General features: G+C 38.6%; 1 long non-coding RNA gene across 2 annotated transcripts; it reads left to right on the forward strand.

The window, feature by feature from the left end:
* The first annotated feature begins 324 nt into the window (after positions 1-324).
* On the forward strand, positions 325-61475 carry LOC310896829. Of its 2 annotated transcripts, XR_014581862.1 has the most exons (4): positions 325-424; positions 14052-14332; positions 47390-58846; positions 61117-61475. It is a non-coding gene; the product is annotated as an uncharacterized lncRNA (long non-coding RNA). The 2 variants fall into 2 exon arrangements; XR_014581863.1 differs by lacking the exon at positions 61117-61475 and having other exon boundaries at positions 47390-60462.
* Positions 61476-121055: the final 59580 nt, after the last annotated feature.

Consider the following 121055-nt stretch of genomic DNA (forward strand, 5'->3'; position numbering starts at 1 on the left):
ATCCATCACATTTTTGTAATTAAGTATTTGTTCCATTCAAAATAAAATGCATCAAGAGAAATATTGTTTCACTGAAAATAAATGTAGGTAAATTTGGTCTCAAAATCTTGCTTCAATCTGGAAAATGGATTCATTCCATTTTTGTCTTTTTCCAAAATTATTACTTTTTTGGCTGTTCTTGTGAGAGCAAAGAAAGCTCAGAAATTTCAGGAGACAGACTTTTGTGAAATCATAGTCTAATTTCACAAGGAGAGAAGGAGCGGAAACACATGATAACAGCAGGGAAGTTACTCTCTCCCAAACTTTACTGGCTTCGTGCGCTGGGTGAATATCTGTACTCATGTTCAGCAGTAACTTTTTTACAGGAAGTCCTGCCGAAACCACTGGGAACACTATTTTATATAAGAATGAGAACTGCTGAGGGGTAAGAAACGTGGGGAGCTAGTCCTAATTCTGGGCAAATACGAGACTGCTTTTTGCTTAACGGCAGCACTTAGATTTAGTTGGAGTTCTCTGGACCTTTTTAAAATTCTTCAAACTGTTATGTGTACTTTCCAATTCTGAAAAGCTTCCTAAGCTTCCAGGCTGCTGCCAGTATCTGGCTGTGGCCAAGCTACTGCACTTCCTAACTGCAGTACACAGTCCTTTCTGGTGAGCAGGACACACAAATGGATGCATGCTTTTTGTTACCACTGTTTATTTCATGGCTTCTGAGGAACAGCAACAACCTCCTATGTGTAGGGTCCCTTCCTTGCCCTTGCATGAGCTGGTCTTCCCACTGTTTCAGAAAATCTTCCCATGCCCCAGACAGAGAAGAATGTCACAGTCAGTAGATGACGGACCTGAAAATAGCAACCCAGTATGTTCAGAAGTCCATCTTGTTATTTCTACTTTGACTAGATTGCAAAGCGACTTGGATTATTAGCAGTAGAGATAAAAGAAAATATTGGCTTCCTCTAAGAAGACAGGTGCTTTTGTTGTATTTAACAAAGAAGGGACCTTTTTACATGGCTTGCTTTTTTTTTGTTTTGTTTTGTTTTTTTTGTTTTGATATGATATATCAAACCTAAGTATTTCCAAGATGTGTGTGTGATAGCAGAACAGCTTGCCACCCCATTTTCTTGCTCTGTATAGCAATGGATAATGTTAAGTTCCAGCTGGGGAATAGGCAACACAGTGTCTCAGAGCTTTTTGGTTGTTTTTGTTTTTTTTAGGTTGTAGACTTTTTCACATCAAATATTTCCATAGGTTAGATGCAAAGCCATGCTGGCACTGATTGTTCCATGGACTTGGCAAAGATTTAATGTGCTCTGTTTAGATATCAATATTCATGCCCTAGCAGTCAGCCATGATTACATGCATTGGGCAGTCATGTTTGCTGGCAGTCCTGTGGAGCGATGGAAGAGCAGAGAATGTATCATTACTTGCGTTGGAGGTGCTTGGTCAGAGCCACGGACATGCAGTGCTGGCTGGACAAGTGGGATGCTTGTCCAGCCACAATGCTGGCTAGACAAGAGTGATGCTTGTACAGCCACAACTTGCAATAAGCACTCTGGTTTTACTGTGCAGGATGATTATTCTGGCACCCTTCTTCAGCCAGAATTTCTAAAGGACTGCACTAGTGTTACAGACTGGATCAGAAAGCATTCCTAGCCATCATCTCTTACTGAACTTTGATTTGCACCAGTGCAAGGTTGTGGTACTCACGGACTGGATTCCTTTTGTATGAAACCAAATTGGAAGATGTGCATGTAAAGCCCTACAGCTGAACATGAATGTTCAGTACCTGGGCTCGGATCAGATTTAGCATGAAGAAACACCACATGCTGTGGTGCTTGTGTCTTGGAAATCAGATTCTCACCAACAGTTGGTTCACTTGTGAGAGCATCTATTGGTTTGCATTGCTTTATAAGAAAGCAGCATGTACAACTCCAGTTCAAATGGGACTAGAAAACTGAACTCTTGTCTGTGTTATCTTTTGCATACACATCCCTATGCAGTCTCTGATAGCAGTGAGGAGAGGAGTAGAACTGGAAGACAGTGCTTCAGGTGTGAACAAACAAGAAAAAAAAAACTCACAAAATGCACTAGCTTAACCTTATCCAGTGCAATGTGTTTGCACAGTTTCTGCTTCAGCTCCAGCAAAATCATATATTTGCAAAAGTTAATGTGGGTCAGAGGATGAGAAAGATAAGTGGACCTAGTGACACATGGTGGGGAAGAAGTTGGATGCAAAGTAGGAATGAAATGTTTGGAGAAGAAATGCTTCTGTACTGAGCCAAAGGAAAAGGCTCAAGATCAATCAGTCAGAAGACGAAAAGCTTTAAAGGCAGAAGAAATGCTAAAGTTAGCATGTGTGGCTTACTATAAATTGGGGTAATCTGAAACAGATATTCTCTGAAGAATACTTCCAATGTTTCCTGGCTCTGCTCCAGCTACTTCAAAGCTCTGTTATCAGTGAATTGTGGTCCCAGTGTTAGGAAAGCTGGGCGATGTTCTAAGGAAATGTCAGCTTCAGATCACAGTTTCCTCTCATTTCTGTGAAAAGAGGTCAAATTAGCAAAAGCACTGCCCACACGCCATTTCTGTCACAGCCCTCCATGGCCTGCTTTGTTAATGTTTGAGCTAATCCTTAGGCTAGGGAAAAAAATTGCTTTGAAACAGTAGGCTATTTGATTTAGGAAGCAAAGTTTAAAATAATACCTCAGCAATGTGTTGCCAAAAATCTGCTAGGCTGTAATGTTCATTAGAGACAAGCAGAACAATTAAGGGAAGTTTTTAATGCCCCTCCTCCACTTTAGGATCCTTCCTACCCTGTGGGGATCTCACAGGGCACTGGGTAAGTCTGTACATTGCTAAGTGGGTACTAATTAGTGTAAAGTTTTATGAGGTAATCAGGGTGAACTTCTGCTGTGTCCTGTATAGGTACCAAGATATGACTCTTATCTAAACAGTGCCCATGCTGCTCTTCACTGCTTGGTTCTCAGTGGTCTGGCAGACAGAGCTTGGAAAGGTTTTTCTGTTTTATGTAATGTGTCTGTCTCACAAACTGAGGTATTACTTGCATTAAAATACTGAAATTGCTCAGTTTATCAAAGATCAATTGTGCTAGTTCAGAAATAAGCAGGTCACATGTAAGAGATCTTTTATAAGTTTGATGTTCCAGTCCATGAGTGATCAATGTCAGAGAGATCATTAAACTGTCTCACTTTAGCTTAAAAATGTTGCAGGGTTGGATAGGTAAAGGCAATGACAACCCCTGGCTGAACCAAACTGAATGGGGCAGGAGTTGGATTGCCAACATTTTATATATTATGGAGGTAAAGAAGAGCAAAGCTAAGCCTTACTGAGTCTATGTATATCACACCCATTAAGTTCTTTTCAATGGTATATTCTATGGCAGAAGCAGAAAGAAAAATGTTACTAAAATCCATTTGATATCTTCGTCTAAAAACAGCTCCAAAGACACAGGCTTTTAAAACATATGATTAAAGGAAATCAAAAGATGACAGTGTTTTGGATGTGTCTATTTTGCTACCTCTGGGAATGCTAATAACTGACAGACTCTTTTGCTACACTGATCACAAATGTAGCTGTAGTAATAATACAGGTGGCCCTTACAAAACCATCAGTGAAATGACATCCCATCCCCTACAGTTTAGCTCTTTAACATTGTCTTCCCCCACACAGATGGGTGAATACAGGTCAACCATGATCAGGTATGCACACACAAGGGCAGTTTTATGTATCACAGGAAACATACATATTGTATATATCAAAAGTGTTTTGTCTTCATTAAACAGATCTAATCTGAAAAATTGCTCCCTATAAAAAGAAGAAAATTGTAACACTTATTCAGCAATAATTCTTAAGAATCACAGACTAGGTTAAGATGTGCTATGAAAAGTCACATTGGGAACAAAACATCAGACAAGACGTGTGAGATGAAGAGACAGTTATATATTACTCAGCTGGAATGATGAATCATGAATCATGCTCAAGAAAGTCTCAAATATTCGATTCACACATACACTTTGTCTGGGGAAAAGGATAGATGAAATAAAATATCATAGGTCAGAGATGCCAAGCACTTTGTTTACTGCAATAATAAAAAAAAACAAACACCAAATACTGTGTTGAGTATGCCATAAAGATCTGTGTGGAGCCAGGTAGAATAAGAAAGCTGAAGTAACTGGCAGGCAGAGAGCCCTGTGAATTCGGAAATGCCTAGTTAAAGCAGCAGTTTTACATTCTTGCATTCTTTACTGCTAGTGGCAAGTTGGTGCTTGTTCTGGCCTTGTTTCTTGCTTTTGGCACAGGGGTCCCACCTCTCATAGAATGGCACAGAGTAATTGCTGCTCCCAGCCAGCAATAGCCTTTCAAGCATGATCTAAAGGCTCATCTCTCTGAGATTAGGTTGCTTGTCTTTCAAAGCTTGCTATTTTTTATTTATTTTTTTATCACTCTTGTTATTTTAAGGGGTGAGAAAGATCTCGGCCAACTCTGAGTACTAAATGACTTTCCAAAGGTTAACCTTTGTTCTCTGTGTAAGTTATTTATGAATAGCCAGCTATTCAGTTTTAGTTATTGTGAATCACTTCATTTGGATTTGGAAGTTTGTCATGAACTATTTGCTCTTTGTTCAGGTAGTCTGACTAGTGAGGTATGACTAGTCTGCAATTTTGCTGACTGGAATGCTAATAAACGGGAGGAAAGAATTCAGCATTTTTGGGATGACTGCTTTAACTCTTGCATATGAAACCTTTCCTGAGCAAACAGACACAAAAATATTCACCAGACTTTCACTTCCAGAAAATAGTCTAATGCACTACATGTCACTTATGTAGAAAGTTGTTAAAGTGGCTTTTGAAGGCTGTAGAAGTGGTTTCTCTTTGAACAAACATTCAAATAGACAGTTTAGTTGGTGAGAGGGAGACATCATCCCATTTCACTGGGGGCAGAAGATGCTCCTTTTTTTCTTATGTAGAGTGGTTGCAGTCTCATGAGTATCTGATCCCTAGAGATCTTTTTGAGTTTCTTAGAAACAAAACTTCCTCCAAATCCATGTTCTCCTATTCCCAGAAACTCATCCAAAGAAGTAGAGCTCATATAGTTGAGTAAGTGACTATATCTATTGAACAGATTATCTCAGACTAGGTCTCCAATTTATCATAACAATTCCCCCATGAGGGGCAGAAACAGAATAGAAAATTCAGGGCTGCACTGCTGGGAACAATTTTTAAAGAGGAGACTCACTGTCACAATGAGTAAGGCAAACCAGTCATTAGATTTAAAATATATGGAGAGGGTAGCCTCGTGATTTTTCTTTCTTTCTGGTCCTTTTCCATTTAAGCTCAGCAAAAGTGTAGTGGACAATAATAGGCTGTTAACTTTTCTGGGTTTGATATGAAAATAGAAAAATGACTCTTTGATTGTGGAAAAATTCAGATTTCAGGAGTGTCAGAGACCTGCCTTGGGATATTGCTGTGGGCTTTCTCTTTCCTAAAAGCAATCTTCTTTGGCACCATTTAAAATTTCAAAGGCTCCCCGCTTTTATTTTTTAAACTCTATTATAAAGTTAAGGACTTGCCATCTTCTCTGTTAGAGAGAAGAACTGAGGGTCATACTGCTGTCTGATTCAGGCTGTGAAGTACTATTGCAAGTGCTGCAGCTAAAGTAAAGGCAATAATTTTGGGACTGTGTAACAGGACTGTTGCCTTAGGCCATCCAAGGAACTGCTCAACGTCGGCTGAGAGCACTCGCTCACTGGTTTCAGTGGGATCAGCCATGAAGTAACTGATTAGTGACAGCAGCACTCATTGTTGCATTCTTAACGGTAACAGAGTACATCTTTCCTCGCTGTTGTCACTGCAGACATGGTCCTGGGTACAACTGTGCTCCTACGGGAAGTTATTAAAATAAGAAAGTCTGAGAAGCAATAGATACTTTATCTTCTCAAGAAGCAGGGGCATCTCCCCTTGCATCCTGCGGTCTGACCTTTCTTCCTCAGACCTGTCTTTCATGTCCTTTACTGAGAGTTACAAAGTGCAGAGCTGCTGAGAAGGGTCTGGATAGTGAAGCCTGCCTCTCATCGAGGATGTGTCCTGAGAGCCTCCAAAGGTCCCTGACTTCCTCTCTAATCTTTTGAAAAAGATTACATGAAGATGAGATGGTGAAAGTGTGTGTGTGTTTGGGGAGGGGAGAGGAGGAATATTTCCAAGAAAAGAGTTCAGTAATTCTCTGTTAGTCTGGTACCTCCTCACACTAGCTCACTGGTTAGCTGGGAAGATCCCCGCACATCCTGAAGGACACAGTTTCTGATCTAACTCAGAATCTCTCTGGGATATTCAGGCAACTTTCTTTCTCCTTTTCTTTGTCTTGTTTTTGAGGTGAAATTTGCACAAAGTCAGTGTTCCCCAGGTGTGAGGAAAAAAAAAAAGGTTTAAAATAAGGAAATCATGAATACTGGAGTTATTCCAGCAACTATAAATGTAAAGGCTCTGATCTCCTATGTATTTCATGGTTTAAATTACTGCAGAAAATTAACTTTATGTTCAGATTAGAGCAAAGAAAAGTAAATAAAAAAAGTATCATCCCAGTTTTACCTTTAAAATGACAAGAGGTCTTTAGTGGGGGCATGTGGGGCCAAATTAGCACAAGATATGAGTTTTTAAGTAAGGGAAGAGTAATATGATGAATTCTCATGGCTATTTTTTTTTTTTTTAACTGAATCAGCAAGAATCATCTTACAAAAGGACATAATTTGCTTTGGATATCCCCTGCATGGTAGGAGAACACCATTTCCTAGTGGATTTCCTAGTGCATTGCTGGGTAGCCTGTGAGGTCTTACTTCTGTCTTCCTCTATTTGTGACCTTTTGCAAGCAGATCATTTCCATAGATTCCTCCATTTCTCCCTTTCTAAAATGGGGAAAATATCTTTCCAACTGATTTTTAAATCACTTTAAAAATTAGTATGGTAGTATGGAGTAAGAGTTTTGCCCATAACTTTTTTTTTTTTTTTAATTTAGAAAAATCATAAAGAGAGAAACTACTTTGTCTCTCAGTCCCTTCCATTTTTGCCCTCTTTTCTGAGAATGACAAGCGAGACCAGCTGTGATGATGCTTTTTGAAGGAAATAAGAAGCCTTATTCATACTGTGTCAACTGAGATTCCCAAACATACTTAACCTGGTTTGGACTTCTGAGTAGCCCAGTGAAGCCAAGCACAATGTTGCTGATGGTTATGGTGAGGCCGAGATTCTGTATGCACTTTTTCATTAAAGAGGACTGGAAAAACTGCATGAAGGATCTTTTTTTCCTCGTCTCCCTTTTCAGTTCCAGACTAAGCCAGAGTCAGACCTTCATGAAAGCCCAGATACTTTTTTTTTTTTTTAAATTATTTGATTCTTTGTATATTTGTGGGGGTTACAGTATGTACAACTAATGTGACTCAGGCTCAGGATCAGAAGTCTGGGTTGACTATGACTGAACTTCTAATTTCCTCCATACTAAGTCACCCAACCTTTCTCTGAGTCATTCTCCAGCAGACAGATTCAAATTTAAAATTAGAAAGTAGAAGCATATCCTGAGAGAAAAGACTTGTGAGAATCCTGCAAACACAACCTTCTTCAGCTTCATGAGCTGACGTATCAGCAGCTATCTCAGGCGGTCCCCCTTTTAATGTCTACTACAGATGCCTCTTAAGTTAAGTGATTCATATATAATTCATGCTGTAGAATATCTGCAAATATATGTCATGAATGCATCATGGTCTGGTAAACATACCCATTGTTGGTGTTAAACAATCCCTGTGTACATACTTGCTATAGGTGTTTTCTGTAGAAAGTCTTCCATAGTACACCCTCATCATGCAAGGCCCTGGAAAGATGAGTAAGGGCTACCAAAAACCAGCAGTGTCATTTGCACATAGGCCTTTTCAGAGAGTAATGTTTCCTTGCTAGAGGCCTTTGGCACTTGCCTGCGGACAAAGGTTGCAAATGAGACTCTCACCAGATGTATTTGAAAGGAGAACTGAACACCTGAAGTATACAGAAGTGATAGAATAAGTTACTCTCCTGACTTTCTCTAGCCTTTATAGTGGTACATACAAAATGCTTTCAAAGACTAGGGTGGGAAAATGCTTGTCAGAAACTAGAGCATTTATCAGGCTACTAAGCTTCATAACCCTCTTGGCTACTTGAAACCTATTCAGTTGAAATACGGGCATTCAAGAGGCAGGGCTGCATAAGGCTGAGATCACTGTGTACATGAATAAAAAAAGCACACAATCTATCACCAATGCATTTGGAAGGAGTTAAGACAGTCTTTTCTGATTGCATAGATTTCTCCCCAGTGTAAATCCCTTCACACTCCGGTCTTAAGCTCATTGTGTCCACGCCCTTCACTCTCTTAATGGCCACCAGACACAGAAATGTTTTGTAACACTATTTGTTACCACACTGCATGGGAGACTAAGTAATAGAAAGGGACAGTCTAAACAGATTGGATTGTAACATAGGAGTTTAAGAAGCATTTGGACTGTGCACTTAGTCACATGGTCTGAATTTTTGGGTTGACCTGTGTGGTGCCAGGAGTTGGACTCGATGATCCTTGTGGGTCCCTTCCAACTCGGGATATTCTATGATTCTATGATAGAAAGGAATAAGAAGACTGTTCAGGAAAGTTGATATGGAATTTCGTGCTGGAACCTCTACCTTTTCTGCTGACTTCAGTTTTGAGCATAATTTTTAACTAAAAAGTTCAAATATGAGTTCAAAAATGTTTAGCAGTGACATTCCCAGAATTCACTTTTGCCATCCAACAAATATAGGGAAATTTTTAACAGGAGAAGAGGTATTCCCCTGTCTGAAAGACAGGGAACATCTACTCACTGAAAATGAAAACAAAAAAACTTGAAGACTTCTTTAAGAATTTAAGCCCTTAGTGTTTAGAATTGAATGTGTAGCCTCTCTCTGTCTCAGTTTCCATCTCAGTAAAAGGGATGACATTACTGCCCATGCATAGTAAACATAATTATTAGTTGTGATTCCCAAAGATTTTCACATATCATGGTAATAGATGCAAGAGAAGAACCTCAAACACCCCATTGAAGTCAGCTGGTGTTCCGTGTTTAACTTCATGAAGACAAGATTTCTCCTGGAAGATGAAAGGCCAATAGAAAGTGTTCTCTGTATGCTGAATGTCACCAAAAACGTTCCAGAAACTCTGCTGAACTAACCAGCATTTCTCAGCAAGCAAAAAGGAGAATGGGAAATGCTTTATGAAAAGAAAAGGTAAAAAATAGTTGCAATTACCATTTAAAGATAGCTTTTCCTCAGTCACCAATCTATCTACTTAATGTGTTTGAAAATAGCTTGAGCTATCCTGAAGAAGATTGTATAAAAACTATGGAAGAACTTCCCCTGAATCATCATTACCTGCAGCTGTTACCTGTGAGTGTCAGCATCAGGCTTTGCTCCTTCTAAGGATTCCAAATTGAGGATGGCTTTCTGAAATCTTACATGGCCTGTTTAAAATCCCTACATCTGAAAAAATAGGTTAGATAACTTGTATTAGGACAGGAATGTCATGTTTTCCTCTAAATAGATAGATGAGGAGTTAAAACCTGAATTAAGCTGAACCAAGCTAAAACTGAGGAATTGATGCTTTTATGGAGGGATAAAGCTGTCCTTAATTGCAAATTAAAGGTACTTGTTCCACTCAGATTTCTTATTGAGTATCAGCATTTAAAGAACTAATTGGTATACAGTGTTTTCTAATGATGCTAACATCAGCTGACCTACATGATTCCTTTGAAAAAATGTGTGCAATTAATGTATATACCATATTTGCTTTGAAACATGTATATTGGAATTATGTAAGTTCTAGAAGCACTTGGAAGCACTGAATTGTTTGAGAAAAAAAACAGTGTGATAGAATGAAATATGGAGGAATGAGGTTTTTATAACTTTTGCATTTACCAGTAGGGGCTAGTTTACTCCCTACAACGAGGTGCTCCACCAGAGTATCAAATTTTCATGTTTCAGTGTCACATACAGTTTCTCTTAGGTCAAATAGCTCATATAGCATATCCAATCGCAAACCAAAAACAATTCTATGCCTTTTTATCTTTTTTTTTCTATATTTCTTTGATAAACAAAATGGAATACTGGAGTAAAGGAATAAATTTTCAAGCCTTAATATTTCTTTAAAAATAATCATGGTTTGGGAATATATTCAGTGTTATTCAACATATCTTTCTGTCTTTTGATGAGAAAGATCTGCTATTTATGTTTCATTGAGCAGAAAACCCTTTTTAGAGAAAAGGAAAGAAAAATAAGACAAAGAAATGAAAATATGCTTCTAAAACCCACAGCTTCTAAGGAATCTCAGTGACAATCTTGGTATAAAAAACTGACTGAGCAGGCTTTCAAGTATGGGTAATTTTTTACTTATGGAAGTGTTTTTATAAGGTGTTTAGACTCAAGGTTCTTGCAGCAATACTTGCTGACTTTGCTGAAATGTCACAGGTGAGCTTTCATGATCATGATTTTGATATACAGCATAGTAACAAATATAAATAAAGCTTTAAAGCAGTATGATGAAGCAGGGAATTATGCAATGGCAACCTCCCTAACTCCTCAGTTGAAGTCACTTATGTTAAAGAGGAAGAACGGTTTCCCACAGAACACAATTTGTGCAGAAAAATAACATTTCCAGCCAAAGCCTTATGAAAAGGCAGATTTCATATTATCAAGGCTAGAATTCACAGGATACCCTGAAATTTAACTCCTGTCATTTTACAGGAAGGTATGTGGTACTTTTAATGATAATAGGAACCTCTATTTTCTTTATATCTGTAAAGAGCCCATGCTAACCATACAATAATGCTTCCTAATACTGTGCTGGGCCACTTGTTTAATAAAGATTCACATGGAAGACTGCCATCTATATAATTAACCTCTCTCTTTTCTAAAGAAGATGTAAAGGAGTGTAACCCAGCAGGGCAGGCATAGCCTGCATCTCTGGAGTGACACTCAGGTAGACTTAGGGCCTTGCAAGATACCAACAAACTGTTTGATGCATGTCCTCCGTCTGCATCAGAGGGCAGGAGCAGCAGCCTTTTAAAAATGCTCAGGAGTGTCCACTGTCTGCTTAAGTGCATGGACAACAGAATCTGAAGTTAATGCTACTGATGCCTCTTGTGTATTGCTGCAAAAGATTTGTAACTCGTTCAAGACTTAATAATCAGCATCTAGCCTGTTATGAGTTTATATTTGCTCCTTAAGGTGTTCTTAAGGTCTTCTTAAGGTTATATCAAGCTGTTCAGTGTTTTAAGAAGTTCAAGCCTTAAGAGAACCTCACACTAGATAGCTCCATCTGGTGCTGCTTTTACCCATTCAAACAGGACAGCCTTTTAGCCTGCATGTTGCTGGAACAGCATCACAGAGTCTCTTCTAAGCCAAAAGGATTAGTGTGAGGCAAAATTTCCAGCATCTATTTTCACTCTCAAGTTAAACGTGTGAATAATGCACGACCTACAATACTGTCTAAATAAGCTAAGATAACATTTTCATGTTTCTTATATGATTTTGTTTAGTAACCATATGAACTGTGTTAGACTACAGTTCTAGCTTGTCCTACTTCATTTCTTTAGCTTTAATTTCACCAGGGGAAGAATTTGTAAGCTCATACAAAACAAAACTGTAGTGAAGATGCTTAGGATTTATAATTTCTTTTTTATTTTTATTTTTGTCTGATTAAAAATGAACAAAAAACTTCCTCACTGCACAATACCTGCTGATTTAGACTTTGTAATATTATGCAGTTTGCACTCCTTGAGCAGTCAGAAGAAGACATAAGAATCTCTGACTTGACCCATGGTCAAGCTTCTTCAAATCCTTTCAAGTAGAGTTGGTGTAGTCTGTGGAGTACAAAAATTATAGTTGATTTCTGCTAAGGATAACTTTTTTTTTTTTTTTAATCATCCATGTAGAATTAAGTTGGGGTTGGACATACTTGCTCCTGGCTAAAATATAGTATAAGAAATATGTTTAATGAAAACTAAGGTTATGATACCATTTAAAATGCAAAGAAATGAGACTGATAGCCTTTGGAAGTGAGTAAGTAATTTCAACTGATTATTCTGCAACTGGTACTGTCAATGTCACTTATTATCAGTGATATTTCACATGCATTGTATACTCAATCTATAAACACTCCAGGAACTTGAGGCTGTTTCACTGAGGATAGTAAAACCCAAAATAAAACTTCTAGGAAGTCTGCCTTGCAGTAGTTTAATATACGTACATTTTCTGTATGCATGTGGATCTGTATTTATATTGATAAACAGGTATACATACATTCCAAATTGAAGAAATATATTTTTGTTATATTCTTTTGCAGAGGGAAAGAAAAAAAGGAATGCTTTCTGCAAAGGATTTTAAGCTGCTGTTTCCAGCAGTGTATCTAGGACATTCTGAAGATAATTTTTATGTATGATCTTTTTTTTTAAAAAAAATGAATGAATAATCTGTCATATATCTGTGCAACAAAACAAGAAAAGACAACTTTGTGTAATTCAGCGCCAAAAAAATGATTGGAGGATGCGGTCAGCACAGTTTTACAGCTTGTAGGCCACAGTGCTTCTTTCAGTTCATTCTGTTCCAGCCACTCAACTTGCGCGCTGTCCATGCCCTGGATGGCTTTATTCAATTAAAGTGCTTTCCTAAGGTCTCGGGTCCCTATGGTGGAATCACGCAGTGCAGACATGTGCATCCACTGAACTCGAGCCATATCTGCTGCCAGCTCAGCAGCTTAAGGTCACTTGAGTACTTTTTGAAGCGGAAGAAACTACTCCAAAGAATTATCTGCTGGCCTGACCACTTCAGACAGGAGAACTGCTAACTTTTTTAACACCCACGCTTCTGCCAGTGCCTTTGTATGTATTGCTTTATCTTGTGTTTACAAGTTGCTTCCTGCTGGGCACAAGCTACAACTTATATCTGCATCCTGCCAGCAGATCTTAAGATGGCAAGGCTCCGGGTTGGAGTGCCTCACCTCACCTGTGTAAGCACCTGGTGAGTGATAAAACCACAAAGTGTTAGATTGCTCTCACAAAGAAAAAGCAGCATGTTAAAACACTGTTCTTTCCTTCCCTTTTAGAAACCAATTCAGTGAATATAGATAGTTCTGGCCTTCTATATTATACCAAAGGTTATGAGCTAAGATGAGTATTGGATGAGGTTAAATAAAAAAGCTGAAAGAGGATGTGTTGATAAAATTGATATAAATGCCCTCTCTCAAAGCAAAGATAATCCCACTTTGCTATACTTTCATTAAATCATGACTTAAAGCAACTTCATTCATAAATGAAAGCATCAGTCCATAACTTTAACATACTCATAACAGTTCACTCAGTTTATAAGTTTTTATTTCCTGGTTTTATTTATCCTAGACAATGATAGAAACATGCACTCTAGTACCAACTAGTTCCTAAATAACTAATTTCACCATACAAAAAGTCAGAGCAGAGCTAGCTAGGAACAGTGGTATGGTGTTAAACCTCAAAAGCTAACACAATGAAAACCAGAATGATCCACTGTCTGGTTGACAAACTATTTAATTGCATACTAACCAAGCTCTGTATCTTATAGGGTTGATAGCAGAAAAGCAGATTTTCACTGGATCATCAAAAAACATTTTTGACCTAAGGTCAAATTTTAACTCTCTTCCACTTCCTGCTGAGATGCTGAACTGTTCAAAAGAAACAAAACAAAAAAGATTGCCAATATATATATTAAAAAAAAAAACCAGCAAATTTTTACAAACACGCTTTTGTGCCAATGTGCTCAGAAATGGCTTAACTGTTTGTGGTCAAACAGCTTAAACAATTGTTTAGCATAAGGAAAAGCCAGGTGGAGAACATTGCAACCTAAAAACATGATAAAACTGAGTAACTGGAAAAAAAAAAGTATTGATTTGGAAATGTTTAGTGCAATTTCTGCTTTATTCCAGATAAGCTAAAACTATACTTCTAACTCCTGCTTCAGGTAACAGTGATGGTGTCCGCTCTGTCCAGGGATGGAGAGAGCTGGAATGATGAAGACTACTGGTGAGGCCACCAGCCTCAAGGCTGAGGAGACAAAGATTAGCAGTCAGAACCCAGTATCATCTGGCAATGGTTAACCCAAACACCAGCCCTGAGTGAGGGCTTGACTGTGGCTTCACAACCAAATTGCTGCAAAGAGAGGAGAGATGCCTGAATAGTGATCTGCTGAAAGACTCTGTTTTGCTTCTGTCCTGTGGCAGGATGACTCTATTTTTCCAGCCTGTGAGTGTTTTAGTCTTTCTATTTAAGGTGAAAAACCTCAGAAACTGTATGTTTTCTTTAACGTCTCTTAGAGTCTTCAGTCTGAGAGGATGCAGTTATTATTTATATATACCAGCCCTTTGTTCTTGTTTAGGCTGCTGTAGCTTGTCTGAAATTACTCATTGGGTTTGTGTCCTTGAAACTGGAATAAGCTTTGTGGTGTGGTATCTGCACTACAACACAACCCCAGCTGGAGTTCACTCCAGTGTAGTTACATTTCTGAAAACTTGAGGGAAAGAGGTTGTTATGGGAAAGATGTAGTCATCTTGATTATCCCTGCCATGACCCAGCCTACAAGACAGGTACCCCAAAGATCTGAAGCCTACTTCGCCCCCCAACTCCGCAGGAAAATGACTCAATGAAACTTGGGTCATTCTCATCTTACACAACACAAACTCACTTGAGTTTAAAAAAAAAAAAAAGTGTTACACAGCTTGTTGCAGCACATGATGAGTGGTTGAAGAATTAGCTCTTTGGACAGCAAGCAGGCATTTGTAGTAGGATGCTGTTATCAAAAATGACTCGATGGGGTTGTAAATGGTGGTGAGGCAGAGTAGGCAGCCTGGTTCATGCGGGCTGCTGGTTGCTCTGAGCCTGTTTGAAGACAATTCCTCCTGAGAACAGCTGGGTGCACTTGGGATTGCTGGCTATGCTTGCAGAGGAGAGGACCACATCTCAGATAGCAGGATTCCAACAAATGTGAGGGGTCACAGAGGCATGAAGAAACTTAATGTGAGCATTAGCATGGCTGAATGGAGGCAATGGAGAGGCAGGGCTGATCTTGTCTCTCTATGAAAGCTTGCTGGGCCAGTGTTAGGAAGGTTACATTCACTTTCATAAAGGTTGGGAAAACTGGGGAGAAGAAATGCAAGCTGTATGCGAACGCCTGGCAAAATGCTTTACAGTGAGAGATTAAAAATACTCTGTTTCTCTGGTATAACAAGAACCTGCTGTTGTAATTATTTAGGGGTCCTAACTACTTTGATGGGGTGGGAACTTTAAGATTTCTTTAACCAATGAAACAAAAGCTTTTCAGAAACCAATATCTTGACGTTAAACACCCCAGACAAATTCAACTTTTAGAAATAAAGTTCCATCTTTTAAAATTATCATGGTGATTAATCTCTTATGTTTGGTAGTAAATGGAGACATTTCTTGTCTCTCTCTTCAAATTTCCTGGGACAACTTTACTGAATGAATCTCTTTTTGCTATAGTTCTACAGGGATTGTAGGAGCTCTGTCAACTCCAAAATTTTTATTAATGATTTGTAAGGAAGTGGCAATATCTAGGTAAAAATCTACATGGATACAACAGTTGTTGGAGTTCTTGGGGAATTCAGACCAAAAAACTTAAAAGCAAGCTTTAACCAGGTAACATTCATTGAGCTCAGTATAGGAGTGACAAAAATTACGTGCCTTGTTTTATACAGGATGCAGGCTGAATGACCTAACAGGACTGATTGGCCTTAAAATAGAATTAGTCATATTCCTTCTGTGAGTAAAATAAGCAGCAGTAGACACACCCAAGGGTATCTGCATAATTTATTTTAAATCTTTTTAGGCAGCCAAAGAATATGGAATTCGGGAGCATTGAAGGTTAGGGGGATAGTTTTCCTTTAGATTGTCAACAGGAAGAAGCATGTGCCTCCAGAGGTACTGCAGAGCACATAGGAGAGCTGGCTGGAAATATGGTATTCTTTGTCATCTCCAGAGGTTACTTGAAACCAAGAATCATCATTATACTGAATATTGAATTTCAAATTACTGAAATAATAGTGTTTTAATGTTTTCTAGTGTTTTTTTGGCAGTATACAGATTTCTCTTTGTGTGTGTAATAAATGATAAGGACCTCTGTTTTGATTTTCTGTTGACATTTTAAGTGAACATTGTAAGAGTGGCAAGCCTCACACCTGAGATTTAATTTTGGCATGGTTTTAAGGGATGAAGTGTTGTTATAGTCAGTAATAATACAGCACAAAATATGAAGCTGCCAAGTTTTGGGATTTACAAAATATGAAATGTTCATGCCCCATGCAACTACAGATTTGAACCAACTGTAGAGCAAAAAGACATTATTATTATTATTATTTTTAATTCAAATATAGAATGTGTGCATCTGAAACAAATTCTGTACGTATGCTGGGCTGTCATCATTAACATAAAACCTCTCCCCAAAAGGATAAATCCACAACTAAAAAAGGACACCATAAACGTGCAAGAGCAAACTGAACTAGGAGAGATGCATAAATACCCAATAGTAACAATTTTTCTTAATCCCTTACTCACAGTCTTTCATTCTATTAAAAATGAATAATGTAAAGAATCATCTTGGCCTCTAGAACATAAGATTTTTTATACTTACCCTCACAGAACAGCAAATGTTAGTGGTAATGATTCACGAAGTTATTCAACCCTTCATAAAGACCAACTTTTGTTTGACTGCATGACCTTCCTGACAAGCAAATTCCACAAGATGTTTCCAGAATGTGTCTGTAAAGTAGTTGTTTCAGAATTTACTGCCTTGTAATTCAGAAATAATCTCGTTCTTCTAGTGTGTAGTGTGTAAAAAATAAAGATGAGGAAGATGGACTGGGATGGACCTGTATATGTTTTCTTCTATAGATCTTATTTAAATTCTGAGAACTTTTTTTTTTTTTTTGGTGTGTGTGTAGATCTAATCTCGTGAATAACAAGATGGTTATAATTCAGCATGGTTTGCTACCTTAAAGCATTTAATGTTCTGAATATGAATTTTGTTCCAAAAAGTGAATCAACATCCTTCCACACAATCTATTTTTGTCTTTCGATGTTTCTTTTATACCTTCATGAAAGGAGAGTTATTTTCCAGAGCCTTTCAGGGACAGAGTGGGAGCAGCAGTATATGCAGTGTTATAAGCAATGGGTTTGTAGCATATAAACTGCCTGGATTAGAGCTGGAGCATGAGTTAGCAGTGAGGGCACTCACTTGAAAGGCAGGAGACATGATTCTGTCTCCGGCTCTTCCACTGACTTGTTGTGTAACTGTTGCCAAGTCGTTCCATCTCTGTCTCTTTGTTTCTCCTCTCTCTGTTTTGTATTTTTGGTTAGATTTCAAATTATTTTCAGCTGGGGGATTATCTCTCGCTATGTTTGTGGAACGTCTAGCACAACAGAACTTCAATGCTCACTGCAGTCTCGAGACACTACCTTAACATAAATAAGAGGGAGGGAGTTTCAGTCTTTCCAAAGTACTCTGTTTTTGCTGTCCGCAGACCAAACACAAAATGCAAAATCTCATCCTTTGATTGCTAATGACCCACCTCTTCCTTGGGCTACTTTACCCATTTGCTACCATGATATCTTTTTTCTCTGAATAGATTTTTCTATTTTGTCAGTCTGTTTCTATAAGCTACTGAAAAGATTTGAGTAAGGTGGCACATATTTATGACAAAAATAAATGTGAGTAGATATACAGTATAAGGTATGTTGAGCTTGTGCCATGCAGTTATGTGTTGAGTTCTACATGGCAAAGTCCATGCCAAAGCCACATAGGGAGAGAGAAATAATGAGCTCTACTAATTCAGCACTAGCTTTGTGGTCTGTGCAGGTCTGCAGTCTTTACACACACCTCTTCTGTCCCTGGAAAACTGTGGCTACTCCAGGGATTCTAAAATTCTTGTACTTTTGTGACGGAGAGTTTATACCATTTATTTTGTTTTACCCAGACCTGATACTCCATAGTAATTTTTATGCCAGCTGGCTGCCTTTCAAGTTCTGCTGTGTCTGCCTAGTCTGCAAAACTCTTTGAGATTTTGTTGTCTGTTCTCAGCTAATCCAATTGAAGACCTCTGTTTTTTGTTAAATATCTGATGCACCGATACAGATGTAATTTTTGTTTTCTTCTCTCAACTGGAGACCCACTTGAGACTCTTGTTGTATAACAAGTGAGGTTTCATGAGAAAAAAAATGATACTGTATTCTTATTTACTGGTTAAAATGTAGTCATTAAATTATACTGGAAAACTTTCCTCCATACACAGGACTTAAGTTTTTCAGGTCTACTTAGAGTCAATATTTCTGCCCTATGGTCCCTTCTCCATTGCTGCCCTTCTGAGCCCTGTCTTATGCCTTCCTTGTACTGTGGAATTGGCTTTAATAAAAGGGATTGGTGTGCTTACCTTTTGTTGGTGAATTATATTTACCATAAATCTCTTCTGTTTCTCAGGACCAATGTCTTTCTGCAGAGTCCAACCAAATAAACAGACTTTGTCTAAAAGACAAAGCCCTATGGGGTCTTGGAGGAAACAGATCCTGTGATACAACCCAGTAACAAAACCAAGAGAACAATCATCCTTTGCCTTTATTTAGTTTATTTATCCTTTATTTAGTTACCAGAGTTTAACAAGGGAGTGATTTTGGCTGGAATATGAAAGCAGTTGAGCTCCGCTGTAGTTATTCTGCTGGCTTTGAGGTTGGTGGAAGATTTGGTCCACCCTGAATAGCAGTCTTCCCCAATTTGTGCTGCCCTGCTTACTCCACAGGAACACACTGGAGAGCCGTGCTCTGTTTATCCTGAGCTCTTTGAAATGTGAATCACTCCAGGACAGCCTCTCCCAGGCTAGACTAGGAAAGCTTATTATCACTGATTTACAAGCCTTTAGAGATCAAAATGGGCCAAACCAACATTTCCTCCCTTCTCCTTTAAAACCACAACAGAGCATCTGTCTGCTTTTGAAAGTAAAAATTCTTTCCATAGTGATTTTATTCTTTTGTACTTCTACTGACAAATAATTTATTAATTTCTCCCTATTGTTTCTAGACAGCTTGCAGTTAAGAGTGGTTTTTTTTTTTTTTTTTTTTTTGAGCGGGGGTTGGAGGTGGGGAGGGGGGACTCAGAAACATTCACATTGACTTCAGCCTGGCTCTGTCAGTTACAGACCAAATTCTGGGGCCATTCTCTAATATGTGTGTAAGCTGAAAACAAAGGAGACACATTTCACATCCACTGACAAGCACCAGAGCTTCATCACACAGGCCTTGGAGTGCTAAGTGTCACATTGCCTCTATTTTTAGAGCATGCTCACTTTCTTGTTACTAGGTTAGGTGTTCACCTACAGAAAGTAAACTGCAGTTTCATAGCTTAGGTTATTAATAGAAGGACTGGGAAAGTACACATAAGCAGGTTACTGGAGTGATAGGATTGCTGGGTTGTAGTACTTGTAAAACAGATGACCTCTTTCTACTGCTGTGGTAATGTATTTTGCCACAGTGCTGGAGTCTTATGCAAGGGTTTCTAATGACATGTAGTGTGAAAGGTGCCAGTGCAGACCAAAAGTAAAGTGAAAGTGGGGTCTCAGCACTGAGCCCTGCTGCTGGCTACTGGGTTCCTGCTGTGCAAGTCCTCCACCTGTGCACCCTGGATTCAGCAGCAGCTCTTGCTCTTTGTTAAGTGCCTTGGTCTGGAAATCCTACAGTTGTAAAACATAAGCATTACTGTTGACAGAATCCCGGTGTGAAGAATGGTTAGTCTGCTAAATAATGATGCTCTAAACTTGAAGGGTCATGATAGAACACTTTTATAAGTGCATAAAAATCAGTGTAAAAGAAGACAAAATAAGGGAGCTTTTTTGGGTTAGAGAAGGAATCCTCCATTTTGGTGGCAACCTACATATAAATTCTTGGTCTGCTGTTTCTTAAACTTACTAGAGTTGTTAATACAACTTCCAGATGAGGTACTACACTATCTGAGACAGCAATGGCACTGCTTCGCTATATGAGAGAGTAAGGATGAGATTAGTGTTACCATTTCTATGCCTCTGTTTGGGCAGAAAATCATTTCACACAGTTAGAGCTTCCCCTGTGAGCCAGTTCAAGGAACAGGTTCAATTATTAGCTAAAACTACACACCCACTCTCAGTAGTGTATGCAAGGGCTCCATATAGTACAACACAAAACAGAGGTCTTGACTGGATCTGTAAGTAAAACAAGAGCTTGGGGCTATTGAAAAACATACGAATATCTGCTCTAAATGAAAGGTACAATTCTTTGTCTCCTTGTGCAACATAAAGACATGCATGTTAAGTATGCATATATCTTAAAGGAAAGGTGGTAGAAGCATTTGACAAGTGTCAGTCCTGTTTCTTGGTGCTCTGTTACTGATGAGAAGAAGAACCTGCAGATAATATGTAATAGTATCTATATCAGAAGGTTAGGATTTGGACTTCAGGGTATGGAAAGTGGTTGAATGTAAGCATTTAGCTTAAAACATAACCTGGATCAGAATGTCACCTCTGTTGTTCAGTTATAAACTTGTATACACACCACACTGTGCTAAGCTGCATATCCACAATGTGTATGTGAACAAACTACCTTCTGGCCTGGTGTCCAGTTTTCTGCAGAATCAAAGAGTTCATTCTGGCAACCTCAGTCATTCTTTCCCCCTGCTAACCACATCAAGAACATTCCTAGCATTTTCCCTAGGAGGTTACAATCATTTCAATCATAACTTGAATAAAAAATGTTGGCATTTGTCAACACATTTATAAAATCCTCACCTGGAATCTCTCTTTTCTTGCTAATGAAAAACACCTGACTGCAGAAAAGCATTAATTGGCATAAAAGTACTGGCAGCGCAGCACGCAAACAGCAGATTTGGTCTTGAGAGCTGTGCCCATACCATGGCTTTACTACTTTGGCTTTTGTACATTAAAGAGCTAAGCAGAGTTGGCTTGCATGAGGTTGCCCCTTCTGCTGGAGAGCTGCAAGTAAGCAGGGCTGCCAACATCCTCCCTGCCTTCTGTGGGAGCAGAGGAGAGAGTGCACCAATTGAAAGTGGAAGACGGTGAGCTGGAAGGGAAGAGAGAAGACAGAGAACTGTGGAAGTTGCTCCAGCACTCTGGGAGATAGTGGCATTCCCTTGGAGAACACTGCTCCACACCTGCCAAGGACAGAAAGTGTCTGCAAAATTTATTCTATATTCCAGAGAATATGAACATATTGAATTGGGCACTGATAATGGTGATTGATGTCAACGTGTATCATTTTATTACCCTCTTTAATCATCTGAAGAGCTAGACGTTGCTACAGAGCTTGCTTTTGAAAATAGAACCACTTTTGGAGAGATGTTCATGCATTCCCAGTGTCTAATGCCAAAGACACATTGCTCCACTTCATGTTACTGTGTGGTGGATACCTCAGAGAAGTCTGAATTAAGCCCTTTTGCTAATTGTTAATTGTTAGTTGCTAATTCATCAACTAAACTTAATTTCTGAACAAGTCGAAAGGGAATCCTTGGGGCAGGGACTCATTACTGCAGCAACGTTCAGAGGAAATGTTAACAGAGAGGTGCAGAGTTGTTCAATTAACTCAGAATAACAGCTTCACCAGGAGAATTTCATTAATTTTCATCAAACATACAAACATTTCAGGTTTAAAGTCAGTGAAGCGATTTAGCCCTCTCACTGATGCCAACAGCTGGAAATTCTCAGATACGGTCAGTTTCTAACATATTGCTGAGAAATGATAAGGCAGGAGGGAACTCAGGAGGAATTAACTGTTGTTACTTAAACTAAAACCACAGGAAAAATCCAGGCAGCAATAAGCAATCTAGGACAATAGCTGCTTCCTCTGCCATGTGCTGTGTGGAACCCCTGCCCATGGCAACCTGTCCTGCTCTTCCTGAATGCCTAAGTGTCTGAGAAGGGCTGCAGAGCTGAAGATGTATTTCAAAGAATTTTTGGTAGCAAGCACATGTTTATGTGTCCACCTAATCCCTCCCAAAGTGAACTGCACTTCAGAGGTAAGCTCCAAGTAGTGGAAAAGTGTCAGATTGCCCAGTAATAAGGGTAGGGCAGGGAAATGAGAAAGGGGCTCTTGATACAGCACTGTTTCTGTAAGGGAAGTTTGCAATTCCAGTGGATGGTAAGCTTTGCAATGCACAACATGCCCAGCCCAGGCCTGTTCCCTCACCTTCTTTCCTGCATGTCCCCCTTCCCAAGAAAAAAAACAACCACATCAATCAGTCCACCTGTAGCTGGCAAAACATAACCCAAACACCTGCATGCCAGGCACAGCTGGATGTTTGCTCCTATTGACCCAGCATAGTCAAAGCTGCATACTGATTGTTTGATCTAGGTGGTTTGGGAGAAGGGAGGTTTGGAGAATAATTTGCAGCAAAATTAAGAAGCTGTGTTTTTCCTGGCTGCCTTCATTTCCCTCCTTTTATTAAAATTCTCCTTACTTTTTAACAGCGCTTGCTTTGGGCATGTGCTCATGGTGAACATGGGCAGTCTGTTTTGTTAAAAGAAGGCATGCATGCCTCCCAGGCAGATTTTCTCCAAGCTGTCCAGTTCTACCACATGTAAAATCAGATGCATAGTGCACTCTCTTCTAGATAAAGAATGGTCTTTCAAAGTGGTGCATGGCTAAGGGTAATAGGAATATATTCCTGCAGTGATACACAAGTCATACAAAGTGATATCTGGGGACTGGAGGGAAATAATAAAGCAGAAAACTTGTGTGAAGGAGGTGGGTCCTCCAGTTCAGACTAGGAGGTGAGAGTGTTGAAAAAGTAGCTGAACATGGGAAAAGGCAAAAAAAACTGCAGTGAAACAGTATGTGGATATTGTTGCAGCAAAGGTAAGGGTGCAAAGAGTGAGTGGCCATAGATCCTCTGTTGCAGCATTAGAGTGATCATATGATAATCTTAAAATTCCTATAGTTTGTTTTAAAGTAAATTTCTGGACTCCATGTGTGTGAAAGAAAATCAAAATGTACTGCAGGTATTCCTGAGATGGTCAGAAAACACAAGGCAAAGGAAAAGAATCATGTGTCTTTGTAGTCACATAATTTCAAAGTTAAACACATAAAAAGATACCCACTTTTTTTTTCCTTTTTTTTTTCTTTTTCCTCATTTGCTCTCTCTGCATCATTTTGCTGACGTATCTGTTTATTCACCTTTCCAGCAAACATCACTCACAAGCATGCTGGAGACTCCTGTTAGAGAAATGTGAGCTACTAAACATGTTATTGCTGTTAGTTATCACCTGAAAAGGAAAAACAGAAATTCTCCTTTGATCATTTGGATATTATGCAATGGGAGCTGAATGTGTCTTTGTACCAATTACCAAAGCACTAAAATACTACTTTCTGAGAGCTGAAGAATGAAATACTGGTCTTGGAAACATGCATCTGTCTAAATCTTGAAGCTTTTCTCATCATATCCAATTCTGGAGGAATATTTTTAGCTGCTGAGTTTTGCCTTTCAGAATGTCTTGTGGTTTCTTTCAGGATGGAGCTCAATAAATGTCTCTGCACAAACAACTGAAGTGTGGGTATCCAAGCCCATGCCCTACAGAGTTCAGAAGTTCAGAGCACGAAAGCCCATCTCAGTGTCCACCCTCCACACACAACCAGATGTGGTTTTTGCAGATGGGGTCTAGGCCATGAATACATGTCAGGAGTGGTGCCAGGACTGCTCTCTGCAGCAGTGTTGGAGCAGCAGAGCTGATGTTTGTGTCCCTAGTGTCTCCGACACCTGTTTTTGGACCCGGGCAGAAACTGCTCCCAAGAGAAGCATGCGTGCTCACACGCACACTAAGGGCATCCAAGCTTGTGGACGTTTTTCTCCACTGCCTTAATTAAAACAATATTGTTTATTACGTTGGTCTGTTTTCTTTCTTTCAACACCTCTGTTTTTAGGTTATAATTCCTTTATATCTTCATTGTTTTTTAGTAATTGGACAAAGTGTTTCCCAGCTTAACTTTTTAGCGAATGGCAGGAATCCCAGCAGCCATGTCACGGGGCCAGGATTTCAGTATTTCCAGAGCTACACATTTGTCCAGGATATTTATGTCATATTTAACTTGGTTACTAGAAGCAGAATTTTAAGAGAGGATTTTTTTTTTTTTTAAACTTAGATTTACTTCTATTAATGTGGGATTAGTACGTCAGCAACTGTGTGTTTGAATTTGCAGCTAGGGCAAGGCCAAGAGTTTGGGCCCAGCTCTGGCGGTTGAACCCCACCTAAAGCTGGTGGGTCTGGCCCTGGAGGGTTCTTCTACACGAAGGTAGTGGTTCAGCAACAAAACCCTCTCCCCAAAGGTCCTGCTTACAAATAACACCTGACAAATACGTGGCACAGGTGGGAGAAGTCCCAAGACCTTTCCTAATGCCCGCTGGCCTAGGCTAGGCCAAAGGTCCTTTCACTGCTATGGCTTAAGGAGACTCAGCTGGGTCTGGGTAGGAAAAAGGGGGTAACTTGTGTTTTGTGTTTCAAAAACCTTTTGTTTTTGAAACAGAGGGAAAAGGCAAATCAAACCCATGTAATAGATTTTCTAATCACTTTATTTAAGGATGTACAAACAGTTGACAGAGATAAGTGACTTTTGACTAGATTTGAGGCTGAGGCTTTAAGACCAGTTTGTAAGCAGACCTCCTATGTGTCTTTGCAGCTCCTGGTTATAGAGGCTAATGCATGAATTCTGTAAGCTCCAGACAAATATTGCTTCATACTAGTGCTAACAGGATGGGAAGTCTTCTTCAAACGATCAGGCCTGAATATTTTCCATTTTTTCCCATATTTTGCTTGCTCCTTTAATTTTTCAATAATGTTATATCTTGCTCTGTTTTGAAAGCCGATGTGTTGCCCATCATTTGGGAATTCTCTTATGGGGGCCAGAAATCAAAGAGATATTGCATTGCCTAGGTTTTAAATATTTACCTCTCTTATTGTATATGCCCTTTGATCTCTTCAGCCCAGTTTGGACAAAATCCACATTATTGGCATATTTTATATGTAAGGACATTAATTGCAGTAGTAGTATTTAAAACCTTCGATGACTTAGATGTTGTAAATTTGCAAAGCAGCACAGGTATGAGAAGCGAGCTGTGGCGATAAAGCAGAAAATAAGTAGCTGGAATGGGAAGCTTTAAACATAGTCCTATTTCCAGCTTTCCTCCTACCTTGCTTAATTTCCTTGAGCAAGTTTCTTTCTGGACTTTGCTTTACCCCTCTGCTAAAGATGAAGAGATGTTGTATAGGAATGTTGTGAAACTTACCGAGCACTCACTGGAAGCTCTTCGCCCCAGAAATGTTGAGAGAGGACACAAACTTTTTATGGAAGACAGACAAAAAATATCCTATTCCCTTTCTGTCTTTCTCACCTTCACACTTCTGCCCATCTTTTGCTCTGGTTTAGGCTGCACAGGTAGCCATGTCTACTTGTAAATACAGAGGAAAACTAAAGTAGTAAAAAAAGAAAATAGCATCTGCTGATTTTCTTAGTTGAAATGCCTTACTGGGCAGTTAAAGGAAGGCAGCAAAGGGGACAGGTGGGACTTCCACAGATGTCTTGTTATTTGGCCACTCTCAGAGAGACACACTATGTTATAATAATCAAGTGTCATACTGGAAATTATGAGCAGATGTATAGACTACCAGACATATGAAATCTTTTTTCCCTAATCAACACTGGTAAAATCTCAACACCACACTTCAGGACAGGCAAACCTGATAAGGTGAAAAGAAAGGCAAGGATATTAGAGGCCTAGAACTATGAATTAAGAGGAAAACTTGGAAGAGATGGGTTTGGAAAACTTTGCAATAATCTTCAAATAAGGAAAAGGCAGACAGAAAGGGAACAATCTGGCCTCATGTCTACAGTGGATAGGACAGAAAGAGATTGATTAAAATTACAGGAAAAGTATTTAGGTTAGTGATTAAGGAACTGGTTTTAATGGTGAGGACATTTGAGACTATGGATATATTTCTCAAGGACACTGTGTTCTCTTTTCTTAGATGTGTTAAAGAACAGGTTAGGCTAACACTTCTTGTTTGCATTGCATCCCAAGTAGAGTAGACACAAAGGCAGAAAATGTTGCATTGATGGTAAGAACTGATACCTCTTTTTGTTATATTTCATCTTCTTATGTTTTCTTCAGGTGTTCTAGTGCATCCAGAGATCAGTTAAGCATTCAGTTTGTTTGGCATCATTCTTTTTAGATCAGTTGATTAAAAAAAAACAAAAACAAAAACAAAAAAACTGCATGAGAGTAATTCACAGAATTGCAGAGTCATAGAACAAATCAGTCTGGAAAGGCCATCAGGAGGTCTTTCGTCCAACCACCCACTCAAAAGAGGCCAGTGTCAGCTATGAGGTCAGAGCAGAGCTTCATCTAGCTGAAAACCTTCAAGTCAAGACTGTACAACCTCTCTGGCAACCTGTTCTGCATCTTGAGTGTCTTCACAGACAGTTAATTAAAGTCTTTATTCTGGGTGCACCAACAGTGGACCCAATGTTCTAGATGGCGTCTAAGAAGGGCTGAGTAGAGGAGGATAATCCCTTTCCTCAGTAACTGATCCTGTTGATAAAGCCCAGGATGCTGTTGACTGTTTTTGCTGCCAGGGCACCCTGCTTGTGCTGTGCTGAGACTCACAGACCTGTTTTAGCACAGCTGCTTCCCAGCCGGTTGGTCCCCAGTCAGGACTGACTGCAAGGGGTCTTTCTTCCCAGGTGTGGGACTCTGTATTTGTCCTTGAATTTCATAAAATTCCTTTTGGATAGTTCCTCCAGTCTGTTTCACTCCTTCTGAATGTCAGCCATGCTTTCAAGCTTATTGGCTGTTCCCCCCAAACTTTGGCATCATCTGCAGGCTTGATGAGGGTGTGCTTCATCACCCAGTCCAGGTCATTGGCAAAGATGTTAAGTAGAACAACTTCCAAACAATATATTCCTTCTAGTCTCCTATAATCAGGACCACCTTGTAGCTAGTACATTATTTCCAGTAAGAATAGATGCCAATTAAGACGTGTCTACTGTACTCAAGGCAGGTGGCAGATGTGGAAAAATAAGAATTTTTTTACTGCTTAGACAGCTATATTAAAACTATGGAAAAATGGCTGACCAAAGTAATTGACCTTCGTGGTGGCCTGGTAAACAGAACACATATACTCTGAATTGCATCTACACTGTGTATTGTTCTTCTAGTCATATTATTTACTTACCCTTGCCAATTAGGAGGTAGTTTTCTTATGTTGCATCACTAAAGAATGCACTGCTTGATCAATTATCCCTGAGTGAACTGAAATACAATAGCTGATAGTCCACATTTTTATGTTGTGACATTTCTTTAATTTTGTGTGCATGTGTCTGTAAGCACATTATGGTAGAAAGCCTTTAATGAGAACAGTTTGTTGATCCTCTGAATTCTGCATGTACTTGCTTGTTCTTATTAAGCAGGCTTTCTGCTCTACAGAAACAATCAAAACCACCTACATTTCCTTTGAACCAGAGCCTTGCTTTCAACTGAGCATCCTAGTTCTGTAATACCTCATCATACGCACAGTAGGAAAAAGCACTTACACATTTCATTCCCTCTGTGTGTATCCAGTGAAAATTGGCCAGGCACGTAAACATGCATGTGTCATTACAAGAGAGCAAAACCGATTTAGTCAGTCCTTATTTATTTTTAAATGAAGTGCTCGAAATGTGAGGCAGGGCTTATGCAAGGGGCAAAGAGCAGTGCAGTCAACTGAGAAGCATGGAGCTCTGCGCTGCCTGGTAGGTAGGTCCCCACATGGGCCAGCCTGGTCAGAAACAAATGAGTATTTGGAAACAACATAGTCACCCTGAGCCGGTGCAGCACTCAGCACTGGTTAGCCCTGCTGTAAGGCTAAAACCAGCCAGAATCTGGTTGAGCTCCTCAGCACCACATACATTCTGCAGCAGAAATGTACCCTGAGAAATCTGAGTTGATAGTGGCCAGTGTGGAGCTTAAAGGTGTTTCCAGGATGTAGGGACACTTGCTGCTGAGTCAGGAATTTCTGACAGTCCTATAGGAGCTCTAAAGCTCTGAGGAAGGTAGACACAGTGCTTAGGCAGTGCCTGCATTCTGCCTGTTGACTGGCTCCGATGGGTTTGCTGCCTTGCTCTTCCCTGCCCTGAGGCTGCAGATGAGCATATGGTAAAGGAATGATAAAGGATGTCTAAGCCCCCTTGGCATCCTCTCAGCCCTTTATCAGAAATGACTGCAATCATAAAAATAATAGTTAAAAGGACATTTCCAATCTCATTTCAAAAGCACAAAGAAAGCAGTTCACTTCTCCTTGTAGGAGCAGCCCGAGGAATATGTGTAATGTGTTTGGCCTATTGAGGCAATAAATATTTGTATCCTTAGAAGTTATAAGCCATGTTTAGTGGCAAAGAGGACTTTTACAAGGCAAAGCAAGTAAGTAATGACTAAACTACAGATGGATCAATTTAGAGATTGCATCAAGAATTTGGGTCTGATTCCGGCCTCACTCCCAGTTTACTCTAGCATGTCATGACAGCCTGAAATAACTAACCAGTGTTTTAATAGTGTTATGGGGTGCCATTGCCCTTGTTACTCACAGAGTGACTTGTGGAAGGGCAAGGAGTTTAAATACCACGTTTGTTCTGCAGATTCACTGCTCAGCTTTTTCCCAGTTTGATTTCATTTTTAACTCTTGGGCACCAGCAGAGTACTGTGTAGTCTTGTTTCAAAGTACATGAGGGAATGACTTAGTTTCCTGGAAAGAGGTCTTAGCAGAGACAATCAGAGAAGATTTTAAAAAATAAATATGTTCTGAAATACAAAGAAAAATGCGTTCTGAACTATTCTGTGCTGGATTTTATCTCAAATGTTTAAAGCATCTCTTTACTTGCAAGTTATGAAAAAGATGGTAATGACAGCAGACTCTAAATCTGTCTGGTGCGTCTTACCTGCTTCTTGCTGACACTGTGTATGCATGTAAGAACAGTTCCACTGTTGCATTACACCTTGGATAATCATTTATGCTGGTGCACAAATGACTGGATGTGCTAGAAGTTATCACCTGTTCAAACTGTTGTAGATTTCTGATACAGCTATGCATTGCTGTCCCTTTCAGTGTGTGTGACTACAAGATCCAAAGACAACATACTCAGAAACAGTAATTTTGTTTTGATCCAGCTCACTGACATAGATGATAGTAAAAGGAATTAATAAGCTTCATGTACTTTTAATTTGGGCAATACGGAGATTTTTCTGCTTCTCATTACTCAGACTTACATCAGGGAGAATTTACTGATTTCTTTATTTATGACTAGAAGGATCTCTACTTAATCTTTGACCCATGATTCCTACGTGATTCCTAAAGTCTTTCAATTTTTTTTTTTTTTCTCAGTGTTTATCTCTGTTATCATGAGGTCTTTGAAACCCTGACCCTGAACTCATATGGGCTTCATTGGCAGCTATGGGTGATGATGGTGGTAATGGTGTCATTGATTAGCTGCAGGCTTCTCTATTCTGAACTCAGCAAATAAGAATTTCTCAATTTCAGCAGATGTCTCTGCTCCTTTGCCAAATGGAGAGTTTATGGGCTAGCGATGTGAAAGTCTAGAGACTTGCCACTTAGTCCACCACCCGTGGAGTTTCTCTGATGGTGTAAAAAGAATTCACCAAAGCGCATTTTTTTTGAAATGTTATTTTCAATGTTCTTTCTCTGTCCTATTAGTAAGAAAAGTGTTCTAGAGCCCATTTGAAAAATGGACAGTCCTACAAATACAGACATTACAAATGTCTTTTTGTGTATGTTGATATGCATCCCCACTAATACAGAAGCAGTTCTGTTACTGCATTGTTTCAAGATGATGGGCTGTTCAGCCCAGGTTCCTCATCTTGGGCAGTCTAGATAAGTGGCCCAATGGACCCTTTCACCTTCTCTGTGGACATCAGTTCTGTTTGCTACCCCTGAGCCAGACTTACTTGTAACATGGTTTAAGTTACTGGAGTTTCAGTGCTTCAGTTCTCAATAATGAAAAAATGGGGGTCGTGACAGAGGAATTGGGTGGAAAAAAACAACACATTAATGATACCCTCAGACAACGTGGTACAAGCAGCTAGTGAGATGACCAAGAGAAGAATACCTGGGAAAATACAGGCCAGAGAGGCAGAAAAGCCAAGCCACTTCCCTTCAATCCTCCAGCAGCCTTTGCTCATTCTTATTCAGAGAGGATGGGCTTTAAGCACAATCTGTGAATGAAATAAAGAGAAATACATCAAATCCATAGCAAATCATGATCTTGTATATGCCAATAATTCTATTGTCATCATGGTCAAATTCAGATCCTGCAGAATTAAGAGATACTACTATTGCCCTGAGTCAAATAAAGCTGCAGATAAGTGGTGACACTGTCACAAACACAGAGATCAGGCACAGAGAGGAAATCTGGATTTAGATATCAGCACACCCATTTCTGGGAAGTGCTGAGCAGTTCCTGTAGATGAGGCCGCTTAATCCTTCCCGCTATCAGGTATCCATCTGAATTGTTAGAGGCTTGTCTGCTCTCTTTTCTGAGAAAAACAAATACAGCCTGGAGTTTTCCTACATCCTATATCAAAATTTGTTCAAAAGATGAGACAAAAACAGTGTGTAATTCAGGAGGACAAATAACCAAACTGAGATATGCACAATGTAAATGTCTAAATTTAATGGGGGGTCACCTTGCCTTGGGATTCAAAATATGATGTTGGTGTCTGTGATGTTTTTACCTTTCTGGGCAGCTGAACTCCACCACAACCAGCCTTTCACTCTCTCTCCTTAGAAGACGAGGGAGAGAAGAAAGTATGTTGTAAAGAAAAAAAAACCCAAACTCATGGGTTGAGATAAAGATAATTTAATTATAGGGAAAAGGAAGAGGAAAAAAAAAACAAACCACACACAAAAAATACCCAAACAAGCAAAAGCCATATAGAGCACAGAGAGGAAAGAAATTACTCTTTACTTCCCACTGACAAGTGATGCTTGACCATGTCCCTAAGCAGGGCTTCAGTATACATAGCTGTTGTTTGGGAGGACAGACATTTTCATAACGAGAGCCCGCCCCTTCCCTCTCCTGCCCTTTTGCCACCTTTTATTGCTGAGTGTGACACCACATGGTATGGGATATCCCTTTGGTCGGTTTAGGTCAGCTGCCCTGGTGATGTTCCCTCTCCACCTCTTGCCCACCCCCAGCCTGCTGGATCGGGGTGGGTCAGAGGGAGTCCTGATGCTGTGCCAGCACTGCTCAGCAGTAGACAAAGCATTGGTGTGATACCAGTGCAGTTCTAGCACAGCTGTTCGAGCACATCACTGTATGGGCTGCTGCAGGGAAACTCCATGCCAGCCAGACCCAGTACAGTGTCAGAAATGTTTATAAGAAGATCAGGTATAGAGATTCATAAATGAACACAAGCAAATAGAAAGAAAACATGTGGTACATACATCAAGGGGTAGTATGGTGGGTATTTACTTCATTTTTAAATACTCTTCTAGGCAATAACAGGAAATGTGCTGAAAATATGGCCTGACAAAAGGATCCTTCCATTTTACAAGCCCACTTAAAGTTTCTGTCTTTATAGTATACTTAAAAGAAGCAGTAATCTTAATCCTTGCAATCTTGACCTCAAATTGCATTTTAGTGATTTCTCCACAGCAAAAGAGATGTGATGCAGATGGCATTACCTCATGTAAGTCCTGATGGCAAATTATGTTCCATTGCTATGTGAATGGCATGATTGGACACTAACTCTGGAAAATCCACAATACCTCTTTTAGTGGAAAACTCTCTTCTTGAAAAAATCAGACATCTGAGATAGGAAACCAGAAAGGCCAAGAACCGTTATATGTTATAGAAATCTCACAGTGAGTGTGTATTGGAGCAGATCTTTAGACAATGTAAGACTGGCAAAACTGAGATTTAGCCTCTTAAATCAGAAGATCTGGCCCATTATATTTTATTGTCTTTTGTGGTTAAAAGCACTGGATTGCTACTCAGGAAATGTGGGTTCAGCTGTGAATTCTGTTGTGAGGACGGTACAGCCATGGATAATTCAGAGTTCCCTTTGCTTCCATGTGCAAAATGTAGCCAGCATATGGCCCTGGCTTACCTGGGCACCCCTGGCTTTGCTGCTACAACAGTAAGATCAGCAAGGACATCCTGAAAGATCACAAACATCTGGTTAAGTGTTGTGCATGTTTATTTTCTGACATTTTTGAGATATTTACTATGTAGATTACGCTTTTCTCTAAGAGCGCCTTTTGACACAAAAGCCCAGGAACTCCCTGTTATGTGGATGGAAACAAACCTCTTGAAATTCAACCTTTTTATTTCTATTTACTTATTTATTTATTTTGAGGTGAAAATGTCTAATGACGGAAAACACCAAACTTTGGTCAAATAAGAAAAATAACCTCTTTGAGGCAAGCCTCTTTCCCATAAATTGAAACCTCTGAAAGAAGTGCCTGCCAAAGAATGCTCTCTTCCTGGAACACAGGGAGCAGAAAGCCAGCAACTTACTTTGAATGTGTTGAACCACATTTTACAGCTATATCTAACTTCTAGAGTGACCCTGAGCCTCACTTTTTTCTTTTCCTCACAAATACTACTATTGCTTCTTCCAATTCATTGATATATTCCTTAAGGATTGCATATAAACTTGTAGATTTCTGGAAGAAAATACCTTGAATATGAAGCTGATCATAAAGCTACCAAAACCCTAATAATACTCCTTGCCCATTCTTGTGGTATAAAAATATAACTAATGTTGGTCCAGTGAGCAGCAAGTAAGACTCTGGAGGGCTCTCTGGAAGTCTGTTTTGGCTATAGTATTACTTTTCCCTGTTTCACTTTGTAAACCTGTAATTGGCAATAAAAGAGACCACACTTTTGCTTTTTTAACTAATATTTATTTAAACCTTACCATAAGGTGTACATAGTGGTTTCTTTTGTTTCCAGCAGGATAAAATTCATAAGCAGAGACCAATTTATCATTTTAAAAATTATTTTGTATTTTTAACCTAGAATGTTGAGTTTAACAATATATTTTTAAGAGACCTACCCAGCTTTCTTTTTCACTGCCTTTCAGTGTTCCCTTGTACATGTGGACTACTGTGTGGGATTTAATGCTGTAAATAGAGAGCCCTTCGGATAAAGACAGAAGTCCTGTTCTCACCCCGTGTATCCACATTAGAGTTAGCCAGACAAAGGTTTCTGATCCTAACTATGCTGTCACAAATCTGGGGTTACTTAATATGACTATTTCAAATGTGCAGCTACTTTCCTACAAATACAGACCAAGTCAGACACAGAGTTTGGATCGATGTATCTGTATATCCTGAGAACTTATTTTTTTAAAGTGGCAAATTTCCCTTTGCACTTATTAAGGATTTTGCCTTTTATTTTTAGAGATATGGCATGAAGATAGCTCTTATTATGTGAAATGATCAGAAAAACAGACACTGAATTGCAAAGACAAAGGGTTAATACTTCTGTAGAGGTGTACACATTTGTAGTGAAAGAGAAATAGCTGCAGTGAAAGCGAAGGCTCTCCTTATTTCAAGTATATATATATATATTTACAATAATCTTGTCTGTCTGCTTCAGTTATAGTAAAAAAAGATTTAAAATGTTTGGGACAATGTTTATATACTTGGATTTTACATTTTTGTGTTTTATAAGTGTTCATGGAAAATAGTTTTTCCTTTATACCATCCATTCAAGATTCCTAATCTTATAATTATTCCAAATCTTACACAGTGTGCAAGGCTAATGGTGTACCAAAAAGACAACAGCACTAAGTAGTGAATGCACCAGAAACAAGGAGGCTAGCAAAGGTAAAGTACCATAATATACGTGTTCTCTAAATACTCTCTTCCATTTGCTTTTAAAGTCAGGAGACTGGGTTAGATGCATCTTTAGCTTGACCCTTTACAAGAGTTCTTATGCTTCATGTAACAAAAAGAAGAACATCTGGAAATAAAAGCTTTGTCTGAGGCTGGGCTGAGATTCTCGCTTTCCTTTTTTTTTTTTTTAATAAAAAAATCATGTTGATTGTTTTCATCACATAAATATGAACAACAGGAAAAATCTGTCAGGGTTTGTAGAGATGTTGTGTCATAGCAGATAAAGTTTTCTTCAGCTCTGATTTCAGCCTTTAATAGAGAAACCAGCTGTTTAGGCGCTCATTTGTTTTATTTATCACAGTGGATTATCTCTTTGGATAATATATCACAAGATCCAAAGAAAAAGCCGTGGTAGATTTGGCTGTCAAATTTATCTACTAAAACTAAGCACAGGATCATTTACTGTGATACAAGTGTCATTTAGAGGGCTTGGAACATCAGTTCAGCAGAAACCTAGGGCAACATAATAGCTGCCTTCTTAGCTGGCACTGACATTCAGGACGCAACTGAAGACTTCCAGAGGCAAAATATGAGGTTAGCATGTGATGAAGAGCCAAGGCACCCTAGATGAGCAGGCTCTCACTAGCTGTGGGAGAACACAGAAAAACTCACAATGTATGTGCCATTGCATTACATAATGGGAAGTGCTTTGGTTTACATGCAGATTATTACTGCACTCTGTAATCATCCCGTTCTTGTCTGAGTTCAGTGACAGCTTTGAACTTGCGGATTGCTTTGGCAAGACTAAATATGAGGGAAAGGAAGGGACTACATGTGACTCTGCCATTATGCTGGTAAGTAGTTTTCCCAGTTGTGGGAGGCTGACATTCCCCCAACATCTGGAGAACATCCCCCACATCTGGCAGTTGCTGACTCTCCTTTGCAGCAGCATATCATCAACTCCTTGGCCCAGCAGGTGCTCAGTGGGAGTCTGCTTCCCTTCTTGCTGCAGCATACCAGCTATCTATTTGCAGACCATAGCCCAGCACAGTGGGGACAGGGCAGAGAGAAAGGGTCTATTGACAAAAATCCTGGGTCTATGAGCATGCAAGGGTCAGTGCTAACCAGGCTGGAGCAGAAGGGCTGTTATTACTGCCCCAGAGGTCTGTCTTCCAAGATGCTGTATGTTCAACAGCAGCATTACGTTTGCCTTCAAGGGACAGCACAGGAGTGAGACCCTTGTCTCTGCTGAGCTAAGTCAGGAGGCAATTTTCTGTTGTTTTTGAAGTGAGTGCCTGCACAACATAAATAAAGATATTTAGGGTCTGGCTGATACCTTATGATACAAATGAAAGGTACAGGCAGGCTGGAGTTGGGTAGGAAACTCATCTCTCGGTGTAATACAGGTGTGGCCAACAAAATAAATCTTCATGTCACCTAGAGCAATGAGGGAAAGACCTCTGTGCCTGAAATGCTTAAAGGGTAAGAACACCAAGGACAGGAGATTGTCAGAAGAGAAGTGGGTATCAAAGTCACCCAGAAAGAGTCAAATTCTGTTAGCTTAGCCACTGTGGCTCTTGTTCCTGGCCACATTAATATAGACTAGGCTGGGGAGCTACATTGGGTTGACAACTGCTTATTGCCAGATGAGGCAGAGAGGTGGGAGAAGCCAAGAGGCACAGCCCTGCAGCTCCTGGGAGCCCATTTGGGTAGATGACATTCCACCCGGGGGGCTCTTTCTGTTGGGATATTGACTGGTTTCATGAAGGGCAGGGCCAGGTTTCTGAGAGGCAGCTCCTGCTAGCTGCAGCACTTTTTTTTTTTTTTTTTTGTGTGTCCCCCCAGTATTTCTGTCTCTGTGACAATTCTCTTAATCTTCTTGTTTAAGTGTACAAATGTAACTTTTCCTTCTCTTGGGCTTGCCCATTGTGGAGATTTTAATTAAAATCCCCCTCTTTAACTAACATTGTTCTTGTTTCAAGTCTTTAAATGTCATTTTAGGGAATTTCAGTGTTTTGGACAAAATCTTTTTCATACTGACTGTTTTTCTGCCTTTCCTATTTCTTCGCTTGTGTGCCATTCTCTTCAATTTATTTTAGCTATCCTCAGACACCATAATTTTGGTATAACTGATATTCAGTAGTTTTCTGATCCAAGGCTTCAAGTCATATATTACTCCATGGGATTAGCCCTGCATGAAACCGCACAGTTCTGGATTAGACATTAAGAATATGGATCATGTTTTAAAAATTCATTTATGCAACTGTTGGGTAAAATTAGACTCAGACAACTGATCCTGTCACAGAACCATGAAACTTCTCTAGGCCTTCCTGCCTCAACCAAAGCTATTTGCCTGTAACGCATAAAGTACACACAATACTACAATGGGAAAAATTGCATTTTGTGGTAGGTTAGTAACATATAGTTTTCCAAGTGGCTAATGAGATTGGTTATCACTACAATATATTATTAACAGCCCTGAGAAATATCTGAGTAGTTTAAAACTTGTTTTATTGGTGTCATACTTCTGCGTTCACAATAAATTTCTGGGCTCGAGTGTTTGTTATCTATTGTCCCATGAGGACCCCAGACAGTAAGTCAGAGACATCTGGACATCATCCTCATGGAAGAGGTAGACTCTACTGGCATGTAATGGAGCCTATGTTGGACATGAAAGTGGTTCCAGATTAAAAGGATGAGAAATGCATTTTCCTGAGAAATGATACCTCATGTCTCAAGTGTACAGAGACAGCAATTAGAAAGGGACCATAATTTTACAGTCTGCACTGTCAATTATAATTCACAGCATGTTCCACAACGTCACACACATAAACAGACTCGGAGGCTCCTGAAAGACTGCAGCTTCTTGCTTACAGCAACCCTTTGCTTATTCTTTTTCCTGGAATTGTTTGCTTTTGGAAAAGCTATAAACATGCTAATATTTGCAGATTTAAAAACTGAAGGGTTTTGTACCTGAATGATTAGAAGTTCTTGCTAAATTGTAATCTCCATCAGAATTTAGGTTCAGATTCACAGATACATTTGTCTCTAATGGTGTTAAGAAAGCTGAACTTTTCATTAAAATTTGTTTATTTTGAGGTAGTCCAGAAAGGAATTAGGGCAACTTAATCTGTGACTAAGCAATTACTGACATGTTTTCATGGTCTCTATTCTGGTGGAGGGCAACATTTAGGGCTTTTAAAACACTCCCTCTTTTGCAGTAGTGAAACACCAGGGGTGAAACCTGAGGCCAGACACCGTAGGCCTCCACGAGCAGTTTTTAGATCTCTTATGTCCACCAAAAAGACTGAAGAAAAAAAAGAACTTGAAGAAAACCAAATGAGTGCTTCAGACAGCTCTGTTTACTTTCCTTCCTCTATTTACTGTCCTAAGCAAGAGTATTGTTTGTCCTCAGCTTCTTATTGCAGTGCAGATTTATCCTTTGATGATAAATCTACAAATCACACTTGCCTAGTAACTTTCACACCTGAAGAATCTATGAGTCTTTGGACTTGGATTATTCCTGTCAGTGTGATGGTATAAACAGACATAGACCCTTCTGCAGCTACATTGCACAGATGTGGCCTTTCTTGGGTGAATGTTCCCGCAGATGGTAGAGAAGAGTTACAGCTGTGAGAGTAATTGTGCAGTCAAGTGGCCTAAGCTCAGAGAAGTGTCAAAAATCCCTCTCTTAATGGCACCTTCAGTTGCAGTTCAATGTGTTCTGGGATCCTTGGCCACATCATCTGCACAGCTTCCATGGTGTTTCCTCTTTGTGACAAGGGCTGTTCTAGAATGGGCCTATTCAGGAGTGTTTATTATTATTATTATTATTATTATTATTAAATGTGTATGTGAATGCAGTGGTTATAAAAGAATCATAGAATCATAGTCTTGGAGACTAAAATCCTTTGCCTTTCTTCAGAATGACTCCTGTTTTCCCACACTGCCCTACAGAGATGCGACAATCCAAACTTGGAAGGAGAAACACCAGAGCTGGACAGTGCAATGCTTATATCTGTTTAATCATCATTTGCATTCCTAGTGACACTGCCAGCAAAGCAGAACATTAAAATCATGCCTGGTATCTAGCTTATTTTATTTATGTAGTTACCCACTGCACAGGAAGCAAAACCACTAAATGTATACTTAGGTCATCAAGGAGACTCCAGTGATAACCATTATCAGTCCCATTTCAACGTCTTTCAAAGCTAATCTTGCAATATGACAAGAAACAGTTATGGAAAGAAGCACTGACTTTGCATTCATTCAAGAACAATCTGTTCACATGGTTGCTGCTTACACAGCGTCTCTTAAGGGTCTTGAACTTTAAAACCAGTACAGAGAATAAACTTCAAAAGGATTTTGTTTTCTTAAGGCATTATTTAGTGGAAATGAACAGAACACATAGGCCCATTTTCTCCATTTGAACTGTGCAAATCAGTCACAAAATCACCCCCACCTTTTCTTTTGATTTTTAGTATCTGTATCTATATAGAAATGATGTGAAAATAGATTTATGTTGCTGAAGGAAAGATCATGTCCAGCTGCAAAATGCTGCTCTTTCTCTTCTTATTCTAGTCTTCATCTTATGCTTTCTTATAGCTGTGAATCACAGTCTTTCACTTATAATGACAGGAATTTGTTGATGTGGAAAGTAAAAAGAATAATATAAATCTGACATGCCGTCTTAATTTTTAAGGAAATCTAAGCTGAGAAGAACCCAAAATATATATTAATAGGAAAATTAGAAAAGCCTGTAAGAATAAATGTGAGGAAAATCTGAACAATAAGTGGAATTCAGAGCTCTTGGCAATGTTTGTTTCATGAGGTTCCCTCATTAAGTGTTTCAGCTTCAACATTGAAAGGTAAACAGGTTTTCTGCCCCTAGAACACCTTTTGTGACACTGTTATCTCCTAAAATAAATTCTAATTTTAAATGATTATAATTAAAACAAAGGAGTTAAGATATTAATTAACATCTACTTAATATTTGACCATAAATTATACAAAATAAAAATTTTTAGAATTTGTGACTTTGTGAGGTTCCTTTTTCAATGAATAGAAAGGTCTTCCTCTCTTCTTGTTTGTACAACTGTACATAGATTGACTTCCTAATTTGTGTCTTTGTCAGAGAAAAGTGAAGCCAGTGGTGTTTAGCATGAGATGAATGCCAATTTCCCTAAGTCAGAGTAGCAGCACTGGAACCACAGTCTCTATTCAATGGAAAGTAAAATAACTTTGCCATGCAATATAACATGAAACAAGCCAATCTCTATGGAAATCAAAGGGAATCTGTCCATCAGCTTCAATGGAAACTGGACTGGCCTTGGAATGACAAGGGGATAGATGCATTTCAGCATGTTAAAAAAAATTCCTTAATGACACTTTGCTGGCAGAATAGAGTTGGATCAGCTGTCTGAAAGACGTATCCAGTATGAGACCTTTAGCTTGGGTAGAAGTATTTATTGTTTTTTATTGTACAAAATTACTTAGAAGTGCCTTTAAACTCCACATAGATAAACAATGCTAAAATCCATATATTTTGCTAAGAGTTCAATGGACTTGTTTGATTTGGTAGAAATGTGCATTAGAAGTTTGTTTTCCTTAATAGAGTTTAAAAACATCTTGTAGAATTAAACCTAGAAACAGTGTCTCATCCTGCTGCACATGTACAAAGGGGCAGGAAATGACTGTTCATGGCTATATGGATGAACTGCAAGAGGCGTTTGGGACTTCCTTCTGTTTTTTGTCCCACAGATCTGACTCCCAAAACTTGTTTTCAAGGGCCAGTGTCAGACTGCAAATTTCTCCAGATTTTTCTTTCCTGAAATATTTTGCTTTGAGATATATATTTTTTTCAACATTTCCAAGGTCATGCTACCCCAGCTGAGATAGGTGTTCTGTCCTCTGTCCAGGACACCCATTATCTCTTCTACCAAGCTCCATCCTTTATACCACCAAGGCTCCCTTATTTTTGTGGAAGAGCTACAGGTACCAAGGTGTTGGCCTCAGGGTGCTGACACACCTCCTCTGGATGTTTTGGTGCCAGCTGACTTGGTTGTTGCTCTTAGCTTATCCACATCTGCCTGTCAGTGCCCTTGTGCTGAGGGCAGCCTCATCCTCTCATCTGCTGGCTGAGCAGTCCCTGAACGGTGAAAGCTGAACAGTCCCAAGATAATTAAAATGTCTTCTCAGGAAACCTTTGTTAATCTAATTTACTCGAACTGACAAAAAAGCTAGGGAACACTCACCATAATGAAAACAAAACAAAGCAAAACAACAGCAACAACAAAGCAAAAAAACAAAAAACAAAAAACAAGAAAACAAAAAAACTACTACAACAAAAATTGTATTTTTCTTTTTCATGTAAAATTTCACTTTCATTTTTTTTTGTCAGTGATTTTTTCCACACACTTTTTTTTTTTTTTTTTGGTACAAATTAGCTTTAAAGGAACGCATCTTTGTTGACTCACTTGGAGAGGTTAATTTCTGAAGGGAATAAGGAGAGTTGAACTATAGCTATAGCTAAGTACAATCCCCATTGCTGCTATCATAAGACAGCTAAACCAAATAATAAACAACAAACCTCATAAAATTCCCTGAATTCAGCTTTTCTTTGGTTTCTTCCATCTTTTATCTTCTCTTGTCTATTGAGATTGTAGGTCTTTTGGGGGACTGATGGCTCAATTTCCTGTCTGCAAGAGTGTCTGCAGTGCCAAAAGAAAGGAATTGCAAGAGAAGAAAGTTATACATACAAGTCTTTGTAATATGTAAGCACTCTAATTTGCACTGCAGTGTTCAAAAATTATCCCACTGTATGGATGAATAATTTATCACATCTGAGTTTCAGTCATTTACAAGACTTACAAGAATATCCAGATTTATAACCATCACAGTGTTCTGGAGGAATTCCAGTTTAAATAATTATATTCTACCAATATTCTCCAGTTTCCTGATTTCAGCTGACGTACTCATTTTTACTTCCTTTTTCAGTATGCTGTTAAGCCTCTTTTAAGGACCGTCCAAGAAGTAGCTGACCTTCAGGGGTATATAGAAGGACTCCTTTGTTTATAATGTACAGCTAGCTAGTTCTTTAAGATCAAATGATATAAGCAGACCTCTAAAATATATTAATATTTTTATCCAAAGGTTCAGTCATGGTTGCAAAAGGTTATTGGCCTCTGACATTGGTAAGAGCAGGACTGGGTTTTAGGAATATTCCAGACTGAAAGAGCAGCTTGATGAGCTTTGGAGCTCCTCAGGAGGGGCCCCTGCTTTCTTCAGGAGTCACCCAGGCCAGGGCTTTGTATTGATGAATGCAGAAGACTTGTGTAGAGTACACTCTGCTGCAGAGCCACTGAGGCTTTAAAAGTGCTTTCTGGCTAAGTGACCTGGAGAATGAATTGGGAGCAATAAAGGACAATCCAACCCTTTGATGCTTTAGATCCTCAGTACAAGTCATAAAAAATATATGTGTTTAGTGTGTCTGTGAATATGCACTGATGAACAAGCAATTCAGAGCTGAGCCGTTTCTTGCCTTCTTTTTACACACACTGCAGTGAGGAGTCTCACTCCTTTCTCCGTTCTGGGATGTATTTGCCATTATGTACTTGAATGTATGTATGTAACTTTTTGGCATTGTAGTCTCTTTTCTTGTTATCCTTCCCAAACGGACAAATGGTTTTTATGCTGCTTTCATTAGAATAGGAATAGGAACAGTGTTTGCACTTCAGAACAAATATTACAAGTGAAATAAACAGTGCCATTCTCATGCCAAAGTGTATGTTTAAGATTAAGACTGTATTTAATTACATTGGTGAATTGCATTCTTTTGGAGTTATGAGGTGGTGCTACAGGAACCAGTTCTATACTCTTGATTTCATAATTCCCATTTTCCTACTCTGAGACTCTGTATACAGATGGGCATATAAAGTGCCTACAGAGGTGTTATATAGATATCTAAGGATCACAGGAATAGACCTTACTTTATACAACCTCAAAACTGCTATAGATAAATTGGCTAATTGATGGATAAATGCATGTGTCTACACGAGCTTGTACACCTAGACTAGAGCACGGATCCCAGGAACTCAATAGCAAAGCACCTGGAGTGTGCCACCTTGAACCTCATGTTGCACTCTGAAGGCCTCTGCCCCGGCACCGAGGGTGTTTTAGGAACTGTCTTGCCTTGGCTGCTCTACCCCTTGTTGTGTATTGATTTGTCAGGAGAGGTAGAGCTTTCTGAGGGACTTGGTTTCTCCAGAGTTTTGTTGTGTGATCTGTTAGATCAGAAAGGGGCCAGGCAAATCAGTTCCCATCACCATGCATTGACAGTGGAGATGAAATACCTCACTGCCTGTGTAAGTATGTTTGATACTGTATGCCCATATTATGTTGCAGTTTTCTGAAGCTTGATAACAGCATCTAGCAGTAGGGGGAGGTCTAAGTCAAGAAGCCCTGGTTAAGAGCCTGGCAAGGAAGCTAAGAAAAGCGGCCACACAATGTGAGAGAGACGTGGCCGGAAAAGTTTAAGAAAATTTCTTAAAGAAAAAAAAAAGTGAGTAGATGCAAAGAGAGAGGCTGGGTAGCCAAAAAACAAAAGCAGCCAGAAAACTAAATACATGCAGCTGAAGAACTTAAAAAATTCAAGAGGAAGACATGAGAGGTGGCCAGAACAGCATTAACAAAACAGACTCTCCCTTTCCCTTCCCTGATCATCTTTCATTCCACTACATCCTTCTCCTCAGCTCTTGGCTCCCCTTTCTTTCCTTCTCCCTCCTTCTAGCCATTGTGGAGAATGGCAGCTTCATAAACTATTAGCTTAGCCTTGCAGCGGAGCGGGACAGCCTGATACAATGACCAGAGTAGTGAGTAAATTTAGGAAAAAATTTAACACAATAAACTGTGAATCAAGATATTTCTGAAAAATAGAGAATTTTCACCATTCATTGTATAAATATTTTTCTCTTCTTAAGGAAGGGGCACTTACAAATACTTTTGACAAGATGTTGTGGTTGTGAAAGTGCTGTCATATGTCCTACTCTTTAATAGTCACATTATGTACCTAGGGCAACCTTCCTGAACGGTCAGTTGAGATGTGATGTCTTGTAATCAAACAGTGAGGAATATGTGATAGTTTTTCTGGTGGTAGGGTTGTTAAAAAAAAAAAAAAGCATACACATGTAACATTCAAAATTTTTTTTGTTTATTTGATCTTTTTGTTTATTTTCACACATCCAGTTCAAAAGAGCAAGAGTTTTGATGTAGCAAATAGGCAAATAGGCATTTCCACAGTCCATCCAGTTCGAAAGAAACACTTTCCAGATTCAGTGGAACAGATTCTGGCAGGTAAGAGGAATTACTGGCAGTGGATAAATGTTCCTGGAGGCATTGCTAGTGAGGTTGTTGATTTAAGTTGAAAATGTATCATCTTCATCCTTTCAGTTGTGTTCTTGTTTGTTACAGGAGTACAAACAGGCTCTGCTCTGCCCTGCACTGCACTAGCACGAAACATGCTCTTTCTGTCCCTGGAGATTACAGTCCAGGTGGTAAACTTATGTAAAAAGCAAGGAAAATAATAGGGGTAAAGAAGGAGAGAAATTTTTTTCCCCAGCTTAAAAAGGAATGTGGTATTGGGCTGCCCAACACACCGAGTATTAGTGTTAGAGCTGAGAAATGAATGCAGATCTCCCATACTGGGAGCCAGGCTCATTCTGCTAACCAAAAAGTTTTGTTCCCGTTGGGTTGTTTTCAGGTACTGGAAACAGCTGTGCTGGCCAAGTGCTTTCCAGGAATATAAGGGCTGTGTAAATTCTAATATTACTTTTTATTTTATTCCTAAGGTCATTAGAAAAATGAGAAACGTTGTGATGTTGCTAAGGTCAATGGATCACGCTTGTAAGCATGTGGAGCAACATCAGGCCTTTGAATGTTTTGGAATCTGTAAATGTCCAGTGACCATACTCTGGGCATGTGCAGTTCTGACTCAGGTCTTTTCATCTGGTGAGATTAAGTTTGTCATCAAGTTTATCATTAAGTTTATGTTTGTGTTTTAGAAACAATATAAGGGTCAGGCTAACCGTGATTTGGTGAAATCAGTCTGTGTTGACATGAGTTCATCAAAGGTGTTTTGGGTGTTTTGCTCCAGGCTCCAAAATCACTTTTCAGTTGTCACAAGCTCTACAAGCTCTTCCTCGTGTTAGCAGATTGGTTCATCCACTCTCATTATCTGGGAAGTCTTCCATGTTTTCTCCTTTTCCTCTGAAAGAATGCACAGCTTGCATGTATCAGTTTCAGAATGAGTAGCTTCTCTGATAATTATTATAATGCAGTCTCAAGGTATATGCCCCTACACCTAAACTATTTTGGATATGTTCCAGAATCTGCTGCTATGAGAAAATAAGTATGTTTTCTGTCTTAATTTCATGGATGTTCATTACTTGAAGACACAGAGCAGAGCACTGTTAAAGTTCCCTTCACTTCTTCAACACAGTTTTGCAAAGCTTTAGTTCTGGCAGGACTTTCCATTACCCCATTCTTTCACTCAAGCTATTTTATAAGCTTATTTATTTATTTATTTATTTTTATTTTTTATCTTGGATAAGGTAGATTCAGTCAATACCTATATTATTCTGACTCAGTTCTGTGTGATGAGAACTCCTGTGCTTTGTAAAAGCTGTTGTCAGCTCTTCTATCACATACCATTTCCTGTAACAGGCTCCTGTAATAGCTAACTGACAGCAGCTTTGTGTCTGTTTGGACTTTCTGAAGCCATCAGGGATGACAAGTGAAGCAAATGGTGAATTGACTGGAAGTAAGCAAACCAAAGCACAGCTGTGGAGCTACAAGAAGCAGTCAGAACAGGCAAGCATCTAGCTAAAGTTTTTGTGGCAGAGCACTACTGTGCAAGGTGAACATTATTATCTTCTGAATGAGATGTACAACCAGAAACAAGCCATTTATCGTTGTAAAGGTCAGACAGGACCTTATGCAAGAGTAAGGATTAAGGTCTCAGAATAACAGCCAAGTTCAACTCTGGTAGTTGAATATTGCCTATCTAAACTTTACAGCAGTTTAATTTGGAAGGCTTCATTTCCCCTTTCACAAACACAGTTGTATAGCACTGCTAGTGCAGAATGTCTCCTGCTGTCCACCCTAGAGGTTGTTTCTGCACTGCTTGTACTGACCCATGACCATACAGCCTGTGAAGTACTTAACGTGGACTCATATTTATTTGGTATAAATGCATTATGGACATTGTGTATGCACATGTGTATGCACTTGTATATGCACAGACATATTCTTCTAAATATTTATTTGTCAGCAGACTCATCTATACATATCATTCATGTATAGGCACATAGAAAATATCCTCATTGGGACAGAATATACTTTCAGCCAGAAAGCAGTTAATAATGTGTATATAAAGCATACAAGAATATTAACCAACAGAACTTTAACACAAAAATTAGCAAGAAATGCTCCAAATATATTTACAGTATACTCTTTAGTATCCTACAGTACATCCTAAAGTATAGTATCCTCTTTAACTAATAGTTGTTATTGCCAGGAATAGGAGGGCATTGATCAGTATTAAATCATGATAATAGGTAATATCACCGCAGGGCTTGAGCATTAAATACATGAGGTACTAAACAATCCCCAAGCTCTGCAGAGTGAGCTGAGGATTATAAATTGTAGGTAATTTGATTAGTCTTTAGTGGATCTGACTGTGGTCTGGACAGAATGTATTTAAAGTGGCTCACGTATGTGTTAATGATAATTGTGATTTACTTCAGTATAGCAGTTTTCATCACAAAGGCTCCCACAGTGCTTTTCTTTTCACAGTACAGTGTTGCTGAAATGCAGCCATCCCTGCAGTAAATGACGACAAACGAGCAGCATAAAACACAGCAGTGGATGAATGGGAAACTTTGGCCCACGACACTGGGACAGGCTCATGGTCTTATGGAAAGCAGCATGGGAGTTTTAATTTTCACATGAGCTCTGGGTTTTAAGGACACAGCTTAAAGACCCCTTCTCAATAAACTGTGTAGCAGTAAAACACAGCTACCACAGAAGGATGAAGAACTTGCTCTGTTCTGCCAATATTTGAACCTTATGGTTCCAGGATGTCTGTTCAGACCAGAGGTTTAGACCACTAAAGTTATCCCCTCTGGCAGTAACTACACTGAACTTTAACAGACAGCTTAAGGGCTGAATAATTAAACAGTGACATGGCGGCCTTACTTTGTTTCATGCTAGAAAATCTCAGTTCAAGAAAAACATACTCATTTCAGCAGGCATTTTTATTCCAGTGGCTCATGAGTCTACAGGCAGTAGGTGTAAGAGAGAGAAAACACTTCAAAAAAATCAGGCCTCAAAGAGCTTTTGGGAATGAATTAAGATTAATTTTGTTAGCGTACTCTAACTGTGAAATTGATTCATTCTTTTACTTAGGTAAAGTATTTCAAGATGGTCCATTATGACGTAATTGATTTTTTTTCAGACAATCATATCAAACAAAGGCATGTTTTTATGAAATCGTACATAAAATATACAGAATGTACAGAAAAATACAGAAAAAAATCTTTAAACTCCAGTCATTGTTTAGCACATGTTCACTTCTTGCATTCAGTACTCTTGGGTTTGTTTTTCTTTACCGTGCTTTCTTCTTCTTTTTATTTATTAATTTTATTTTGCCACAGTCATTCAGTATTCTGTCATTAACCTATATTTTCTGGGTCCACTTGTAACTCCCATGTACAAATTTGTGCCCGCTGATAGCTAGCTTTATTATATCTCCTTTTAGACCTCATTTTAAAGAACAGGTGTTCTAAACTTTGTTGATGGTAGCAACCTTCCCTCATTTAAGTGCCCTCAAAATGATGTTACTCATTTGAAAAAAAGATTATAAAATAATGTTCTATTAGTTATGTTGGAAAGTGTCTGAAGAAACTTTATCTGACTTTATGCACGGTACAGATTTCTAGATCTTCATTTGTGTTACCAAGAAAAAAACATTCATAGTGACAACTGGCAAAACCAACAGTAATACATAATAATATGATAGACATGAGAATCGACAGCTTCAGATAGGTAAAACAGAAATGAAACTAAACAGATCAGGTAACTTCTGAAAAGAGAGACATAATAGAAATGGGAAAATATGTGCAAGTAAATCATATCTTAAATGCTGTTTAACTGTAGGGCTTTTGTAGGCTGTTGTCTAAGATATAATGAAACTATTTCAGATATATATTCCATGATATAACAAAGCACAGAAGTCATATTTTTATACATATGATAGTATTTCATAATGTATGCTTTAAATAAGTAGTTCTTCCTTTAAATAATGTTTTCTTTCATTTAGGAATGAATTTCTGCACCTGCTACAGACTGGGACTTGGCTCTGGATTTCAACAACTGTTTAGTTATGAGCAAGGGACTGTAGAGGTGGAGTACTTTTCTACTTCAAATTTATTTGTAATTATGAAATAATACCTGACGTATACTACAGTAACTATTGGTTACTATTCTCAGGCCAATTGCTATATAGGTTACATTTTTAGCCCAATGCATTGCATTATGTTTAAATTGATAAAACTTGTAATTGTTGTACTCCTGAGGATAAACATAAAATAAATATGGTAATGTCACTCATTATGAATTAAGTTCCCTTCCCATGTTTTTTTTTTTTTTTCTGTAAACTTAGTTTCTATCTCCTGTATTGGATGACATTAATTTAAAGGGAAAACTTTCCCATGTTAGAAGTCATACATTTTGTTTTAAAGGCACCATGTCCTTTTAGTGTTGTCTAAAACAAGTGATTCTTTGATATACAATGAACAATGACTCTTATTACTTACAATTTAGAAAGGTATTTCAACAACTATGACAAAAGCACTTTCTAGTACGATAGGAATTCATAATTTTCTAGTGTGGTCCCTGAGTTTTTAACTGAACCATATAGGATTTTTAGTTAATTACCCACATTTTAGTTCTTATGTCTTAAAACCAGTTGGAGAAATTGATCTATGTGTAAATTGTTCACAATTGATTGACTTCTTTGTGTGGCTGACAATATTTGTCTTCTGCAATTGCTCCAAAGGTCACTATGTATTCATGAAAACACCTATAATTTTTGGAATTTTCATGAAATCTGCACAATAAAGTTTGTTACATGTCACTTGCTATGCTACTGCCGAAAAGGATCCAGGCATCCAGTCAATAAGCAGAAATAATACCTCATGGCCTGTGATATACCAAAAATTACAGACACTGTTTGGGAGTTTCCTGACAATGGGGTAGATTAATTATAAGCAATGAATCCACTTGCAAAAATCAGGGACAGATCACTCCCAACCCTTACCAAAATGGCCTAAACACATTATATTTTTAGTTTCACAATTACAATTTGAGTAGTCTTATTACCAGTTTATTTAAAGCTGATGTTTATTTTCAGCTCCCAAAAGGAAAATAATTATATAGTTGTTTAATTACCTGTGCTGGATGAAGCTGAATTCTGAACCTTATACTTTCTTGCAGTGCTTTATTCTCCAATAAATACTAAAGAGCCAGGTTCATATATGGTATGAGCAAAAGGAAAACCTAATGTGCTTAATTGCTCAGTAGTGACTGAGAAAACAGTCCATGATGGCAGTGGATCAGAAGACAAATCCTTATACCCTGAACCCTCCAGCGAAATGAGTAGAGACTTCCTTTGTTGTAAATGCTGGTGAGACCAGCAGATATGCACGGTTTTGAAGCAAAAGAATAGCACCCTTATTGATATCTTTCCAAAAACCTGGGTATTGCTCTTACATTCTTACATGGTCTTTAAGTATTAAAAATGGCATTGCCCTGACAATCGATGGCTCTTACTGACTATGAGCCACACTCCTGGGAGCAGCTAAGTAAATACATATTCCATGTAAAATTGCCCAGCCTCCCTACCTCATGCTCTGCTGTCTTTTATCCCTTTGAAGCTGGTCTGTTCTGATTTTATATTCCTTGCCCAGGACTTTGCCTATCATTGCCTCCAAGTCTACATTCTAAACATATCAATGACTTCATCTTTCCTCACATCCACTTTTCCTCTTTCACAGTCTCTTTTGCAATCTACATCTTTTAATAGCTGATCCCATTTATCCCATTGCAACTCCCTCTGGGACTGATTCTGTGCAGTGGCTTTTTATTGTTCTCTTTCCTCAGAACCATAGAAATATGAGATGGAAAAGGCTGATGAGGTCATCTTGTCCATTTCCCTTGCCAATGTTGAATTGTTTCCTACAGTCTAATTTTAAAATTACTCATTCAGCTGGGCTTCCACCTCTTCTCTTAGAAGATTATTCCACAGTATTAGGCTGTATATCACACCATTAGGAAGTTTTTCCTGATAGTTATCTTGAATTTTCCTTCCTGAGTTTTTGTTCCATCATTCATAGCTACACCCCATTTGATCACTCCAAACAATACACTTCACTCTTGTAGAATAGACATCCTTCAAAATCCACCTATTACTCCATTAAAAAAAATAAAAGAAAATCAGTTAGGTATCTTAGTTAGTTATCTTCCCCCTACACAATACTGTAGCATGATATATCTGATTATCTCTTTTCCCTTTTGCTGCACAAGGAAGGGACAGTCCCTCTCCATTCCAGCTCAGTGCCATGTACGGATGAGAACTCAAGACATTTCTTCCCTGTTTGGTTATAGTCACTGTTTCTTTTATACTCTGGAGACAGGGAAGTCTCTCATATTTATGTGGGTGCAAGGAAGTCTTGTGGCCCATAAGCCTCTTGCTGCATGTAGTCCTGCTTTTGGTAGATATATTTATCTGTGTAGCTCAAGCACAGCACAGGCTCCTGTAGTTGTTATAGTTGGAGTGGGATAAAGACTTTCTGTTCTAATCCTCTTTCATAAAAATTCATGCTGCCATCAAAATTCTGACAATGTCAATTAATTCTACTTATACCTTCCACTCATCCAGACAAAATGTTGATGTTCTCTACCAAAAATGTACTGTTCAGAAAAGGCTGAATACAGACTTACATGCTGCTTTGAATCAGAAACTCTTAGAATTGTTTTGGAGATCTCCTCTAAACATGTCTTTTTTCATGTACTTGAGCCTCTTTCACTCTTTTCATACCCATTTTCAAATCCTCTGAATGAGCACATTTTAGATGTGATTTTTCAGAAGGATTTCGTACCTCTTTGGATGTTTAAATGAGTGGCCACACTGTCAAGTGACCTCAGCCACTTGGGTTGAAGTTATATAAAAGTACAGTCCGTTATTTAGAGACCTAGAAAACGTTTTAAAGTTCTGGCTTCTGCAGTGGAAACGGAGCATTTGGAAATTTGGCCATGAGCACTTATGACAATTTGTTCCCCCATTGTGTAAGCCGAGTACTTCTGTCCATGAATGGACTTGTACATGACAACCTGAGTTCACCTGCATGTCTGCATGTCAGCTTTTGTCAGCCTGATACAGAGTGAACCTAGCATGGTCTTAGAGAGGTCAATGCTCACCGTGCCTACAGCTGTATATAAAGCTGTATAAAAAAGCTGTGTCATAAGAACTGAGGGCACATGTTGGCAAAAACAATCACCTGATGTTCACTAGAATTTGAGAACCTCTTGGGTTCTTCTAAGCAAATATTTTTGTGACAAGCTTTTCTTAACCAATTCCAAATCTGACAATTATCTTGGTAGGGTTGGCTCCACAGAGTCCTGTGGAACATCAGTGATCTGGTCAGAATAGAAATAGATGGGCCATGAATAGTTTCTGTAGGAGGGAAATGAGAGGGATGATTTAGATGAGCTCACCACTTAAGAAGCATATGGGCAGGCTGGAAAGTACATATGCAGCATGGGCATGGCTCACTGAGACACAATTACAGCAGGATATAAGATGTGGCATGTGGAAGAATACTTATACCAGAACTAGTAGTGGGGTAGTGGGGTTTCTCACCCTCCACAGAAAGCTCAGCAGTTTGAAGTCACCACTCACTGCTCTGTTTGAGATTCATACGTGTGGCCTTATGTGTAGTGCTCTGGCTCTGTTTTCTCAATCACTCGTTCTGCAGCTTGTGGAAGGTTGTTTTTGGCAGTTCCTCTCTTGCCCCTTTCCCTGCGCTCTCCCTCTGGCTGTATCTGTAATTGTTCTTGCTCTCTCAGAGCACGTGGGGAGAGTGTGGAGAAATCTGATCTCCGAGCTATGCACCCAGGTTGCTTGCTATTCCTCTCTTTTCAAGTGCAATTATCCAAGCTCTGTGGTTTTCCTCTGCTTTGCTCTTCGTTCAGTCAAGTAGCAGTGTGTTTATTCTGTGCAAAGCAAGAGCAAGGTGCCCCTCCAGGGCTCTGATCCCAGCCACACAGAAATGGCTGACATGATGGTACACTCACTCACTCCTTACAAACTTAGCTGCATAAGTTGATGATCTCTGTCTTCATGTTGTCTCTCTCTATTGCACAGTAAGCTGCTATACTGGGAGACCTTGTCTTTTAAATAGTTGTTGCACTATGTTATTCATTGTTATCTGTCCATTTTTAAAAATTATTATTATTAATTATTAGAGAACAATGAAACATTCTGTATGGGTGTAAGGGGACCATTTTTATCTAGAGTACTACTTCTGGAATAATGATTTATGTATTAAATCCAAGTGCCTTTTGCTAATCTATGAGATGCAGAAATTTTAATGCAAGGATCAGCTCTTAGAAACATCAAGAAAATCTTGTCTTTCCCTGAAGAAAAAGAAATAATATCCTAGCAACATTCACAACAAAGTTTCTCCTGAAAAAAAAATAAAAAATCAAACAACATTTTCCTCTTTTTTTTTTCTCTTTTTTTTTTTTTTTCTGGACACTTGTCTTGGATGGCTTAATGTAGAGTGATAAATATTGTAAGAGATTCCGCAAATATTTCCAGAATTCATTCATGCTGTTTCTTGATGGCACTAATTTTGCTTCGTGTTCTGTCTCAGCTTTCTGTTTTCAGCAAACCTGTCTTTTCTGATATTTTAATGTCTCTGTACATCAGCTAATTATATTTAGGCCAGTACCTCTTAAGTATTTATATTTTCTTTTTTCCTTTCTTCCTTTTCTTCCATGCCCACCTCCCAGAAGAAAGCTTTTCCCCATCTCTTTCTTTTTCCATCCAGTTTCAGAATTACTGACCAACACTGGAGGTATGTGTTCCCGAGATGACAAGAGAAATGCATTAAAAAATTTGCTCTTTCACATGTTTACTATGCACATTTTGTTCTTGTCGCTTGACTGGAGTAACTTTTGGCTCTGGAAGAGGTAAGTCAAAACGATAAAGTGGATTAAAGTAAATTAATGAAAAGAAGGTGAGCAATGAGGACCTAAAAATTTAATTTTTTGGTTTCCATCACATTACTTAAAACAGATAACTCTTTTTATTTTAATTTGTCTTATTTGAAATAGGTATTTCTTACCTACGTTAAAAGGGAAACAATTGTTAGGTGGTTAACCAGGAGTTAGCCACAAAGTGCTGCAGGTGCTGAGATGCACTGGCTAGAACAACAATGCTGGAAACTGGGTGCAGCACACTAGGACAACATTATTAAGGCTGTTCTCAGTCACGGAGAAGGAGATGAGTTTTAGTCCTGAGCAGGCATCTGCTGAATGACCTACTGGCTTATACATATGAATAAGGTCAGTTAAGGTTGGGAAGTACTCCATAGTTTAATTTTGGCAATACTGTATTTGCTCTTTGCTTAGTGGTGGATGGAGCTCAGTTACTCTTGGAGAAGTTTATTTCATATGAGATGGCGATGAGCGCTTTTACAGAAAGACATGAACTTGTGCTGGCTATGCTTCTGAGCACTAGGAAAGCCCATCAGTGCAAACTCAGCCTACCTCCATGTCTCCTGCCCATCTGCAGGACCTGCAGGTTCCATACCAATGAGATTTACAGGGTTTGGGTTGCCTTCAAACACAGGCAGAGGAAGAGCTCACATCTGCTAAGAGCATACTCGGAGGCTGACTGCAGAGACTTGCAGTGATGTTCAGGCTGATTCTGTGCAGCCACCCTCACTCCCATCCAGAATGTTTTTAAAGTGACTGTTTTTAAAATGCCTGCCAGTGTCTTTGCTTTTTGGATGACCGATGCAAAGCACTTGAAAAGGTCTGGGTTTTTGGAAAGGGTTGAGTATCTGCACTCAGGCTCACACCCTATCCTAGCTGTTTGAAGCTGGAAGGCATATAATGAGCCATCACTTCTGATGAAAAGCCATCCTGTTGGGGCGGGTCAAAGCTGCACAATTACATGTACTTCAGAAACAAAAACAAAGGAAGAAACAGTGTGTTGGGTTTGACCCAGGCATCCTAGTAACATCTCTTAAACGAACATGGCTTGCTCCACCCTCACCTCACACATGGACACATAAGCAGCTCCATGTCTCTTGTGCTCCAGGGAGCCTCCCTATACAAAACACCCATCATCCACAGAGCACAGGGTCTCTTCAACTCTGGATTATTGCTTCTGCAGATACAAACACTTTTCTTTCAAAATATATGCTGACTTAGTGCTCAGTGCCCACCTACTGAATTCCCAGGCTCTGGTTTCCAGGTTTCCTCACCCTGTCAGGGATTCCAGTAGTAATTTTTGTAACAGGACCAAGGCCTGGCTCAAAAGCTGGGCTGTCTGTGCCAATGCAGTTGCAAAATTTTTTCACAGTAAAATATTTAATGGGTCTGAGTATAGATGTGAACCCTTATGGGGTGCTATTCTGGAACATATTTTCCATATTTTCATTCACATTATTTTTTTTTCCTCATGTTTCTTTTGCATTTATAACATTATAGAATAAAGTTACATTAAATTATATTTATTTCCTGAATCCCTGGGTCTCTGCAGAATAGGCTTCTCTAAGATTGATGCAAGATACTGGAGTAAGGATTAAGTACCAATTTTAAAGATGTATGAACTATCTGGCTGGTTGCCAGTCACCAAGACAATGAAGTTGCTACAACCTCTGACAAAATCAGTGGTTTAGGAAGGAACTGGGGACACAGTAGCACACGTGTAGAGTAGATTTTTAAGAATATAGTGGAGAAATGGAGGGAGTGTTGAAATCATTTGAGTGGTTGTTTTGGGGAATTGAGGGTATGGTAGCAAGGGCAGCCATGGAGAATATGAGAATGGAGGCAAGGTTATCACAGCAGGGGATATAGGACAAAAACCCACAGGAAACAAGGTTTCATTAGCTCAGCTGCTTGCAGAACAAGTTGTTTTAATTAAGCTTCCCTTCCATTTCTAAAGGGAAAATGGAGAAAGAATAAAAAAAAGGAAAGGGAAAAACCTGAAAAAATAAAATAAAATTAAAAAAAACACACGAAACAACACTTTCAAATATATGTATATATATTATTATTATTCCTTTCTTAGCTACTATACCACTCCCTTTCACCCTAGGAACATCATTAATTACATAAATATTCTTTTTCTATTAAAAAAATAAATGTAAAAGTAATCTGTGTGACCTGATGACCTTATTGTGGCTCCTTTTTTTTTTTTAATATATATATGTAGCTAGGATGTTTTTATAGAGGTATCTGCAGTAGAAACTAATAGTCACTTCTGATAAACAAGAAGTACAGAGGTAAACCCTTCTGCTTTTTCAGCTCTATGATGATTTTCCTATTCACCTCAGTGGGGCCACGATTTCAGTCTATGTTTGTCAGAAAATGTATCTTTCGTGGTATACTTACAAATTTTAGCTCATAGCATTACATGGTGACAAAGCTCTTCCACTCTGCATTATTGTTTTCCCATTGGGTGTGGGAGAGTGTGCTACGGAGAGTTGGACAAGTGTTTAGTCACGCCTGGGTCACTGAAAAGGCTGAAGGGTCTGACCCACTGGGAAACATGGGAGGCATGTTTGAACACTTTGCTGTGCCCACTGAAGTCAGGGATGTCCTCTGAGGATGGTTGTGACAGTACCTGGCCAGGCCACACCGAATCTGGCCAGGCCCCTTGGAAGCCAGGCAGGTGACAATCACCAGCCTGGGGACAAGAAACCTTTAAGGAGCTGAACTTTTACTGTGCCTTTCAAAGTTTCATTGCCTTGTATTTAAATTGCCTTGCAAAGAAAAGGATTTTCTGGTCTTGCATGACCTCAGATGCTCTGCTTGTACTTGTGATGTCCCTGAGTCTGACTGACTGCACAGCCCCTTGGCTGGGCTGAGAGGGTTCAAGCTCTGGCCTCTTTGGGGAGGGCAGCTATTTCCTTGTTTTTAAAGTGGGTATACAAACAACTCACTCCCAGTGTTAGGCAGCTGGTTAGACATGATTAATACCTGTCCATGACTTGAAGTTACTTGGGTCATAGACACAGCTAAGAGAAAAGTGGTAAGCAGAAAACTACAAAATCTGTTTTTGTTTTTCAAGGAACATTCATCTTGTTCAAGAATAGCGGAGGAAAAAGCAAGCAAACAAGCATGTAATCAAGTGAAAGAAAGCAAGGAAGCAAGTAATCAAGAAAGAAAGAAGGAAAGGAGGAAGGAAAGCAAAAGAAGTAAAAATAAGAAAAAAAAAGACTTTGTGTTGTAAGGAGCAACAAAACCTATAAAATACATAATAAACCCACATGGAAAAAGAATATAGTTGATTTCCTGCATCTCTCTGAGTTATGTTTCAGTAAATGTAGAGCACACATACTGTGTTTAAAGCAGATTTGACAACATATAAAACATTAAAAATATTATGACATTGGCCAATATTTATGATGTATATTTCCACACATAAAATATATTGTGTCATGTCATTGATTTTAAAAAGCATGGAAATTGGCCATGTCATAATATTTTAGAGGTTTTTTATACATTGTCAGAGCTATTTTAAATATATGTGCTCAACATTTTATGAAACTTCCAACACATGGACATAAGGAAAATATATTCTGAGTCCACAGGAGACCAGCATTTCAAATGTAAAGTTTAGCTTATGTGCATTTGCTAACACAAGAAACCTTTTCTTTTTGGTATATTTCTTGAGCTGCAACATATTCTCCTTGTATTTTGCACAGATTTACATCAGTGGTGCCTAACCTTTAACAAATGAGAGTCACAGTTGACTCAGTTTTAAAGCAGGCAAAATTCTCACTGAAGTTTTGCAGAACGGGACCATCAGGCAACACAAACAGCTAGAGAGAACCTCACAAAAAGAAATGAAATTCAGTGGCAAAAACCACCCAGTATTACTAATTATTTGCACTTCCAGATGGAATCTTTGCATGCTAGACTTCAAAGAAGACTATTAACACAACTCAGAGACATTTGGAAAATCCCTGCTGGAAGAGGGTGAGGACAACATGGGCTAAAATGGGCTGGGTATTTTATCTATGTGAAAACTGAAAGACTAAAGGAGCTGAAAGGTTGAAGTATTTATCAGGATCAGAGAGAAACATTGACAGTTTCTGAAGTGAGAACTTGATTTCTAGGTCTGTGATTTAGCAACATGATCACCCTTGCTTTTCCAAATTTCTTAGGAAATGATGGCAACAGTTCTGCCAGCATATTATTTCTAAGCTCATTTAGTTTGCTTGCACTTATTGCCACCTGTCTACGTATGGGGCCATCACGCAAATGGTACTGGGGATTCCTTTGTTGTTGTTGTTGTTGTTTATTTGTTTAATTTCTTACTTTATACTTAGCAGAAAGTAACCGTAGACAGGTAATTGCTTCCAAGGATGCTACATAACCTGTCTCTCAAGGTCTTTAGAGGAAACTGAGAAGCAGCAGATGTGCTGCTTGGAAGGGTAATGTATATGGCACCAACAAGCACTACAATATAATTATAATTATAGGCATCACAGTGAATGAAGATGGGTGGAGGTAGGGGCAGAAGCCAGTTTTTGCTTTAGCAGCATTGGAGACCTACCTATGCTACTGTGGGGCTGTGACATGGCTCTAATTAGCCATTTAAACATTACTTCTCTTTTTGGCTCCTGAATGCTGGTGTGGCAATTCTTTCAGCTAAACGTGTGCCTAATTGAAAGAGCAGCAGTGCTTTAAAAATAAAGAGCAGCTTGGAGAGTGTTTTAAAAACAGTTACATTCTGTAAATGTGTCAGTCCCCTCCCGCAACCAATTAGATTTGGCTCTTTAAAAATAAAAAATAGTAATAATAAAAAAATTGCTGGCTGATAGGGAATGTTATTTCTGTGCTTCCAGGAACACTGGGCTTCTAGGTTCTGCCCAACTGGTTTAGCTTAGATTTCGATTGTTTGCTTGACTGATTTATCTGAAATATTTTAAAAGGTAACATAAAGACAGATTCTCCAGAGCAAGTTATTGCTTTCACATATGCTTCATGTCAAGCTTTGGGTTTTGTGGAGGGCTTACTTTTGAGGGGACAGAGGAGGTGAGGGAAAGTTTGGACAACATATGCATCATGCCGTTTTCTTCTTCCTTGTGTGTTTCTCTGTCATTCAGTACATGTCATTTCCAAGTGATTACCCTTGATATACAGGCTTATTATATGGGAAAAGACCAACTGTTGCAAAGTCCTAGGTATTCAAGATAAACAGAAACACAAAAGATCTTTAGTTTCTTAGGGGCCAGGAGGACCATATTGTCTCCTGCTGAGGAAAGGGGAAGCAAGGAAACGACCTAAACAGTGCCAAGTAAGGAAAACAATTTGGAAGAATGGTATGTATTTGCAATTAAAAACAAAGACTCCAATTCTTTCCCTCTGAGGACAAAAACTTGGTTAGAGACAGGAATTCAGAGCAAGCACTTTCCATATTTCTTAGGAAAACATGTCCAACACAGTGACAATGAAAAGTGGGAGTTTTACATGCCTCGATATCCAGAAAATGTCAGTCTCATGCACAATTTGTTACAGTAGTGGCATTAAAGGTAAAATAAAATCTTAAGCCACTCCAGTCAAAAGAGGTGCATACAAGAGAGCAATCCCTGGAAGAAAGTTAAAGCAACAGAGAAAAGATGGCTCATCAAGAAACACAAAGCAATTTGTGTGGAGAGAGAACATTCAGTGTAGTGTGTCAAGCTGTTTAGGTGAAGCAACAATACTGTCACCAAATGTTTTGAAACGTGCATAGCAGAAGTGCATCTGGGGCTAGTTCATGAATAGTCCCATTTAATGCTTCCGTATGAGACAACTGGATTTGCAGAATCCTTGCAGAGTGACTGCGGTATGCTTTCTCCACGTTAAGCAAAAGTCAAGAGAAAATGCTCATGGTAAGTGAGCAGACACCCACGGAGTTTAAACAAAAGGATGCTTTAGAAGCGTTATAACTCCATGTCAATGCCCAGTCCTGTAGCTTTGTGTAGTGGGTTTACGTGGCAAGGTTTTGGTAGCAGGGGGCCGTAGGGGTGGCTTCTGTGAGAAGAATCTAGAAGCTGCTCCATGTTAGGTAAGGGCCCCACTGCTGACCAGAGCCAAGCCAATAAGCGATGTTGCTTTGCGCCTCTTTGAGAGCATATTTAAGACAGGGGAAAAAAAACACGCTGCACCACACAGCAGCTGGGAGAGTGAGAGGAGTGAGGAACAGCCTTGCAAGCACCAATGTCAGTGAAGAAGGAGGGGGAGAGGTGCTCCAGGCGCCGCAGCAGAAGTCCCCTGTGGCCTGTGGTGAGGACCATGGTGAAGCAGGCTGTGCCCCCGCAGCCCATGGAGTACCACGGTGGAGCAGGGTTCCACGCTGCAGCCCGTGGAGGAGACCACGGTGGAGCAGGTGGACCTGCACCGACGGAGGCTGCGGCCTGTGGAGGACCCCCACTGGAGCAGATTCCGGGCCGGACCTGTAGCCTGTGGAGAGGAGCCCACGCAGGAGCAGGTGACCTGGCAGGAGCTGCTGCCCGTGGGGGGATCCAGGTTGGAGCAGTTTGCTCCTGAGGGATGGACCCTGTGGTACGGATCCATATCTGGAGCAGTTCTTGAAGAGCTGCTGCCTGTGGGCAGCCCACATCAGATAAATTCACCAAGGACTGCATCCCGTGGGAGGGACCCCAGACCACAGGGGATGAGAGTGTTCGAGAAGGAGCGGCAGAGAAGCAGCGCTATAGACTGACCATAACCCCCATCCCCCCATTCCCCTGTGCCACTCGGGGGGAAGAGGTGGAAGAGGGTGGATGGGGGAGAAGGTGCTTTTGGTTTCTTTCCTTTGTTTCTCGCTTCTTTAGCTTGTTAGTAATAGGCAATAAATCTTACTATCTCCCTACGCTGAGTCTGTTTTGCCCATCACGATAATTACTGCACGATCTCCTCGTCCTTATCTCAACTCTTGAGCCCTTTTCATTGTATTTTCTTCCCGTTCCTCTTTGAGGAAGGGGAGTGAGAGAGCGGTTGTGGTGGAGCTCAGCCGCCCACCCGAGTAAAACCACCACACTTTGTGAAGTATATTTTTCCATTAGATTTTCAAGGAGAGGAAAACTATGACCAGTTTAAGATGTCAATCACCCCAGACAAACCATGGTAGTGTTCCTCGCTGCCCATATGGACCCCATGTAAGAAATGAGGATGCTGAAGATGTACATGCTGTACATCAGGATTTGATCTTGCAGTCTTCCCCATCCAGACAGACAGCACTCATTGTCCAGATGGTGTCCCCTTGGGTGCAGGAACACTGAGGACCTGACAAGATTAAAACCAGAATGTTGCGTTTCAAGATCCGGCCACTTAATGTCCTTAGGGACCTAAAGCATTGACTGCATGCATCAGCAGTGAGCAGAGAGGGGAACAGATCCTGTGCTGTAGTGCTGCTGCTCAGCCCACATCACTAACACCTTCTTGAATGTTAGGTCTTACCTGGAAGAGTCAGCAGGTTTAGGTCAGGGAGGATCTGGCCATTAGCAGGAATGTTCAGCAACACCATGGAGCAAACATGAAACACCTGGCACAATCCCAGATACACACAGCCTGGAACATTAATGGCACTCAAGGGATAAAATGACCAAGCTGTAAACCCCTCTATTCCCACCCTCCTTCCTTTTTTATTTTTTATAAATTCACTTTTGAACATACAGTTCATAGATGCTTTCCACTTTCCTTTGTCCCCCTGTTTCTTACTTGTGACTCCTTGGGGCCTAATTGAGAAAAATCGTTCTGCACCATTTACTTAGGTTTTTGGCAGGACTTTTCTAGCAAAGAGTTAGGAATGCACTGTTTCTACATGAATTCACACACAGGTCAGTCCTTGTGCAGTGCACACACTTGAGGGATTGAAAATGACAGGATTCCCAGTTTGTTTGCTCTGAGAAGACTGCATACACATTTTCTGTCTCTGTCTCACACGTACTCGTACACACACATCCATGTACGTGCACTTAGACTCCTTAGTGGCAATGACTGGTGCTATGCCTGTCAGTGTCAATGCAGTATCAGTGATATCGTGCAAAGCTTAGATTAATAGTAAACAAGTTGTTGGTGTCAAAGGCAAATGGATGTTTTGCTCTTTCCCTAGGAATAAGAGAAAAGTGTAGCTGGTAAATTACCCCCCCCCCCCAAAAAAAAAAATCAGAATCTGAAGGTTACTGATAAAATAACAGCTTACATGCTACATGTAACTGACTTCTTGACTTCATGCCTGGCTGGGCATGGTGAACATTAGGAAATATATAAGTTATTAACTAAGTGATGAAGAAGAATACCAAAACATAAAGGGTGTTGGTGCTTATTGTAAATATGTCAGGACTGAGCTGTATTTTCATCAGATGGCACCAAGAAATTGTGTTTTATGGAGCACAATGTAGTTAATCTAGCAATTTATGTGTTAACCATACCTACAGATTTATTTATTTATTTATTTATTTATTTATTTATTTGGGGGAAAACGGGGTTCACTCTAAAATTCATTGTAAAATGAATACTTTACAATGGTAGCCCCAGTAACACTTCTGTATACTGTCCTTCACATTTTTGTTGGCTTGCTGACACCAGCCGTTTAATACTTACTATCCTGTGAACATTTCTGTGTTTTATAGTTCTGTACATACTAGAATAAGGAGGGAGGAGAGGGCCTGGTATATCTAATAAGGAAACACACATTATTCTTTACTGATATGTTTTTGTTCTCCACTAATCATTTTTTTTTCCTTTTCACTGAAGCCTGTGGAAGAACTGCTGTCGGAACAGAAAAGGGCAGATGGTAATGTGTATGTGAAGTGTGGTTGTAATTATTTTATTACCTAGGCAAGCATAAGGCTTGTTTATGTGAGAGGAGGAGATAAATTCCTTTAGGTCACTGGAGAAAAATCCCAGGCCTGTAACTGATTTCTCTGGTGAGCTACCGAATTCTTTGCTTCCAGCCCTGTACCAGGCAATACCTTTTCTACACCACCTATAAACAAGATAAATAAATAAATAAATATCCCAGAAATTCGGTTTCATTGGATGAGGCCTCTTTGTAAGGCAGGGCAAGGGAGGATCAAGCATGTGAGCAGATGTTCTGACACCAGGCTGCTCTCCAAGGCAGTCTGCCTGGCCCACCAGCACCAGGACCATGCTGCAGCTTGGCTGGTCCTTCCTGCTGAATGTAGCTAGGTGCTGGGGAGCACTCCCCCACTGCTCATGCTGTCTGTGCTACAAACAATCACTCCGGGAATGTGCTTTCAGCTGTTTTGGAGGTGGTGGAGCAGTAAGGAAGGGGTATGTGAGCTCTGTCAGTAAGACCTCTGGCTGCCATCAGCCCAGCTAAAAAAGCAATGAAGTAATCCTGAAGAGCAAATAGGAGTAGCTTGTTTATAACAAAACGTTGTCTTTAAAACTTTCAAGGTTGAAAGTGTGGAATATTGTATGGATGAGGTGGGAAAAGTATTGCTTAGATGCAACGATTTTTGAAAGATGCAAGAGTTCCTGTGTTTTAATTCCAGCTGTAATAGAGTAGGTTTTAAAGCTATATCACATTTCAGACTTATGTATTCAGAGCATTATCCTCGCTATGTTTCTTCAGATTGAGATGATTTGAAGAAGAGAGGAAAGACACCCTTCATAATTATTTTTGACCATACTGGTAACACACCATCGCAGGTCACTGTGATGCTGCAGAACTGGGACTGAAGGAATGCAGTCAGTCCTAAGGGAACTCAGCTCCTCCTGCCCGCTGGAGCACCCACCCTGCTCAGATGTTCTGAAGAAAGCTTACTCTCCTTGCTGGAGATCCTCCTACTGACTTCTGTGGCCTTTGGATTGCTTACCTAGGAGGTAGCCGCAAGGGAAAGGGCAGGAGGACATCTTCCAGCCATGTAGCCCTCTGAGACAGTCTGCTTCCTGACCTAAAGAGGCTGCAGCAGTGCTGAGCCTTCACCCTGACACTTGCAGAGAAAATTCATGCAAGAAATCTCCTTTAAGAACTGAAGAAAACAAAGCCCTTGCTACAGCTCTTGCTAGACACTGTTTATAAAGCAAACAGTTTGGAAAGGGCTTGTTACATATTTATGGCATTTTTAAAAATAGATCGTATGGCTTAAATATGATACTGTTCCCCACTTCAGGGAAAGTGAAATCTTTCCTCTAGAGTATAAAATATTCCAAAACAGAGGACTGTTAAATTTCAGAGAAAAAAAATGTTTATAAAAAACATGCTGACATTGTAAAAAATTAATAGTATGCTTGGAACCCTTTGAGTCTTCAAGATGGTCAGTTCAACAGAAAAAAATGGCACTTTCTTATTATAAAATTGGGTTGCCTGTCTTAGGTTTTCCCTAATGAAAGAATTTTTGGAGAGAATAAAGCTCACATTGAGTGTTCATAGCCCATCTTCCCCTCAGTGTGTAATTTAACCACCCAACCCTGTGGCCTGGAACACTTATGATTACAACTTTAATAGTTATTTTGGAAAAAATTGGTAGCCAAATATTCAACCTTTTGAATATTATGTATGAGAGTTTTTCTTCTCTTAAATGTCATAGGAAATTATTACGAGTCTGTGTGTGTGTGTGCGCGCACGCGTGCATACCTAAGAAAAATAAATTTACTATTTCATGCTACTGGTTTCATTACTCGAAATCTTGACAGCTATAGCCCTGGGTGGGGCAAGAAAGTTGAGCCAAATTCTCAGTCATTCTGAAATGGATCATATTAATACTGCTTTAAAGATCATATCTATAAATAGCTCAGAAAATCAAGTGTTAGGTAGGCCTGGCTTCCATTATTTCAAACAAAGAAGACGTATTTATGTAGTGGTTTGCCCTTAAGGATCTGTAGAAAAAAGAAAAGAGATGGGAAGGGAAGGGAAGGGAAGGGAAGGGAAGGGAAGGGAAGGGAAGGGAAGGGAAGGGAAGGGAAGGGAAGGGAAGGGAAGGGAAGGGAAGGGAAGGGGAGGGAAGGGAAGGGAAGGGAAGAGGAGAGGAGAGGAGAGGAGAGGAGAGGAGAGGAGAGGAGAGGAGAGGAGAGGAGAGGAGAGGAGAGGAGAGGAGAGGAGAGGAGAGGAGAGGAGAGGAGAGAAGAGAAGAGAAGAGAAGAGAAGAGAAGAGAAGAGAAGAGAAGAGAAGAGAAGAGAAGAGAAGAGAAGAGAAGAGAAGAGAAGAGAAGAGAAGAGAAGAGAAGAGAAGAGAAGAGAAGAGAAGAGAAGAGAAGAGAAGAGAAGAGAAGAGAAGAGAGAAAAGGAGAAGGAACAGCTAGTGCAATACATATATATATATAAAACAGAAGTCATTTAATTCTGTTATGCTCACAATTAGGCTGAGCAGAAATCAATTACAAAATAAGAACTCTATATTATCATTTATTTTCTCAAAATTTTTATTATTTTCTCAAGTTAGCAACAAATATTTCAGCAGCAAAACACATGACTTTCCATATTAATTAAGACCAAGATGAAGTCTTTGAATGAAGTAAACTGGAGTTCACCATCAACTTAAAAAGAGATAGGTTTGAAAAAATTGCCTTTTTGTTACATTTTCCCTCCAGTCTTTAAAGAAATGATCAGAGCTTTTAGTGGCAGCTTTGTATATCTCCAGCTTATATATATAGCCTTGCAGAACTTATCTGGCTTATGTATCAATCTTACCTGAAATCCTAGGTAAAATGAAATGCCTGTTTTAATATTTTAAGTGCATTTTGATGGTTGTAAAATGAATCAAATGCTAGTCACTAGAGACCTGAATGTCTTCTGCAAGCAACTGAATTGGACTTTATTTGGTAAGCATTTTGCTGGATTTGGCAATTGATAAATGGAAAAGAAAAGGCAATTTTGTGATTACGTAGGCATTTCATTTTGCTGTCTTACTTTCCACAGCTCTTGGTATTAGAGTATTGTACGAGAAAAAAAAACAACATTAATTAATGACAACTGCACTAGGCTGCAAAAAACATCATAGTTTAGGAATAAAATCCCTGAAGGACAGAGTTAAAAATATGGTTGTAAAAGTTAAAAAGGAGGAGGTGCTAAATATTATTAGGTACTCTTCGTACTTCACAGACCAGGGTCCAAACTGCCAAGAAAAATATATCTTAGAATAAGATCTTCTCTCTTTCTTTTAATTACCTCTGCAATTCAGAACATTCAAACACCATAGAGAAGTCTATTTGGGTGAATATTGAATATGAACATACAAAGGATAATAAAATAAGAGCATAAAATGGGGTAGAAAAATATAGGGAGGGATTAAAGTTCTTCTTAGAGCTCTTCTATCACCTTTCTTTGGGAGTTTGAACAGGTTCTACACCTTTTCATGTCCAATTTTCCCTATACGTAATGTAAAGTTCCTGGGTGTCATCCTGCCAAAAACACTTTGCTATGTAGAACTGCAGTGTATAAATACTGACTATAGTTATTATTACTTTCCTTTCATGTTTTGGAGTTGCCAAGTATATGTATTTATAATTATGGGTTACAATGCCATAGCAAAACATTTGCAACTATAAAATGGACTTGAAAGCTCCAGCTAGAATAAGTAAGCAGTTAACCAGTTTCTTTCATCCTCATTTGTGGAAAGAAGGCCTCAGTGTGTCAGAAGATGGTAAATTGCACGAGGACCCTGCAGAAAGAATAACATATATTTAATGGAAAAGCTTTCTGTAAAGCTTTTCAAAAAGAATAGGTTAAAACCATCTCAGTAGCCGAATGACAACATCTACAACTTGCTGAATCTCTTCCAAGTGATTTTACATAGCATCTTTTGCTAGCTGGGTAAATGTTATAATACCAGAATGATAGTAGAATATAATGTTTTCTACTTTTTATTAAAATTTCCACCAGAATAAGCTTCCTAGATTTTATTAGAATTGCATGTTATATGCAATGATCAATAAAGTGTTGTCCATAAGCTTATATTTTTGTCATTCTTATCTTTTCCCACTGATATTGTTCCTATAAAGAGATGATAATATGCTATTTTGTGGTAGGATCACTCTTTAGCAAAAGACTGATGTGGTTACTAGGATGTACACAGGAATGTACATACATCCTCTACTCCTCCCTGCTCAAGGGTCTCTCTGAAACAAAGTTTGCAGCACATTAATCTTATTTCATGGGAAAATAGTCACTAGCACTTAGAAGCAAAGATTTTTTTTAAAAGGATAATAATTCTTGGAAATCATAATTTTTTTTTCTGTCTGTGCCAGATCAGAGCATACCAGAAAGTTAATGAAACAGCATGTCCAATTAGGATGAAGACACCTCTCTTTCACAAACCTGATTTTACTGATCTTTACAATTTATAGACACGCATTATCATCAAATGAGAATACTAAGCTCAAATAATATGGACAAATACTATTAGTTAAAAAAAAAAGTCTACAGTATCTATGAACTTCTCTTTGTATTGCAGTAGATCTGAAAATTGGCATTTTGGAACTTTCTGCCAATGAGTATGAACATCACCCATTCAGATTTTTAGGTAGAAAATTAACAAGAATTAAAATCAAATAATACAGGCACATGAGAAAAAAGATATTTAACAGAATGTTAATAACTGTTAACAGTTGGCATTGACTAAAACACATACAAAGGAAATATTTATAAAAGATTTATATTTACAACACTTCACTTTTTTTTAATGTGTTATATTTTCTTATGCTTTTTGGAAAATTTAAATTTAAGCAAAGAGATATTTATTGACTGTTTTCCACTTATAAAGCCTCTATTGTTAATATCTCTTCTGAAAATAATATCTGACTTCTGAAAAATGAATAGTATTAACAACTGGTATGAACGGTTTACTTAGAATTTTTAGTTTATTCACAGAATTTAGAATTTAGTTTTATTTACTTAGAAATTTTTAGTGCTCTTTCAGGAAAACAAAACAAAAACAAAAATGAGAGAGATCTGAAAACACAAGTTATGACAATCCCCATTGAGATCATTGAACAGAATTGACCTTCTTATACTAGGAGTCCTGGGTCCATGATACCCACAGGGAACAAAATGAACTCATTCAAGAGACCTGGTAAAACCCAGGATTTGGGACCAGTTCGAGAGGGTTAGCAGATGGCAGAAATCTTGAAGCCAGAAATATTTCTGGGGACACCTGAAGTTGGTGGCAGATGTATTTTTTTTTCTAATGGACGTTTTTGCTAGTTTAAATCAACTTTGCTCAGAGGTAAAACCAGCAACTTTTAGTCTTCAATAGCCAATATGCTGTCGTGCTACATTTTGTGAACATATAACTAAAAGAAGAATTAAATGTGCAGACTGATATACAGAAAAGGATAAAAAAGATGCTTGTCATCTAACACAATTTATTATGAAAGATAAGAAAATAAAAGACTAATGTGTGCATGACTTCTTTTCTTCAGATGGGAGATAAACTCTCCCTAGCTTTATCCCTAGTTTAAAAGTACATTCAGCTCAACACAAACAAAGCTTATTGCCACAATGCTCTGGTTTAGTGACTTTCAGTGCAGCACAAAAATATTGCTGAGACAAAAATGCTGACAGCTAGACTTCAAAAATAGTTTTGGATGAACTCAGATTATGAGTAGTTCAACTCCACTTTCCAAAAATGGACATAACAAGTGGAGAGTTTTCTTCCTCTATCGAGAGGTTGCTGTGGTCTGTGGGTTTCTTTGTGTGGGAGCTTGCATCTTCGTACACAGAGTATAAGGAAACAGCCTCCAATAAGACACAGAAATAAACCAAAATATAATGTAGAAGTCTTCTAAGGTCTTGGGAATTCTGGGCAAAGTTAGACAATAACATTATGGAAAAGAAACTCATAAAGTGTTCCTGAGGAGTGTTTAGGTTCCAGAGATGCAATCAGTTTGAAGATGAAGCATGACAAACTCAGACTAGAAACAAGTCTTTAAATAGACCTTTACAGTGAGCTTAGCTAAAGCAAACAGCTCAATGAGGAGTGAGGCTGAATTTCAAGCAAGAGTTTTTAAAGAAATCACGTTATTTATGATGTACAGGGTGGCAGATTAGATGAGCACAATTATCACTTTCTTTTGTTGTAAATTATGACTCTATGAACCTATGTTTCTTTGTTGTCTTCTGTCTTCAGTGGTCAAAGGCGATGCTAATCTCATGTAAACTCTGAGGAGACACTCCAGTACTGTTGAAGTCAATGGGAGCATTCCCACTGCTTTCAGATGGTGACCAGAAGCAAAAAAAACATCACTTGGGACGCAATATGTGGACCAGCTGGGTCTGGCAGAGCACAAACTAACTCTGACTCTCTTCCTGCTTACTTCAGCTCGCATGTTAACACTGAACAGCAGAGGCTGTGTCCTGAAAACCTGTAGCAGATCCCACCAGGACTGTCAGTAATTGCATGCCTGTGCTCCTCTGGGGGCGGGCGGGCTGGGGGTGTCATTTTTTTTCCAGTTCTGCTACTGGGTATAACAGACTTGTACCCCACCTGTAACCTCATGCGTAGCAAAGTGGAAAACACCTCACCAGAGTATAGTTTGCATTTCAGTTGAGCAAGTGTGGCAACATTGCAGTCAGTTTTTCAGTGGCATACATGACCACCTGAGAAAATTGGAGGGGAAATTTAAGTTTGATGCTACACACTCTCTGTACGACAAAAGAAGACCAAGATAATATGCCTCTTCCAAGTCCTTCTTGAACTGATTAAGAAATGGGATCTGTGTGTGCCAACTTGCACTTTCAATCTCAGAACTGCAGCAGAAATTTATCATCTTGTCAACTCCGGTTCCCTTAAGTACTTGTCAGAGACAAATTCAAAAGGGCCAAACATATATATATATATATATTTCAATTGGCAGCTTTTACTTGCAACATTTTAACAGTTTCTGGGGGTAGCATTTCAGTCTGATGCAGTGCAACACCTCCCTGATATATCAGGGAGCTGTTGGGAAGTGGTGGAACAGCAGGGATCTCCCCTCTACTGGTATCACAGCACAAATGGATTTTTTTCTATCCCCCTGCCCAGCATTTTCTGCAGTAATGATTTTCTAGAGTAAAAATGAAAGCCACAGTGTCAGAGTGACATTTTTTAGTCCATTTTTACTGGGAGCAATACACAGTGAGGTACACACCAGCTGTGGCTGCTTTAGAGCTTTGTCTTTTATTCTTGCCCACCCTGAAAAGGGGGAAGCATGCCAAGCTTTCACTGTTGTATTGTGACTTACTACAGGAGAAGAAGTTTGCTGGAAATCCCAGAGGTGACCCAGAGACACAGTGCTCTGGTCAGGGCTGTGGATCTCTCTGAACAGTGAGAGCTGTTCTCTTCCAGAATTTCATCTTGAGTTGCTTAGGCCCTTGTCCAGCACACTGCATACTTACCTTCCACCACAGATACTTATGTAGGTTTCTGTGAGACAACTTGTGTGCTGACAGACAAGTGTCTTGGGAGTTCTCTGCAGTTTTAGCAGATAAATCAAAAAATAGTAAGTACAGCCAGAATCTATACTTCCTGGAGTGGAGTAGCAGGCAGGCATATATTGCTCTGACAGTATTAGCTACAAGGAGAAATTACCTGTCTACAAAGGATGTCTATGGGCTGCTTGCTCAAAAGACTGTACAGAGAGACTGAGTCCTGTGGACAAAGGTAGCAGCTTCCTTAGGTATCTTCATCAAAGTGACCAAAGATGAGGATCTCCATGCAAAATATGAAATTAAAATACTATTTAATATGAAGTATAACAATACAAAAGTATGCAAATACAAAATTTTCATCTCTTTAACAAATACAATGTTTTTCTTGCTCATAATTTCTCATCTTTCTCCATCTTTATATGTGTAAAATGTATCCACAGTGAGAAAGCTGCATGTTCTCATGAGTCATCTGATGAAGGGGCCTTTTTCCTTACCTAGATTTAAAGAGGTTTACACTTTTTAAACATCTAGAAAGAGTTCACTGGTGTTTACTTGCAGATGGATATTGGAGGGATCAACTGCTTTAGAAGATATTTTTTCTAGAGAGTCCTTTTATATCTTCAGCTTTCATGTTTTGCAGAATTACTTAAGATAGTTAGCACAAGCAGAAAGAATGTACAGAGTACATCAGCAGAACATAACCTATTTTTTCCCTTTTAATTGCTGCCATATTCCTTGACTCAGTCCTTTATTAAGTTTTCTTGTCTTTCTTTCTTTCTTTCTTTCTTTCTTTTTTTATTTTTTTTTTTCCTACTGGGAAAAGCAGAGAGACTTCCTTTTTTGGGGTTTCCCTTCTTTTTGCTACCCACTTAAAAGTATACTGGAAAGACTAGATTTCTCTTTTCCAATTTGCCTATTGCACATCTCAGCTTTCACTTGCTCCTCAAGTGTTCCAGAATTTTATCCCTTTGTGATCAACAGTAAATTGGTCAAAGAGTCTAAAATATCCAACAGGAAATTTTGTAAAGGGATGGGACGTACATCCTAATTAACTTCTAGCCTATTTGCCTACCTCTAGTTACAGGAAGCATCTTCCCTCACTTAGTATTTATAACCCTGATTCTGCTGGGGAATTAGGTGACCAAAATATTCTATTCTATAAATAGAACAGGATTTAAACTTTTTTTTTTTTTTTTTTTTTTTAAGAAGTTAAACCCAAATTTTCCCTCTTCTTTTTACACACAGAGCATCCAGTGGGTGTTGACAGAACTGGGTTCAACCCTTCAGTATGATCTGTACCAGCCCTCTCAAGACAGGTCACAGAATGTCAGGAATACCACTTTTGTTTCTGAAGCAATCTTCCTTTGCCCGTTATCATCACTAGGGATGCTGATGATATCCCACAGTAGCTCCAGCAGAGTGAGCATCTTATTTTTCAGGCTGTGCAATCACAACAGGTCTCATGTTTCATGCAGAACAATTCCCAGAGACTTCCCTCAAAAGCAAATGTCTTTTTAATCTCTCCAGAAGGGATCCAAGAGCATGAGATAATTTTGCTTGCTTCCATTAACTGATACAGGGTAAAATTTGCTCATGCTCCAGGACTGCACTGGTTGCTCTACATCCAGTACACAAACAAAAGGTGGAAAAAGAACAAAAAGAAAGTGATTTTTCTCTACTTTTCATCAGCACAACTTGAAAACATTATTACAAGCCTCAGACCTGTCCCTGCCAATTTCTCTCCTCCTTAGTCACAGTGATTATTTCAGAGGTACTAAGGTATTTCTTTTTCTATTGACTGTGTATTGGAGCATATAGTTATTCAGACTAACACTATTAGGCAACTGTAGTTGAATGCCTGAGTCACACATATGTCAAGAACACTGAAAGAACATTACAGCATTAGGAAAAGAGAAAAGTCTGGTTTTGATTACTGATAATTATAGATAAGCTGTAGCTGACAGTCATTTTTTGACCACAAATTCAAATCAATCAATTAAAGACTGCATGCAGCAGCACCCGTGTTTAATCATTTCCAGGCTCTATAAAATGATCTATTACCCTGATAGCATGTCAGAGCTGCTGTGTACCGTTTGTTGTTGCTGCTGAGGGTCAAATATGCAGCTAATTTCAGACTAGGTTCAAGAACACAGTTCTTGAGGAAAAAAAAAAGAAAAATCAGGAAAAAAAAAAGTCTGCATATGAAGATTAGCTATAACTATTAAACCACTCACTTACTTTAATTAAACAAACACCAGAGCTGATGATTTAAATATCTTTTGATCTCATGTTACATAGATAAATTCATTTTTGTAGAACATATCAGTGTTGCATCAGGGAGAATAAGAGTATACTTGTATTGTATAATACAAGTTCAACTTTGGTACTCCCTAGTTCTTATTTTCAAAACTTTTTCACATGGGACCTGAAATACAGGAGAATAGCTCATGAATGTAGAGTACATGAGAGTAGTTCATGGACCTGGACAAAAACTGCTGTCAGACTTTACAATTTTCCACTAGAACTACTTTGACAACCTGCACTGTTTTTGCTGAAATTTGTTTTCTTCCCACCTTTGAAAACAGAAAATTATATTCTGGCTGTTTTGAAATTCTGAGGTAACATTTTCAGAATGAAATATTTTCATTTTTAGTTTGAAACAATTTTTAGATTAGATGTTTTAAAATACATGGGTATTTCATGTCATATACACAAAAAAGAAATGAAACAAGCTAAAGTGATATCAAAATGATTTTTTTTCTTTTTTGGATCATAAGGGATTCCTTTTTACAGGATTTTCTTTCAAGGAGAAAATTTCCATTTTTTACTTATAATCCAGGTAAAACTTTCTGTAAAAATCTGATTTGAATAAATTTATATTAGTAATCAATATATTTCCATCAGTAAATTTTCAGTCAAATCCCAATTAAAGGTAGATAATAGCCTGTAACATCTATCCGATGTAAACCATCACAGTATTGTGGCATGAATAGATTTGTATAAAAGGCTTACTACAGCAAACAGAACAATAACCATAACTGTCATATAAAGATATGGTCCAGTTATGCACAGGAAATAAAAAAATATATATATCTCAAAGAAAAATGATTAGCTAATACAGTATAATATTGAGATGTTGGATTTTGGGTATCCATCACAAGTTTGTCATTCTAAAAAATATTGAATGTGTTGTCCAAACTATATACAGTCCACATACTTTTAATGTTTAGTGGAATCTGACTGGTTTTATTTCAGTTTAACAATTTAATTTCTCAGGTAAATTAAATGAAACTGACTAGAGATATTTCTTTAACTAAGAAAGGGTACTTCTACCATGTAAGGATATCTGTATCAGGATTCTGCACCTTTTAATAAATTAATTTAAAAATTAATATGGACTGATGCTCCTGATGGTCCTGTATCCTGATAGTTCGCTCCCCCCTGAAAAGGAGAGGAAAGGAAAGGAAAGGAAAGGAAAGGAAAGGAAAGGAAAGGAAAGGAAAGGAAAGGAAAGGAAAGGAAAGGAAAGGAAAGGAAAGGAAAGGAAAGGAAAGGAAAGGAAAGGAAAGGAAAGGAAAGGAAAGGAAAGGAAAGGAAAGGAAAGGAAAGGAAAGGAAAGGAAAGGAAAGGAAAGGAAAGGAAAGGAAAGGAAAGGAAAGGAAAGGAAAGGAAAGGAAAGGAAAGGAAAGGAAAGGAAAGGAAAGGAAAGGAAAGGAAAGGAAAGGAAAAGGATCTCTACTTCACTGAATGTTACTCAGTACAATGCATGAATAGCAAAAAAAAACTTGAAAGACTTATGTCTTCCAAGCACTGCAGACAGGTCTGATCTGAGTTACCTTTTGACATCAGCAACACCAACACCTATGCATAGACTGGTCACCCTATAAACCTGTTACAATCACCGGAGAAAAGTAGCCTTTTCTAGGACATAGTTCATCTCATCCAGAAGGATGAGACCTTGCAAAAGCAAACTTCTTATTGCAGTCAACAAGAGGAGCCTGGGTTGACCTGACTTCGGAGCCTTGGGAGCTTGCTCAAAGGTCATTGAAGAGGTCCTTGACACAAGCTCCTTGACCCAGTGCTTTGCTGAGGGTTACTACAGTGTGAAGGAGCAGAAGAAGCAAAAATGTGTTTTCGGCCAAATTGCTGTACTTCAATCTTGATGTATTTCTCAGTATGGTGAGAATTGGTGCCCAGTATCCGGGACATGAATGCCTACCTCTGCTTTTTCATAGGAATGCTCTGACATCCAGCCTGTTTTTGGCCTATGCTTCTTTCTGAAGTTGAATTTTTGGTATGAAAACAGATGGATGTTTTTATCCATTTCCAAGGGTCTTTAGGTAAGTTATTGTTAGGAATTCACAGCCATAATACCAAGCAAATCCTGCTGCATGCTAATTTGAAATATGTTTTTGTGGTGGCTAACATTCCCTCCGCCCCTGGGAACAGAAGCTGGCTTCTGCACACAAGCTGTTCCTTCTCTGATGCAGTTCATCCTGTCAGCATGTACAATCACCTGTGTAGGCACAGTTTATCAGAGCCCCTTTTACATAAAAAAATGGGCTTTTAATTCAGCAAAGACGCTTTTAACAGACTCCTTACTGTTGCTTATTTATGTGAACTTCCTGTTGATCTTCTTGAGAATTTTGCCTGTCTAAGGAGTTCTGAGAAGACCCAGTGCTGGGAAGCGTAGCAGAAAATCTCTGTCCCTTCACTGGAATATTATCAGTTGATCTGAATACCCTCTTGAGAAATTGTTTATTTATAATATTCATTTAGAGCATTTACACTCAACTGATGACTTGAAATTTAAGCAGTTATTTACAGTCATGCTAAATAAGACCATATTTCTATGCTGCTCAAAAGTTAAGTCAGTTATCAGATTACATTTCTGTCTCATTCCTTTTATCTCTGATACAATGTACTGCTCTCAACAATGGCATCAAATGAACTTAGATGTCTGACTATAAATCATGCACATGTCGAAACAATAATGCTGAAAGGATTATCATCACCCTCTGTAATTACAATAATGGAAAACAGATACTGAAAGGACATTTTTCTGATCCTCAGAAAATCCCTGAAGAGGTCAATTTACTTTTCTTTGGGGAATATTTAACACAAAGAAAGTTATTGGTTTATACATCTGCTGAAAGAACTAAACTTATAATAAGCACAATGTCACAATATAAATTTAAAGTATATTTTATTGTACTGTTTTGGTGGGGTCTCCAGATGGTCCTGATATACATAGTTGTATAAGTAAGTACTTTTCAGACTGAGAACACTGTTCACTGTCTGATAAAATTCTATGTCAAAGCTGAGATGCACTTTCATTTGTGGGAACTTGTTGCAAGTAGCAGGGGAGACTATCATTCACCAAGATCTAATTGGCATCTATTTTTGGAATTCAGTTGTTGTAGTGGAACTGGGTGCAGTACTTTGCTGGAGGTTTTGGAAGAACAGAATTTCTTGTATGGTCTTTGACCAACTCTACTCAAGAATGGATCTATATGGTGTAATAAAAGAGAGTAAATGTTAAGAAAAAGAACCCCCCACATACTTTTTTTTTTTTTTTTTGTAAGAAGCAGATATCTAACTCTTAAGTCATGAATTTGCAGCTCTCAAGTCCAAAATGAGTCACATATTTTAGGACTTCAATAAGTCTCATTAGGTGCATCTTCTGGAATTCTTTATGGAAGTTAATTCTGTCCAACAGAATTAGATTTCTCAGCCATATTTCTGAATGCTGAAACAGACTACTGTAACAGATAAACAACTGAGGGTACAATAACCTTCAGCTTGGTTACTATCGTGGCAGGATAGGATCTCATCCAATTTTTGCTCATCCAATACATTTGGATTTTATCAGGGTAGGGTGCACTTGTGGGCAATTTATTTAGCTGTCAGCTGAGAGAACAGCAATGTCCAACAGCCAGAATTAGTAACCTCTTCTACTGGCACAGGCAGAGGTGGAAGTCCTCAGCTTAAGCCACAAGATTTTGGCTGTGTGAGTAGCTCACTTGCTGGTTAAAGAAGAAGCGTGCAAGAGAACCACACAAAAATGTTCAAATGAGATGTACTACCCTCTTACATGCCTGTTTGTAACACAAACCTCTTCTCTGGGTGCTCAAGCCAGTGGTAATCTCTAGCTCAATTCTGGCAGGTTTGTCCACCAGCACCTACAGTGGATGGCACAGCTCGTCTCTGTATTTCTAAAAGTACATAGAGGGTTGAGAAAAGGGCAATAAAAATAATGCAAGGGATAGAACAGCTGCTATGTGAAGAGACACTAAAAAGACGGATTTTATATTTTGAGAGGGAAAGGCTGGGGTGGATATGAACAAGTTTTACAAAATCTTACAAATGAGTCTACCTCAGAAAGGTATGGTCTGTGCTTATGCTCTCAGAATAACAGCTCACAGAAACAAGTAAGATAGTGAATATTCTCAAAACAAACGCTGTACTGTATAGTTGTCCCTGCTCGGTCCAGCAGAGCTGCTTTGGAATGAATTCCACCTGAATTTGTCCCTCAGGAAGCCTGTTTCACCCTCCAGCATGTCACTGCTGTGTGCTAGGGGAAGCAGCACACACCACAGTTTGTGGTTAAGCAGCAGCTCCCTCTGTTTGAAGAGAGGGTTGGCCTTCTCTCTTTGCTATTTGGCTACTTGTTTGTCTCCTGGTAGAGCCTACAAAAACTGTTGAGAAATGTGTGGGTTACCAGAAGAAAACAGTGTTTTGTCTTGTTTACAGAACCCGAGCTCCCTTAAAACAAACCCATAATGAGTAAAGTGAGTACCTTGTGTCCTCCTTCAAAGGATGGATGGCACATAGATATTCTACTCAGGGCACAGGCTGAACAGTGTTTTTGAGAGACATAATTTAGTCTTTGCTTCTCACTTGCTTATGGGAAGAGTAAATTGTATGAGCCTTTTTCCTAGACTGGATCATTCCCTTTCAGCTGTGTAGGATGAGTTAATGATGTGTTACTGACTGTCCCTTGTCCATGTGCAGTCATCTGTATGAAAAGGAAACATGGGCCTAGTGAAGATACTTCTACAAATATAGTCCAAATATGCTAGTAAAGTGGCCTAACTAGTTATCCCCTAGTCAGGGATACTAACACTTGTAAATCCACCTCTCATTGTAGGTCTTGATTACTTTTTTCCTGTTTTCTAATGACCTGATATGTTCATTAGGACTATCAATTTCCAAAATTTGAATGAGTGGTCAGAGAATAGAATTTATCATGTCTAACTTTAAGGATACACAAATTAAGTCTATATATCTGACCTAGTGACTGAGATACCTTTTACAGTCAATATAGATCTCTTCAGTACAGTCAGTACTGCTTAGGGCTTAATTCAGTTTAGGCTTCTGTATTGAGTTCAGATGAATCATGACTCAGACTGCTGTTGATCTACTGACTGTGTCTCAGATGACTGTAAAGGAAGATAACATGACTAGCTCAGATGTAGACAACTACAGTGTAGCCCACTAAAATTAGGAAAGATGAATCCCACTAGAGGAGATGAATATACTTCTATGAAGCTGGTGAGGGACCTCGAACACAAGTCCTATGAGGAGTGGCTGAGGGAACTGGGGTTGTTTGGTCTGGAGAAGAGGAGGCTCAGGGGAGACCTTATTGCTCTCTACAACTACCTAAAAGGAAGGTGTGGGGAGCTGGGGGTTGGCCTCTTCTCGCAGGTAACTAGTGATAGGACTAGAGGGAATGCCCTCAAGTTGCGCCAGGGGAGGTTCAGGTTGGAAATTAGGAGACATTTCTTAGAAAGGGTAATCAAGCATTGGAACGTGTTGCCCAGGGAGGTGGTGGTGTCACCGTCCCTGGGGGCGTTTAAAGAAAGGTTGGACGTGGTGCTTAGGGACATGGTTTAGTGGGTGACATTGGTAGTAAGGGGATAGTTGGACCAGATGATCTTGGAGGTCTTTTCCAACCTTAACGATTCTATGATTCTATAATATGAATAGATTTTGAAAGACTGTACTTGTACTACAGATACTGAGCACCGGATGTCTTAATTTTCCTTTTACTGTGGTATTGCAAAGGGACCTTACTCTAGACAAGGTGTTCCTTGAGGCTGGAAGTCTCATCAGCAGCTCCTTCTTGTCAGCATCATGAAAAGTTTATTTTGCAGAGCCAGAGGCACTATTGTAAGAGCTGGGAAGTATGCACAGGTGGAACAGTTCATGGAGCAAAAGCCCAAGTAGAAATGCCCTTATCATTAGGATAGAATCACTGCATAATTAGTCCTAGATCCGGGAGAGTCATAAATGACCTTAACAATGACTTCTGTGAATGAGAAAAGAGATCATCTGAATATGTTTGTGCTAGGAGGACTGCAAACTTGCCCTTCAAGTTAATAATATTTTGCTTAAATCCTGTGAAGGCCTGTGTAGACACAACAACCTCAGGCACATTTTCGTGCTTGCATGTGCCCACAGGAATAAAAACAGGACCTTAGCAAAAAGCTTCTTACCAGCTCTTAGACCTCTCGGTCATCTACCAGACCTCCGCCTACTCATTTCCTTAATGGCACCTTTCAGCAGTTCTTACCACAGAGCTGAAAGAGCAGGTGCTAATTCTAATTCTAAATAAATATTTCCTGTATCCTTTATGGGCAAATCTAGACCAGAGTAAGCCTTCCTCAAATTTTCTTAGCCTGTCATCTCAACCCCCATCTCCCCATCTCCAGGGAATGTCGAGAGTTCCTGTTGTCATTTTACATTCTCTGTCCCAGATAAGATCACTGCTGCTACAATATACATCTATATCCGCAGTTCAAGTCAAGTCTTTTTTTTTTTTTTTTTTTTAACATTGCTGAATATATTGAACCTATACAAAGCTTTGCACGTTCTCGATATGGATAACTAGAAGGAACACCCAAATGCCAAATTACTGAAGAAATTGTGTTGAACAACTTAAACTACTAGTTTAATGATGTTTTTTTTATTTCAGAAATACTAAATGTGATGTCATGTCATTTCTTCTTTAACTGGCCTGTGGAAAATGGTGTGGCATTGCAGAATACCATGGAAAGCATGGGAAATGGTGTCTCACACATCCAGTTATGTCAATGTGCATACACACCAGATGCTTTTTAATAGCTACCAGGCTAGTGCAAGTTGCTCATTTGGGGCCTGGCCCTCTCAAAGTTTTCAAGTGAAATGAGACACTGTCTTACCTTTTTATAATGGTTTCAGTTGTGTTGTTCCTAAGATGGGAAGCCCTATGCTCATCCAGAAATTTGTTGTGTATATTTGGCTGTAGGAGGAGAGATTTTTTGTCATCTTCCCCATTTTCTTCCCTCCTTTCCTGGAACCAGTGCCCCATGATGAAGGTACTGAAATCGTCATAAAGGACCTCAGGAGATCATTCAACCTTTTGTGTCCTAAGGAAGGAACATCTTGTTTTATGCCTTTCCTGACAGATATATATCTCAATCTGTACTTACAGATGTGAAAACTGCACACCCTTTGCAGACCATTTATTCTGGGAATTCACTTTCTATCCTGGATGTTAAGGACATGCTCCCCTAGTGGCTAATTCGTCTTTTATTCCTATTCTTATCCATTGCAGAATGGAGAATAAATTGCTCCTTTCCTCACTGCAGCTTGGGTTTCTGAAGACAGTCTGGGTTTCTGAAGATTGCTGTGAGCAGGGCTGAACACTGACTTGAACACAGATAGGTTAGTAATGCTTTGAATTACAGAGATAATTGGAAAAGTCTAAGCATCAGCCTTCTCTGTGTGGAAGTTCCTATCATTTATTCTTGTTTGGTGACAAAAAAAACCAAATTACTCAACTGCTAGTTTATAGAAGTGACCATCTGATAAAGCCTTTTTTTCCACAAGATTCCAAAATTCAGGGACACATGAAGGTCGTCAAATGGCCATCCATATTTCCTGTATGTCAAATTGCACAATGGGTTGGCAGACCTCTGGCAAGTAGATCAGATCTTGTTTGTTTACATCTTCCTTGTTAGATTTTCATTTACTGAAAAATACCCATATAGCTCAGTGTGAAGTCTTCTAATTAAATTTGTTTCTTTACTATGGTCTTGCTCTTTTTCTCTTTCCTTCCCAGTGTTAAAATCATTTCTTACCCCTATTAGACTGAAGAATGATTAAGAATGGAAATGGTCTTTATTCTGTCTTCTGGATGCAGCATCATGAATTCCACCCTGAAACCCAGGCTCCAGGTTCTCATGCTATATAAAAAGATAATAATAGTCCAATATATATATAGTGCCCAAGAATTTTGCCTTTGGGATAGACACTAAGTCCGTTGTAGAGACAAGGCAATATTGGCTGCCCTTCATCTCAGAACACTGTTACATTAGGTAGACTAGTCTGCTCGCAGCCATTCAAATTCATGTAAATACATATAATCACTAAATATGTTTACTCCTAGTTGTACCAGTCAATGGAGAAATCCAACATACTGTTTTTGTTTTTCTTCCATCTTCAGATAGGATGCAATGTGAAGAACACTATATAATGCACATTGATATATAACCCTGGCTATAAACCTTAGAGTGCATCAGACAATGTTCCTCAGTCAAATTATACTCAGCTCAATACAAACATTTTAAATAGATGAACCTCAAAGAAGAAACGCTGCCCTAAGACATTTCAAAGGCATTTGTATAAAAATATGAATCAGAATTTTAGAGTTCTTGGTTTCGTTACTCTGTGCACAAGCATTGGCCAAGTATCAAAACTCCTGAAAGCAGCAAGACAACTAGGATATTTAAAAAAGGAAAAAGAGCCTTCAAAGTATCCCTTGAAAGAAAGTTGTTTTTCTCTGAAGTTTTAGTTTCTCCTGCAAGGTTTCATATTTAGTATATTTTTAAATCAATCTGCAGCAAATCTTTAATTATGCTGTTATCAATATAGCAACAAAATATCCTTAAAGTATTATAAATTCATACTGAAATTAATCTGCCTAGACCCCAGGGTTCAAACTACCATCTGTATTCTCAACATACAATGTTCCTTTGTTATGGTCTTCTAATTTAGCCTTTGCAAAGTCCTCTGTGACAGCCAAAAGAAGTGATTTCAGAGAGTGGCAATTCTTGCAGCTACTTTTCATCAATCATTTCTACTTTGTTCCCTTTAAAAAAAAAAAAAAAGGTGCATTCAATTTCCATTTTAATTAAGAAACTGAAAACATAAGATGAGACATAAATAACACAAAGACTGAAGAAAACACGTCACTGACAGAGTCATCCTGCAGTTTCTACTGTCTTCAGGAATGAAATGGACTTTGCCAGGTAATTGAAATGTTGTTTTTAATAGCATCAAATTTTAACTACTGCATATTACAGTGATACAAATTGAATTGTATAAAACTTTGTTCTCATCTTCAATAAAATAAATAAATAGAATAACAATCCTAGATCTTTCCGTAAAGCTGTGCCAGTCTGATACTTACAGCTGTAGGACGTCTTTTTGTAATTCTTTTTCTTCTCATATGAATATTTCAAAGGAACAGAAATAGTTTTTTAACAGTGGATAAATTTAGTGAGCTACTAAGGGATTTTTTTATCCTTCCATTTTGCAGGACTTCATTGTCTCAGTTATTTCTTCCCAGAGGTTTAGAAGACTAGAAACTTTCTTACTGAAATAAAAAGATATCAGTGAGCCAGCAGGGGTAGAAATATGCCATTTTTTGTATTTTTGAATTAAACTGAAATAATTTTTTTTTTTTTTTTAGCTCAGTGGGTATGGCCCACAGAATGTCTGATGTCTGGTGGGTAAGAGCCAGGAGTTTCTTATGAGTGCAGTTTTCAACAGTTGCCTTATTTCTCTTCTGCTGTATGTATGCCTTTCACAAACAGTTCTGCTGAACAACATCTCTCTAGTATATTTTTTTATAGATTAATGTATGGTCATTTATAGATTAATGTCCTGTGTCAGTAAGGCACTGGAGTTTATAATTCAGGAGGTCCGGTCCTGTGTCTTAGGTTTCGCAGATTTATAGTGCCAGCCAAGAAGTGGCACTTATCCCAGTTTTAGGTATCTCAGCCACAATTAGGGAAACAGTAGTATCAAAAACAGCAGTAACTTTCTGCTCCCTCTAGACAGCAAGTTCTTACAGAAAATGCAACACTGTTCCTTCTGCCCCCCCCCCACCTCCCACACCCCCCAATATTTTTGTGGAATCAACCATCTCACACAAGATTTCCTTCACTTTCATAATTTCTACCTAGATTATTGACCAGAGCTTAGGCAACATGACCTGGGCAATGATATACCTTTCTTGGATACCATAGAACAAGCCCACCACCTCCGATGTTTCAGGGATTAAGGCAGAGAAAGAGACTGAAAAAGCAAAGAAGCAGGGGAAAATTGCTTTTGCCTCTGTTCATGGAGGAAGGAGAAGGTGGCTAACCTGCTCTGCCAGGGAAGCATGAGTACACTGGTGGTGGGGTCAGGAGGTGAATATTATTTCACCAGGGAGTCTAGAAAGCCAATTACCTGAAGTCACTGGACAACGGAGAGTTAGAAGCAGATTAAAACAGCAGATGACTTGGCTCTGAATGGCAATTCTCCTCTCTCAGCACTGCTGTATAATTCCCTCACCTATAACTCAGAGGCAATAATAAGACGGGGATTTGTAGGCTTTTACCAAGCATTATATAAATGCTGTTCATACAGCACCGATTTGAACAGCGCTACTTAATATGAATGAGCGCATAAGAAGGAGGCCTGCAGCAAGTGACGTCTGAACCTTAACAGCTCAGACAGTAACTGCAAAGGGAAATGCAAGGATCCCTTCAGTGCATTTTTCTCCTTCCTCACGCACAGTCTTTATACCAGGGGGTCAGGCGCAGATGTGAGATCCACGCATCCCCTGCCCCACCCCAGGCTTCCTCCCCAGCCGTGCACAAGAGCCAGGTGGGGCTCCTGGCCACAGCGCCTGGGCCCTGTTGATTTCCTGCTCAGACTCATTGGGATGTGAAAGATGCAAATGGCAGAAAAATCACATATATAAATGAAAAATATTTTGTTTTTAATAACCAGAGTTGGGCAGATAGGTGTACATGTATGTATGTCTGTTTGTGTAGGGGCCTTGCCTTTGTGAAACAAACAGAAGTTACCTAGTTGCTCAGACTATAAGTGCGCCAGTATATACTGGCAGCTGTAAGTGACTGTCCTTAGAGGTGTGACCCCTTGATCATGCTGTTAGAAACTTTTGGAAAAGTTATGTTTCAGTAAATCAAGTTTCCTTTTAACTAATACTGTGTTTCATAGAAATAAAGTTATGACAGAATCCTTCTGATATTTGTTAGCAGTCCCATCACACTTCTTACCTTTATCACACAAAGTAATGATGAGGATCCTATTATTAAGACAAGGATGGAAAGTGACCATGAATCATAGCAGATAAGAATACAAAATCTTTGTTTGCAGGCCTCCAAAGTGAAGTCCAAGCACTGCAATTTTCCAGAACTCTTTTTTTTTTTTTTGTAGTTCTCATGGTTATTTCAAAGATGGAGTGAAACAAGTCAAAATGAATCTGTCCTGGATCAAAATTCACATTTATTTGGGATCTCATGCAGAAGGATATGGCCAAATCTTGTCAACCACATGACCATCATATTTTACTGTGCTTGTTAAACCTGAGAAACCTTTACAAAGTGAAATTAATTTTATAGCTGTCCTGATTACACTGTGCTCCTAAGGCTGAACTGTGCGTTTCTCTCACCATGGTCGATACTATAAACAGCTGCCTCCTGAGGGAAGGAAAGAGGAAGTGGAAGAATGTTTCATCATGCAATTAGTACTATTAAAACATATATATATATATATATATATTTAAATATTACAAAAGCTTGGAAGGATACAGGGGGATCTGTGTCTGATACATAAACATGAAACTATGGCCTCATTCTTTATTGCAAAGTATTTATACTGTAAAAATTGGTTAAACATGTTCTGCATCTATGCAGACTGAAGATATTTCACAGCAACACTCAAAAAGCCAAGAGATTCTACAGTATACCAGAGCTCTTCTTGCAAAAGCTTAGTTTTTAATGCTATAATTATTCTGTAAGTTGGCTTGAAATATAGAAATATTTTACAAAAGTCAAATTTTATTTACACAGGCATACAATACAAACTGGGAAACCTACTATTAAGTTGTTCTACCATGACACATTTCAGAATAAGGAAGATGATTTCTGAGAAACAAGGGATTGCAAAGACTCCTGTTTCATTATACAGCGTAAAGCTGTGGACATTCAGCACTTTAATTTTAATTTCCACTCTGGTAAGTATTTCTCATCTTGAAAAGTTTAATTTTCATGGCAATTTTGGAGGGTGAACACATATGTGTCCGGATACAGTTTGCTTATTTTTCTGAAAAACTACTATTGCATTTCCCAACACACTCATTTTTTTTTCCCTGTTTACAGTCACAGAGATCAGCTTTTTATAAGACCGTTACTCATGGGGAGGGAAAGAGCCAAGCAACATTTAGAGTCCTCCTGCAGAACTAAAACCCCTCCTGAAGGTTTTGCCAATTATCAGAAAAATTAAAACCAAGACGTTCCCTGCTTAAACCTCTACTCTTTAGTTTGTATTTAAACAGCAATATGGGTTATCTTATTTTCAAAAAACAACTCTAATTACATTTACCATCTTAAAGGGTTCACTTCAAAAAGGCATTTTGAATGCCTGGTAAACTTAGACTAACAAACTGAGTGAATAAAAAATGTTGTGTCCTTGTGGCAGATTCATAAGGTAGGAAGGTTTTATGCAGAAATATGAAAAAAAGGTCACAGTAAGTGATTGTCCTTCACTTGGATCTCCCAATAAATTTAGAAATAGTTTTGAATTGTTTAAGTGCATAGGTAAAATAAATAAATAAATGTGTCTTAAAGCATGCTTTAAAGAACCCATGGCATGGCTATGAGGTCTCCTGAATCACTCCACATGTCAGCGTACAGTGATGTTATTTAGCATGCATGTCTGTGTGGATGCATAATCGTGTATTCCCTGCCTTGTTTAGCCTTAAGTCACTCCAGGTATGTAGTTTTGACCACTTTCAGTCAATTTGCACTTTCCAGATTAAACAATTCAGGATGATGTTCTCCTGACACGCACAAACCAACGAGCAGACTTTAAGCAGAAGGACCTGTGTACATTAGGAACCCAAGGCACAGAGCTGTCTGGGTGTAGGACCTGATTATAATTTGGCACTAGCTGCAACTTTTTTGACTGTGCATCCTGACAATCCTTAATGAGGTGGCCAGGTTTTCTTTATGAGGAGAGGCTGAAGCATATACACAAAAACAGCCTTGAAGATGTCCTGAGAGCCAATAGCAGAGAAAAGAATGAGACCGCATCCCTTGATCTCTGCGCTCCTGCTCTACCAGTCTTCCATATGCTTACTTAATCCAATTACGGCTGGACAGCTGATGGCTTGCAGTGCAGCACAGAGCACCATGCATTTTTTTTTAAATATATATATATATATATATATATATATATATATTTCTTTTTTCCATGAAGAACCTGAGGAGTTCCTCTGCCAGAGCTTGGAAACATCTCCTTGTTTCTTAAAAGTTTCTTAAATGCCAAATCCAGAGACAGCCTTCCTCATCTAGCAGACAACCACAGGTTAACTGGCACTCATACAAATGGCCACAGATGTTTGCAAGATGTTGCTGAGTCCCCTCTGAGACTATCATTACCTGCCTAGCGTCAGTGCAGTACTGATACGTAATTTATTCCTTTGGAAGGACTCCATCACAATATAACAAAATAACATAAATCTCTTCACAAATGTCATTGCCTTGGGATAAGCCCAGCACTGAAACGCTGTAGGGATTGCTTTACATCAACTGAGTTTTCTGCTTGATCTTGCAGTAAGACAATGACTCTCAAAAGTATTTTTTTTCTGGCACCCTTCTCAGGACATGACAGACTGGAAACCAAACCAGTAAACGCTAAGAACTTCACATATGCAAGTAGTACTTAGCAGTCGAAATACGCGACAAAAGTGACCCCTTTTCCCCTCTAGTAGGCTATTCACACCCATTAGTAGGTAATTTAGCGATGTCCCTGGTCTCGGTTGCGGAGCATTTCCCGGGACCCCGTCATTTCAGCATCTAGCCAAGAGGTGGCAGTACTCATCCACAATTCCTGGCCCTGGAGGTGCCTCATCCCATCGCCGTGTTCATCCTAGTAGCACCAGTGTCATCATCTCTTCCGATTTATTTGTATTTTTATAATAGATAGAAAATAATGGTTCCCTTTTATTTATTTATTTAATTTATTTATTTATTTATTTATTTATTTATTTATTTATTTATTTATTTATTTATTTTTCTCCTATGCTGGAAACACTTTTCTTCAGCAGCCTGGGAGCTACCTTTATTTTTGGCATTATGTAGCGGCACGGTACGCCTCGGCTGCCTCCACTGCACAGTACAGCCCACAGGGCTGCAGCAGGTCCCCAACTGTGGAGAAGGTTTTAATTTTGCTGAGGACCATGGTTCTCAAAATGTCATAAACTGTGAACACCCAGCTGGAGCAGTTTATGGACTGCAGAGAAACTCAGAGTATTTTAGCCCAACTATTAATTCAAAGAGCATGCTTTGTTATTTCCTGTTCCATTGTTGTTTGTAAAATAGTTTAATGGGTAGTGAGCAGTAAACTGTTTAAAATCTGCTGTGCACATTGATGCGGTTTTATATTGCTGGAGAGGGAAGGATTTCACTGCTTTGGGTGTGAGTGAGAGAGGAAGATTATCCTGATAATGAAAACCACAACCAATGCATTTACTTTGGAACTATTGTTTCAATTACATTACCATGTAGATATTTTAATCAGAAATAAAAGTGATAATCCCCAAATGTAGGCCTGACAACAACTGAAACAGCTGCATACTTGAAAAAAAAAAAAAAAAAAAGGGAAGCTAATCTATTAGCAATGAGGTTTACATGCACCCAAAGAGAGAGTTTTCTGTAAACCAGAAGTGACCCTATTAAAAAATAGAAGGCAAAGTTAATTAAGAACTGGTAATGACCTAATTATAGAATTGGTATGGATCACTACATTTCAGCATCCAGGCTGTTATACCTTCAAAATTGTCCTGTGGATATTAAAAACCTCTACCACATTGCACAGGCAGGGTGAATGAGAGCAAAGGGACTGGCTTGCATCCATATGGCTAAACTCTCTTTACCTTTCCTCAACATAATGGACTCATCTATCCTGACTTTTGGGAACAGTCCCTGCCTTGTTCTCTCCCTTGAACAGTGCCCAGGAATGTGAGCTGGCACAGTATAACCTAACAATATAGATACAGAAGGGAGTATATTTACTGTATGGCTTCCTGCAGAGTGTAGCATGCTAGCAATGAATCAGCAGAGCTGACTGTGCAACAGTGCTCATGTCTATGCGTTGTCCCTGTTTGGTTTACTGTTTGGTATGGGAGTAGCCAAAGAGACTATATGTGAGCCGGAAGCCTCTGCCCTCTAACCAGAGGACATCAGTATAGGAGTCCCTTTGTGTCTGGCAACACCGCTGTCCTGGGCTAGGCTATTGCAACATACCCTCTTGTGTACTCTGTTCTGTATACTGTCCCCCAAGCATTCTCTTGAAACACGAAGGATTTTATTTTTTTTTAAATCCACTCAGGATTTTTTTGGACCTCACAGCAAGATGTGTGATTTCTCAATATACCATGGGTGGTGCAAATAAAGTTTTGAGCACATTTCTGGTAATTCTCAACAAAAATACTACCTTTCTTCCGTGTTGTTCTCCTGATTCACATTGGTGTCAAACAGATCAAAACCAGGACTTAAGTGTGATTTCATAATATACTCAGGGCAACTATATCTCCAGCTCCTGTGGAAGGTCCAATGCTGAAAGGGAAAAATCACAAGAAGATATCATCATACAGCCTGAGGAATCCTCTGGTCTTGGTGGAGGAAACCTAAACTCTTTGGAGAACAGTTACAGGGAGTCCTTGTCAAAGTGCCTGTGTATCTTACAAGAGAACAAGGTGTCTTGGCAAAAATAAATAAATAAATAAATAAATAAATAAAAATCCTTTCAAGTGAAATATAAAAAGAAAAATTGTGATTCTGACATTTTGGAGAGACAGAGCAAAAAGATTTTTCTTCAGCTTATTCAGCCTTCAAATGCGGTGGCAAACCTTATTTTACTAGCTTTTAGAATGAAAAATGATGGAAAAAGGCTATGATAACAAGGCCAACTTCAAATATCAATGGGGCTATGTAATGAACTACAGTTATCCCTGTTCAGTTTCTGTACATTTACATTTACTGGAAAACATGAGACAGTACAAAAAAGGAAAAAGGGTCTCCTCACAGCAGCAAGGAGCAGCAAGGGAACTCCACTGGGTCAGTAACTGTCAGGTCTCTTCACTGAGTACATGGTGGGCTGTATTCTGATTCATCATCAGCACTGGCCTATCAAAGAGCCATGAGTGAACCATTTTCTTACTATGTGGTGGTCTTGGCTGTCCACAGTGCAAACAGTCAGAACAGAACCTGTCATTCTTCCTGCTGCTTATTGTGGTGGGGTCCTGGCTTCAGCTGGGACATGCAAGTGCTAAAGTAATGCAAATCATAGTACTGGCAGTCACAGAAGCCTCTTCAGCTTTCCCATTCCTTCTCCAGTATATCAGGAAAGATCCACTGAGACCATAAGCCTATCACTTACATGTTCAGATGCTTGAGAATTTCAGGGTTGAGACTGAGGGGATGCTGAGTTCTTCACTCTGCTATGTGAAGTCTTTCTGTGATTACTTAAAGCCTAAAAAACTGCACTGACATTCTTTTGAAATCAAAGGTGACTTAATGTGTACAACAACTCTGAAAAATCAGACTCTTAACCTCCTGCTGTCTCTGATTTTCATCTCCACAATGGGAGTCAGACTGTCATCACTGAGCTACCACAGTGAGGGGAGCACAGAGTTACACAGAAAGAAAAGAATAAAAAGTCTCTTTCATCTGTACTTCTGCCAATGTTTTAAAAATGAATCCCATGAGGATACAACTGCTACCCAGAAAGAGTATGTGCAGGATTTTCAAAGGTGTTAAGTGATATTCTAATTACGCTCACTTTGAAGGCCTTAGCAAGTTTACCTCTAACTTCACTGGGAGCAGAATTAAATCATTGCAAAAATACTATTAAAAATGCTACCTTACTTTTCCTTTTTGTAAGTGACTTCTCACCCTTTGTTAACATGGTTTTAGGTTAGGGCTGAGGTATAATGGTAACTATATACACTGATATCTGACTTGAATGTAGGGCTGGTTCTAGATAAGTACATCAGGTTTGTAAATTAAAATGTATATATTTTTTCATCTTGAAGAAGTCATGTTTCCCATCACTGGTTTTTTGATTAATCTTCTTTGTCCTTATTCTCTCTTCCCATTTTCACAGGAAATTAAAATCTGCCTTTCCACTGATAATTAGATGAGAATCACTAAGGCCCATGGTTACACATCAGAAAGTATCAAAAACTTATGGCAGGACTTTGAGTAAATTGCAAGATCTCAGACTGGAAAGCCCTAAATCTGCTGATACTTACTTGAATTTAGTAGGCAACAATTAGGTACTTCCACCTACTGCAATGTCTGAGCTTCACAGGATGATTGACTTTAGCCCAGGCATTCACAGTATGGGCAGTGATTTGATGGACAAGAGATGACAGCCTGATAGATTAATTCAGGCAGATATTCCATGACACTTTGTGTGAAAGGGGTGAGAGAGACTTGCAGTGGAACAAGATGTGTGTACTATTGGCTGAAGATAGTATGCTAAAAGAAAAAGAGTGGATGAATTCTTGAGGGTCCTTGTATTTTTAGGATTTATGTATTTTTTTGGCATATATGCATCCCACCAATATACCACTGCCTCTTTGTGACTGGAGTTTGGAATGGCCAAACAGGTTACACAGCAGGAATGTCCTACCAGCTACCAAATAAACATAATTGGCAAAACATTTATCCTGGTTACAAAACCGTAAACCCAAGTAAAGTACATGAATTCAGGTAAGTTTTGCAAGATTTTTAATCGTTTTAACTATGGTAGAAAAAAATTCATCCACAGACCTAACAAGGCTGGTAGCAAACTTTTCTAGGTTTACTCACAAGCTTTCTAGTACTTACTGCTTCTCTCTGGGCCAAAAATTCTCTGAGAACCAACTGTCCCTATGGCTTTTGCACCTTTTTCTCTCATTCAAGTCAAAAATACAGACGTTCATAGCATCTAATTTAGTAATATAAACTCAAGCTGTAATTAGAGTTGAGGTCAAAGCCACACCCTTGAACTTTATGGGTGTGCAGAGGCTGCTATAAGACACTTAGTAAAATTTTGTTTTGTAAAATAGTTTGGGAAGGAAAGGCCAGAGTTGTGTTTATGGAGGGACACTGCTAAGGAGATGCTAAAAAAATGCCTGCAAAAGAAACTTCCTTTGCTCCCAATGGACCTGTACTGCTCCACTCACTTCCACAGTTTTGATGAGGCAGGAATAAACAAGACAAGAAATGCTAGAGAGCCATTCTTTTGTGGAGGATGGCACCACAGTTTTCCTCATGGGACCAATGTCTCACATTCAGGATTACAGGGTCTATAAGTGTAAAAATATCTGAGAGGATTCAAATGCTCTTTAATCTCCACACAATATTTAGCTTAGGCTCAAAGGATTCAAAGAGCCTGCTAGAATGTTGTTAGCTTACATGCAATGATGTTAAAAATGAGCAGCTGGAGCAGCACAGTAATTCAAAGCAACAGAGATGGATATCCAGGTGTCCTAAACAGAGAGACCACGGCATCACTGAGATGTGATTCAGAGGCTCCACATATGGAAAGGACCAAATAGTAAATATTTTTGAGAAGAAAGGAGCACAGCAGAGGGTGTCTTCCTTCTCTGGAGCTCACATTGCTGTCTGTGGGCTGAGTTTCTCCAGATGTTGAGAACCTGGCTAGGGCTAAATGCCTACTGAAGGAGAGCTCATTCTTTCAAAAGCACAGCTGCTGGAAGGAATAGTGGTGGTGACAGCAGAATATCTTCAACAGGAAGTAGTTTCTGCTGGATTTGTCAGCCAAAGTCTCATAACTCTCCTAGAAATGACTACTTTTCCCGAAAGAGTCCACAGAAAGTCAAAACTTGCTCTGTGGTTCTCTAGTGGAGTCCAAAGAGCCCTTGAGATTCAAGCTAAACATTTTAAAACCGCATATGTACATATTTACTTATCAAGGTACAATTCTTCTGTTTTATTGCCAAACCTTCAGTAAGGTTGTAATGAAACATACATGTGAAGAGAGACTGTCCCTAGTATAGGTCACTTTTATTTAGTGTCAGTATTGTTTATACAGTGACATGGACTCATGAAATGGGCTTTCCTAATATAGTCAAGAAGAGTAACTCACTATGGTGATAGTTGCATCCATTTTTTATGGCTGTGGTTTGCAAAAAAACAGCATAAATAATGAAGTTAATGCTTTTTATCTTAAATCTCTGAAGGCATAAGATACCACAGACTTTAACAGAAAAGCTACAAAACATTGACTTGCCATCATGAAGCTCGGTAGAAATGACTAAGTTAGCTGGTGTGGTGGGGATGCCGATCAGCATCCTCTCCCTGGGCCTCTTTCCCTCATTCTCCCTGTGACAAGGTGAAATTCTCTGTTCAAACTTGGGATGACATGGACTGACACCTCTCTCCTACAGAGGAGGAGATTGATTTCTCCTCAACTTGTTTAGAATGAGACCAGGGCCACCTGTGCATGAGCTGTCAGGAAACGTGGTGCTTTCATTTAAACAGCAGGCAGCTATCAAAACAGCAATAAGAGAGGCTATCAGGCTTAATAATGGCCTGCATTAAAAGTAAAATAACTCTCTGAGGTCCACTAATGTTGCTTTTACCATTTGTCAGGTGTATAATCACTCTGGAGAATAAGAATAGTGAGGCCTTTGTAAAATCATGAATCAACATTCCCAACAATCCAACTGCTGTGAGTAGGTCAGGTCAATACCCTCACGTCTCAAAAAACTACTTAAGCACTCCTGTCTCCTGAGACCATTACATCAATGGATACCTCCAGTACTACTAAAAATGACAGCTTGCAATGTAATACCAGGAGATCCCCTTTAATAGCTCCTCTATATTAACAGGTGTTGGGCTCTACTCTGGGCATTTGTCTGTGTTTCCGAAACCATGCCATATATAATCCTCTGGTCTTATGTGAGAAAAGCTTATATCATTTTCAGTAGGATCTTTTTCTTTTTAAAAGCGAACAATAAAGCAGGTCATTCTTAAGAAAGTGCACTCATAGTAGGAATCCTAAAATGGCTAAATAGGATATTGCTAAGAATTAAGGAGAGTTTGGCTGCGTACGAATCTATGCGTATTTCTCATTGAGTTTTTTTTCCACTTTGTCATCTTTATATCTTTCTATCAAACAAAATTGTCATATAAAGATGCAAAGATATATAAATCAAATAAAGTTCACATCAAAATCTATTTGATTTCAACAGACCAAGAATATAAGCACAAAGTTTATATATTAAATTGTGTTCCCACACCTCATAGTGTCACATTTTTTCACTGTACTTGAAATTTACCACCTCAAGAAAGGTGACTTCTCTCTTCTCTGTGTTAATCTTTCGTTTGTGTCATTTACATATATTGTTAAAATGCAACAACGAATGTTGACAATGACTGTAATATTGCTGCTTCCATTTAATTCCCCAAAAGAGAGCAGTAAAAGACAAATAGAATAAAAATATTAAGTCTGTTACTATAGAAGAGTGAATAGAACAGTGCTTTTTCTTTTACTGAGGTGTTATTCCATCCTCACTAACTGAAAAAGGATAATTTTCTTGTTCAGAAAAAAACTGTTTACTAACGCAAGTGGAAAGCCCTTTCTGAGTTTCAAACGCATGTCCAGTGACTTCAAGATTTAAGTTAATGTAGTTTCATCCCATGCCAGCACAATCATTTGGTGGGCATGAATGCCCTTGGACTTTACAAATAAGAGAGGAGGAGAGCAAGAAAGAGACACACAACTGGAGAGAAAATTCACCTGGCATTTGCACTGATCTTTCTATTGACTTTAGAGGGACCCAAAGTAGGACAAGCAACTAAGTTAGTCAATGCAGTTAAGTACCTAAAATTAAACAGAATTTACTTGGGCTAACTTACAATATATTTTTAAATTCCAGATTTAAATTTTAAATTATTTTTAAATTAAAAACTTCATGAAGTACCCATTCTTTCCTATTGTAGTTGTCCTGTTGTTTGTTCCACTTCTCAGACTACACCTATATCATTTTCTTTTCTAGTGTTTTCTCATTTTTCGCTTATATCTGAACAAGTGTTGGTTACTCACACTAGTGTTCATATAGAACAATTTTTAAGATACTTAAGGTCCCAGATTTGGGAAAGGGCTTTAATAAGAATTAGAATATGAGATAGAATATAGACAGGATCAGTGCAACGAACTAAGTGCACTGCAACAAGAATAATGAAACAAATATACACATGCAAATACTTTTTATGAGTAAGAAAAGATAAAGTGATATTTCATCTTTATGTTTAGTCACAATTCTGTTGTTAACTCCAGTGATGAAAATAACAGTGAATTAGCTTCCTCTTCTTCAGTCATCTTCACCAATTCCCCAACTCAGGAGGTTACAGATTTTGAAGGAAAAAATGTAAGAAACTAAACAGATATTATTCTTCATATTTAAAAATTCCAGGAACCTACCGAATTAATGAAAAGCCTACAGGAAAGAGTGTCTTCTCTTCTTCCCTGTTCTCCTCTGCCCTTATCCCAACCATAGGCCCTTTGCACTTACCCCCTTTTGTAAGGCCTCTTCTTTCTCACCTTCTTATCAGCAAAGATTTGTGTTCCACAAGCAGGAGAGCTATGTTGTTGTCTTCCTACAAGGTACAGTATATTTTCTTTAAATAGTCGTTGCAACAACTCAGGCACTGCTCTGAACACCTTTGGTACTTTTTTGACCACAACACAACTACACTAGAGTGAGTCCTGACTTACATTTGCAGTAAGTAGTCCCTGGGCTTCTCCTGGGCAAAAAGTCCAGCAGATGGTTTCTGCTTGATCATCTGTCCACAAGTGAGAGGTGCCAACTTGGCTCCCTCTTCTACTAACTGGTAGTGTTCATGAAAACTCTAGGATAGGAAATACCTCTAGGTATTTCATGAAAATTGTAGGTATTTATTTGTCTTTGAACCTTCCACTGCTTTTTAAATTTTGTTTGGAATGGACTGTAGTTTGGGAGAGGTTCAAAGTGGTAAAACTGCCAAATTAAAATCATTCTGGTCTCATGCAAAAATGGAACCATTTAAGAGCACTTGAAGAAGCCTTACTGAAGTGTGGTGGTGTCGGTCATTGCAAGGATTGCTGTGATCTGATGCATTTAACATCGTTTTTGTAACACAAATCTCATGTGTGAGAGGCCAAGCTACTTTTCAGTTGTCCTTCTTGCGACTCTTTACTGTCAGACACTCTATCTTATGATTTAAACCATAAGAAGCAAGTATGAGGTTAGATATAGGTATTTCTAGTGTTTTATATCTTAGCTAATAAACTTAATGAGTACTAAGTTTCTAGACTATATCTGGGTGCTGAATAAATAAAAATGGGGTGAAAACATCTTCGTCCATGAGGGAGAAGACTTCTTCCATTTCTGATTTCTTTGACCTTTCCAATATCGAAACTTTCAAAGTTAGAATATATTTTTAGTGCTAACAGGCATGGAAACACAATTTTAGTTGAAGTTCGACGTATGAAAAGTCACTCTATCTAGTTCAGAAAGGCACACTTAGAAAGGATATGTATGAGAATGGAGTTTGACTGATATCTCTTTAATGTATTTATGCTCATAACAACTTTGTTCTCTTCCTGACCTCTTGTTTCAGTTATTTACTTCTGATGTTAAAAGTTCATGCTGCAAATGCTCCATATGAGCTGTGATCAGTTTTCTCAATGGCTAAAAAGAACAATAAGATTTTGTAGCAACTGAGATGCATCTTAGCCCTTGCTGGTGAAAAATGTAAGCTATAGAAAGTCCTTTTCATCTTTTAGCAAGGGTCCATTATTTCTATATATCTCTTTTCTGTGCCTTATGAAAAGGTTTGTACAGTAAAGAATGACTGACTATGTAGTAGTTCTTTCTTCTTTTGCCAAACTCTTTTTAGCTTTGGCAGCAATTCTATTTTCCCTGTCATCATCTAATGTCTATTTATTTTACATTGCTACAAAGCCAGTGCAATTCCCTCATAAATCCCAGGTTGTGAAGATGAAGAAACAATTCAGTTCCTTTTATTAAAATCCTCCAGTGTCCTCTTTCTGATTTCTACCATCTAATTAGGTTCAAAAAGGTCATCAGTTTGAAAAGCTCTTGGAAAAGAATCAATTGAATTAAGAGATCAGAGGTTGCCAAATGCCTTGTGTTTCTGTGCTCTGAAATACCTGATCAATCTTGGTTGTCACAGGTGCCACAAGAGTGCTTGTCATTAATTGTTGATCTAATTAATCTTATAACTTCACTCCCTTTCTCTCACCTCCACCCTTCTGTCCTTTTTCCTCCCTGCTCTCATGTGCACGACACACGCACACAGAGTCATTAACATTGTAAGGAAAGTGAAGATATCACTTTTGTTTTGCATGTTGTTTGAACAATTCAACAACATCCACAGCTGCCTAAAACTGTATAATGACAATGATAATGACATTATGACATTGTCATAATAATGACTTGTCATGATAATTAAGACTTGTCATGATAATGACAAATTCCACTGACTTAATGCAGTAGACTCCTGAAGGAAAAGTATTTAACATTAAATGACATCATGTTAGATGACCTAGAAATACATTATAGTAATCAGAAGAATGCCCGATTTTTACATTTTGTTGCAAATACCATTTTTTAAAAAATGATTTCCCTCCCATTGTGTGGAGAGAAAGAGTAATCTCCTGGATCTTTTTCCTCCTCGTAGTACAACAACACATCCCTCATGTCTCTTAAGTGTAAGTCCTGACTTTAGTCTTAGGCAAAATTTTTAGAAGCAGACAGCCTCAGACAATGCTATGATGTTTTTTGAGCTTGCACAGTGTAGACAAAGCTTCACAGAAACTCAGTCAGTAATGAGCTCACTGTTCATGTGCTGTTACGCTGAACTTGGAACTGCCAGTTGACAGGTAGATCTCAAAGACATGGTGCAACAGAAGTGACAGGACAGAAGAATCACATTGCCATGACAACAGAAGAAAAGCGTCCTCCTGGTGCTTTCAAAAGTTTATGTCCTGTGTGCAAAAGTCAAGATCTTCCCCAGAAGTAATCCCTTCACCATGCTTCTCCTGCACCTACAGGATGCAAGGATGGGCAATGCATCCATTCTCTCATCTCATGCAGATCAGAGGGTTGCACAAGAATCAGCAAATCTGGTTTGCTGAAAATCTTGAATAATACACTTCCTGTGAACACAGCTTTTCAACTCTCAGTGTGAAAAGACTGCAGTGGGGATGAATTCAACTTCTGCTGACATTTTTCAATATTTCACTTTTTTAATGTATAAAAACTGAAATGGTGCTTTGCTTTTCCCTATCCTTATTCACTCCATCTCAGGTTTGAGTTTTTTATATAAACACAAATGGTTCATATACACAGAAATGAGGATGATGAACTGCATGTCTTTTCTAATAAGTTTTAGGTTCTACTGGTGATAAAAGCTGTACAGTTAAGCACTTTTTTTTTCTTATAGTTACTATTTTAGTGCCTAGAAGACATGGAGTTCTCCAGCTAACAGCTATTGTAATGCAGTTATTGTATTGTAATGTTGTAATTGTAATTGTAATATTGTAATAATGCATTGTAATGTTCTTGACCCCTGGATTTTGATTCTATTGAAACATGTGGCTTATACACTTAAGATTGCACTTCAGGGTCAAATACAGTACAAAAAGTGCTGAAAATCTGAAGTATCTGAGCTTTCCATTTTTTGCTGCATCTTCTTAATCAGAATGAAATGCTGAACTCTTCTTGCCCTCCATGTACTAATGCATCATTTAGGAGGACATTAAAAAAACATGAGGTCACTGAAGAGGAGGTTAGGAAGATGTCTTTAAATAGAACTGAAATGTATGAATAATTAATTAAAACAAGACAGAGCAATTCAAAATTATATACTTCATATCTATATATTTTAAATAAATATGTCACTTATAAGAAGGCAGCTAAGTGATTCACCACAGAGTGAGATTAAAGTTTAAACAATTAGAAGTAGAGAGATGTATTTTGCCTTTCCACATACTGACAGTGTAACTCTGGAGAAGTCAACAGAGATCATACTAAGGGTATGTGTATGGGCACACCTCACCCCTTTCCCCCAGTACCCATTATGGGAAGTTGATGAGGAGCTGCATGTGAGAACATGAGTGCTGGCTTTTACCCCTTGCCTGGTTAGGAACTCTTTGATGTCTGGCACAAGTTTAATGTATGCCTTTTCTCTGGAAAAAAAATCGGTAATTGATCTTATCTTTTTCATTGTGCTAATATTTAACAAATAGCATCAAACAGATTGGACATTGTACCCTTCATATAATGGGAGGAAGATTTATCACATGCTCGGATTATCTCTTGTCAGAGAAGTGTTAAATAGGTCCTTTCCAATACAAACGCAATAGTCACTAGTAGACATTCAGTGCCTATGAAGACGGGCCTGTGATCTTGCACCTAGATGGCACAACAATCAGAAACTCCTGGGAATACAAATGAAACCGTATTTCCGAACTTTCCGCCTTTCTAGCAATTACAGAACTAAGGAAAAAGCAATCAAATTTACAAGGCCTGAAAAAAATATTAAAGATTATCTACCTCATAAAATGAACTTTTAAACCTAAAGTCATATTTCTTCAAGCCTAATACTTTAGTTTATCTTTGATCATTATAAATTATTCTCTGCAAAGAGCAGTGGTTAAGAAAGTAGTTGGCAGCATGTACCATTGGAGTTCATTCTGTTTTATTTATTGAAAAATGCTAAAAAGTAAAACACTAAAGTACTTCACATTAAAATAGTATGAACCCACAAAGATAACTGCTTATAACTGTCTGTGTAAAATTATGGTCAGAGTAACCACCTCTGGCTCCAGAATAAACTTTCCATGTATATTAGAGCCAAACACATTTGCTTACTCAGATTTTCACTCGAATGTTAATCTTTTCTTTTTTTCCCCCCTCCTTTATTTATTTATTTATTTATTTATTTATTTATTTATTTATTATTTATTTATTTATTTATTTATTTATTTAGTGGGTGATTCATAGATATGAAAACTTTTAAAGGAAAAGGATGGAGAAAGGCATCAAATACCTGTCACCTTAGGAGATGAGCTATCATAACGAAGAGCCCAGACAAGTCCCACTGAACGTTCTTCTTCTGCACTGACACCAGTAACATTTGAATGCACACATAATTAGACAGTACAAATTAATTCCCAGGAGAGATTTCTTTCCTCCAAGAAAATTGTTTTCCAGTGCCAACAGCTCAGTCCCCTGATAATGGGGTCATAATAACTGAATATTGGTATACATTCCCTCTGCAATGAGTTTTGCACCACTAGGTTTTGCAGGCCAAATGGTGTCCTGGCCTACTGGCAGCCAGGACAGAGCTGTTCTCTAGAGGCTAAATTCTCATTTTGTAGTAGTAATATTTGACTGCCTTTCAGTATATTATATCACAGAATCATAGAATAGTTTGGGTTGGAATGGACCTTGATGGTCATCTATTTCCAACCCCCCTGCCATGGGCATGGATACCTTCTACTAGGCCAGGTTGCTCAAAGCCCCATCCAAGCTGGCCTTGAACACCTCCAGGGATGGGGTATCCACAACTTCTATGGGCAACCTGTTCTGTTGAATCAGCACCCTCTAATTAAAGAATTTCTTCCTCATATCCAATATAAATCTACCCTCTTTTAGTATAACATCATTACCTCTTATCCTACCACTACAGTCCCTGACAGACTCCTCTCCAGCTTTCCTGTAGGCCCCCTGTAGGTACTGGAAGGCTGCAGTGAGGTCTCCTCAGTCTTCTATTCTCCAGGCTGAACAACCCCAACTCCTTCAGCCTGGCATCACAGGAGAGGTGCTCCAGCACTTTGATCAACTACAGGACCCTCCTCTGGACTTGCTCTAACAGATCCATGTCCTTCTTTTCCTTCCAGGACATTGAACTTCATGAGGCTTGCACAGGCACACCTCTAAACTCCATCAAGATCTCTCTGGATGGCATTCCTTCCCTCCAGCATGTCAACCACAGCACTCACTTTGGTGTCAACAGTAAACTTGCTGAGGGTGCACTTGATCCCACTGTCCATATCCCCAGCAAAGACACTAAACAGAGCCGGTCCCAATACTGACCCCTGAGAAACACCACCCATCACTGGTCTCCACCTGGACATCAAGCCATTGATCACAACTCTTTGAGTGTGACCATTCAGCCAATTATATCATTGTTCATAATATTATACAATCAATCTCTGATAAGTAGCTCTTCATTGTGTAGTCAAAGAAAAGCTCTTGTATGTTGACTATAATGCTAGTTTTCATCCCTTGCTAAAAAATGTTTTTAGGAAGATTACATATTTTTGAACTTCTGGCCACTTTTCTCTAGGCCATTTTATTGTGTGAACATTGCCAAGCCTTTGTGTTTTAGTGAATTTTCCAGAGGGCTTGAAGCTGTTGGCTATTGAAGACTGACTCAATCAAGGGCTAGCTCATTCACAGAATCACCGAATGGCCGAGGTTGGAAGGGACCTCTGAAGATCACCCAGTCCAACCCCCCTGCCAAGCAGGATCACCTAGAGTACATTGCACAGGATGGCATCCAGGTGGATTTTGAGCATCTCCAGAGAAGGAGACTCCACAGCCCCTCTGGGCAACCTGTTCCTGTGCTCTGTCACCCTCACAGTAAAGAAACGTGCTCTCATATTCATGCAAGTGCAGGATGTAATGGCTCCAAAGGGCCTTATACAGTGCTGTAACTGCTGTTTGTGAAGTTTTAGGAACCCAAAAGCTCTGGGGAATTGGGTATGGCTGTTCTGCCAGGCACCTAAGGCTTCTTGTGAAAAGGCTGGCCTTCCTGGTTTACGTCAGTTCAGTAGCTGCTGGGAGCTTCTGTCATTGTGGAAGTGACTTGTCAGTGGGGGCTGATCTTGCTTGTCTACATCTTGCCTTGCTCTTCTGCTCCTGTGAGGCAGCAGCTTTTGTCAGCTTCAGAAGCACAGCTGCTCCTTCTGTCTCACTTCATGCTCTGCCCAGGGCTTCAAAGTCATGTAGCTGTGCCAGCAGTGGGTAGCATTGGAGGGTGCCTGAAATCCCTGTTTGAGACAGGATACAGTTCTGAGAAGACACACCTACTCCTGTCCCACATTTGCCTTGGTAACTACTGAGGGAATGAACCCGGGTGGCCTCACATTAGTACTTAGCCTCATTTTATTGGTTTTCTTGTCCATTCCTAAAGCTTTGCAGCTGGTCTTTAAATTTTTGGAAATGATATTATAAATATTAGAAATAACTGAGTCCACAGGCTATTGCTGTATTTTCACAGTAATATGATTTATTTTTAAATGCCTCATCTCCTTTCTTATTTTTTTGGCCACCCTTCACTGAAGGGAGCTCCCAGGATCTGAGATAAGCTGTGCTTTGACATCTGAAAGACCCTTCCAGAATCACTAAGGTTCACCAACTACAGCTACTTTTAAATGCTTGATGTCAGAGCCTATGAGCCAATCTTCATTTTGAGCTGGATTAGGTGTTTTTGGAAAAGATGTGTCCAAGTGTGGTGAGGAGAACAAGCAGTTCTGACAGCCATTTCACTGGACTGTTGGGAAGTTCTTTTCTTGCAAACCTTTGCAAATCTCCAAGCTGACACAGAAGAGTTCATGGCTTAGAGCCTTCGAGGGTTTAAGCACAGAATTCTCTGTTTGCAAAGAGCCAGGGCAGACATGTTTGGATTTCATTAGAAACTCATCAGACATGCTGGATCTGAAATCACTGCTGCCCTTGGCCAGCTGGAAAATACCCGCTTGTTTCAAGGAAACTCTAACCCACTAATTACCCTAAAAAATTCATGTAGGAACCCTCTTGACCCATTTTTTTTTCTGTACCTTTTTTCCCCTTGAAGACATGGATCAATTACTTTCTTAGAAAAATTCAGCTGATTTCAAGTGTCATCTTTTTGGAGTTTAATCATCACAAAATGTACACTGCTAAGTCATATAGCATGAAGAAGATAATACTGTTCTGAGAGCTTTTATGTCAGGGAGAAGCATGAGTTTGGAAAAAAGTAAGGGGTAACCCAATTATTCTTCATTTTAAAATCTGAATTTGAATCAAACATTTGGAATATGAAATATTCAGAAATATTTCATTATTCCTCATTTTCACATGCATCTGCACTTTTGGTTTCCAGCTACGACAGAAACCAAAGGAAGCCAAAATACCTAGACAGGAACAGATAAAAGCCAAAATACCGAGACAGGAACAGAGAAAGGCCAAAATATTAACCAGAAACAGGAAGTACTGGACATCTCACAAGACAGCCTCCATATTCTTGTGAGATTTCCAGCCAGGGGTACTGACTGAAGACATTGAAATTGTTTGGATAAGTTTTGAATAATTATCTAAAACTTTAGGTATTTAGAGGAAGCAAACTTAAAGTCTGAGTCTCTCACAATTTGCCTGTCATTTGAATAGATGGTCATTTATCAGATATTAAGGGAAAAAAAGTGGGAAGAAATACAGCTAAAATATGAGAGAATGGCTTCATAGTAGATGTTCTCTGTCTGCTTTCTAGGATATTAGAGGAAACTCGTCTGTCCAAATAGAGATTAATTCAATGATCATAGTTGTGTGATCGTAGTTGTGCATTTATTGTTTGCATGTTTTGGGGGTTTTGCTTTTCTTTTTTTTAGAACTGACTTTAGAGCAGCAAGCAGAAGCAAGAAAAGTGCAAAGAAAACTGACTCGCCAGACAAGAATGGTTAAAGGGGTGACAAGCTACTTACTCTTGCTCTTGCTGTTGCTAAACTCCATATATCTGACCACTGGGTAGGTCAACGAAACATGCTGTGATAAAGCACATGCTCACTGGATGTTCTTCATTTTCTATCTACACAGAACTTGGTATTGCTTATAACAAACTGACTGGATCCCCTTCTAGTATCTCATTACTTGGCTGCTGATCATGATGATGATGTTTGTTCAATACCTGTCTTCTAAAGAGAAGACTCACTCCACTGCCTGCTCTAGTCCTGTGATCCATATGATACCTATCCATGGACATGGAATGGGCTTAGTGTTAATACTACTGCTAATGCTGTGTAACTGGTTTTAAGTGAAGAAACGACAGTGGCAAAATGAAGTTTTATTTATTTTTTTTCAAATTATATTGCAGGTATAATTAAATATTTTCAATACATAATAAGAGAAACATATATTGAAATTCACTTTTCCAATGGCTTGTTCACCAGGAAAGGAACAACAGAAAATACTGCTTCGTGTTTGGATTATTCTGATAAATACAGGAATGTTCCAACCTTTACTTAGCTTAGCATCCATCAAAACTTTTTTTTCCACTCTTTGAAAGTTTTATTGTAATGAAATGTAGTAAATGTCATTATAATGGGCCAATGCTGATAAGATGATCATTTATTGGAAATGGGTTTTAAAAGAACTCAGCTTCTCCAGTAAATTAAAATCTTTAGATAACATACCACTTACAATGACAAAAATAAACATACCACAATGTCTGTAGTAACAACATGATCAACTTGAGAACGTATTTGGAACTGAGATGGGGGATAAGAGGGCAAAGGAAACAGCTGGCGAAGTGGTTTTCCTTAAAAACATTTATGCTATTTCTACAAGAAAATTAAATTATTTCCTTGGTGTGGCTTTGATTCACAAGCCAGAGAAGGTAAATGAATTCTTTGTGTTGATTTCAGTCAGTTTTGGACCAAACCTTATTTACAAGTTGGTCATTTGTCATACTAATGTTTCTTGAAATAATGAAATAAGCACACTGAGGTTTTGAGTAAGAAAAATATCAAAGTAACTCTTGCTTCATAAAGAGGCAAGCACTGTACAATAATCAATAGATATTGACTACTGAGAAGCACCTTTTGAATATATTCTGCCTCGCATAGCCTAGAACAGTTTGAACAGAGTGTTTGTTTTGAAAGGGAAGGTTGATGGGAAGGACAGCATAATCATAATAACTATATTCAGGTACAGGATAGCCTACCATAAAGAAGGGGAGAATTGAAATTTTCCTACTAAAAATGGGTAGAAGGAAAAATAATGTACTTGATGTGTAGCAAGAGAGATGTATACTAAATGTTAGAAAAAAGCTCTTCAGTAGGAGGAGATAGACTACTTATTAAGACTGGTAGTTACTGGAGATCTTCAAGAATATGCTAGACCAACATTTCTCAGGAATGATGAACATGGCTGACACTGCCTTTTTTGCAGGGATGTGAAATCTTTCCCAGTCTTACTGTTTTAGGTTTAGGACAAAGTGTGATGACACACATGTTCTTCTTTTTAGAATACTCTGTGTTCACTGTAACAAGAGATATAGATCAAGATCAGTGTATCTGTATTCTAAATGTTTCTTTATAAACCCTTAATTCTCAGTACACTTTTATAAAACTTGAAGCAAACCAATTCTTGCAGTTTGACATGAGTGTTTGACAGTGGCCAATACCACAGACTAATCAGGAGCATGCAGTTAAGCATGGAAAGGCAGATCTAGCTTGATCTACTCAGGAGGAATGTTTCTTCCATCACTTCAAAACTGGCTTGTCTTTGGAAACCAGTTTCTCTTCCAACAGTTTCTTAATCTCTACTTGTAACTCAGAATGATTGTGTTACCCAAGTAAATAGCCTTTCATAATCCTCGGAATGTCTGGCGTCCATGCTGATTTGCAGGGTTGAGTTTCTTAGGAAGAAAGAGTCACAATGTAAAGAAAATATTTCCTTATTTAGTTTTAAATTTGCTCCTTTTCAAGCAAGATCATCAATAGATCAAGTCATCAGTGGCTCCCTTTTACTGTAAAAAGGTTGAGTTAAAAAAAATCATAGGCCAGTCTCTCACTTCATGATTCTCTGTTTTCTGCTTTATTTATTTATTTGTTTATTTATTTATTTTACATTTCAGGTGGATTATTTTATTACAGTTTAGAACAAGACCCAGACATTTCCACATTTCTGTAGAATGAATGGAAATCTAGGTTTAAGGCAATCTACTTGATAAACTACTTTAACGTCAGGAATTTTTGTGTATATTGGGGCTACAGCTGCTGGATATTCCTAATTCCTGAACTTGGAAGCAAGATATAGTATCTGTCAGGGGACTGAGCCTGCAAGCTGTAGCTGTCTTTCTTCTAGGTGGTATGGCCAAAAGCAATGAATTGATACAGCTGATATGGAACCCAAAAAAACATTTATCTGAAACTGTGAAGTTGTATTCTCTCACACTGGTTTTACAATTGATACAGAAGCATAATAGAAATCCACCTGGAGAATAGAAATGATCCTGTATGCTTTACTGTTAGGAAGGTTTTTAATCTATACTACAGTGTAGCTATGCGTTAAATAATTGATCTGAAGTTTAGGATTAAGCCTTCATCAGGTTCACCTCTACAGCAGTGCCTTACAGGACATGTGAGACTGGTAAGTTGAAGTGTAAGAGTCTAAATACACGTAAAAGTAAGTTGAATTTTAAAGAACCACTATTGATTTCAGGTCCTCAGGCAAGAATATGGAAGTAACTAGAGTCTTTGTTTTTTCAAGTTACCAGGACTATCATCTTCTGGCAAATACAAATCTTTCCCATGTTGTCAGTATAAATGCCAAATATATGATTTTGAGATGTAATGGATTCACACCAGCTACTAGTTAATAAAAACATCCTTCACCTTACTGCACATATACAGTCAAACACATTAATGGGATATCAGTACTGACCTAAATAAGGAATCATAAAATACACACATTCGTGGAAACTACTCTCCAAATCTAAATTCTGAATTCAGTCAGACCCTTTCACCTCTGCTTTTAGTGAACTAATGCAAACCAGAAAAAATATTGATTATTTTTTGTTTGAAAAATGTAACATTACTTAAAATTTAGAGCAACAGTATTACTTTAGTAATAACAGTTTAGATGCAGCAAAAATCAAATGGTAAATTGTATTTCTGTTTCCAGTCAGAAAATATGGTTCTATTTTATTTGTTTTTTACAGTGGCCTCTCATGCTAAGTCTCCATGTGATCACGACATTTCCTTCCCAACAAGAGAGAGACCAGAAATCCAAGTGATCACACAGAGATTTTGTATGTCTTGGCAGCTGTGGTCTGTACGTTAATACACGTTCTGCTCATGCCAAAGTCCAATTTGCTAAGATGTATGTAGTTTGTACTGCAGGACTAAGCCACGATGGGACCCTTCGAAGAACTCCTAAGTGAATCCTTAATCATGGTGTGTCCATTAGAACAAAATGGACTGTGCACCTAGAAAATTCAGTTTCCAGTGCCAGATAGCTAACTTCCCACAGCTCTTTCAGCTCTCCAAAAATCAGCAGTGTCTTTGAACAGCTGACAACATTTTAAATGGTACATCTGGAGGAGCAAAAACACTAGAAAACATCTGTTTTTGTTGTTGAACAAAAATAAACACTACAGAGCTGAAAGCCGAGCAGAGAGAAGTTTTTCTGATACAGTTAATGTTTTGTTTATTGCACAACTCTGTTCATATGAGCTGATCTAGTGCTGGTGGGTGGATCAGAGCATTGCTGCTATGTGCTGTAAAAGCATAGCTATCACTGAGGTGGTTGTGCGAGCTCTTAGTGCTGGATTCATGAAGAAGTAGAAGCTGGATTTGCAGAAGCACAGCAGGACTCTTTGTCAAGGATAGTAGTGGTAGGATAAGAGATAATGGTGTTATACAAAAAGAGGGTAGATTTATATTGGATATGAGGAAGAAATTCTTTAGTTAGAGGGTGTTGAGGCACCAGAACAGGTTGCCCATAGAAGTTGTGGATACCCCATCCCTGGAGGTGTTCAAGGCCAGCTTGGATGGGGCTTTGAGCAGCCTGGCCTAGTAGAAGGTATCCATGCCCATGGCAGGGGGTTGGAATTAAGTCTTAGACCTTTAAGGTCCTTTCCAATCCTAACCATTCCATGATATTATGATTCTATGGTTCAGAACAAAAATACACTCTATGAGGCACTCTCTGAGTTTTAACAGATTCCTCAGCAAATCTGTCTGTTTTTCAGTGGGACGCTCTAAAAACTCAGTCAAGATATTTTCTGGAAAACACTTTTTAAATCAGAATATCATTTGTCTTAAGTCACTGAAAGCAATCATGTAGTTTTCTTCACTAATCTAACTGTTGCAACTGACTAGAAACTTACCTAGGTAAAAGATTTTTTTTTTTAATTTTTATCAGCAACCCATCAAGAATTTGTGTAAATATTTGAAATTTTGAAAATTCTTCTGATTTTTTTTTAATTGTCCTCTTCACTTTCCCAGCGTTTGGTCCCCGTTTGAAGTAAACAGTTTCAAAGTAAAATAAAACTTTTGATTTTGAAAATGATAGGATTTGAAATTTTTTTTCACCTCTATTTTTCTTCAGACTGAGATATTCATCAAACCCGACTCCTCCCCTTGTTCAAACTCCAGTTTTGTCATCCCGGAATTTTTTAGTTAAAAAAAGCATTTAAACCCAATATCATTTTTTTTTTTTTTTTAAAGAAAACAACACTACTGAAAAAAGATACTGGAAGAATTGATTGTTTCTTGCAACGTCCAGGAAAATAGATTGAGGAAATTGTGAGCTCTGCTCCCCAGGAAAAATGAAGTCAATTAGGAAGAGGCTACAAACATATTGGACATTAGTCCAATAGACCAACAGACATCCTTCAAGATCTTCAGCTAGTGCTATGGGGAACACAGGTTTAACTCAAAAGGAATGTATCAGTTATGAAAATAAATTATTTAGAATCTAAAAATAATGTTGCTGTTTATGATTATTGTCTTGGTCTTTGGTTTTCAGATAAAGTTAACATAATGTATTTGCATCTCTGCGCAATATTGTAGGTCACATCTTTTAGGGTTGTACCTAGCCCTATGTTTGCTTTCAACATGAGCTGGAAGAGCAGACCTTCCTACCAATTCCTTCCTTCCTTCCTTCCTTCCTTTCTTTTTCTTTCTTTCTTTCTTTCTTTCTTTCTTTCTTTCTTTCTTTCTTTCTTTCTTTCTTTCTTTCTTTCTTTCTTTCTTTCTTTCTTTCTTTCTTTCTTTCTTTCTTTCTTTCTTTCTTTCTTTCTTTCTTTCTTTCTTTCTTTCTTTCTTTCTTTCTTTCTTTCTTTCTTTCTTTCTTTCTTTCTTTCTTTCTCTTTCTTTCTTTCTTTCTTTCTTTCTTTCTTTCTTTCTTTCTTTCTTTCTTTCTTTTTCTTTCTTTCTCTCTTTCTCTTTCTCTCTCTCTTTCTTTCTTTCTTTCTTTTTCTCTCTCTCTCTTTCTCTCTCTCTCTTTCTTTCCCTTCCTTCCTTCCTTCCTTCCTTCCTTCCTTCCTTCCTTCCTTCCTTCCTTCCTTCCTTCCTTCCTTCCTTCCTCCCTCCCTCCCTCCCTCCCTCCCTCCCTCCCTCCCTTCTTCCCTTCTTTCCTCCTTTCTTTCCATCTTTCCTTCTTTCTTTCCTTCTTTCCTTCTTCTTCTTTTTCTTTTTCTTTTTTTTTTTTTCCTTTCAGGAACTATGTAACCACAGAGTTCCTGTTTACTGTATTTCTTAAGGATAAAGTTTTCTGTGGTAAGAGACACCTAAGACCATTAGGCACGCACACTACAGATCTAAAGAAAGTCTATTTACCAGAGCTTCCAGGAAAAATATTGACAGGGCAGTAAAAATACTTTCCTTGATTACTCAGGCTCATATTTTAAACCTAAAATTACAGGAACCTTTCTCCTTTACCAATTTATTTTTAGCATCTTTATTTTTTTCTTTTATTTTTCTACTTCTTTTTGCTTACCTTTTAAAGCATGGCAAGTTTCCATTGATTTTGCAAACTCAGGTCAAATTTGGTAAATGCTTCTAATGCCTTATCCTTTTTTTCACTGTTTTTTCTAAGTCCATAAGAGATGATCAATAGAAGGTAAGTTTTTCTTTCTCCATGAACTGACAGAAGAAGCTACAGTGTATTTCAGAGAATATGGCCTCTACTTCAATCTGTTTTTTATAACACATGGGTACTGATATATGTGTAATGAAACTAAGCTGTCTACATATTTATTTAGTGCATATTACTGCTAAAGTAGCACCAAGCACTGATGAATTGTCCTGGAAACTCCTTGGGAAGAAAAATAATTCTTTTTTAACATATCAAGGTGCATAGATAAGTTAAAATTAGTTCCAAGCTCTTTGCATTTTGTGTGCAAAAGATCCTTCAGTCTTAGACAGGAGGAGAAGTGCAAACTTCTGGAAGTGCTTTTCACTGCAGAAGTAGGCAAACACATTGAACTGTCATCTGACAGACATGTACAGATGATGAAGATCATTATCTCAAATGTGTTTCAGCTCAGCCCAAACACCACACAGGCTGATAATCCTGTCCCAATGGAAATGGACTGATTCTTCTTCAGGCAGGTAGATGGTCTCTGAGCCTTCAGATTTGCCTCTCAGGCAAATCATTTCCTGGCTCTCTTACTGATATAATGGAAAGCCTAAGCTATACCATCATCCAAAAAAAATTGACTTTACATCTCCTAGCTCATGGCAAGTATCACAAAAGGTATATACATCACAAGGTCAAATGGACAATTTTTTTAAGTCCATCAGTAGAAACTGCTTCTTTCAAAATAAACATGGTTTGTATCAGTCTCGGCTCTAACTTCTCAGCGCTATCTGCAGGTCCTACAAGTGTAGCTGTCTGGATCTGGACCTCCAATTTTTATCAGTCTCTCTGTTTCCATGAAAAGGGCATAAATACTGCTTTGATCAGATTAAGTTTTGGCATCTTGTCCTGAATGGGAGCTTTCAAATTTTTTGAGTATGAAAAGTCCTTAGTTCAGCCTCTGTATGGAAAGATAACATGGGAAAGAAACTGCCATTAATCTATTTCAGATGCTCATCTTATTTCTAGACACAGAGATTTGTCATGAAGCAGTGTTGCTCCTGCTTGAAATCTCTATATGAGTTCCCAGAAGATATTTGCCTTCAAATCCCCTTTCAGTATTTCAGAATTTCACAGATTAGATAATAGTAATGTGATCTTACAAGGGAAATAATATAGCTGGACTTCAATTTCAGTAAATAAATAAATAAATAAATAAATAAATAATAATTGATGGTCAGGGAAATAAAAAGGAGAAATGAAGTTTTATCACAAAGCCAATCCTCAGAGACAAATCAGAGTAGCTACAGAAGGGGTTGCTAGTTTTGAAAGGATGGAGAAAAGAGATTTTTTACATTTTAATTAAAGGATGCATCTTTTGTTCTGATTATCCAGGAGTTGTTATCACAGGGCAACTCATGATGCCTTTGAATTCTTCTGGTCACTTTCTGTGAGACACAATAGTGTCTTTCTTGTTTTTACTAAAGATATTTTATTCTAGCATTTTATGACCTGTGGTATACTGTGATTTATGCACTATGTTTTGTGGGCTTCTAGAAGAAGTGTGGTTGCCTGTGATTGTGAGAACTGGATTGGACAAACCAAGCAGTGTTTTTGGCAATATGTAAGAAATTAATTTGTTGTATGCCTGTAAGTGTACACAGATTTGAGAAGAAAAAGAGAAATATAACCCTACTAAAATCTACTACATCCTAGCGAAGTAGTAGCAGAAATGTTTTAGACAAATGTATTGGAAACACTTTATCTCAGAAACAGAAGGGAGTTACTATAGCAGCAGATATTCTATATTTAATATTGACTGGTATGGAAGACTAGATTGAGTGTTTAGAAGCAAAATGTGATTTAAATGAAAGTGAGTCTTAAATGCTTCAGTTTCTTAATCCAAGAACAGTGAATGAGCAAGAGAAGAAGCACAACAAAAGCATAATAAAAAACAGAAGCTGTGGAAGAAATGGCAGTTACTTCAAGAGGTTTTTCTAAAGGGATGCTTGCAACCTACACTGAAGCAAAAGAAAGGTGAAAGTCTAGTAGGAAACTATTAAGGAGAGCTTTCTGATCTGAAAGTCACAAAAGCAGAAGTCAGGTACATACAGATCAGAGTAAAGGATTGTCTACTATACCATAGGAACAAAACAGAGAAGATAAAATAGAAAAGGATTTTCATATGGAAATGTAAAACTCAACAGAAAATGCACAAGAAGTCAAAAGACAGAAATGCAGTTCTTTGGCAAAACTTGGAAAAAAAAAAGAGACAACAGTGAATAAAGTAGACCATCCTTTCCTGTCTGCAGTCTTCCCTCAAAAAGGGTAAATTTAGACACATGAAACAATTCATTTTAAGAATTGCACAGGCAATTGAATGCAGTCCCAGTTAATTTTGAAGACTCTTCATGCTCCCATGATCTGTCATGGGATCATGATAATATTAGTACTCATTTTAAGGTAGGAGGGAATTCAATTATCTCTTTCCAGATAGTTTTTTTTTTTTTTTTTTTTTTTTTGGCATGGAGGAGGAAGAAATGATCATAGATAGTCACACAGTTCCTGGAGTATCTTGGATTCAGGACAAATACAGACATGGGGTGCCAGGAAAGTCAGTCATAGGCTAAGCTGTGGATGAATACAATTAGATGCAAGGTCTCATCATAGAAAAATGTTAACAGAAGGTGGCTGAAATGGAAAACAAATGGCATCCCTGAAAGAAAAATAACTCTCCCTGAAGCCTGCTGGGAATTCTGAGTTCATACACAGGCATACTTTAGTGACCTAGAGTTCATATGATACCTTTATATCCAGATTTTCTGGGTCTTCTGTGCACATCTGGTGAAGAAGGAAGAATAAAATATTTTACTTTTCCTGGTCCAGTTGAAAAAATGTCACCCACAATAAAGAGCATAGCACCACAGTTCTCAAAAATTGAAATTTTTCATGATATCAATTCCATTCTGATCCTGAAAGTCAGTATGTCCAGTAATTTCTCATAGAAGCTAGAACGAAAATGCATAAGAAAATGTTTCTACAGTGAGCACAGTGTGTTTTCCATCTGAAGGTTCAATGCCCAGCAGGGAAGAGAATGGCATATTTTCTCTCACTGAAGGCATATGAATGTCATTGCAGAAACCCAGTAGTGTTCATGCATTTTCAACTAACAGGCTGGATTAGGTCTAAGACAATACTTTACCTTCAAGACCTTTGGTCTTGCAAAATCTTTCCAGACCAGTCCTGCCACTGGGCTGAAACACACCCTAAAGATACTCAAGTAAATAGTTTTACTGTCTAGTGCAGACTCTGTAATTTAACTGCTATTTAAAACCAAATAGACTTGAGTTCTTCCCAGAAGACTTTATGATGGGTATCAAAGACTATCCAAACAAGAAGGTTGGATTTTAGCATGTTAAAGTGGCTTCGTGCAAACCCAGTGGACTTTTTTTTTCTTTCTTTTTTTTTTCTTTTTTCTTAGAATATCATCTATATTCTAATCCAAGTGGTCACAGAGTTTAGCCTTTCACCCACTTTCCACTCCTTTCACCATTAGAGCCATATTAAAAATTCATAGGAAGCAGTGTTGTTTTCCTTTCTATTAAAATATGTGTCTTTACACTTGCTGTGATTATCAAGGAGTGTAATGGATATAGAGATGTAGAGGTATACATCTAGATCTAGACCTATGCAGATACAGACAAGGAATGGAAGAAATACGCACTTTTGTTAATCTGAAAATCTCCAGATGTTTTTACTGGGTGACAATTATGATGCCGTGCCAAAATATTTTTTCTTTTGCATATATCTAACATAATCTGTGATTTTTGAAGATTAATTTGAGTTATTCTGGCCATGCAAACTACTTCATCAAGTGGGATCATAAGGAGGTTGGGCAACTATATTTTATTAGTGGATGAAAATTCTTTTCTTTCACCCCAAATGCAAGTACAGCAAAATACAATCCCAGCAGTACCTGGAACTTTGTTACTTTAATGAAAGTGTTAACAAGCACTTCTGAACATATCTTACTCTAGTACTTATTTTAGAGATGTCATAAAATGATTAAAAGGGAAATGTGGTCCCAGTTTTAAAATTCTCATTGATCTAAGCAGGAATAAGATTTACTTCTAAGAGATTTCCCCCTGCAAAATAACAAGAAAAAAAGATGAAACAGGGATGAGTGGAAAAAACTGAGATCTATAGTTCCTGTCCAGCACCATAACAATGAAAATCTCCCACTTCATCAGTAAGAATTACTTATGAGAAAAATACTGTTCACTTTTCTCCTTTAACAGATGCATACCAACTACTATTTACTGAAATTATACCTAATATCCTGTACTTTTACCCTTTCTCAAACAGATTTCATTAAGGAATCTGAAGCATCCTATATATCACTGTTTCCCATCTTTTTCTGATCTGGAATTTCTCATCACAGTATTATGTCCAAAATGGATGTTATTTCATCTTAGACAAATGATGTATTTCAGCTACTTATCTTACAGTTTGTCAAACTTAAAAATGTAAGACTTGGAAAACAGTCTTTCCCAGGTTTCCAGGCTGACCTGCTCCTAGTTCACAAGAGTCCGGGGAGAGAAAGCCTTAAGATCATGACATTTTTATGTATAGGAAAGTGATTTGAGATCATTTTATGAAGTTTTAATGATTTCTGCTGAGCTGCTGAGTCCTGATCAGCTAGAGCCAGTAGCTAAAGCACCTGGTTTCTTAAGTGTAGGGCACACATGAGAAAAGGGTTTGAAATTCATAAAATCTGAACATATTTTGTTTAATGGATTTCTATCCTATTTTGTTTTGGTTTTGTTTGTGTTGTTTTCCTTTAAAATATTGCATGCGTCAAACACAGTCTAACCGGAAGATGATGTGAACTGAAGTGCAGGTTTTAGTGGCATCATTTTGGGATGACTGTATTATAAGTTGTAAAGACCTGAGAGATTTATATACATCATCCCAAATGAGTGCCAATAAATCTTTTCTGTCAGTCAGTGATTTTCTCTCATCGTGAATTCTTGTTGTGTAGATGGGTGAACATTTTGGATTAAATTTTTGAAGTCAATGTAGCACCTTTTTTTTGGATCAGTTTTGGGCAGAATTAGATTTTTTTTTTTTTTGAGAATTCTAGGTTTATGTAAAATAACTGACCCAATTGGTAGTTCATTAGAAATTTGCTGTTATTAATCCCTTGGATGTACTTGGTCTAAACCAGAAATCTTGTGTAGATAGCATATCGTTTTGTAATTATAGATCCAGATGAGGGAGTTTCAGGAGGGAGAGGGAAAGAGAGAAAAAGCTGAGCAAGCTAGGCTGTTGTGAACATCTCTTACCTTTGGAACTTCTGATTTTGAAATTTAGGGATCTTTTGATTTCTTTGTTCTGTATGAAATAATACCATACTTTCGTTCATATGGTTTATGGCATATGTGCATATAAAAAAGATAAATCCTTATGTTTCAAACAGAAGTGCATGATATATGCATGTGTAAGTAACATTAGAAGGAGTTTCCCCAGAGCCTCCTTTTTATCCACTAACTTCACTGCCTCTGTTTTTTCCTTGGTTTTGCCTCCCTGTTTTGTGGGTTATCTGAAGATTTATTTTCAAAAGTGGACTCATATGGTGAATGCAAATGGAGCATTATATCTGCTTGAAAGGTATATACTGCTCTTGATAACACTGTATATCATGATATAATGTTCTTAGCTAAAATATTGCTTCACTTCAGCCTACAAAAGAGCTGAAATATAAACAAAACTAAAGAATGTAGTGAAGAATAGTGCAGATGAAAACACACTTTTGTGGGCTGCTAAAGCAATAACTCTTAATATCTTTATGAAATTTTCTACAGTAGTATACTGAGTACCTTTTATCTACAAAATATTTGTCTTAATACAAAGTAGCTAATTGTGTGCTGATAGTTCATGTGAGGTTCAGTTTATATTCCTAAGGACTGTACTACCACACTGTCCTGGTTCCAGTTAGGACAGAGTTAATTCTCCTCATAGTAGCTGGTAGGGTGCTATGTTTTGGATTAGGATGAGAAGAGCGCTGATAACATGCTGATGTTTTAATTGTTGCAGAGCAGTGTTTACACCAGGCCAAGGACTTTTTCGGCTTCTCGCTCTGTCCTGCCAGCGAGCAGGCTGGGGGTGCAGCAGGAGCTGGGAGGGGACAGACCCAGGACAGCTGACCCAAACTGGCCAAAGGGGTATTCCATACCATCTGACGTCATGCTAAACAATATATAGGGGTGGCTGGCCGGGGTGGGGGGCCGGCTGCTCGGGGATAGGCTGGGCATCGGTCAGCGGGTGGTGAGCAATTGCATTGTGCATCACTTGTTTCTTACACATTATTATTATTAATACTATTATCATTATCACTATTATTATTATTTTTATTATTATATTCCTGTCTTAATAAACTGTCTTTATCTCAACTCACAGGCTTCACTTTCCCGTTTCTCTCCCCCATCCCAGAGAGGGAGGGGGGAGGGTGAGCGAACGGCTGTGTGGTGTTTAGCTGCCAGCTGGGTTAAACCACAACACACACCACTATAAATACATGTATGTATGCTAGAAAAAGGTGTGCAAGGCAGAAGTGAGCTACAGTGTGAGGCCTTTAAGTTCATCAGATGTTTTACATGCATACTAGAGACGGATCTAAATCAAACCACAGATCTGAGCAAATCCTTCAATAGAATTTCAAGTTCATGCTAAAAAGCCTACATATCAGTAAAGTTACTTCTTGTTTCCCATTCCTTAGGTCTTGTAAATACAGTATGTTGTATTTTCACATCTTGTCTTTGTACTCATCTGCATGGTATCAATTATCCTACTAACTTATGTTGCATATGTCTGATCTGCACCATTTTGGTGTATTTGGGTCTGAAAAGTCATTACAAGACAAAGACATGGTCTATAGAGTATTGTAGTAATAAATTTTATAATAGCTTCCATGTCATGGCACTGTAATCATCTGGGGACCATACTCCCAATTGACATGAGCCATGGGACTGCTGAAGAGCAACATGCTTACAAGAGCAATTTGACATTTCTGGACTGCTTATTCAGGACTTCATGGCTGTTTTTAGTAGGCATAATGCGTTTTGTGCTGCAGTGACATGCACACAGCTCAGAGTAGACACAAGTCAGAAAGAAGTGCCAGACAACTTAAATGAGAGCTTCTTGACACTTCTGTCCAAAACCGGAATCTGCCATAATAAATGATTATTTTGCAGAAATGTCATAATATTTAGTGAAAAATTCCTAACAGACTGGCTTGCACTTAAGGGGAATATTAAGACGTTTTACTGAACTGAAATAATCTGTGTAACTTATTTGTTAACCAATTTTCTAACCTGCCTGTTGAGGAGCATTGTCGTGAAACAGCAAAGGTTTTGTAGCTGGGCTCCTCCTTTAATGAAGGACCACTTCAGTCTCCTTTCCTTGCATCTACAGTGCATCCTGTAATATGTTAACACCGATAGCATGTTTTAATAGATGTCCAAACAGCAAAAATGCCTAATAGGGACCAGTCAGGATAGAATAATCCTTATTAGTAGTACATGTGTTACACTATCCTGGGAAAGAAAAAAAAAAATCTAACAAGATATTTTCTGTAGTATTTTGGAAAAAAAAAAACCAAACAACACTTTAAAAGTTCAACATTATTTATGCATATTTCTGGAAATGCCCTTGAGTTCACGTAGAATAGATTTTATATATTTGGGGGAGAGAATTTCTGCAGATATGTGGTGTTATTCTTAGTACGTCTCTGACTAGTAAGTCAGTCATTATAGGGATATACTCCAGGTGCTATACTGTAGCCTAATAGCTATTTTCAAATAAACTGTTTGTTTTTACTTCCAGTTCATTCAGAATTTAGCAACTCTGCTCATATAAATATGAATAATGCCAAAATAAAGGCTGGAATTATGTATTATATTCTTGGATGATATTTTAATGGAAAATAAATGCTTAGAATAATATTTTTAATACAGTTGGATGACAAATTCTTGAATTGTGCTTGTAAGCCTCAAGGCCTTATATTTGAATAATTAAAAATGATGAATAAACAAGAAAACAGAAAAAACTTAGAAAATGAATTGAAGAGAATACACAAACTAGCAAATCTAAAAATGACTAGGACTTTTATTCAAAATTGTAATTTAATCTCATCAAAATTTTAACCTGTTTCGGTTTTGCAGACAAAATCCTTGTAAAGTCCTATGAATCACAATTAGAAGTGAAAAAAAGTACTGTCACTTTATTTTATTTTTTTTTCCCCTTGTCCATTGTCTCCAGATTATGGCTTAGGTTTGGTTTATTATGTGAAAATCCAAAATTAGAATTTTTGAAAAAAGTCCCTATAAGCACTAAGGTAAGTATTTTTTTTATGCACCAATTTTATGCTAGTGTACATCATTTGTTGCCAAAAGTATATAATAAAAAAAGCTACCAGAGTGAGATCTGCACATGCAGAAATGAAGTACTCCTTTAAATTAAACCTATGAAAATATAAAGCGTAGCCATTGGTGCATTATTTTTTTTTTTTTTGAGGCAAAATGTTGAATAAATAGAATTTCCTGTATGAAAAATAAATATGCTCCCACCCCATGTAAGAGCATTTAGCATACAGATACAATTACAAATCACTTCAGTGTGTTAGACTACCATTTTAGTTCATATTATGAAAATAAATTGGATAGATGTATCCCTTCCGACTTTCTCTAGAGATCAAGAGGAGTGTCTGGGGACTGCAGTTACTATGAAAGAAAACCTTACCACTAACAGATTCCTCATTTCCTACTTTTGTGCTACCTTTCTGTGGGAGGTAAAACACAGAAATGGAGAGGTTTCAGAAGTCTGTTTTTAGTTTGCATGGCCTTTTAAAAGATATTCTAGTTCATGGTCATGATCCAGATCCTGCTGAGCACCATGGAAGAATTCCCAGGGACCTCAATGGGCTTCAAATAAAATTTCATAAAGACAAAATATCTAACAACCAAATCATAAAATTTGGCCTTTCCAAACTGCACATCTATGCCATGTACTCTGCTCTGCATACACGTACAACTTAAACAAACACCAGATATGCAGGAGACATCTGCATGGCAGACCAAGAAAAAAACTGTGCCAGAAAAAGAGAAACATAACAAGTTGGTACCCTTTCTCTCAGCTCAGAGATGGGATATCTTCCTTAGATCTGTAGACTTTTCTGGTAGCTTTTCTTAATGGAGTGCTGCTGACTCAGACTGCTAAGGTTTGTTAAAATGAAGGTACACAGTGTTGCAGGAAGATTTGAAGGCAGAACTTCACTCCTGGTGTTAAATGACCAGAGTTTTTCAAAGCACTCATTTATTTATTTATTTTTTAATGAGACACTGATGAGAAGTATTGATTGCTACCCACTTTCATTTGCCTTGCTGTGCCTTAGGATACTAGGAACCTCACAGAAGATCCATTAAAATGGATGCTTACTAATCCAGGGAAGGGTTGTTGGACAAGACATGTGAGGCTCTACCATACTATGCCAAACTTAGCAGAAGAAAGCAACGGGACTTCCACACACTCAGTCGGACTGTCACATTGACTTTTCTTGCCAGGAATATTGTGTTTTGGTGAGAAACAGGTTTTCTAAGGAGGGGAAAGGGGGAAGTGGTAGACTGAAGGGCACCAGGTAAAGGTTTATAGGAGCCATGTCAAAAAACCTTGTGGGTTTTTCAGTTTTCTGAATAGGCTGAGACTCTAAAGTGCGGTATAGAAAAAATCTGATTATCAGATGTAATATTCACACACAATTTTTGCAGTTCAGCCTGATTTTTGCGTGTATAAAGGGTTTCAGTGTTCCTTAATAAATTACCTCTTCTCGTAGCAATTAACCCCCTTCTGTGAGGGTTCAGTGTTTACTTGGGGCTGTGCCAGTGCTAACAGCTACGGTTTAACATTCTTTTTAATGGCTTGCAATTACTACTGAGAATGAAGTCTACATAAAATATTAACACTTAAGCATCTTTTACACTCCTTTGAACATTAGATTGTGTGTATAATACAAGTGACTTCTCTTTCTTACAAACTTGTTATTTGCTTAGAATTCCACTGGACCCATGAAAATGCTCAGTTAAGTGGTTTCTGTTGATTTATTAGCTTCCCTCAAAGTCTGATGGAAGTCACTCCATGCAAAATATTAAATACATTTTATTCTTTAAATTGTTGCATAGTTATGCCAGAAGAATAAGGATTTCCACATTTTAAAGAGGTAAAGTAACTTTGATAATAACTTTTACAGGATTATTTTTTTTCTGCTGTTCTACCCCTCTGAGGAAGTCACCCAGAGAACAGCTACTGTATTTGTGCATTCAACACCATGACTGCTGATTATATAAAAAGGATAAGAGAACAGGAAGGTCATAACCAAGTCCCTGGCAAGCAATGTACAGATAAAACTGTTGCTTTGGATCTTGACTCGCCAGCAGGTTCTCATCTCTAGAATAAAATGCATGGAAGCTGGAGATGTAGCCATCCCAGCCATGCCCAGATATTGTATTTATGTAGTGTGTGGGTTGTCCCCATAGACAAGCAATGGCTTGTCTGGGTCTCTGGTTGAAGAACAGATCCAAACAACTATTCCATTTCTCTTGACTCTCCTGTTGGCTTCATCAGCTGTTCCACATTTTAAGGGAAACCAGGCTTACTTCACCATTTCAGGTTCAGTGGGCCATTAAGAAAAGTGATAGACAAATTTTGAAAATCTTGGAATTGATTCTGGATTAGTCTTCAAATATTTATTGCTTACATAAATCATTAAAACATCTGGAACCTACAAAATCATCAATAAATCTCAAGCAATAAGGACTTCTCATGATTCTCTTTCCATGTCCAGCTTCCGTTAGGTCCAGCAACACTTAAATTAATCTTTCTCACAGTATTTTGGCATATTTACATCCAACTCTGGCTGGACTTTGGAAAAGTGCAATACTGGAATTTGAAAAAGTAGGGACCTAACTACATGTTTCTGAACCTAAAAAACCTTTTACTGGTGATTTTTTTCTAGTCTGCTTCTAAAGGGTAGTGTCTTCTAAAAGATACTGTAGGTATTTTTGAAGAAGTTATCGAGGACACTCTATACTGGTTTCTTTCCCCTTCCCTTCCCTTCCCTTCCCTTCCCTTCCCTTCCCTTCCCTTCCCTTCCCTTCCCTTCCCTTCCCTTCCCTTCCCTTCCCTTCCCTTCCCTTCCCTTCCCTTCCCTTCCCTTCCCTTCCCTTCCCTTCCCTTCCCTTCCCTTCCCTTCCCTTCCCTTCCCTTCCCTTCCCTTCCCTTCCCTTCCCTTCCCTTCCCTTCCCTTCCCTTCCCTTCCCTTCCCTTCCCTTCCCTTCCCTTCCCTTCCCTTCCCTTCCCTTCCCTTCCCTTCCCTTCCACTGTTTTCTTCCATTATGTTATGCCGCTTTCTTCTATTAATTTAAATTCATCCAGTACAGGAAGCCCTTAATTTAAAAGATGTGAATAATTTAAATGCAGAAGCCATGCGAAAGCAAAGGAAAACATATTATGGATGAATTAAATCTCTGAATATTGTGATTTTGAGTGAGTCTGAAACATCTTCTGGGTTTATCTTCTAACTTAACATGGAAGAAGCATTACTTCATTAAGCTTGCAGATATTCCTGGCACTAAAGTGACAAACTGAAATAAAGCAGCAGTAGGATCTGGTGATTCAAGCACTGCAGAGAAGATAGAAAAACTAGGTCTTTCCCTTCAGCAGTTTCAGGAACTTTTTCAGCTAAATCACTTTCATTTTTTAAGAGTAATTTGCTCAGAGTTTGAGGAAAATTATCTGTAATGTAAAGGCATTACTTTCTAAAACTGATTTTGTAGAATAGAATAGATTCTTTTCTAAAGAAAAATATTTTAAGAAGAGAACCTGAAGGACAAAAATCTCCAGAGTAAACATTTTCTGGCTGTAGAAATGTTAACAAATAATATTTTCCAAAGGTCTCTATGCATTATCATCAGCATTTTAAGGCCAGAATTCTAACAGGCAGTTGAATCTATTATTTTTAAGCACATATCTATCCATTTTCAGTCTGCCTGCAGTATAAGCACCTTCCTAGCATTATTAATCGTATAAACATGCAATTAACAATGGTACTATACCTTTCACAGAGCTGCCTAAATAAGATCTTGTGGTACATGATATATTTCTCTTCAGTTAAGTTAGATATCCTGCCTCCTTTTCACCTTAGAAAAATGTTATTTTACTATTATCAATGGCTTCAGACCCAAGTGGTAGAAGCTTGCTGTGAATAGCGAGCGCATTATTTTACAACCATTTTCATGACTGAAACCAACTTAACCAGAAGCTGGTTCTGAAATGAAGTGTCTTTCTTTTCCTTCCCAGTAGCTGAGCCCTCAGCATTGTTCTCTCTCCAGTTACAAGTTAAGATAGCACCTTGGGATCCCCTGTCCTCTCAGGAAGAGTCTGCCCTGCTGGTCCATGGGTAGTACCTGAAACTCAAAGAATCAGAGATAAAAGAGGAAGACTTATTTATGAGAAAGAAGAGTTTGACTTCTGCTCGTGTTAAGTATACAGATGAAATTCTCATTACTGCCTTCTTCTTTAATGAAAATCAGGGCTAGATCCCATGAAGACATTAGCCCTTTGCAGGTTAAGATGCAGTGGAGTTAATGGAACAAAACTGATTCACAAGCTTGCTGCTTTGCCCTCCTCATTCCTCTTGTCCCTGCTGCTGGCCCTGAGTCAGCTCAGCTCACTATGACAATGCAATTATTTATTTATTTATTTTTATATTTATTTATTTATTTCCTCCCCAGTTATTTACCAGTTCTTAGTGAGTTGATTAAGTTCGGGAGTTGGCCCAGAAACCCCACAGGAGCCCATGGGCTGGAGCAGGAGGTGGTGCAGGGGGATTATTGGCCTTTTGTGTCAGCAATAGCAGGTGAACTTGATTGCACCACACTCTACATGGAGGTGCTTTAATGGCTACATTTTATGTGGATAACCTTGAACTGTCTTTTCAGTGCATTGTGCATGTCTCATACTTGAAAAGGGCTCCCTCAGGCTGAGAGATCTGGGGTTGTTTAATCTGGAGAAGAGAAGTCCCTGGGGAGACCTTATCATAGAATCACAGAATGGTTTGGGTTGAAAGGGACTTTAAATATCGTCCAGTTCCAAGCCCCCTGCTATGGGCAGGGACACTTCCCACCAGACCAGGTTGCCCAAAGCCCCATCCAGCCTGGCCTTGAACACCTCCAGGAATGGAGCATCCACAGGTTCTCTGGGCAACCTGCTCAAGTGCCTCGCCACCCTCACAGTAAAGAATTATATAATATCTAATTATATCTATATTTAATCTAAATTATATCTTATATCAATGGTTGAGGTTGGAAAGGACCTCCAGAGATCATCTAGTCCAACCCCCCTCCTCAAGTACAGTCTTAAATTATATCTTATATCTAATCTAAACCTACCAGCTTTTAGTTTAAAGCCATTAAAAGTTTAAAGATTAGTTTAGAGCCACCTTATAGCAGCATTCCAGTACCTAAAGGGTGCCTATAAGAAAGCTGGAGAGTGACTCTTTTTCAGGGATTATAGTGAAGAGACAAGGAGTAATGGTGTTGTACTAAAAGAGGGTAGGTTTAGATTAGACATGAGGAGGAAATTCTTTACTCAGAGGATGGTAAGGCGCTGGAACAGGTTACCCAGATAAGTTATGGATTCCCCATCTCTGGAGGTGTTCAAGGCCAGGCTGGATGGGGCGTTGGGCAACCTGGTCTGGTGGGTGGTATCCCTGCCCTTTGCAGGGGAGATTGGAACTAGATGAGGTCTTTAAGGTCCCTTCCAACCCAAACTATTCTATGTTTCTATGAAAAGAAAATTGGAAAATCTGTGTGGTGAGCGTACAGTGATCTAAAATTACCTAACAGGGGAACCTAAGCATACTGCTTTTTTGAAATATGAAATACATTTTTGAAATACTTTCTCCTAAGTTTAAGCATCTCAAAGAATGTTTGTTTATTTGAGATTCAAGGTTGAGAAAACTACAGTCATTCTTACAAAGCACTCACCAGGTTT

Source organism: Anser anser (genome assembly GCF_964211835.1).
Source record: "Anser anser genome assembly, chromosome: 3".
Classification (NCBI taxonomy): Eukaryota; Metazoa; Chordata; class Aves; order Anseriformes; family Anatidae; genus Anser; species Anser anser.